Source organism: Rhinoderma darwinii, chromosome 4 (genome assembly GCF_050947455.1).
Source record: "Rhinoderma darwinii isolate aRhiDar2 chromosome 4, aRhiDar2.hap1, whole genome shotgun sequence".
Taxonomy (NCBI): Eukaryota; Metazoa; Chordata; class Amphibia; order Anura; family Rhinodermatidae; genus Rhinoderma; species Rhinoderma darwinii.
The window spans coordinates 24,382,547-24,526,725 of record NC_134690.1 but is presented as its reverse complement, the minus strand read 5'-3'; the positions used below and the strand labels follow the sequence as shown (position 1 = coordinate 24,526,725).

Genomic DNA, 144,179 nt, shown 5'->3' with positions numbered 1-144,179 from the left:
CCATTGTTTGGTGTCCGGTTGCCATAGTCACCATCGTCGGCCGCTATCGCGTAGCAGGCCGGTGATGGCAGCTTAACCCCTAAAAAGCCGCGATGTCTATCGAACGCGGCTTTTAAGGGGTTAATCAGCGGGGACACAGCGATCGGTCCCCGCTGTAGGTGCTGTGACAGCTGCTGAACAGGACAGCAGCGTCACAGCTCCTGTATGTGTCGGGGGGACGGCCGAAACGGCCGTTACTCCCGAGACGTACTGTTACGTCATGGAGCGCGAACGATACAGCTGCCATGACGTAATAGTACGTCAAGGAGCGGGAAGGGGTTAAGAGCCTTGCTGTGTGTCCAAATAGCAGTTTGACCACATGTGGGGTATTTCCGTACTCCGGAGAAGTTGCTTTACAAATGTTGGGGTGCGTTTTCTCTTTTATTTGTTGAGAAAATGAAACATTTTGAATTAATGCTACGTGTTATTGGAAAATAATGTAATTTTTCGTTTTCACTGCCCATTTTTAATAAAATCTATGAGACACCTGTGGGGTCAGAATGCTCACTACACCCCTAGATGAATTCCTCAAGGGGTGTAGTTTGCCAAATGGAGTCACTTTTGGGTAGTTTCCACTGTACTGGTACCCAAGGGGCTAGTACCCAATGTTGCTAGTTTGGAGGTACCTGAATAAGGTGTTTTGACTTCGGTATATGCAGGCGATTCCATTACTGTTCTGGATTCATGACACATATTAAGGGATGGAGCCCCTCATTCATCTATTTAAATACTAATGTACCAATTGAAGAGTATAAGGTGACACTAAGGCACATGGATATACGACAGATCTATGGTGCCAGTGTCCTCCTTTCTGGTTGGTGGTACTGGATATTTATATAATATGTATTGACCACTCTTTCCCCTCCATTCTCTCTTTTTATATATAAGAAATCTAAGAGGATACCGTTGATTTTCCCTTCTCCTTCGGGACGTCACATACGTGTTGATATACAGACAGTGTAAATAAGGTACACCGATACTCGTTCTTACTGTCCTCAGGTACTTCAAAAACATCCCCCTTTTTCACTTAATACTAGGGACTACTTTATATATTAAATTAATCTAATTCTTGTTTTTGGATAACTAATAGATATATTATAATTCACTTAACTTACCTGTTCCCATACTAAAGATGGCTGCATCCGCGTCTTCGCTGCACTGCGCAAATGCGCGGCTGCACGTCGGATATCCTTGCTACCCTGAACTTGTCAAAATTACTCACGCATGCGCAGTAGCGCTTCCTGCTCGCTGCTATGATGGCGCCGTGATTGTGTGGTTCCAGGCGGTGATTTTCTTTTAATTATTTTTAATACACACACATGTATTGCACATATGGTTACACTTTATTTAATTGGATATTTTACACCTGATGTTATTTTTATGATATATGCTTTAGATTATCCAACTTACTATGACACAATGTGTTTGTATTTTATGCACTGTTTTATATGGTACGCTTTGTACATTGTTTATATAATGCTTTGATGCATATTTTGCTTGATTGTAATGTTTTTGCGGTGTTGATTGACACCATGTTATATACGCTGTAGTAATCACATGTTAGTTGCTTGAGAAAGGCTCTAGAGGACAGAGCTGCAACGTTGCACATGGGGCAATAAAGTACCCACTTTTTTTTACAATACTACGGAGTGCTGCCTATTCTTTGAATATTTTATAGCTGGGATCCTGGTCTGTTCCCTAGCGCTTGCACCCACACTTTACCGGTGCTGCTAGATTTGTTTTTTTCTTGACTGCATAGCTGACCCACCAGCCTGCACGGTCTTTATAATTATGTCTACTGCTAATATTGAAGCCACCAGTACTTTGTCTCCAGAAATTTTTGCATATACCGATGATGATGTCAAACGTATACTGATGGGCCTCGGCGGTGAGTTGGGTTTTCTGACCACTCCTTCATCCACGGACTTAAAAAGAAAACTTGAAAACAAAACAAAGAGAGTGACTACTTTGCAATTGCATTTAGCAACCTTGGGAGAATTTTGCTGGCATCAGCGGATACCGCGAGGTATGCGATCGAATCTATTCTCACTGAATGAGTTTTTTTGTAACAGACAAACAGATGTCCAACAAATTTGCGTTAGATGTGATCCTGTTACATTTGGAGTTATTACAGCAGGAGATCCAGATGATACATAACAACACGCATGAGATTGATATTGCACTGAAATCTACAATTGAAGACCAGGAATATACAAAGTTTTCTGACAACCTAAATATACAGGTGCAGAGATTAAAGATGGAACAGGAGAATATCAAGAGAAGAAAATGGAGCAGAGATTCGGATGACTATATCAAAGGCAGGGTCTATAATTGGCAAAACGTGGACAACAGAGATGGGTCTCACTATAGAGACACCAGGAGACGAAAAAGATCCACCATACAGGGTGGAATGACAACTGCAGATTCTTCATCTTTTTTGGGGGAGACCCCGGTGACTTCCACACCAGCAGGAAACACACCAGAAGAGGGGGAACAAGGCATCGCTGGCAGCCCAGGCTACAGGGGCAACAGGCCGAGACAAATGGTGAAGAGAGGAGCGATGGCGTTGAGGAAATGCTAGTGATCAATATTTCCTCTAAGGTACTGTCTGAACCTCAGAAATTGCTCCTGAACAAGGGGGCTTTCGTTTTGCCCTTCTTCTCTGACTGATTGGTTTCAGATTGAGACTGTTTTTTAGAGCTATTAAGTTGAAGTGTTTGTTTTCTGGGAAATCTGTACCTGAACACAATGATGGTTCTGAATTAAATCTTAGACAGTTAGGTTTTACTAAAGAGAGTAAATTTATGCCTCCTGTGAACATGTCTGTTATAGATGCTTTTATTACAGCTGTGAAGGGTGATATTGAAACAATCAAAACAGAGTGTGCCAATGGCGTTAAATTCATGCATCCTAATTTGACGTTGGAAGAATCTAAAGCATTAGAGGAATTAGCTAGAGATACTAGCATTATAATCAACCCTGCAGATAAAGGTGGAGCCGTGGTTGTGATGATACCTCGTCATACCTTAGAGAATTTAGGAGACAGCTAGACGATACTATGGTATATAAACGCATCAATCATGATCCCAAATTTGAGATTGGTAGGGAGATTAGAAACATTCTTGATGAGGCTATGACTGGTGGAATTATAGATGAGAATCTGGCTGAATATTTGGTTATAGATCAACCCAGAACCCCGGTATTATACACACTCCCAAAAATACATAAGTCCCTTGCTGACCCTCCTGGTCGACCTATTGTTTCAGGGACTGACTCTATTTTTTGTCATATTGCCATATTTCCAGACAAAATTCTAAGATCTTATGCCACTGAGGCCACTTCATATATCAGGGACACATCAGATTTTCTTAACAAACTCGAGGGAGTTACTTTACCGCCAGACAAAAAGATCAGATTGGTATCCTTTGATGTCATCAATCTTTACACAGTTATAGTTATATATAATATTCATTCACCACTCTTTACCCTCCATTCTCTCTTTTTATATATAAGAGAGAATGGGGCTTACAAGCTGTGAAAAAGTGTCTTGACACATCTGATTTTACACAAGAATGCTGCACATTTCTCTTACAATTACTCAACATAATTTTGAGAAGGAATTTTATTTCTGTTTGGGGATAATTTTTATCTCCAGTTACAAGTTACTGCAATGGGGTCCAACATTGCCCCCACCTATGCCAACATATTTATTTGCTCTCTGGAAGAATCATTCATCTATATGTCCCACCACTTTGAACATGTTGTCAGGTGGTGGCGATATATTGATGATATTTTTGTGATCTGGTCAGGTGACTGTCAGACACTTCAAGAGTTTTTCGCATGCATAAATTATTTTGATGACCAGGTCAAATTCACGTTGGTACATTCTGATACAGACATCCAATTTTTAGATGTCTTGGTTAAAATCAAGGATAATGGTTTCATTAACGAATTATACACAAAACCCACAGACTGTAACAATCTACTCTTATACAGCAGTAATCATCCACGTAAGATGATAGAGAGCTTTCCCACGAGTCAACTAATGAGGGTCAAAAGAATTGTTAGTGACACTGATACTATGATCAATCGATTTCGTACCCGTGGTTACCCAATGAAATTGTTAAATAAACATAGATCTAAACTTGGACAGATGCACAGGAATAATCTCCTTAGACCTAGGGACACTAGACCTAATATAGATCGTATTCCCTTTGTTTCCACATACATAGAGCAGAGTAATGCTATATCAAAAGTCATCAGGCGACACTGGCCTATGTTAGGAAATTGCCAGACACATGTTCCTGAACTCAATAATTATCCTTTACTCTCTTACCGTAGATCTAAAAGTTTGAGGGATAGACTGGTGAAGGCCGATATGGGTCCTCTCAAATCAGACGGTCAGACATACCTGACAAAAACGAAATTAGGCTGTTTTCCATGTTTGGGCTGCATTAATTGTAGTCTTATGTTGAAAGGTTCTACTCTTATACATCCCAATATATATATATATATATTTATATATACTTTTTCTCACACTGATCCAATGGAGCCTTGTAGTCCCTTTGGTCAGGAAGCAGCAGCAACTTCATCAATTATATGCCTTCAAACAGTGTTGTGCCTGGATACTGCACAACCTTCCCAGTCCAATGTTTAGTGCAGGGCCTGAGGAGGAGGAGCATGACACAGGGATCAAATAACAACAATGATAGTAGTCATGCTCCACCCCCTCAGGACCTACTCTAAGCATAACAGTGGAGTGTTTCTTTAACCCATTAGTGACTGCCCCATAGTGTTTTTATGGCGGCCACTAACGGGCTTTATTCCGATGCAATAGCCTTTCTACGGCGCTGCATCGGAATAAGTAAATAGAGCAGGGAGCTGTCAAATCTCCCTGCTCTCAGCTGCCAGAGGTAGCTGAGGGCAGGGGGCATCCATGCTCGACCGGGTGAGATTGATATTAGTATATCACCCGTTTAACTCCTCAGATGCGGCGCTCAATAGTGAGCGCCGTATCTGAGTGGTTTTGGAGAGAGGGGGGGAGCTCCCTCTCATCCCACCGGCACCCGGCGATAAAATCGCCGAGTGTCTGTGTCTCCGATGGCAGCCGGGGGCCCAATAAAGGCCCCCCAGGTCTGCCTGTAGTAAATGCCTGCTAGGTCATGCCAGAGGCATTGCCTAGCAGATGCCTGCCCGTTTTACACGGACAGACATAATACACAGCAATACAGAAGTATTGCAGTGTATTATAAATGCGATCGGATAATCGCATAGTGAAGTCCCCTAGTGGGACTAGTAAAAAAGTAAAAAAAAAGTTTCATAAAAAGTGAAAAAAAAAATGAAAAATCCACTTCTCCCCCTTTCAAACTGCTTTATTATTAAAAGACAAAATAAAGTAAAAAAAGTTACACACATTTGGTATCGCCACGTCCGTAATGACCCCAACTATAAACTTATTACATCATTTAACCTGCACGGTGAACGTAGTAAGAAATAAAATAAAAAAACATGCAAAAATTGCTGTTTTCTTTGAATCCAGCCTTAAAAAAAATTTGATAAAAAGTGATCAAAAAGTCGCATCTACTCCAAAATGGTACCGATAAAAACTACAAGTCGTCCCGCAAAACAAAAGCCCTCATACAACCGCATCGGCGAAAAAATAAAAAAAAGTTATGGCTCTTCAAATATGGAGACACAAAAACAAATAATTTTGAAAAAAAGTGTTTTTACTGTGTAAAAGTAGTAAAACATACTAAAACTATACAAATTTGGTATCGTTGCAATCGTAACAACCCGCTGAATAAAGTTATTGTGTTATTTATACCACACGGTAAATGGCGTAAATTTAGGATGCAAAAAAGTGTGGCGAAATTGCACGTTTTTTTTCTATTTCCCCCCCCAAAAAAAGTTAATAAAAGTTCATCAGTAAATTCTATGTACCCCAAAATGGTGCTATTAAAAATTACAACTTGTCTCGCAAAAAACAAGACCTTATACAGCTATGTCGACGCAAAAATAAAAAAGTTATAGCTCTTGGAATGCGACGATGGAAAAACTTAAAAAAATAGATTGGTCATTAAGGTCTAAAATAGGCTGGTCATTAAGGGGTTACGTTATACTTTATGGTCATTGCTAGGACAAGTGGAAACAGATATTTGCTTTCCATGTAAACAAAGAATGAATGCTTCACCTTTCCTCTACCCATAGTTATTATTACCTAATACATTTATCATGTCACCTTTCCTCTAGAGGATAAACCTGGCTCACCTTTTACCTGTCTAGATGTATTACTCAATCTGCTCTGCCCTCATCACATGGGTCTCCACTCTCCACCCTAATCTTTGCTGCCGGCACTACGATATTACTGATGAGCTGTCACTTTTTATGCTGTAAACAGAAATTCAAGAGAAATACATTGGGAGAGATTTATTAACCCTTTCCCGACCTATGACGAAAATGAACTCATGATCGGGTATTAGTTCCGGCATCAGGTCTTTCATTTTCGTCAGTACTTCAAACTGTCACTCTGTGTAAACACAGAGTGACAAGCACGCGCTGACAGTTGTTCCAGACAGCTGTCACATCAGTCTTGCCGGCCAGCGGACCGTCGCCATTGCTTCCGGCAATTAACCCATTAAATGCGGTGACCGATTGCGATCGCCACATTTAAGTGGTTTGAAGCACATCGGCAGCCCCCACAAAGTGATTGTGGGAGCTGCCAATGCTTGTTGTGGCAATCGGAGGCCAGATAATGACCTCCGGGTTGCCATGTACGGGAGCCTCAGAGGAGCAGCCTCCGGCCAGTCCTCCGAGTCTTCCTGTCAGTGTGACAGTCACGTCACAATGACAGTTGGAGTGCATTGCACTACGTGTGTAGTGTAATGTACTCCAGCAGCGATCAGAGCTGCAAGTCTAAATGTCCCCTAGTGGGACAAGTAAAAAAAGGTAATAAAAATGTTTTAAAAAAAGGTGTAAAAATAAAAGTTAGAAGTTATGTAAACAAAAAATGCTTTTTTTCCTATAATAAGTCTTTTATTATGGGAAAAAAAATGAACACGTTAAAAAAAAGTACACATATCTGGTATCACCGCGTTCATAGCGACCCCAACTATAAAACTGTAATGTTATTTTTCCCGCACGATGAACACCCACAAAAAAAATCAATAAAAAACTGCGACAGAATCGCAATTTTTTTGGTCACCACCGCTCCCTAATTAAAGAATAAAAAGTGATCAAAAAGTCGCATGTACCCAAAAATAGTACCAATAAAAACTTCAATCCGTCCCGCAAAAAACAAGCCCTTACACCGCTTTTTTGACAGAAAAATAAAAAAATTATGGCTCTCTGAATATGGTGACACAGAAAATATTTTTTTTTTTTATAAATAAGTGATTTTATTGCGCAAACGATGCAAAACATAAAAAAAACCTATATACATATGGTATCGCCGTAATCGTACCGAATCGCAGAAGTAAAAATATAATTTATAGCGCACGGTGAACGCCGCAAAAAAATAACCTAAAAAACATTGTCAGAATTCCTGGTTTTTGGTCAGGATTGCAAAAAAATTGAATAAAAAGTGATCAAAAAATTGCATGTACCCCAAAATGGTACCAGTGAAAAGTACAGATTGTCCCGCAACAAATAAGCCCTCACACAGCTCTGGTGGTGAAAAAGTAAAAAAGTTCTGGCTTTCAGAATATGGCGATGCAAAATGTGCAGAGTGTCCAAAATCAGATAAGATTGGGCGCCATTTATCAGTGCGACACCGGCCACACATCTATGAAATATTATTTACCCCATTATTATACCCTCTTATTATGCCCTGGTGTACTCTGCACAGATTACATATACCCCCACATCAAAAACTGAAATGCCAGCAATGCCCTAAACAGAACTATTACCAAGCAAAATCTGTGAATCCAAAAGCAAAATGGCGCTCCCTCCCTTCTGAGCCCTGCAGCGTGCCCAAACAGCAGTTTGCGCCCACATATATGGCATCGACATACCCGGGAGAACCCGCTTAAAGTTTTATGAGGTATTTGTCTTCAGTGGCACAAACTGGGCACATCATATTATGCACTAAAATGGCATATCAGTGGAAAATTGCAATATTCACACCATCCGCTGTGCATTAACCCCTTTGCGCACTATGACTTAATAGCACGTCATGGTGCGGGGGTGATGTATGGCGCGGGCTCATGTGCGGATCCCGCTCCATACACTGCGGGTGTCAGCGGTGTATTACAGCTGACACCCGGGACTAACGGACAGGAACAGCGATCGCTCTGTTACAGAAGCCTGTAAGAATAACAATATACTGCAAAACATTAGTATTGCAGTATATTGTACCAGCAATCCAATGATCGCTGGATCAAGTCCCCTAAGGGGACTAATAAAATGTGTTACTAGTAGTGAGAATTTTTTTTTTTAAAGTAAAAAAGACAAAACTTTTCCCATTTTTCTTCCAAAGTAATGTAAAAAAATGAACAAAATTGGTATCGCTACGTCCGTAAAAGGCCGAACTATTACAATATACCATTATTTAACTCGCACGGTGAACACTGTAAAAAAAATGTAATAATTGAAATCGCCAAAATCGCTGTTTTTTTTTGTCACCTTAGCTCTAAAAAGAAAAATGTAATGCAACTTTTTAATCACTTTTAATGTACCAATAAAAACTACAGCTCGTCCTGCAAAAAATAAGACCTCCCACAGCTCAATTAACCGAAAAATAAAAAAGTTACGGCTCTCAGAATGTGGTTAAACAAATCAATTTTTATTTTAACAAATAGATATTTCTTTGTAAAAGCAGTATAATATAAAAAAAACTATTTAAATTTTGTATCACCGTAATTGTATTGAGCCGCAGGATAAAGTAATATTTACGTTTTTACCGCATGGCGAAAGCTGTAAAAATGAAAACCCCAAAAAATGGAATCAGATATTTTGCCAATTTCAGCCCGCAAATAATTGTTTTTTCAGTTTCCCAGTACATTTTATGGCACTTTAAATGGTGTCAATAGAAACTACAATTCCTCTCGCAAGAAATAATCCCTCACACCGCTCTACTGACGGAAAAAGAAAAAACGTATGGCTCTTGGAAGGCGGGGAGTGAAAAACTAAAATTAGAAAGCAAAAAATGGATCAGTCCTGAAAGGGTTAATTTATTTCTAATGATAACACGTATGACCCCATGTGGGGTATTTCCGTACTCGGGAGAAATTGCTTTATAAAAAATGTTTGTTTTTTTTTCTCCTTTATCCCTTGTGAAAATGAGAACGTTCAACATTTTAGTGGAAAAAATTTTGATATTCATTTTCGCGGCATAAGGGTATGTTCACACGTATTGTTTTCAGGCGTAATTTGGGCGTTGTACGCCTCGAATGACGCCTGAAAAAATGGCTCCATTATGCCTACAAACATCTGCCCATTGCTTGCAATGGGATTTACGATGTTCTGTTCCCACAAGCCTTTATTTTACGCGTCGCTGTCAAAATACGGCGCGTAAAATGACGGCTCGTCAAAAGAAGTGCAGGACAATTCTTGGGACGTTTTTGGAGGCGTTTTTCATTGACTCCATTGAAAAACAGCTCTAAAAACGGCCGTATAAAATGCAGCGAAAAACGCGAGTTGTTAAAAAAAAGTCTGAAAATCAGGAGCGGTTTTCATCCTGAAAACAGCTCCGTATTTTCAGACGTTTTGCTCACTGCGTGTGAACATACGCGAATTCTAATAAATTTTGCAAAACACTCGTGGGGTCTAAACGCTCACTATACCCCTAGAAAAATTCCTTGAGGGTTTTTCCAAAATGGGGTCACTTTTGGGGGGTTTCCCCCTGTATTGGGCCCTCCAGGGCGTTGCGAACGCGACATGGCACCGAAAACCAATCCAGCAAAATCCGTGCTCCAAAATCCAAATGGCGCTCCTTCCCTTCTGAGCGCTGCCATGGGTCCAGTCAGCAGTTTATTACCACATATGGGGTATTGCCGTAATCAGGAGAAATTGCTTTCCAAATGTTCTGGTTCATTTTTCCTTTATTCCTTGTAAAAATTAAAAATTTCTATGTTTTTTCCGAAAAAAATAAGATTTTCATTTCTACAGACTAATTCCAATATATTCTTCGAAAAACCTGTGTGGTCAAAATGCTAACTATACCCCTAGATAAATTCCTTGAGAGGTGTAGTTTCCGAAATGGGGTAACTTTTGTGGTGCTTTTACTGTTTCGGCACCACAAGACCTCTTCAAACCTGACATGGTGCCTAAAATATATTCTAAAAAAAAGGGGGTCCAAAATCCACTGGGTGCTCCATTGCTTCTGAGGCCTGTGCTTCAGTCCATTACCACACTAGGGCCACATGTGGGATATTTCTAAAAACGTAAGAATCTGGGCAATAAAATATTGAGTTGTATTTCTCGGGTAAAACCTTCCTTCTGTGGTACAATTTTTTTTTTATTAGAAATTCATTTTGAAAAAATAAATAAAATGTGTCAATTTCACCTCTACATTGCTTTAAATCTTGTCAAACGCCTAAAAGGTTAAAAAACTTTGTGAAAGCTGATTCGAATACCTTGAGGGGTGCAGTTTTCAAAATGGCGTGATTTATTGGGATTTTCTAATATGTAAGGCCCTCAAAGCCACTTCAGTACTGAACTGCCCCCTGTAAAAATAGCGTTTTGAAGTTTTCTTTAAAATATGAGAAATTGCTGCCAAAGTTCTAAGTCTTGTAACGTCCTAGAAAAATACAAGAACTGTCAAAAAACGATGCAAACAGATATGTTTACATTTAGAAAAATGCTAATTTTTGCAAATTTTCTCTAAATTTAGTTTTTTTTTTTAGAAATAAATACCTAATTTATCGACCAAATTTTTCCACTAACATAAAGTACAACATGTCACGAGAAAACAATCTCAGAATCGCTTGGATAGGTAAAAGCATTCCGAAGTTATTACCACATAAAGTGACACGTCAGATTTGAAAAAAAATCGTCTGGGTCCTTAAGGGGTTAATATTGTCTTAAAGATAAACACTATAAAACCAGACAAGACAGGAAGAAACTGAGCAAAAATTCATCACAGTGGCAGTTTTGTCACCTGCCGGGCTCTACATCAATACCTTGTGCCAAAAAAAGGGTACATGAACTTCAAGAGGCTCTGTCACCACATTATAAGTGGCCTATCTTGTACATGATGTGATCGGCGCTGTAATGTAGATTACAGCAGTGTTTTTTATTTAGAAAAACTATCATTTTTGACTGAGTTATGACCTATATTAGCTTTATGCTAATGAGTTTCTTAATGGACAACTGGGCGTTTTACTTTTTGGCCAAGTGGGCGTTTGTACAGAGGAGTGTATGACGCTGACCAATCAGCGTCATACACTTCTCCCCATTCATTTACACAGCACATAGAGATATAGCTATATCACTATGTGCAGCCTCATACACAAACACTAACGTTACTGCAGTGAATATACATTACCTCCAGCCGGGACGTGATGTCTATTAAGAATTCTGACACTTCGCTAACACAATCCCGACACTTCAGCACAGAAATTGTAATCTCGTGAGATTACGCTGTAAACTGTCATTTAAAATGAGATTACGCTTGCTGTGCTGTAGTGTCGGGATTGTGTTAGCAAAGTGTCAGGATTCTGAATAGACATGACGTCCTGGCTGGAGGTAATGTATATTCATTGTCAGGACACTGCAGTAACGTTATAGTGTGTTTATGTGGCAGCACATAGTGATATAGCTATATCGCTATGTACTGTGTAAATGAATGGAGAGAAGTGTATGACGCTGATTGGTCAGCGTCATACACTCCTCTGAACAACGCCCACTCGGCCAAAAAGTAAAACACGCCCAGTTGTCCATTAAGAAATTCATTAGCATAAAGCTAATATAGGTCATAGCTCCGTCAAAAATGATCGTTTATTCTAAATAAAAAGCACTGCTGTCACCTACATTACAGCGCCGATCACATCATGTACAAGATAGGTCACTTATAATGTGGTGACAGAACCTCTTTAACAAATCTGGAGCATTTTACAAGTTTTCTAGAAACTTTTTAAAAAAAGTCTAGAAATTAAATTGTAATTCTGGCACATTTTGTTTAGTAAATCTTCCCCCAATGTAAATGAATAAACAACAAGATCAAGAAATAGATTTAAAAAAAAAAGAAGAATGAAAGTATTTTAAAAATGATATATTACTCAGGTATTAATGATCTTAAAATATATGTCATGTGTTGGAGCCTGCCACCATTCCATACAAAATCGGAGGCACATGGAGGAACTTTATGGCCCCATAGCAGTCTTTGGGGGGCTTAATTCGGACACATACAACATGGATGAGACCTACAGTCACCACTAAAGGGAGCTTAGGAGCTTACTGCATACTGTTACTCCATTCAGCCATTACATTACAATACTGTGTGGGCCCCCCTCGTGCCACCAAAACAACGCTTAACCCATCGAGACTTGGACTCCACAAGACCTATGAAGGTTCCTGTGGTATCTGGTACCAAGATGTTAGCAGCAGATCCTTTAAAGAGGTAACTGCACTTTAAAATCAGTTGCACACTCAGATTACATATTGCAAAAGATATTCTGCACAAATCTGCCAAAATCAGACTCATTAAGATGCTTAGAAGCTGACATCAGTTTCTTCTCCAGGATGGAAGCCGTGTTTTCGGGGGGGGGGGGGGGGGCACACCCTTTTTTATTAGGGATGCACACCTGCTTTGCTAACTGCCGCATCACAGCCCAAGCCCTAGGCGGCCATGATGGTGGAGGGACAGTGGAGGGAACCACCCTTCTTCTCCAGGTTGCTTTGCAGGTTTTTCCTTGTGGACACTTTCTGGTTGCTGTAACATTTTAAGTGTGTAGATATACACAGCTATCAGCAATATAAAAACATAACGTTTTTACGCCCCCCCCCCCCTCCACACCAGAAAGTGTAGCTATAGGGGGTGAAGACGCAGCAAATGCACCTAGGCACTGCTGCCCGAGGTGCTCAAAAGGTCCCTCTGCCACATAAGAAAACATCAGTATTATAAATGGTGTATAATAGGTTGGACGGCTCTATATGTCCCGGACTCAATGGGATAGTCCTGAATTGTGGGGATTGTCCCCCATGCCCCCTCTGTTGTCCCAAATGCCCTGAGATCCAAGGGGACTCACAATGTTCCTTATTTTATTACTTCTAGTAACATCTCCCCCTGTGGTGGTTGAATACCAAATGCAGGGTCTCCCTATATGAATGTATCAATGGGAAGGAGCACAAAGGAGAAGAAGAACAGAGGAGGTAAGGGCCATATGCATATCACATGCTGGAGGTCCACTCTCCTGTACGCCAAAAATTTAATAGGCTCTTCGGGGAAATATTCCTTCAGGAAATGTTTGGCAAAGATCCATTCCTCCTTTTTAGCTAAAAAGATGTACAGGCATGGGGTCTGTCGCTCACATGGTAGCAGTCCCACCCACATTCAGCTGCTAAAACTGTAAACTGTGGGAACAAAGAGACATAGGCAAGAGTAGGTGTTCATGCATCTCCAATATTTATCTCATATTTTAATATGTCATATGACAGGTTAGAGGCCTGGAGAACCCTTCAGAAAGGTTTAACATCGCACAAATAATGCAGCCCCAAAGAGTTAACTAACGAATTAAGCTCTGCTTCATCTGTTCTTTTGTGTAGAGTCCTAGCTAATATCTGTCATTATAAGATTGTGTACAATTTATTCTTTAACTAATACCATGACAAATGCTTGTTGTGTAAGACAACAATGGACAAGGATAATACTTAGCCTTCATTTCTCTATTGTTGTCTCTGCATTACTACCTATTTTAATGCCAATCATGATGAGTGAAAGAATTGCGTAGATACTTCTAGTACAAGAGAAAATCCTATAATTCCCCAGTTGAGCAGACAATGAACTGATATGAGCAGTTCTCGTTATTACAGTCTTTCAGCAGAGGATAATGTACCATGTAAATAAAGAGCATTTTATAAATCTTTTTTTAGGCCTCGTTTACACGAGCGTGATATACGTGCGTGCGACGCGCGTGCTTTTCATGCGTGTCGTACGCACCTATATTAGTCTATGGGGCCGTGCAGACAGTCCGTGAGTTTTGCTCAGCGTGAGTCCGCTGAAAAAAACTCACGACAGGTCCTATCTTTGTGCGCTGTTTGCGCATCACGCACCCATTGAAGTCAATGGGTGCGTGAAAACCACGCATGCCGCACGGAAGCACTTCTGTCCGAACTGTGTGATTCGCGCAACAGCTGTCAAACTCTAAATGTAAACAGAAAAGCACCACATGCTTTTCTGTTTACCAACATCCGAACGGAGTGTCATAATGATGGCGGCTGCGCGAAAATCACGCAGCCGCGCATCATACACTGATGACACACGCAGCTGTTCAGTGCCTTTTGCGCACGCAAAACGCCCCGTTTTTTGCGTGCGCAAAACGCACACGCTCGTGTAAACCAGGCCTTATTGTTAAGGGCGTGCTTTATACTTAATTGCAGAACCCCCTCAGTAACAGTGTAACTAATTATACTATTTCTTAGTGCAGTCAGATCCCCTCCTCATTTGTGAGTAGTGGTCTGTTCCACCTCACACTGCATCTTCACATGACTGCCTTGCTGTAGAACAGACCACTACACAGGTAACAGAGGGGTTCTGACTACACTGAGAAATAGTAATGAACTCTTTTAAAGGCTATGTAAAACTTTGATAGGCATAAGAAACAGGTCAGTCAGTGTGTTTGGTGTAATTGTATTAGTTTTTATTAAAAATTAGTTTTACTTTTTTACATACAGCTGCTCTGTATTCTATACAGAGCAGGTGTATGTAGCACTAAATCCTGTACCGGTCAGGTCCGCGGGACTGACGGGTTCAGGGAAAGCGGGTCCTGCTGGTCTCTGACACGCAGGATCCAACCTGTAATCTATCACACCTAAGATCATAACGCAGATCATTATTTTTACTTTGAGATACAGCTGCTCTGTATTCTCTATACACAGCAGCTGTATCATTCACTAAGACCTGAATCTGTCAGTCCCGCGGATCTCATGAGATCACGCTGTGCTGAGAGTACATCTGAACATAAACGGAGAGAAGTGTATGACGCGGTTTGGTCACTGATTGGTCAGCGTTATACACTTCTCTTTACTACACCCACTTGGTCAAGAGTAAAAAAACGCCCAGTTGGTCATTAAGAACCAATTTGCATAACACTTAAAATGCTCATAACTTTGTCAAAAATAAACGTTTTAAAAAATAAATTAAAAAAATATGACTTTTCTACATTAAAGCGCCTATTAGATTAGGTAGAAGATCGGGCAGTTATAAACTGGTGACAGCCTCTTTAACTCATGGTGTGCGGATTTTGGTAGATTTCTTATTCATCTGATCTCAATTCTGCGCATACTACGGTTTTACTGCTGGTGGATTTTTCAGGGGCTCTTCCAGTTATCGTACACTGGAGGTCTCCACATACCGTTTAGATTTTTCTCGTTAGTCCTGTGAGTTTATACACCTGATTTTAGGGGTAATTATTAAAGGTTAGATTTTATAGTAGCTACCTTTGCTTTTTTTCAACTTTCTGTAATATTGAGGTAACTTTCCATGCGCATTTTACTCTGTTGCATGGTATGTTGGATGGGCTTGTCTATATGGGATCCTGTATTTTTTGGGGGGCGTGATGAAGGAGCACATATACATTATTTGTGATTCAAATGTCATAGGCTGGGGGCATGTCCAATATAAATGGGTAGGGTATACAGTAAAAAAAAGGGCGGCAGGTTGCAGACAAGCAAAAATTCTGCAACAACGTGCAAAATACCGATGAACTTCCACTCACACACCTACCGCTCAGGCGTCTATAAGGCACCAGTCACATAGTTACGTGTAGTGCACCATGCTGGATAGCCATTTAGTAGTCTCCCCCAACATTACAAGGCCAGGCTGCATCCTGCTAAAGATATAACCATGAGGTATTTTTTTCATATTTTGTACAAAATACGCAAGTTCGAAGCCTGCATCAAGGGTTCTTATCACCTCACCAGTCCCTACTCTAAAATAACGCAAGATGAGGAGGACAATTGATGATGGCAAATTAGAAGAAATGGTTTGCGTATCTAACTAATGGAGTTCAATCATATAAATGGGAGGCGGACCAGTGATATAAATCAGAATGTGGTCAATAAACCCAAAAGAAGGTCTGGTGTTTACTTAGAAAACAAATGGTCATCTTACCAACATATTAACGTGCTATAAACACATAAAGGCAAACTGGTTTTACACTCCCTAATACAGGGGTGTAGCTATAGGGAGTGCTGAGGCAGCAGTTGTACCTGAAACGGGTCCATGAAGCCCTCTGCCATGTAAGAAGAGACCAGTATTATAAATGGCCATTGTAGGTGGAGGCCCTGTCACAGATTGTCCAGGAGCTTCAACTTACGTCTCTGAACTAATAAATATATTTGAAGCCTCAGCAGCTGTAAAATGGGAGGAGCAACAGCCTGAGCCTCTGATGAGACAGGAAGTGGGCTCAGACTACCATAGGCTCCTATTGGACATGCAGCTGAGTTGGAGTCACTGATCATAACTGACCTAAAGGAGAAATGCTAAAAAATAGCAGGTAAGCTACAACTCCAGGGTCTTACTTTGATTTGTAGAATTAGAAACAACCAAAGACCTTGACTGTAAAGTTTTATACTATCCAAAACAATAGGAGATGGGGTATACAAGCATTTAATAATTTCTACAGCAGTGGTTTCCAGCCTGTGGCACTCGGGCTATGATGAAACTATAACCCCCAGCATGCTCTGCAAGCCTGTGTCTGTCATGGCATGCTGGTGGTTGAAGGTTTACCACAGCTGGAGAACCACCGGTTGGAGACAATTGGTCTACAGTATAGATTCATTACAAAAATTGGCTAGAGTAGAACATCTCTTTATGTAGGTCCTTGGCTCATTTACTGCTTTCTTGCTGCCTTGTTCTCAGTCACGAGGCGTGGCACAAATTAAATGGGGCATAGGAGGCGTTGTGAACCCAAGTGCTGGGGTTAGGTCCAACTCCGTGCCAGAAGGAGACTGGAATGAGAAGTTCTGTAACAATCTTGTAAAGAAAATGAACAATTCAATTTTAGCCAAGTTCTCCCCGGCACAGCTTCTCTTACCTGGAGAAAAGAACAGGTGACAACAACAAAAATGTGTAAATTATTCTTTAATGTGTAGAGACTACTACACTAATATCCATCTATACCATCAGAAAGTATTTGTTACAGGCCGCTCCTCAGTGACGTCTAATATTCTAAGAATTTACAGCAGGTGGTGCATTATTTCATAGTTTATATTTTTTGAGGGTATGTCCAAAGTCATTTAGGAAAAAGTAAAATATGCGTTGTTACCGAAATATCTATTGTATCTAGTCACACAACCAGATGTATCTGTGCTATAATATATATATATATATATATATATAGTGTATGGTACGGTGTGACAGAATTTAGTGAGCACTGTATTGCGGTATTATTTTATCATTGTACAGCAGAATTAGTGGATCATGAAAGGCGGTATTATTTGAGGTCTGTATACTAGTATTGATCAAATGGAGTCAGTCACCAGATTTTTCACTCCCAAGCTGCATACACCGCTGGCATGGATTTGTGAAAAGCATTGCCCACATACCTTTATAACATGTCCTACACTTTTCTACCTAACAGGTCCACATTTCGTTTCCTTTCTGAGGTCTCTGGCAAGATACGGCATCAAAAGCCGCTCGATCCAATCCCCACGTCTGCTCAGTGCAGACAGAATCCGTCAGGGAGGTTGAGAGGGGAGAAAACGGGTCAGCGTTAGGAGGAAAAGTGCAAAACTCTCTCTACTACGGAGGACTCTTTATGGCTTATTATCATACATGTCGTAGGGGCATTAAAGTTCATTTTTAGCGTTTTGCTAGAACCAAGACATCTTCTGAAGGTATGTGGGCAATGTTTTTCACAATACCAGACCAGTGGTGTAAGCAGCTTGGGAGAACAAAAACAAAAAACTGGTGACCGACTCCATTTAAGCACCACATGGCGTTATAAATTGAGCACTTTATGGCAGTATTAAGTCGGGTTTACACAGGGTTTTATTTTGTTGTGTTGTGTTTGTAAGCATTTTTATGCAAATTGTGACTTTTTGTACAGGTGTTTCGGGTGCTTTTGAGGTTATACAGAAAAAAAAAACCTTATGGAGGAAAATGTCTTACAATCAGCATGCTGCAGTTTGAATAATAAAAAAAAATGTCTGAAAAACAAAACACTGAATGCTGCGTGTGAATCCGCCTTAACTGAGCACTGTATGGCAGGATTTATTGAAAACGGTGAAGCCGTATGAACCAGACACAGTATTGTGTTTTTTTTTTGTGAATTCTTGTGCTAGGAAAGGAGTAGCCAAGTAGAAGTTTTGTTCTAGGAACGTACAGTATTATTGGGCATGTACAAGAGCTTCTCAACTAAATGTTTTGCCATTTAATAGGACATTAAAATTAATTACCTGCTGAAAATGGCAAAAACGCTTCATTCTTCACAAAATTCCCTTTGGAGTCAAGAAAATGCTCTGGGTAAAACTCATCCGGTTTTTCAAAGTGGGCCTGATCTCGGAGGACGGATATGAGTAGCGGCATGACATATGTGCCCTGAAATAACATATATGGTCAAGATTGTAGCCACCATACATGGCCAAAAACTGTAATAGTATATAAACCTAAAATGGTAAAATATTTTTTAAATAAATATGAAATTTTTCTTCAAATCATTTAAAGGGGTTTTCCTGTCATACACATTTATCGTATACCCAAAGGATATGCCATAAATGTCAGATTATTGTGTCCTACCTCTGGTGCCTTCACCTATTGGGAGAATGGGGTTCCATGACCGCCATTCGCGGATTCAGGCTGGCCACTCAATAGAGAAGTGACCGCTCTTGCACCCAATTTTTTTAAGTTTGTGGGAGTTAGGAAAAGAGCCGAACGATGCTTGCTCACCCATTTCCATAACTTCCATACACTTACCGTAAATTGAGGGGTCTGTATGCAAGCCTGTATTCTCCCAATAGGTGAGACCCCCAAATGTGGAACCTGCACCTATCAAACGCATACATTTTTCAGATGGAAATACCCTTTTAGTTGACTATGACATCAAGTAATAGCCTCAAAAATATAACGAAATGTAATTTTTTTCCAAGTTATTAGTAATTAAATATATTTTACTTACTTTTGGTAAAAAATAACCTTTGAATGTGACATCCTGGGCAGTGGCATGGGGGAGATTAGTTGGAATTATGTTGGCAAATCTTTGAACCTCATGGATGACGGCATCTGTATACGGCATTTCCTTTCGATGCTCTGATTGAGGTTCAGATGACCCAATAACTTTTTCGATTTCATTTTGAACATTTTCTGGCATCAGGGTGAAAAGAAAAAAAATCAGTTCATTTTGTATTTTTTTTCTCATTAGGATTTTATTATTTTGTATCTCTTCATATACTTCATAGACAACAACAGTTGGGATGTGAAGTTGGTATTTTGATAGGAAATGCATCATCTGATTTATTTTCTAATTACAAACTTTTACTGAATTACATTCACTTTTCTTTCAACTGTTTTGTATTGTTTTTTTATTGTTTTACATGATTATGGTGCAGCCATCTTTTCCTCAGCTGAACAGCAGTAACAGGGATTTGCTTTATACACCGCATTCCAAATTATTATGCAAATGTTATTTTTCGCTGATTTTCCTAAATAGTCGATGCAAATGGCAGTCAGTATAATCTTCAAGCCATCAACCGTTGGAGTATAATGTGAATTTTATTAAAAGAATCTCCTAATGATAACAGATTTTTTTTTAGAAGTAAAAAACTCTAAATACACTGTTACAAATTATTATTTAATGGTTGTAAAGAGAACTAAAATGGTAATTTGTTGAATTTGCAGCATCAGGAGGTCATATTTACAGAAATCAAAAGCTCTTTCAATCAAAAAAAACTGAACAGGCCAAGTTACATGTTAACATAGGACCCCTTCTCTGATATCACCTTCACAATTCTTGCATCCATTGAATTTGTGAGTATTTGGACAGTTTCTGCTTGAATATCTTTGCAGGATGTCAGAATAGCCTCCCAGAGCTTCTGTTTTGATGTGAACTGCCTCCCACCCTCATAGATATTTTGCTTGAGGATGCTCCAAAAGGTTCTCAATAGGGTTGCGGTCAGGGGAACATGGGGGCCACACCATGAGTTTCTCTCCTTTTATGCCCATAGCAGCCAATGACACAGAGGTATTCTTTGCAGCATGAGATGGTGCATTGTCATGCATGAAGATAATTTTTCTACGGAAGGCACGGTTCTTCTTTTTGTACCATGGAAGAAAGTGGTCAGTCACACACTCTACGTACTTTGCAAAGGTAATTTTCACACAGTCAGAGACCCTAAAGGGGCCTACCAGCTCTCTCCCCATGATTCCAGCACAAAACATGACCCTGTCACCTCCTTGCGGACGTCGCAGCCTTGTTGGGACATGGTGGCCATTCACCAACCATCCACTACTCCATCCATCTGGACCATCCAGGGTTGCACGGCACTCATCAGTAAACAACACGGTTTGAAAATTAGTCTTCATGTATTTCTGAGGCCACTGCTACCGTTTCTGCTTGTGAGCATTGTTTAGGGGTGGCCGAATAATAGCTTTATGCACACTTGCAAACCCCTGGACGATCCTACACCTTGAGGTTCGCGGGACTCCAGAGGCACCAGCGGCTTCAAATAGCTGTTTGCTGCTTTGCAATGGCATTTTAGCAGCTGCTCTCCTAATCCTATTAATTTGTCTGGCAGAAACCTTCCTCGTTATGCCTTTATCTGAACGAACCCGTCTGTGCTCTGAATCAGCCACAAATCTTTTCACAGTACGATGATCACGCTTAAGTTTTCTTGAAATATCCAATGTTTTTATACCTTGTCCAAGGTATTGCACTATTTCACGCTTTTCGGTAGCAGTGGAGGTCCTTTTTCTTTTCCATATTGCTTGAAACCTGTGGCCTGCTTAATAATGTGGAACGTCCTTCTTAAGTAGTTTTCCTTTGATTGGGCACACCTGGCAAACTAATTATCACAGGTGTCGGAGATTGATTACAAAGATCGAAAGAGCCCTAAGACACAAGACCATCCATAAGTTTCATTGAAAAACTAATAATTAAATGTTTATGACACTTAAATCCAATGTGCATAATAATTTGGAACGCAGTGTAGCTGGAACATGGATATAACAAAACAAATTTGTAGGCAGAAAATACCTGAAGGCACACTTTTCTTTTAATACTGGTTTTAATGAATGCACCTATTTGGATGCTCTTTTAGATTAATTTTTTTCTGCATTTTTTTACACTGGATTTTTAAAATTTTGTACCGAATTACCTCTACCTTTTGGAGTATGTTTAAAAATGTACTGTCGTTAAAATATGTGGCACGTATTTTGGCAGAGTTTTAAAGCCTCCCATTGACTTTAATGGGAAAATTCTGTACTTTTTTTTGGTGCAGAAAATTGACCTAATGCTTTATTTTCACGCAACGCATAATTTAATGAAGTCTGCGTAAAAAAACAACAAAAAAACACGAAATGCGCATAAAAAAAATGCTGTGTGAACATGGCTCAAGTCAGAAAAGGAATCAATGACTTCTAGCAGAGAGTGTAGTGAGCATGCTCTGTGACCCATAGAGAGCTCCCTGTGCAAGGGGGAGGAGCTGATCTGTCTCCATCCCTTATTGTCAATGGTGTCTGCCTCCAGCTTTATAATCCAGGTGTTATTTCCTGCGATTGCACAACTGATCAGAAGGCGGGATTGCAATGAAAGTAACACGTAACCATCGGGCCTGATAGCAAAATTGGAATGTGGCACTATTCTATCAGAATATATAAGGCCTATGATCATTTTGGTCTACACTCTACTTCCTATTTGTTTTCCTCCGTTCCTTGATCTCCCATTCATCTGCATTTATTTTCCTTCCCTTGCGTTCCATCATCCACAGTCATTACTTCGTGGAGTTGTTGGGTCACATAGAAGCTGCTCTGCCGGCTACTCTACCCTGGTAGTTACGTCCATGCCGCTGAAAAGACGATTGTGTACACAGCACAAGCTGAAAAGTGATCCCTATAAAACAAGAAGTACCAGCCCATTGGGAGTGTTCAGTGTGAAAACATCAAAATATAAAAATAAAAAAAAACTACAATTCTAAGAAAATCTGAATTTTTTTGGAGGGTATCTAACCAATGTTTTTAGTTATAAGTGATGTCTTACTTTGAATCTCAGGGTATTTTATCATTAGAAGAAGAGCCCATCGTAGAGTGGTTGAAGTCGTGTCCATTCCAGCAGCGAAAAGGTTGCTGACGATCATTGTCAAATTTTTATCGTGGAAATAAGATGCAAATTCAGATTTTTCCTGGAAAAACAAATTGTAAGATTTCTCTCAAAGAAATGAAAAATGATATAGAGAACTTGAATAATTACCAATAGGCAATACCTATAGGCAATACCTATAAATGAACAGATAGTATGAACTGAGAATATCAGTCCTCAAATGAATCCTCAGATGGTCATGGTCTAGTATAGAGGGAAGGATATTCTCAGGGTTCTGGTTCTGAATCCATACAAAGCCCTTGCCTAATACCAAGATGCTTCCCTAAGAAAGCTTAAGAAATGGGGTGAACTTCAAGTCAGGAGTAAAGCAGAATTTCTGTATATGTACTTTGTATGACTTCAAGCAGTACGTCCATTTGTGTGGATTTGTCTATTAATATTGTAATTCAAAGGGTACTCCAACCTTACACATTTATGGCATATCCACTGGATATATGTCAGATAGATGTTAGTCCCAGTTCTGGGACAACACCTATCTTTTATCTCCCGACGCTCATTCTGCCTGGTGAGTTGGCTGCATCCAGAAAGAGAATGGATGGAGAGGTAGAAACAAGGGGCTCAGCTGCTTCCGTAACTTCCATAGGAATCAATACGGAGACCCTCGCACATGATGATCCATTAAACATTTATTATATCTCGTGGATACGCCAAAAATGTCTAAGGTGGAAATCGACGCCACTTGATGGATGGCACAGCATGGATAGCGTTATATTGTCATGTTATTGTCTGGACTTTCCTACCTTGCCGATTGCTGGCTGTTTAGGTCATACCAGTCCATGATGTCCATTAAAGGTGTTGTTCAGGATTAGAAAATTAGGGCTGATTTTATGCCAGAAACAGCGCCACACAAATCCATGGATTGTATCTGGTATTGCAGCTCAGCTCCATTGAAGTAAAATAGGACTGAGCTGCAATATCACACACAACCTGTGTACAGGTGTGGCACTATAGCCATGTTTTTTCTAAATCTGGACAACCATTTAAACTCTATGACAACCTAATGGCAGACATCATTGACAAGCACCTCACTACCTTATATTTCCTCAATTTTTTTCATGGACTAACCCAAAAAGTTTATAGTTTAAAGCACACATTTGTTCAATGTCAACATCAGAAGTGTGGTGGTGGTGGTGGTGGTGGTTGTTGCACCATCTTACTGTGGAGATGGTTAACAGTAGACTCTACAAGACTTGTGAAGGCTAAAGTTAATATAAAAAGGTAAAATACAGGGAAGTTCTGGAAGGAAACCTGCTGGGGTCTGCAAGAGAACTGCCACTTTTTTATTTTTCATTAAAACCAAACCACAAACTCAAAAATATAACCCTTTGTATTTGTAAATGTATGTTCGTGTCCACTGGCTCGTATACAATACCTGTTGTTGCTTGACAAGAAAAGTGTCTATGAGCGTCCTCTGATCGTTTGGATCTAGCTGCTCCTTGTGCTTTGTGAAGGTCTCTGTAATAAATTTTTGTGTCTCTATAGCGTTTTCATTCACTTTTTTGTGGCCTCCCGGTAACCAGCGGATCACAGATTCAAAAGTATTGTACAACTGCAGGAAACAAAAATAAATAATCCGTTATTTTCCAAGATAAATCATATTCCTAATAAAGTGTTTTTAATCTTTGTTTCTGCTAGACTGTGGCCAAATAGGGTCGTTGTCAGGAAACAGGTGCAGCAAGAGGCGGGTGACAAATCTAGAAATATCCAAGCTGAAATCTTCATAAACACACGATCAGCCGAACATATATGATCAATAGAGAGGGGATAAGCCACTGCTAGCGACTTACCTCACAGGCGAATGAAGGATCAGGCATCATGAAATTTAACATGCCTAATTTTGAGGTGGCAGACGTGTGTAGACAGTCGGGATTGCCCCAGACCAGGGTGAAGCTATAAGGGCTGAGAACGTCTACGCGTTTCAAACTTTATTTCTTAATGATTGCTATGATTAAGAACTGAAATGTTCGAAATGCGTAGACGTTCTTTCCCTGGATTTTTTAATTTCTTGTTTTAATTTTGACTTAAACAAACAGTTTTGTATTTTTTTCAAATCATATCATGTGCTGGACCTCTAAAAAAAGTTTTCCTTGGATTTCTACCTACTCCCGACGTAGCTCTCTTGCCCGTGCACCGAATAATCATGGAATGTGGCATCTTTACTTCGAATGAGTGGTGAGCGGACCAATTTTTCTTGTACATTATTTATTTTATGATAAGGGCTGGTGGAGCATGTGCCCCAGGTTGCAAAGGGGGCATCAACAAGCCACACAGCCCTGGTCAGGGTATTTAGATACAGGGCAAGGGCAGCAAACTGAGTCTTTGTTCTAACTATCCCTCTACCTCCATACAATGAAATAGGTGGGTTTGTCCAATATTCATGGCAAGCTTTTCTCCTGTGTGACCAGAGTTGTCACTTACCAGTATGGATCCTGCACCCCCACTCAAGGTATGGCCGATTCACAGGTGCGGGGTGAAAGTATTTTTTTTCTTTAATTTGGAAGACCGAACTGTTCATCGGGTAAGCAAATAGTGCGGAGCAGCAAGGGCGTACAAACCATAGAGGCAGACCATGTCATTGCTATGGGGTCCTTGGAGAAAGGGGACCCAGCTCTGGTTGATCCCATCCACATTGCTACTGGGTGGCAAAAACCTGTGCAGGACTCTCCTCTGCAGAAAAACTGCATTGCTGCAAACAATGGGGTTAAGATCTGTCCTAAGGGTGATAGAACGGTCGTGCAATACCAGACACGGCTATTGGACAAGACTGCTACTATTTTTGGGAGAAAAAAATAAAATAAATAGGACCTCTTTCTAACCTCATACAACCCCATTTATATATTGCTCAAAACATTTGGTATGAAAAATATCGTCCGTATTTTGTAAAAAATGTTGATATCCAAGACCAGTATTATCAACCTGTTTACTATTTATACCACAAAATAATTACATGGCTAGAGATAATGTAGAAAAAAAACTTACCATGACCATTGGGGATCCCATCAGCCTTATGTTCTCATTTATTAAACCCATTAGCCTTAAAAATACTGGATCGTCATAGTCAAAACGATGGCCAAGTAGAATGAAAACAATGATATTGGCTACGGCTGCATTCATTACAATGGTGTTTTCAAATGGTTTTCCTGGGAATGGGAGACAGAAGTATAAATCACGCTCACAAACAAGAACTCCAATTCGCTTTCCAAAAACATCTTTACAATTTTTTACCCAAAGTAAAAAAAATTGGGGAACCCATATAGTTAAAAGGGATTGTGAAAAGTAGATATAACCCTATAACCTCTTCCCGCAAATAGATGTACAATAATTGCAGTCTTTTCACCGCAATAGGACAGTACGGTACAGTCAAGTGGATGGCTGTGCCGGTGTCATGCGCAACGGTTACCGGCAGTAATATACATTTTTAAATCCCCTAATGAAAAAAAAAAAAAAAGTATTGTTCCCATAAAAAGTGATTTTATTTAGCAAAAGTGAAGCCCCCCCCTAAATATACAGTATCACCGCAATATTAATGACCCATAAAATAAATCACTTTATTTGAGCTGCATGGTGAACGAAGTAAAAAAATAAATACACAGTAGAATTGAAATTTTTTTCCTTGCCCACGAAAATAATTAATACAAGATAATCAATAATTTATATGTACCCTAAAATGAAAGATGCAACTTGTCCTGTATAAAAAAAAAAAACCTGTAGAGCTCCTTCAACGGGAAAACTATTTTTTTTATATTATTATTATGGATCTCAGAATATAGTGATGCAAAAATAAGAGATTTTAACCCCTTAAGGATGCAGCCTTGTTTTGGCCTTAAGGCTCAGAGCCCATTTTTCAAATCTGACATATTTCACTTTATGTGGTAATTACGTCGGGATGCTTAAACCTATCCAAGCGATTCTGAGATTGTTTTCTCGTGACACATTGGGCTTCATGTTCGTGGTAAAATTTGGTCGATATATTCAGTGTTTATTGGTGAAAAATTGCAAAATTGAGAGAAAATTTTGAAAAAAATAGCATTTTTCAGAATTTAAATGCATCTGCTTGTAAAACAGACGGTTATACCACCCAAAATAGTTACTAGTTCACATTTCCCATAGGTCTACTTTAGATTGGCATCGTTTTTTGAACATTCTTTTATTTTTCTTGGACGTTACAAGGCTTAGAACATAAACAGCAATTTCTCATTTTTAAGAAAATTTCATAAGCCTTTATTTTAAGATACCTGTTCAGTTCTGAAGTGGCTTTGAGGGGCCTATGTATTAGAAACCCTGATAAAACACCCCATTTTAAAAACTAGACTCCTCAAAGTATTCAAAACAGCATTTAGAAAGTTTTTTAACCCTTCAGGCATTTCACAGGAATTAAAGCAAAGTGGAGGTGAAATTTGCAAATTTCATTTTTCTTGCTGAATTTCAATTTTATTAAAAAAAATGTGTGTAACACAGAAGGTTTTACCAGAGAAACGCCACACCAGCAGTGACTAGCAAGGAGGGAGGTTGTGTGAGTGAGAGCTGCTGTGTGTGTGCTGTGTCTGAGTTGAGTGGACCACACCTGGAATCCAGGGAGTTTCCTTTCTTTCACCAGCCCAGGTTTCTATCACCTGCCTGGGCTAAGGAAGCTTCACTGAAGGAGGCTCCATTCATACATGGAGCCTCAGACCTTTACCCCCTGGAGCATGCAGGCGGGGGGTAGAGGGTCTTCCCAACCTGCTGGGAACGTGCAGCCAGCATCAGGGGTGAGAAGGTCCTCCCGTGGAAAGATCTGTGCGGCCCCCCCTGATGCTGGGGCTCTGGAAGGAGCCAGGAGGAGAGACATGGAGGATCATCCAGGTGGAGGACCAGAAGGCCCAGCAAGGCAAGTCACCCGACCCAGGGACCAGAGTACGGTCGAAGAGTGGGGGCTACTGCGGTCGGGAGAGTCTGTGGAGACCTTCAGCTCCCGCCTAGCTGCCCGGCTGGAAGAATACCAGGACCTCGGTAAGTCCCTGCGGCGGCTGCGTGAAGATCTGGCAGTCGCCAGGGGACGAGCCGCAAAAACATCAGGCGCCAAGAGGTCCCGGTATAGTCTCCAGGTAAAACAAATCCTGGAGTAAGTCAAGGCGGTGGAGGAAAGGCGATCGGAGATCGTGGCTGGTGGGGGAGCCTTCGGGGAGAAGCTGGAAAACGATGAGAGGTTTTCCCTGATGGCGTCCCCCACACAAGGTAACGAAACCCCCTGGAAAGGGGAAGTAGCAAAAAAGAAAGACAGCAAAGTCAGTAAAAATGAGGATGCTAATACTGCAATAAACATGGAGGCCGTGGAAGTGGAGGCCGTGGAAGTGGAGGCCAGGGAAGTGGAGGCTGGAGAAATTGTGGAGATGGAGGAGAGTGTGGAAGCGGAGGAGGAGAGGATGCCGACCCGGGGGGAGACGGAGACGGGCTCAGAGGCCCCCTGGGAAAGCAGCAATGGAGAGGCAAATGTGGAACTTTCCTGTAACCGATCTGTGGAGAACTTTGAGTCTAACAGTGAGCACCCCCCGGGGTTGCTCACACAAATACGGCAGCAGGAGTCCCCAGTGTCTATGCAGTATTTTTCTTTTGGAGCAGATTTGCCGCCAGAGGAGGAAAAAAGGAAGAAGAAAAAGTTATGGAAGATGAGGAAGAAGGCAAAGGCGAAGACAGGTGGAGTAACCTATAAGTATTCCTACCTGTCTTCCTTGCGTTCCGGACCGGGTGAGAGCTCGGTTCGGGACGCAAACCCCGCAAATCCCCCAGCTCCGGCCTCTGCAGTGGGGTCGTGGCAGGTATGTGGGCAGAAAAATATGGTGCTGGTTTTGAGCAATGTGGCCAAGATGGCGCCAAACGCCGTCTCCTGTAAAGGAGGTGGTGTCGATGGCCACGTGGCACTAGGGGGCGTGTCCCCGTGTCCGGCGGATGGGGAACCTCAGAAGCCGGTCTCTGGCGCAAGCCGGAGGGAACCGGAAACTGGATGTGGCGCCGGAAAACCGGAAGTCCGCTGGTCATGTGACTCGGCCGGCGGACGCACCAGAAAGTCTTGCGGCAGCGAGTGGTGGCGGTAGGAGAGGCTCCGGCACTGCTGGCCATCCCCCGACGAGAGGGGGGGTTGGTTTGGTGCCGGGAGCGGCTCTAGCGGTGCCTGCGGCCCCTCCATCTGCATCGCCACAAGGCGGTGGGAGGGGTTTAGCTGGCACGGGGGGTGACGGCACCCCTCCTCCCGAACATTGTATTGGTGGCGCAGCAGATATGGAGGTCGGTGAAGCGGAGGGTGCTGAGGGATTGCCGCCTGAGATATCCGGCGGCACCCCAGAAGTAGCGGCACCTGATGATGTGGAGACCCCAAAAACAACATATAAAAAGCCTATGGACAAAAGGAAGAACTCCGTAACCAGCCTGGCCGGTATGAAAGTTGTGGAGAGGAATGTAAGTGGAAATGTAAATATTGATGGTAATGTTAGTAGTGTTGGTAATATTGTTGGTGGTGGTAATGTTGTGGATGTTAATGTGGGTTGTAATATTGTGGGGGGAGTGTCAACCAGTGGCAGGCCGGTTGCTCCTTCTGCCAGGGCACCCGGCAGGTCGTATGCGGGCGTTGTGGTGGGGGGACCGCCGGCCCACCCATCCTCATCTTCTGGGCCCGGGGACGGCAGTTTGCAACAGCGCCTCCTAGAAGCCTTAAGGGAGGGGAAGCAGACAATAACAGTAGGGGGAGTGCAGAAGGACCTATCCTTTTGGATAAATGGGTATGGTCTGGATGCCTTCCGAGAGAGACGGGGAGATCAGTGGTCGCTCCCAACAACCGGGCCGGCCATGGCCAGGAGGAATGTGGTCCGTCTCCAGTGGCGTGGCAATGATGCGTGCCCTCCTCGTAAGAGGGTGGTGGAGCTGCTGCTGGAGATGGGCTTCAAGGCGAGTGACATCTACGCCTTGATACATCCTCATGGTACGGCTGAGTTTGACATCAGCTTTGTTCAGCCGGGGGGCCTTGAGGTCTTCTGGGGGAACTATGAGCTGGTGAAAAGCGAGCCCGGCTGGCGAGGGTTTGCTGCGCAAGCAATCTCTCGCCAGAATGGTCTCAGGAAAGTGACCGTTCTTACCCGTAACGAGTCGCTTTCCTGTGTGGACATCATGACCTGGTTGGGAAGATACGGTGAGGTAGCAGAGATGCCACGGAAGAACTGCGATGAGTTTGGCATCTGGTCGGGAGCCTGGACGTTTATGGTTAAACTTAAGCGTCTGGGGCAGACGGTGTCCCACATACCATCATCTGCTTTCTTGGGAAGAGATCGAATCCTGGTCTTCTACCAGGGGCAGCCGAAGCTGTGTCACCGGTGTGGCGACCCCTCACACTTGAGCGCAAGCTGCACTGTGCAGAAGTGCGCTCATTGTGGGGGGGGTAGGCCATCTGGCCGCATCGTGTGAGCAGATTAGGTGTAACCTGTGTGGTGACCTAGGTCACCCTTTCAGTCGGTGTCCGCGCTCAGTCGTCAATGTCTGTTCCAACCCTACGGAGAATGTAAGGAGGGAGGTCTCCGTGGGCGAGGGGGTGGACAGAGACGATAGAGCCCAAGAGCAAAGGACGAACGCCAGGAGGGGACCCCCTTCTCGTCAGAGAAGGGCGGAAAAACGCAGAAGGGAACGAGAACTGGGGACTCCTCTGGCTCGGACCTGGATGCCCCCCAGGATACTGATGCTCTTGGGGAGGCCGTACTGGACGAGCAGATAAGGAGGATAGAGAGAGAGCAGAGGGCTGAGGACTCCCAGTCCTCCCACTATGAAAGTGTGTAAGAGGAAGGGAGGTCACAGCCTAAAACAAAACAGGGGACACCGGGTAACATCAAAACAGGGCTAAAAACATCTGGCCCTGCCCCGGCCAAGGAAGGCAAAACCTGCACCCCCCTGGTGTGCTCCCCCAACCGATACCGTGTTCTCATGGATATTCCAGACCCCCAGGCAGGGGGGGAGAGCACGGTAGGGAGTCTAGGAGTCGTTGAGCCTCCTCTTCTGCGGGGGCCACTGTCCCCGGGGGAGGGGGTCGGCCCGGACCCAGGAGATGAGAATGGGAGGGGGGTGGTGGAGGTTATGGACTCCTCAACAACAAAAAAAAGAGGTAAAGAGGGTGAGGGGTCCTCCTCAGAGGAGAAAGCAAGGGGTGGGAAGAAGAAAACCATCTAACTCAATCATTTATGATGGCGGCACCCACTCCGTTGACGCTGGCATCGATTAACGTTGCCAGCATTAAGTCGAATATGGCTAGATTTGCAGCCTTTGATTTTCTCGGCCGGGTTGAAGCTGACATTTTGTTTTTGCAGGAGACCAGACTGTCACTTTTGGCAGAGGTCGTGAAAGCTAGGAGGGAGTGGCGACGTGGGCCCTCCTACTGGTCTCTTGCGGCTGAGCCATATAGCGGGGTGGCGGTACTTTTTACCGCACCGGTCACATGCCGGCGGATGATCGAGTTAGAAATGGGGCGGTGCTTGATCTTAGATGTTCTCATGAGGGGACAAGAACTAAGACTCATTAACATCTACGGTCCCCAGACAAAGTGGGACCGGAAAAGTCTCTTCATGAGGATTAAGCCCTTCCTTTTTACAGGCCGACAAGTCATTTTTGGAGGGGACTTTAACACTGTCGTTAGGCCCCAAGACAGAGGAGGTTCCAGAAAGGTACTGGCCTATGATAGTGTCGAGTTGAATAGAATAGCTAGTGATGCTCTCCTGGAGGACATCCACATTCGGTATACCCCAGGCCACTCGGGGTTCACCTATCATAGTGGTAGTCGTAGGTCCAGGATAGACAGATTTTTTTTAAAGGACGACGCCATCTCTTCGGCAGTGTCCGTCGTTGAGGTGGAGTTCTCCGATCACTGTATGATTATGTTTTCTTTGAATGTTGCAGAGTCCCTCCAGATGGGAAGAGGTATATGGAGGCTGAATTCTACTCTCCTGGAAGAAGCAGAGATAAGATAGGCCTTCGAGGATTTTCTTCAGAGCCAGGTACCTTTATTGGATCTAGGTGGTACTAAGTCTGAGTGGTGGGAGGTGTTCAAAGAACGGGTGGCTGAGTTTTTCCGTCAGATCTCGTGCCTCAGGTCTATGAGCAGGTATCGCCTGTATCATGACATGAGGAGGAAACTCGAACATCTAGTCTCAACCGGAGGTAGCCGTGAGGAAATCTCTGTGGTGAAAGCTCTGCTCAAAAGATGCCAATATGATAGGCACACGTCTTTGGTTCTTGAACGGGATTTCGGGAGGTACCGCTCGCCCGACCCTTACAAGAACTGCAAGATGTCAGTGAGTCGTAAGGTGGTGACAGGACTGGTAGATAGTACAGGCTCCCTAATGAGATCCAAATCAGGGATCCTGGAGGTCATCAGATCCTTTTATTCGCAGCTTTTGGGTGAGCAGGATCTAAACCGAGACGAAATGTCAGCTTTCCTGGCTGAAACCATCCCTGAGCCAGGAGCAGACCCCTCGCTTGGTGTTTTGACAGAGTCGATCAAGGAAGAGGAAGTGATGCTGGCGATTGATGGGTTGGCCATCAAAAAGTCGCCAGGCCCAGATGGCTTAACATCTGAGTTTTATAAGGCTTTTAAGGGAACCTTAGTTCCCCTCTTGACTGCGGTTTTTAATGAGTGCCTCTCCTCGGGCGCTCTGCCAAAGTCAATGGGCAAGTCGGCCTTGATCATTCTGTCAAAGGGTAAGGATTCGACCCGTATTGAGAACTGGCGTCCCATAGCGCTCCTCAATACGGACAGAAAGGTTCTCGCAAAAGTACTGTTTATCGGCTGGTGAAGTTTGCACCCCGGCTCCTTTCGTCGGCCCAGCATTGCTCTGTTCCAGGCCGCAGCACCTTTAGTGCTGTCCTCAGTGTCAGAGAGGCAGTGGAGAAGGGACATTCTGGCCAATGGGAGGGGTACCTATGGTCAGTCCTTCTGAGGTATGGCCTACCGGGTGAGTTCGTTAATTGGCTCCAGACCCTATACGCTGGGGCTGAGTCTTTTGCACTGGTGAACGGTTGGACTGGAACCCCCTTTGAGGTTGGGTCTGGTGTCCGCCAGGGTTGTCCCTTAAGCCCCTTGCTGTATGTTTTCGCGATCGACCCCTTTCTTAGGCGGCTCGATCGTGGGCCATTGGCGGGGGTGGGGATGGACTTGGAGGAGCCGGAAGCCACTCAGAGGGTGGTTGCGTACGCGGATGACGTCACTATCTTTGTCTCCTCGAGAGGGGAGGCAGAGTGGGTGATGTCAGAAGTTGAGCGCTACTCACGGGCATCTGGGTCCAGGATCAACCGGGACAAGTGTGAAAGTCTCTGGCTGGGGGGAGGGGATCCTAGTTTTGATCTCCCGGACACCCTCCCAGAGCCCAAAGGGTCTGCTAAAATCTTAGGCGTTGAATTTGGCCCGGGTGATTACCCCATGAAAAACTGGGAAGGTAGGCTATCAATAGCTGCCCAGAAGGTTGGCCAATGGAAGGGATGGTCTTTGTCCCTTAGGGAAAGGGTTCACCTGGCCAAGGCTTACCTGATGCCCATGTTGCTCTACCTTGGCAGCGTGTGCATGTTGCCAGAACCTCTCTGGACTCGGGTATATAGCCTGTTCTTCCAACTGTTATGGGGAAACAGGCTTAACCTAATCAAGAGGGAGGTTACTTACCTACCGAGGAAACTAGGTGGGTTAGGTATGGTTAACCCAGTGGTGTTTCTAGTAAACACCTTCATTAAAATTAATTTGGCAAACCTCTTTGAAAGAGAAAGGGCTCCTCTGTGGATATCCTCCTGCAGGGGATGGTTTCGGCCTTTCTTCCAGGAATGGGAGACAGGAGGCCAAGCGAAAGACCTGCGTGCACCCCATGGGCACCTCCCGGCTTATGCCGCCCCGGTTCTGAAGGTTGTTCGTCGGTGGGGTCTGGAGGCGAGGGAGATCAAGACCATGTCGAGAAAATTTCTTGACAGAAAGGTCTTGTTGACCTGCTTCCAGAAGCCCCTGGCGCTCAGGGACTGCCCAAGTAGCGACCTCGGGGTGGGATTAAAACTTTTAAACTCTGTGAGGATTCCCCAGAAGTTTTGGGATCTGGCTTGGCGCTGCTTCCATGGGAGGCTGTATGTAAGGGGCAATCTGAAGTTCAGAAACTCCGATGAAAGAGGTTGTCCTCGGGAGGAGTGCGATGACACGCTGGAAAGCATGGACCATTTCTTGCTTCAGTGTCCCTTCAATGCAGAGGTTTACAAACGGGTGGGTGCCTCCATCGGTTGGCCCGGTCTGACCAACCTCTCCTACGCTGGTTGGGCCTATGGGGCATTCGGAGACCTGGGTGGAAGGGATCATTGCACTTCTTTTTTAGTTAGTTTAGTGATCAGGTATTTCACGTGGAACGCACGGTGCTTAGTATCGACTCAGTGTAAAATCCTCCTGGAGGACGAGGTGTGTAGGAATATCATGGGTGACCTGGTGAAGGTCCGGTCTCTGGTGGTTGAGAAACTGGGTGCATCCAAGGCCTCTCGACTTTGGAGGGGCTTTAATTTTAGGGTGCCCTAGGTGGAACCAACCTTCAGGGGGAGGGGAGGGGGTGCCCCTGGGTATTAGACTGGAGGTAGGGGTCTACGCCTGGCCATGACACCGGGAAATAGCGATAGGGACATAAGAGGGACAGAAGGAGGGACAGATTGGTTTATAAAGTAATAAGGGATAGAGATAGGGCAAGCAAAATAGGTTTAGCGATAGGGACCGGGGTGGTGGTTGGGGGTGGCTTTGGCCTCTGGGCTGGTGCTCAAGGGGGGCTTTCCTCTCTCTCTCCTCTGGTGATGGGCTGAGTAAGTAGAAGTAGGTTTTTGTTTTGAGCTTTTTTGGAGACAGAAAAAGGGCTTACAAGCAGCCAAACTTAGGTTTTCGGGTTTATGTATATAGTATGGTATTTTGTTATAGTTATGTGTCGATATGGTGTATAGGTCTATGCATGGGTTTGTGTGAATGTTTAGGTAAGATGGGCAGTAGATAGGTGGGGTGGGGGGCCTGGGGGTGTGCCCAGCCTGATTCTGGACTACGTGGACGTGAGGAGGACATGAGACGTGGGATCAGGCTGGTTGGGTGATGTGTTGGGTGGTGGGGGCCAGCATCTGAACCATGCGAACATGGAAGGACATGAGGCGTGATGCTGGTTGGGGGAGGTGATGGATAAGGTAGTATGTACAGGGTTAGGTATGAATGTGGATAAGTTAATAAGAAAGGAAAAAAAAAAAAATATAAAATTATATATATATATATATATATATATATATATATATATATATATATATATATAAAAAAATTATTTTATTTATTTTTTTGGGGGTTTGTTTTGTTGTTTTTTATGTTTTGTTCTTTTCTTTTCATTTACATGGTGCACTGAAGTAAGTGCACCATGGGATGGTAACTTATTTCTAGAGTTTATTATTATTTTGTTTATATTTTTATTGTGATTATTATTTATTTTGTTTTATATATGTGGTGTTTTTTTTAGGGGGCCATTGGTTGGCACATGGTTTTTAAGAGTATGTTGTATTAAGTGTTATAGTTATGTTTTCTTGGGGTTGGGGGGGTTTAGGTGTGTGTATGAATGAGTATGGGATTATAGTTATGTATGCATGGGGATTTATGTAAGAAGGGCCAGGCTGGGTAAATTGTACAGAAATATACATAAGTTTTGTTTTGTTGTGTTTGTTTTGTAAATACCGTTTATTTTGTAATGTTTTATATTTTTCTATTAAAAGAGTACCAGAGAAATACTACTAAATATGTATTGTCCAGATTCTGCAGTTTTTAGAAATGTCCCAGATGTGGCCCTACTGCGCTCGTGGACTAAAACACAAGCCCTAGAAGCAAAGAAGCACCTAGTGCATTTTGAGGCCTCTTTTTTATTAGAATATATTTTAGGCAGCATGCCAGGTTTGAAAAGGTGTTGAGGTGCCAAAACAGTAGGAATCCCCCAATAGTGACCCCATTTTGTAAACTACACCCCTCAAGGAATTCATTTATGGTTGTTGTTACCATTTTGACCACACATTTTTTTCACAGCACGTATTTGAATTGGGCTGTGAAATGAAAAAAATTTCATTTTTTCCAATAAAATGCCATTTGTGATCAAAATTTCTTATTTTCACAGGGAACAAAATACCCCATTTTGTTGCCCAATTTGTCCTTAGTGTGGCAATACCCCATTTGTGGTGATAAACTGCCGTTTGGGCCCATGGGAGGGCTCAGAAGGAAAGGAGTGCTATGTGTTTGTTGGAGTCCAGATTTTGCTGGATTGGTTTTCGGGTGCCATGTCGCATTTGCAGAGCCTCAGAGGTATCAAAGCAATGGAAACCCACCAAAAGTGACCCCATTTTGGAAACTACACCCCTCAAAGAATACATTTATGGTTGTTGTTAGCATTTTGACCGCACAGTTTTTTCACAGCACCTATTTCAATTGGGCTGTGACATTAAAAAAATGAAATTTTTTCCAATAAGATGTAATTTTTTATCAAAATTTCTTATTTTCACAGGGAACAAAATACCCCATTTTGTTGCCCAATTTCTCCTGAGTGCAGCAATACCCCATTTGTGGCAATAAACTGCAGTTTGGGCCCATGGGAGGGCTCAGAAAGAAAGGAGTGCTATGTGTTTGTTGGAGTCCAGATTTTGCTGGATTGGTTTTCGGGTGCCATGTCGCATTTGCAGAGCCCCAGAGGTATCAAAGCAATAGAAACCAACCACAAATGACCCCATTTTGGAAACTACACCCCTCAAGGAATTCATTTATGGGTGTTGTGACCATTTTGACCCCATAGTTTTTTCACAGAACTTATTTGAATTGGGCTGGGAATTAAAACAAAAATATTTTTTTCAAATAATATGTAGTTTTGGCTGAAAATTTCTTATTTTCACAAGAAACAAAATACCCCATTCTGTTGCGCAATTTGTTCTGAGTGCCGCAATACCCCATTTGTGGTGAAAAACTGCCGTTTGGGCCCATGGGAGGGCTCAGAAGGAAAGGACCACCATTTGGCCTAGTGGGGATTTTCTATTGCGAAGTCATGTATGCAGAAGCACCTGAGGTACCAGTACAGTTGAAACCCGCAAGAAGTGACCCCGTTTTAAAAACTACACCCTTAAGGCATTCATCTAGAGGTGTAGTGAGCATTTTGACCGGAGACATACACCCCATAAACTGTAATGTGGTTTCTCCCGGGTATGGCAATACCCTACATGTGGCTGTTATCAGCTGCCTGGACACACAGCAGGGCTCAGAGGGGAAAGACGAGGGGGGATAAGCTGTGCGGAGTGCATCAGGGTAAGTAAAATTGGGGTAAATTATAAACCAAGGGATGGATGATAAATTTGAAAACACTCTCTTTCATACAGAGCTCTGGTTATTCGGGACACGTGTCACATTGATATATTGTGTCATCCATTATCGCCCTCTTATAGCAGACTTTGCACCTCTTGACTTTGCACCTCTTGACTTTTTCCCTTCTTGCCAGTTTGGGGAACTTCTCCTGGAAAGTGTTGCTGCCCTGGTAGGATGCGTGTGGCCCCGCTTCCAGAAGTACTGGGTGCCCACCCTTCTTGGTCCCTAAAGATTAGGTTCTTGATAATCACCTCTTGAAATTCCAGGAAAGTTCCTGTCTAGCCTGCACATCGATGTATCACGTACACATTGTACAATGTCATCTGTATGATGTGCCCGGCCAGCTTCTTATACCACACCGCATGGCGCTGTAGGGCTTCAGGACTTGATCTGACAAGTCCATCCCTCCCATGTACCTATTGTAGTCCAGGATGCAGTCTGGTTTGGGGGTGGCCTTTCCTTCATATATCCTAAACCTGTAGGTATACCCTGATGCACTCTCACATAGCTTATACATCTTCACGCCATACCTTGCCCTCTTACCCGGCAGGTACTCACGGAATTGAACCCTCCCTTTAAAATGTACCAGGGACTCATCAATAGAAATACACTTCTTGGGGGTGTATGCTTGGGAAAACCGGACACTGAAACGGTCTAATAGGGGTCTCCGTTTATACAAACGGTCAAAACTGGGGCCATCTCGGGGTGGGCACGGCTCCTTATCAGTATAATGTAAGAAGCCAAGTATTGCCTCATTTATTTATTTTTTTAGGTTCCAGTTCAGTTCTGAAGTTGCTTTGAGGGGCCCATATATTAGAAACCCCTATCAAACACCCCATTTTAGAAACTAGACCCCTCAAAGTATTCACAACAGCATTTAGAAAGTTTATGAACCCTTTAGGTGTTTCACAGAAATTTAGAGCAAAGTAGAGGTGAAGTTTACATTTTTTTTTTGTCAGAAAATCCTCTTTATACAATTTTTTTTATAACACAAAAGGTTTTACCAGAGAAACGCAACTTAATACTTATTGCCCAGATTCTACAGTTTACAGAAATATCCCACATGTGGCCCTAGTGCGGTAATGGACTGAAGCGCCGGCCTCCGAAGCAAAGGAGCACCTAGTGGATTTTGAGGCCTCTTTTGTATTAGGCACCATGTCCGATTTGAAGAGGTCTTGTGATGCCAAAACAGTGGAAACCCCCCAAAAGTGATCCCAATTTGGAAACTAGACCCCTTGAGGAATCCATTGTAGTTTTCTTGGGGTGCATGCGGCTTTTTGATCAGTTTTTATTCTATTTTTAGGTGGCGTGGTGACTAAAAAACAGCAATTCTACTATTGTTTTTTTATTCTATTTTTTTTACAGCGTTCACCGTGCGCTATAAATGACACATTCACTTTATTCTGCGGGCCGATACGATTACGGCGATACCAGATGTTTATAGTTTTTTTTATGTCTTATGGCGTTTGCACAATAAAAAACGTTTTGTAAAAAATCATTCACTTTTTGTGTTACCTTATTCTAAGCGCCAGAACTTTATTATTTTTCAATCAATAAAGCCGTGCGAGGACTTATTTTTTGCGTAACGAACTGTAGTTTCGATCAGGACCATTTTTCGGTACATGCGACCTTTTGATCTCTTTTTATTCAATTTTTTGGGAGCTGAAGTGACCAAACAATTGTGGTTGTAGTGCGGTTTATTATTATTTTCTTTTACGGCGTTCACCGTGCGGGATAAATAATGAAATAATTTTGTAGTTCAGGCCGTTACGGACGCGGCGATACCAATTATGTATAGTTTATTTGTTTGTTTATATATTTTTATTAATAATAAATGACTGATAAGGGAAAAGTGGGGACTTTCACTTTTATTTTCTTATTTTTACACATCTTTTTTTAACTTTTTTACTTTGTCCCACTAGGGGACTTGAGGGCAGGAGGCTCTGATCGCTATTCTAATACACTGCACTACATGCGTAGTGCAGTGTATTAGAACTGTCAGCTACTCACTGACAGCAAGCATAGTGGGTCCTGACGTTGTCAGGACCCACTAGGCTTCCGTCTATGGCATAGCCGGACGCCATTGTTTGGTGTCCGGTTGCCATAGTCACCATCGCCGGCCGCTAACGTGTAGCAGGCCGGCGATGGCAGCTTAACCCCTAAAAATCCGCGATCTCTATAGAACGCGGCTTTTAAGGGGTTAATCAGCGGTGACACAGCGATCGGTCCCCGCTGTAGGAGCTGTGACAGCTGCTGTACGAAACAGCAGCGTCAAAGCTCCTGTATGTGTCGGGAGGACGGCCGAAACAGCCGTTACTCCCGAGACGTACTATTAGGTCATGGAGCGCGAACGATACAGCTGCCATGACGTAATAGTACGTCCAGGAGCGGGAAGGGGTTAAAAAGGATTGTGCTAAAGTAGCAAAATACAAAAAGTCCTTATACGTTACGTCGACTGAAAAATTAAAACGTTATTGGCCTCGGAACGCAGCGACGTTAAAACTTAAGAAAAATCACTGTGTCCTGGAGGCCCAAAATAACTGCGTCCTAAACGGGTTAACGACCTGATACAATTTACCTTATGCTTTTTATTCTGGGTGTTTATTTTGAGTATTTGGTCAGTTTAGAACTACGGAGGGCATGGTTCATTTTTTTTTTTTTTTTAAAGGGAAGGTTCACCTTTGAAGAGGTTATCGGTGACTGTGACATTTCTAGAATGCAGCGGCCTCGGCACCGCTTTGTCTTTTGACTTGGAGACCTTTGGAAATCTTTAATTTGCTACATTGGGACTGTAGTGGCTATGCCCCCAGACCAAACCAGAATAGAAATATCAGCTATTTCCTAGTCTAAGTCCATCAAAGATAGAAATCTAGATCATCTTCTGATAATTTATTGTATATTTAATATTCCACTTTCTGCTAAACACACTTCATAAGTTTAGCACTGGTTCACTTTAGCAATTACCATTGGAATATTCAGATTTTTGTCTCCATTCCAATTGGATGCTATTAGTGATCTCGCTCCCAATTAGAAATCCATCTGCACTGTAGCGGAATATTTAAAAAGCAATAAAAAAAATATTCAAAATTGCCAACTCAGGTATCGGAGATATATCTCGCCTGCCAATTTGAGACCCTCATTTTCTGACATACACTATATGGGGAAAAGTATTGGGACACCTACACATTACACCTACAGGAGATTTTCTGACATCACAATCTAAATCTATAGGTATTAATATGGAGTTGCCCCCCCCACCCCCCCTTTGCAGATAAAACAGTTTCCACTCTTCTGGGGACTTTCTACAAGATTCTGTGGTGTCTGTGGGAATTTTTGCCTGTTCATCCAAAAGAACATTTGTGAGGTCAGACACTGATGTTGGGGGAGGGGGTCTGGCTCGCATTCTTCACTCTAGTATATCCCAAAGGTGTTGGATGGGGTTGAGATCAGGACTCTGTGCGGCCGGTCAAGTTCTTCCTCACCAAACTCCCCCAACCAACCAACCAAGTCTTTATGGAGCTTGTTCACTGGGGCACAGTCATGCTGGAACAGAAACCCCAAACTGTTCCCACAAAGTTGGAAGTCACAATTGTCTAAAATATCTTGCGTGCTGAAGCATTAAGATTTTCCTTCATTGGAACTAAGGAGCCGACCCCTGGAAAACACCCCCATAACATTACCCCTCCCCCACCAAACCGTACAGCTGGCACAATGCAGTCAGGCGGGTAACGTTCTCCTGGCATTCACCAAACCCAGACTCGTCCATCAGACCGCCAGATAGAGAAGCGTCACTCCACAGAACACGTGTCCACTGCTCCAGAGTCCAGTGGTGGCGGCTTTACACCCCTCCACCTGACGCTGGGCATTGTGCTTGGTGATGTAAGGCTGGCATGCAGCTGCTCGGCCCTCATGCCATGAAGCTCCCAGGCACAGTTTTTGTACTGATGTTAATACCAGAGGAGGTCTGTACTCTGCAGTTATTGAGTCAGCAGAGCGTTGTTTACTTTTCTGCACTTACTCCTCAGAACCTGGCGCCCCCGCTCTGTAACTTTACGTGGTCTGCACTTCGTGGCTGAGTTGCTGCGGTTTCTTCCACTTTACAATAATATCAGTCACAGATGATGGTGGAATATCTAGGAGGGGAGAAATTTCCGGAACTGACTCGTTACATCGGTGGTGTCCTATTACAGGACCGCGCTGGAGGTCAGTGATCTCTTTACAACGACCCGTTCGATCACTAATGTCTGTAAAGACGACTGCAGGGCGAGGAGCTGGATCTTATACACCTGGGGTAATAAGATGGAACCTGAATTCAATGATTAAGGGGGAGGGGGATAATACTTTTCTCCATATGGTAGATCCAGGGAACTGTTAGGAAACGTGAGCCTACCCTTTACACACGACACTTCCCCAAAAGCTTAGAAAACATTATTAGATATATTATTTAAGAACACATTACTAACCTCCATAGGATTTAATCTTCTTTATTAAGAAATCGGATTCTTCATTAATCTTGTTCTCGATCGTTTTCTTCCCCATCCCAAAATCTCTTAGTGTTGAAATGGTAAATCTTCTCATCACTTTCCAGTTCTCCCCATGTGCAAAAAGAATACCTGGAAATGAACTTGCCAACAAAGTAAATATATAAAATTACTTATTCAAGATTGTTTACCATGCAAAAAAAATGAAATGCAAAAAGCTGTTAGGTCTTGGGTGGCATCATTTACTGCCCATTCGCTTGTCTACGGAGACATTTCATAATCTTATAGTCAATGACTATCCTTGAATACGATAATGTATTGAGTAACCTCCCAAGCTCCCCCTAGTGGTGGTTTCAGACAGCCAGAATTTTATCATTTAACACTATGGAGTTAATTTTATGAATTGTATTAGCTATAAAGATATATTATGACATTAATCAGCGACATGTTAATAAAATATGGACATTTCCTATAAGATTACTGCAGTCCCATATGAAGATTCATGTTTTCTGTTCACACCTTGTTTTTTCTCCATATTTGGTATATACGTTGGGAAATGCTCCCGAAGTGCATACTATGGCCCTGATGTTTGACATACAGTTGCATGCATCGCTCAGTGATTCCCATTGTAAAATATGTATACCGTGTGAAAAAAGGTATACTTGCCAGACGTATGCCAATATGGTATTATTTAAGTCTATGTCATATGCCCTATGGATACATTAACTATATACATCAGAAGCATTTCCTAAATATATGGCAATTCAAAGGGGAAAAAAAGTGCGAAACACAGAATTATTGTGTCTCATGAAAATAATTTATGTAATACCATGTCTGACCTCATGGTGTGCTGTTAAGGGGAAATTAACCCTAAAACCATAGAGTGCAAATAATTTTCTTTTGGTTTAATACTTGACATAGAGGTTGATATGAAGGTCCTGATCGAGATTTATTATACTGTATACAAGGTTCTTCATACGTCACACCTTGACATGTAATACTGTAGGATAAGCCATGATGGTGAAATCATTATATGAAGTTATGAGGTTGTCTAATGTTTTTCTTCAGTTATTTCAGCAGAACTTATTCAATATGATTCACAAATAAGCATGTCCATACCTTGCATCAGTGACGTGACGCTTCATCAAATGTTCTGCTGTACATGGCCATAAATTCTCATGTTGCAGAATAAACAATAGAAAAAAACCTGTTATTTTGTGCTTGATTATTTTTTGTAATATATTTCCAGCGTATATATAAAAAAATCCTCATTAACGAACACCACAAAGAAGCACGTTAGGGAGTTCTGCACATTAGACAATGCTATTGAGTTAGACACTTGGTATTGACACGGACTTGAATGGCACTTAAATATTCAGCCTCGGTGATGAAATCTTGGATATCTGCAGGTAGGACCAGCCTTACCTTGGATGATGACCTGTGTAGTCTATTCTATGAGCTCCCGTCCCCTCCATAAGACGTACAAATAACCATACCATATAGCACCTAATTATAAGCACCATAGGTTGACCAAATAATATTTCCATAGAGTTCCCTAAATCAGTTTCTCAATGTTTCTAAGCCAAGTGCCCCTACACAAATAAATTACACCAGATTACCCCCAAAAAAACTGTGCTACACATTAATAGCACTGTGCAGAACACAAAAATAGATAAAAACATAAATCAATTTTATTTCCAAAATAAATTTGGTAAAAAAAGATGCTATCAACAAATAAACAACGTGGAAGAAAGTTTTGTAAGGAGAGTCCGGATGCAGATTATGAAGTTACATCTACAAATATTTTTCACAGTAAGAAAATAAAATTACATGATAATATAATCTCTCAGTCTCAATTTTTCACATCTTTTGATGCTCATTTGTTGACAGCATCTTTTTAAACAAATTTATTTTTGTACTTTTAATTAATGGAAATAAAATTGATTATGTTTTAATCTATTTTTGTGTTATGCATGGTTTATATGCTCAAATAAGTTTCAATTTCGGTTGAATATGTGTTTCTTTGGGAGTTGCTAAACGTTCTCCTTCAGAAGGACCATATATAAGTATAGACATTAATAGCACTGCATGAGCACAGAGCAAGTACACCCTAGAGGCATGGTATGTTACCCCTTGGGGTATAAATATCATAGGTTGAAAAGCTATTGCCTAAATAACAATGCTTTATAGTGCCGCCCCCACCAGTGTTCAAATAAAACCATCATACAGTGCTGACATAATACCACCATACAGTGCTCACATAATACCAACATACAGTGCTCACATAATACCACCATACAGTGCTCAAATAAAACCATCATACAGTGCTGACATAATACCACCATACAGTGTTCAAATAAAACCATCATACAGTGCTCAAATAAAACCCACATACAGTCCTCGAATCATATCGCCATACAGTGCTCAAACAATACCACCATACAGTTATCACATAATACCACCATACAGTGCTCAAATAATATCATCATGCAGTGCTCAAACCATACCGCCATACAGTTCTCAAACCATACCGCCATACAGTTCTCAAACCATACCGCCATACAGTTCTCAAACCATACCGCCATACAGTTCTCAAACCATACCGCCACAGTGCTCAAATACCGCCATACAGTGCTCAAATAATACTGCCATACAGTGCTCAAATAATACCGCCATACAGTGCTCAAACCATACTGCCATACAGTGCTCAAATAATACCGCCATACAGTGCTCAAATAATACCGCCATACAGTGCTCAAATAATACCGCCATACAGTGCTCAAATAATACCGCCATACAGTGCTCAAATAATACCGCCATACAGTGCGCAAATCATATCGTACATTGCTCAAATAGTACCTCTATACAGTGACCGAAGAACAGCTCTTATTGCTATATAAGGTCTAAGTAACACCACTATACAATTAATATTAAGATTCATGCTACAGCACGACTAGCTGATGCACACACTCCAGCCCTGGTTGCAAGACAGTTCTCTGTGTATTGATATGTATGGAATTCACACCAAAAATTTAAGTTACCATATCCTTTCGATAGGTCGTGGAATATAGGGACATGAGGTCGTTCGGAAAACTCTTCTGCATGGTTGACAAGAGCGTCCTTCACAGTCTCATATCCACACAGTAGGACGATTTTCTGGCTGCCGATCTGTACGCTGAACACCGGGCCATACTTTTTAGAGAGCTGTAAATAGGAAAGGGATATATAAAAACATTATTGAGAGAGTTTTGGTGAACTAAAAAGAAATAAAAGAGATGGACCAATAGAATTTTAAAATTCTTCTCTATTGGCCCCCCATTGGCCCTGCAGGCCCGTTAGAAGACATAGGGAGTTGCTATATTATACACATACTGTATTCATATCAGTGTTATAATACCTCTATAAAAGTCTTGTATGGCCTCTTGAAGTTTAAAATGTGCAGGTTTCCAATGATCGGTAAGGGTTTAGGTCCAGGTGGAAAGTTTTTGAAGAGATTATCTTTTGGTTTATTAAAAAATTTTACGAAAAATATGCAAAATACAATCAGTAGAAGAACCGTGACCGGGTCAATAGCAATCATGATTCTGTCAGTCCTAAAATAGAACATAGAAACTTTTAGTTGATGTCAATGATACAATAATTTGTGATTCAAATACAGAGTCCAAAAAATGTAAATGCCACCAGATAAATGCTCAAGAAACTCAAATCAAGTTTTAATGTTAAAAGGGTTTTCCAACTTCTGACAACTGATGACCTATCCACCGGATAGGTCAGAAGTACATGTGGGGATCCGACACCAGAACGCCGCAGAGATCAGCTGGTCCGGTGCACCAGACCTAAAGACGGAAGCAGTTAGATCCGGCCACGGAATAGCGGCCGAACAGCAGTTCTGCAGCTCTGCTACTATTCAAGTGAATAGGAGCAGACCTGCAGTTCGGCAGCACGGCCGCTATGCTATGTATGGCGCCAACTGCTTTATGTGCCACAACATCCGGTGCCCGCAGGCCACCGGAGCGACTTATCGGTGCGTGGTCCGGGTGTCGGACCTGCACCGATGACATACTGATGATCTATATGGTGGATAGGTTGTCAGTTGTGAGAAGGTAGACAACCCCTTTAAGCATAATAAAGAAATGTTGATGACCCTTCCTGCTCTGTAGAGATCTCTTCTCAGCAGTCATCTCATTATCATCACAAGCAGGATTACACTGACAGGTAACACATATATATATAGATAACACAGGATCCACCATTCATAATAGACTGATCTTCCAGTTCTGTAGAGATCACTTCTCAGCAGTCATCTCATTATCCTCAGCAGTCATCTTATGATCAACACTACCTGCAGTCTCTCTCTCAAAATAAAACAAAATCTACAAATCTCAAAATAAAAACAAACATCATATAAAAAAAGATTACTTTTTACTATTTAGTTTTTATTAAGAAAAAATATAAAAAGGTGATACATTCCCATTAGGGCAGATACAGACGGACGTTGCGTTTTTGCGCGCGCAAACAACGCAGCGTTTTGCGCGCCCAAAAACCAATTGACAACTGCGTGTTCACATCAGTGTATGATGCGCGGCTGCGTGATTTTCGCGCAGCCGCCATCATAGAGATGAGGCTAGTCGACGCCCGTCACTGTCCAAGGTGCTGAAAGAGCTAACTGATCGGCAGTAACTCTTTCAGCACCCTCGACAGTGAATGCCGAACACAATATACAGCAACCTGTTAAAAAAAAAAGGAAAAGTTCGTACTTACCGAGAACTTCCCGGCTGTTGCCTTGGTGACGCGTCCTTGGTGACGCGCCTCTCTTGACATCCGTGCCCACCTCCCTGGATGACGCGGCAGTCCATGTGACCGCGGCAGCCTGTGCTTGGCCTGTGATTGGCTGGAGCTGTCACTTGGACTGAATTGTCATCCCGGGAGGTCAGACTGGAGGAAGAAGCCGGGAGTTATCGGTAAGTCAGAACTTCGTTTTTTTTACAGGTTCATGTTTATTGGGATCGGTAGTCACTGTCCATAGTGCTGAAACAGTTTAACTCTTTCAGCACCCTGACAGTGACTATCTCCGGACGTCGCGTACCGGAAATTTTTTTGCCGGGTTCGGCCAAAACGAGTTCGGCCGAACCTGGTGAAGTTCGGTTCGATTGTCCGGGTTCGCTCATCTCAAAGACACTCCATTTGGATGTTTGGAAACAGAAAAGCACGTGTTGCTTTTCTGTTTACATTCATCCTTTTGACAGCTCGTGCGCTGTTTCAGTCGGTTCGCACGGAAGTGCTTCCGTGCGACCTGCGTGGTTTTCACGCACCCATTGACTTCAATGGGTGCGTGATGCGCGAAATACGCGGAGATATTGAACCTGTCGCGCTTTTTGCGCAGCGGACAAACGCTGCGCAAAAAGCACGGACTGTCTGTACTGCCCCATAGACTTGTATTGGTCTGTGCGTGGCGCGTGAAAACCACGCGGCCCGCACGGACCGAATACACGCTCGTGTGAATCCCCCCTTAAGGGAATAGAAAATAAACCTATTGATATTTGGAACAAAAAATAATAATTTAACAAACTAGATGTTCAAAATGATTGAGCTCAGGAGTTTCAGCCACTTACTGCATAAAATCAAGCACACAGCTATGCAATCTCTATAAACAAACATTCGTAGTAGTATGGGTCCTACTGAAGACCTCAGTGACTTTACACGTGGCACTGACAATGGATGGGACCTTTGCCACAAGCCGGTCATGACATTTCTGATCTGCTATATCTGACCCTGTCACATGTAATTGCTATTATTATCTGCACGATCTGCTATGGTCACCTGTAAGTGTTATTATTATCTGCTAGATCTACTCCAGTCACCTGTAAGTGTTATTATTATCTGCTAGATCTACTCCAGTCACCTGTAAGTGTTATTATTATCTGCTAGATCTACTCCAGTCACCTGTGTTATTATTATCTGCTAGATCTACTCCAGTCACCTGTAAGTGCTATTATTGTGAAGTGGAACCATGCAGGTGGAATAACTGCTCAGTAACGAAGTGATAGACCAAGCAAACTCAGAGCGTGTACCCCAAGTCCTGAAGCACGTGGGCTAATAAAATCGCCTATACTTCTGTTATATAACTCACTACAGAGATCCACATCGCCTCTGGAAGTGACATCAGCACCAGAACTGTGAATCTGGACCATCAATAAATGGGTTTCCATGGTCACTGCACACAGGCCTGAGATCACCATGCACAATGCCAAGCGGCTGCCTGAGTGGTGTAAAGCCACCGCCACTAGACTCTAGAGCAGCGTGTTCTCTGTGGTGATGATTCATGTCTCACTATCTGGCAGTCTGATGGAGGAATATACGTTGGGTGGATTCCAGGAGAACATTACCCACCACAATACAGAGTGACTACTGTAACATTTGGTGGAGTAAGGGTAATGGTCTGGGGCTGTTCTCAAGTTGAACTCCTTATTTCCAGTGAATGGTAATTTTAACATTGCAGCATACAAAGACATTTTACACAATTGTAGCTTCCAACTTTGTGGTTACAGTTTGTGGTTCGGCCCTTTCCTGTTCCAGCATTACTCTGCCCCAGTGTACACAGCGAGCTTCATAAAGGCATGTGTGAGGAGTGCGGCGTGGAGCAACGCGAGTGGCTGCATGGAGTCCTGACCTCAACCCCATCCAACACCTACGTTCACACGCAGAGTTTTCAGGTGTATTTTGGGGCATAAACGCCTCCAAATACGCCAGAAAAAATGGTAGCTAAACGCCTACAAACATCTGCCCATTGAAATCAATGAGAAAAACAGCGTTATCTTCAGGGAGGGGCGTTTTTTTACGCCGCTGTTTTAAAAAAACGGCGCGTGTCAATGGAAAAACAGCTCCAAAAACGTCTAGAATGAAATCCTCAAAAACGGTTTCAGCTTCAACAGTTGAACAGCAGCACACGTCTCCCAAATTTCAATCAATGGTCAAACGCCCAATAAAAAATGGCGACGTTTCAACCCGTGACGAGTGGAGGGTCTTTCTTGTGGACAAGTGGAAAGATCCTCCACTTGTCCCGGGTCGAAACGTTGCCATTTTTTACTGGATATTTGACCAATAAAAGAACATATTGATTTAAAATTTGGGAGACATGTGCTACTGTTCAACCATTCTTATTCTGAGGATATCCTGCGGATGTCAAATGTCCTTCATGGGAAAACCCCTTTAAGTTTCTATTTCCACCACGTTTCTGCTCTACGGCAGTGACTACCAGTACAATGTAACAAATACTCTTAGGGTATGTTCACACGAGGGCGTCCGTAACGGCTGAAATTACGGAGATGTTTCCGCCTGAAAACATCCCCGTAATTTCAGCCGTAACGGCATGTGCAGGCGCTTGAACGCCGCGTCCATTACGGACGTAATTGGCTCTGCTATTCATTGGAGTCCATGAATAACGGCTCCAATTACGGCCCAAGAAGTGACAGGTCACTTCTTTGACGCGGGCGTCTATTTACGCGCCGTCATTTGACAGCGGCGTGTAAATTACGCCTCGTATGAACAGACAAACGTCTGCCCATTGCTTTCAATGGGCAGATGTTTGTCAACGCTATTGAGGCGCTATTTTCGGACGTAATTCAGGGCAAAAAAGCCAGAATTACGTCCGTAATTAGTGCGTGTGAACATACCCGTACATAAGATTTTTGAGGTTTAAAAAAAAAAAAAAAAAGGAGTAGTCACCTAGACAAGTATCAAATAGCCTTGCGTATGAAAAGTGGAAAAGCTACTCAGAGTTGGTCAGATGAAGCAGAGCTGACGTTGTTGCAATGGAGTTGCGAAGACGCAGCACGTAGAGGTGACTAAGATGCACCAGTGTCAAGTCACTAAGATGTAGCAGTGTCAAGTTAATAAGATTTGATTGGTTTTCAGTTGCTCAGATGTAGCAGTGCCGAGTTGATAAGATGAGGACCTTCAAGCTGCTAAGATGTAGTAGTGTTAGGGTAGTACGATTTGGTTGGTTTTGAATGATCAGGTGAATTAGAGCTGTGTAAGTAGTGGTAGAGCTGCATTTATAAGATGTAGTAGAGCTGAGATGATCTCATGTACTAGAGCACAATAGGTCAGTAGTGGCAGAGCTGAATTCATCACGTGTAGTAGAGCTGAGTTGGTCTAAGGTTGTAGTCATTACGTACAAATGTGTTTTTACATACACTGAGGGTAATGCTACTGAGATATGATAGATTAGTGCACACAATGCAAACATTAGCCTAAGTACAGACGGATATAGTGTCCCATCCCCATAGAATCGCTGACGTACCTGTACTGCTCTATGGAGAGGACTGGCGGCTGAATTCCTGCTCCTCGCAGAATGAGCAGCTGCAGTTTGTTTTGCTCCGCTTGTGTTTGCTGGAGGTATGCAGCTCCACCCTGGTTCTTGTATTACTTTCTCAGGTTATGGAGGTTTATAATATAGGCTGCTCGGTATATAACTGACTATACAAACAAACCCGTGTCATTCTCCAACACAAAGGTGATTCCAAAGTCTTTTGTCTGTAGATTTGTAATTGGACATGGCTGGGAAATGCACCAAAAAAACAACCAAGGGTTATAGGGTTAAAACCTCCCCCGTGTGCCCTCACTCCTCCTGGCTCATCCCCCTCTCCTCAGACTGTTGTACATAAGACAGTCTGTCGGTAATGATATCTGCCATCTGCTGGTGAAAGGTGAACATTACATGGGAGATGTTCACCATTCACCAGCAGATGGCAGACAGAATTACTGTACATACAGACAGCCACATTATAAGTGGCCTATCTTGTACATGATGTGATCGGCGCTGTAATGTAGAGAACAGCAGTGTTTTTTTATTTAGAAAAACGATCATTTTTGAGGGAGTTATGACCTATATTAGATTTATGCTAATGTGCTGTGTAAATAAATGGAGAGAAGTGTATGACGCTGATTGGTCACTGATTGGTCAGCGTCATACACTCCTCTGTACAACGCCCACTTGGTCATATAGTAAAACACGCCCAGTTGTCTATTAAGAAACTAATTATTATAAAGCTAATATAGGTCATAACTCCGTCAAAAATGATCGTTTTTCTAAACAAAAACACTGGTGTAATCTACATTACAGCGCCGATCAGATCATGTACAAGATAGGCCACTTATAATGTGGTGACAGAGCCTCTTTAAGTTCTCCACATCACTGCTTACTGGAGCCGTCCTGTCCTGCTGTGCCCAGCCGCTCCGTGAGAGGGATCCAGCAGAAAGTGAGCTGGGTGACATTTGTACAGACTCTTTCAGCTCCCAAACAGCTCTTTATTTAGGATCTGGATCCCATCGTTATAAACCGCCACGGCTTATAAAACCAGCTCATTTTAAGACCGACACATCACTAAAATGTACGTGTATGTGTCAGTCTGTATAGGTACATGTGTGTATATGTATGTGCTTCAGGGTGTGTGTGTGTGTGTGTGTTACAGTGTGTATCATTTAAAGAGGCTCTGTCACCAGATTATCAAACCCCTATCTCCTATTGAATGTGATCGGCGCTGCAACGTAGATAACAGTAACGTTTTTTGTTTTTTTTTTAAAAACGATCATTTTTGGCCAAGTTATGAGCAATTTTATATTTATGCAAATGCACTTTGAAATGGACAACTGGGCGTGTTTTTTTTGTATTTCCAACTGGGTGTGTATTTTACCAACGGGGCGTTGTGAATAGAAGTGTATGACGCTGACAAATCAGCATCATACACTTCTCATCATTCCCACCCAGCTTCTTTCATAGCAGACAGCGTGACGTCACCCACAGGTCCTTCAACCTTGTCGTCGGGAGTTGTAGTATTACAACTGATGGAGTAGCGAAGGTTGCTTTCCCCTGATCTAGGATATATTGTAAATGCTTTATAGAGTATATGTCCGACTAACAGGGAGTCTATGGTTTTGAATGACTTCTTGAAGCATACGGGGGGGGGGGGGGTTGAAATGAAGTGAGCTACACTACATATGGTAATGAGCACGAGGCGGCACTCTACCCCGATTCTATTAAAAAAAAGATCATGCGAGTCGATTGAGGGCTACACACAGCGCCGCTCCTGTCCATGTCAGGTGATCATCTCAGTGTGACTAATCTGCAATACCAGACACCACCCATGAACAGGAGAGGCGCTGTTTCTGAATGAAAGCAGTCATGTTTTTGGAAACCTCAAAACCCCCTTAACATATGCTGCCACCTTCCCGTCAGCCCCGTTCTGAAATTAAGGATTTCACTTACAGGGGGCATTGACGTCCTGATTTAAAGCGCTCTCTACTACTCTGATCTGAGTGGCTTCAATAAGAGAATACAGGTACAACAAATATGGCTGCCATCTCAGCTCCCACGGGGCTCTCCACAACTCTGAATGGCCACTCGACATTTAAAAACTGCCATGTATAGCATCACTATATAACTAAGTAGATTTGCTCTTCAGGACCCTAGAAAAGCTGGGTGACCGCTGTAATGTGGGTCATGTTGGGTATTTTTCATTTTCCCCTTATATGACTTGGCCTCACAGACTCAGACAATCCACGGGGCTGAGATCTGATGATGGATTTGAAAAATATGAAACCACATCAATGCGCATTTACTGTTACTTTATACGGAAAATCCATTGACCTCAGATGATCACCTGACATGGACAGGAGCGGCGCTGTGTTTAGTCCTCAATCGACTCGCATGATCTTTTTTTAATAGAATCGGGGTAGAGTGCCGCCTCATGCTCATTACCATTACCCCCCGTATGCTTCAAGATGTCATTCAAAACCATAGACTCCCTGTTAGTCGGACATATACTCTACAAAGCATTTATAATATATACTAGATCAGGGGAAATCAACCTTCGCTACTCCATCAGTTGTAATACTACAACTCCCAACGCCGAGGTTGAAGGACCTGTGGGTGACGTCACGCTGTCTGCTGTGAAAGAAGCTGGGTGGGAATGATGAGAAGTGTATGATGCTGATTTGTCACTGTCATACACTTCTATTCACAACGCCCAGTTGGTAAAAACACAATACACGCCCAGTTGGAAATACGAAAAAAACACGCCCAGTTGTCCATTTCAAAGCGCATTTGCATAAATATAAAATTGCTCATAACTCAGCCCATTTTAGGCCCTAATGACCAAGCTATTTTATTCGTTTTTCTATAGTCGCATTCAAAGAGCTATAACTTTTTTATTTTTTCGTCTACATAGCTGTATGAGGACTTGTTTTTTGCGGGATTAGTTGTACTTTTTATTAGCACCCTTTTAGGGTACATATAATTTTTTTATTAACTTTTTTTGGGGGGATTATAAAAAAAAACCTGAAATTCCACGATTGTTCAAAGCGTTTTAAATTGACGCCGTTCACTGTGCGGTGTAAATAACATGTTACCTTTATTCTATGGGTCGGTACGATTACGGCGATACCACATATGTGGAGGTTTTTTATGTTTTACGACTTTTGCACAATAAAAACACTTTTGAACTAAAATTATTTGTTTTTGCATCGTCGCTTTCCAAGAGCCGTAACTTTTTTATTTTTCCATCAATGTAGTGATTTTTTGGGCTTGTTTTCTGCAGGACGAGACGTAGTTTTGATTGGTACTGTTTTGGGGTGCGTTTTTTTTTACGGTGTTCACCTTGCGGTTTAAATTACATATTAACTTTATTAATGGAGTCATTACGGTCGCGGCGATACCACATATGTGTACTTTTATTTATTTTTTACACTTTTACTAAATAAAACCACTTTTTATGGAAAAAAATGGTTTTATTTTTTTTTTTACTGTACTTTTTATTAATAATCTTTATTTCACATTAATGACTTATTTCATTAGTCCCACTAGGGGACTTTACCATGTGATCTTCAGATCGCGGCTATAATGCTCTGGTATACTTCGTATACCAGAGCATTATTGCCTGTCAGTGTAAATCTGACAGGCAATCTATTAGGACGTGCCTCCGGCGCGTCCTAACAGGCATATGTCCAGGGCAGACCTGGGGGCTTTTATCAAGCCCCCGGCCGCCATGACACCCCATCAGAGACCCGCGATTGCATTTGGGGGCCGCCGATGGGTGACAGAGGGAGCTTTTGGCGGCATCTAACAAGTTAAACGGCCGCGATCGAAGTAAACTTCGATCGTGGGTGTTGGAGCAGGAGCCCAGCTGTCATCAGACAGCAGAGCCCCGGCTCCAGCCTGCATGAGAGACCCGTGCAGGACTTAGACTAGGCCAACGTGAAAAGGCGACGACCTAGCCTAATGCCCCTAATTGACCAACGTGAAAAGGCTTATTGGTGGTCACTAAGAGGTTAAATACAATTGCAGGCCTCCGATGGGGTGTTATCGCAGCCGGGGGCCTAATAGAGGCCCCCCAGGTCTGCCCTGGCTATATACCTATTAGGATCTGCCAGAGGCATGGCCTAATAGATGCCTGTCAGTATTAGGCTCTGTTCACATCTGCGTTGGGGTCCCCTTCTGACATTCCGTTGGAGCTTTCCATCAGGACCGGACTCTGAACAGACACAAACTGACACTGACGGAAACCAGAGGTTTCCGTTTCCATCACCATTGATTTCAATGGTAACGGATCCAGTGCCCGTGGTTTCCGTTTGTCTCTGTTGTGCACCGGATCCGTCGTTTTTCTGGAAGCAATAGCGTAGTCCATCACCAATGGTGATGGAAACAGAAACATCTGGTTTCCGTCAGTGTCAGTTTGTGTCTGTTCAGGGTCCCGTTCTGACGGAAAGCTCCGGCGGAACGTCAGAACGGGACCCCAACGCAGATGTGAACAGAGTCTTATACTGACAGGCAGTAATGCTCTACGTAGTATACCAAAGCATTATATCTGGGGTCTAAAGATCGCATAGTGAAGTCTCCTAGTGGGACTGAAAAATAATTAATGTGAAATAAAAATGAATAAAAAGGTACACATAAAAAAATGGTTTTATTTAGTAAAAGTGTGAAAATAAAATAAAAACTACTCATATATGGTATCCATGCAATCGTAATGACTCAAAAAATAAAGTTAGCATATCATTTAAACAGCAAGGTGAACACCGTAAAAAAAAAACAACGCAAAAAACAACTGCAAAATTGCTATTTTTTTCCATTCCCCCCCCCCCAAAAAACAATAAAAGGTTAATCAAGTCCCGCAAAAAACAAGCCCTCATATGGCGAAATTGACGGAAAAATAAAAAAGTTATGGCTCTTGGAAAGCAGCGAAGCAAAATAAAATAATTTTAGTTCAAAAGAGTTTTTATTCTGCACAAGTCGTAAAACATAAAAAAAACTCTGCATATTTGGTATTGTCGTAATCGTACCGACCCATAGAATAGAGGTAGCATGTTATTTATGCCGCACGGTAAACAGCGTAAATGTAAAATGCATAGAACGATGGCTAAATTTCTGGTTTGTTTTTTTTATATCCCCTCCAAAAAAAAGTTAATAAAAGCTAATTAAAAAATTCTATATACCCCAAAACAGTGCCATTGAAAAATACAACTCATCCCGCAAAAAACAAGTCCTCATACAGCCATGTCCACGTGAAAATAAAAAAGTTATAGCTCTTTGAATTTGACAATGGAAAAACTAAAAAAATTGCTTGGTTATTAGGGCCCAGATTGCAGGGGGAAGGGGTTAAAGAAGGTTTGATGATAATAAAATTTGCTGCTGTGACCTTTTAAAGGGAATGTGTCGCTAGAAATTATTTTTATTTTTTTTTCCCAGTTAAACAATTAGTATATAAGTGATTACACATTGTTTTAATTTTAGTGCTGGTCACTAGAGGGAGCAGTTCCTAAAATTGCAGCATGGTCACTGTGGTAAAGCAACCTCATTGATTTATGCTGCAAATTTGGGGTGGACACACTCTCTCTAGTGTCCTCACACAATCCCCCCTCCCTTATTCTGGCAAGTGCCAGGAGAAGGAGGGTTTTGAATGTCTTCAAACCTCCTACACTGTGTGCCGCCATTTTCTGAGCGACTGCACAGTGTAGGAGGATTAGATACAGTGCTCAGCAGACAGTATCACACGAACATACACAAATATAATACACACATCACATGCACGAACATAAATTACCTGCTCCTGCCGCCGCTTCTGCTGGTCTACGCTCCTATTCCTTGCGCCTTTGCTTCCTTGAACATATGGCCTGAAGCCACGTCCAGAAGTCGTCCTCTTACTGTCCGGCAGCGGCTTCGGTCCACATGAAATTGGAGCCGGATTTCACTCTACGAACGAGCTTAGTTTTGGTCTGTGTGGGAGCGGCGCATGCGCCATTCCCACACAGACGGCGTACGCTTCTGAGAATGGAACGGCTACAGTTCGCATTGTCTATGGGGTTGTATGTGCCATCTTCCATCTCTGTATGTGTCGTTAAACGACACATACAGAGATGAAAAAAAAATGGCAGCCCCCATAGAGGAGTAAAAGTAAAAATACATTAAAAAGTAAAAAATGAGAACACAATTAAATAAAATGTTTGTTAATATTATATTAAAAGCAATATAATTAAAAAAAAATCAAAAAAATCATGACACCTTCCCTTTAAAGAGGCTGTCACCCATTATAAGTGGCCTATCTTGTACATAATGTGATCGGCGCTGTAATGTAGATTACAGCAGTGTTTTTTTATTTAGAAAAACTATCAATTTTTGACGGAGTTATGACCTATTTTAGCTTTATGCTAATGACTTTCTTAATGGACAACTAGGCGTGTTTTACTTTTAGACCAAATGGGTGTTGTGGAGAGGAGTGTATGACGCTGACCAATCAGTGACCAATCAGCATCATACACTTCTCTCCATTCATTTACTCTGCACATAGTGATCCTGCGAGATCACTATGTGCAGTCACTTACTCACACATTAACGTTACCGAAGTGTCGGGATTGTGAATAGACATCGCGTCCTGGCTGGAGGTGATGCCTATTAACTCTCAAGACACTTCAGTAACGTTAGTGTGTGTGTGTGTGTGTGTGTGTGTATGTGGCTGCACATAGTGATCTAGCTAGATCACTATGTGCTGTGTAAATGAATGGGGAGAAGTGTATGACACTGATTGGCCACTAATTGGTCAGTGTCAAACACTTCTCTCCACAACGCCCACTTGGTCATATAGTAAAACACGCCCAGTTGTCCATTAAGAAACTCATTAGCATAAAGCTAAAATAGGTCATAACTTGGTCAAAATGAATAGTTTTTCTAAATAAAAAAACACTGCTGTAATCTACACTGCTGATCACATTATGTAGAAGATAGGCCACTTCTAATCTGGTGACAGAGCCTCTTTAAACAGGATCAGAGCTGCAATAGCTGATACGAAAGCGTACAGGCTTAGTCTGGTAAACTAGCAGCTTTAGTACTGGGGGAAAACATCGGGTCGGATCACAGCTGTGATCCCCGCCGATTAACCCCTTAAATGCGGCGATCAATAACGACCGCCGCATTTAAATTGTTATAGCAACAAGTCCCTAGTGGGACTAAAAAAAAAAGTTAAAAAAAGTTACGATAAAATGTACAAAAGTAAAATGGCAAAATAATAAAATGTAAAAATCACCCTTTTTCCCTTATAAAGTCCTTTATTATTAGAAAAAAAAATGTAATTTATCCCGCACAGTGACCGCCATAAAAAAAACAATAAAAAAACGATACCGGAATTGATTTTTTTTAGTCACTTCAGCTCCCAAAAATTTGCATAAATAGGGATCAAAAAGTAGCATCTACCCAAAAATGGTACCAATAAAAATTACAGTTTGTTCCGCAAAAAAACAAGCCCTCACACCGCTTTCTTGATGGAAAAATAAAAAAGTTGTGGCTCTTAGAATATGGCGACACAAAAACAAAATAATTTTTTTAAAACCGTGAGTTTCCAAAATGGGGTCACTTCTGGGGGGTGTCCACTGTTTTAGTCCCTCAGGGGCTTTGCAAATGCGACACGATACCCGAAAATCAATCCAGCAAACTTGAGCTCCAAAAGCCAAATAGCGCTCCTTCCCTTCTGAACCCTGCCGTGTGTCCAAACAGCCGTTTATTACTACATATGGGGTAATGCCGTAATCAGGAGAAATTGCTTTACAAATCTTGGGGTGCTTTTTCTTCTTTATTCCTTGTAAAAATTGATCATTTCTAAGTTTTATTGGGAAAAATATAGATTTTTATTTTTACGGACAAATTCCAGTAAATTCAGCAGAAAACCTGTGGGGTTAAAATGCTCACTATACCCTTCATGAATTCCTTGAGGGGTGTACTTTACCAAATTGTGTCTTTTTGGGGGTGTTTCCACTGTTTTGGCACTACAAGACCTCTTCAAACCTGGCCCCAAAATCCTCTAGATGCTCCTTTACTTCTGAGACCTGTGTTTCAGTCCATTAGCACATGGATTTTCTGGCAAACATTTTTTTTTTTTGTAAATCTCACCTACTTTGCTTTAATTCCTGTGAAATACCTAAAGGGTTAAGAAACTTTTTCTAAATGCTGTTCTGAAAACTTTGTGGGGTGCCGTTTTTAAAATTGGGTGACTTGTGGGGTTTTCTAATATATAAGGCCAACAAAGCCACTTCAGAACTGAACTGGTACCTATAAAAATAGGTTTTGGAAATTTTCTTGAGAATGTGAGAAATTGCTGCTAAAGTTCTAAGCCTTGTAACGGATCCTTCTACATACCTGTGCACACTCATATGCCAACCTGTTCCTGGGGCAGTGGGAGAGGGATCTATTTCAGGGTGGTCAGGATGTCTCGATGGACCAGGTAATTTTTGGGGCCCGATACATCGATGACGTCCTGCTCATCCGGAAGGGCACATCGCCATCACTCGTGACATTTATACATAACTTGAACAAACTTAAATATTAAGCTAACATATCATTTTGACAAATATCAAGCAGAGTTCCTGGATGTTAAATTATCTAGGGACTCTAACGGTTTCTTGAAACCGATGTATTTCGGAAAATCACTGCAGTAAATTAATTTCTCCATGCCTCTTCCTCTCACCCTAAATAGACTATACGAGCAGTACCGACAGGCCAATTTTTGTGGATTAGAAGGATTTGTTTCTCCATTGAGGTTTTTGAAAAACAAGCCTATGATCTCACAAACGGTTTCCTGGCCCGTGGATACAGTAAAAGATCTATTAAAAAAGCGTATTGGGCAAACTTACAAAATCAGCAAGGGATCAAATACCAAGAATACCCCGAGAGAAAATCTCCTATACCCTAAACTGAAAAACAAATCTGAAGTGCAGGTAAGGTTTACAACTAATTATCATTCAGACTGGTTTCAAATGAAAGAAATAATGAAACAATTCTGGCCGATTCTACTCACAGACCCCACAATCGAAAAATATATTACTAAGTACCCAAGCATCTCTGCTCGACGGTCGCAAAATCTTAAAGACTATCTTGTTAGGAGCTACTACCAACGTAAAAACTTGAAGTTTCCATTTGGTACTAAAGGCCCGAAGTGGAGCTGTAAGGCATGTGGACGTTGTATCGTATGCACTAATATTGAGAGGGCAACTTCCTTCACTCCTTCAGCAGGTAAGAGAACATTCACTATTACCCATTCTATCTCTTGCTCAACAAAAGCAGTAGTGTACTACTCTACATGACCTTGTTCCAAAATATACATTGGTCTCACATCAAGAGAGTTCAAGGTTTGAGTCAGAGAACATGTAAGAGACATCTTGGGAGCAGTCGAGATAGAAACTCTAAAACCTGTAGCCAGATATTTTAAGACCTATCATTCATGTGACCCGACGAAATTGAGAGTAAGGGGCATCGACTGTATCGAACCTAATATCCAAAAGGGTGAAATGTCTAAAAAAAACTGGCACAATGCGAATCCAAGTGGATCTGGACTCTGGGGACCTTACGTCCCTTTGGGCTAAATGAAAATTTAAATTTTGCTCCATTTCTTTGACCATTGACTTCCAGTGGGTCATTTTTTTATTTATAAATATATATTTGTATATATTGTTTTAAAATTGTAATGTTATTAACGGGTACTCCATTTTTCAGTTCCAATCATAGATTGTAGTGATGTCACTATACGTGGAGATAACGGAAGTATGAATGGCTAAACGAAGACAATTGATGTATATAATGAAGAATATTTAGTATAGCAGCATATTCATATATCGTTCTTATGTGTTCATATATATATTTTTTCCATTATGTATTTCAATGTTATATTGATTAACAACTTTGATGCATTTGTCCGACATTTATTGTTTTGCACATTTAGCCCTGTACACATAATTTTTCCATGTGTGCATGTGTTATGTACGCATGCATATATGCATTAAATCACAGATGTCTATTCAATTATCCCCTGCACAAGTATGTGTATTTTGTCACGTTTGATTTAATTATATGAACTTTTTTTTATTTATTTTGTTCACATTTTTTACATTACATACACAATTGCACATTACGCATGTTCTTCTGCATATGGTCGACACAATACAATATATCACATTGGGTTTAATCATGCATTCCCCCCCCCCCCTCATTTAAGTATCACTGATTTATCTTATCACTACACTATTATTATATATATATATATATTCATTATTTTTTGTATTATTATTTGTTTTGCCTGATTGGTTGAATCAAATTCAAATGGAGGTCTCCACTGGAGAGACGCCACCCCCGTACGAAGGCATCTCGCCGAAACGCGCGTCGGGTCTGACGTCTCTCTCCGTGCAGAGGGAGCCACATGGGTATGTTGTTTCTCTACATGCATTTTGTTCATGTAGGTCCACGTATATGTTCCTCCACACAACATTGATTATTCCACCAAGTGATCAGTCGCACACTTGTATTTGTGCTAATTGTGCTGTCCTTACATTCAAGGATCTATATGGATTACAGGATACATGCACCTTGTATTTTGTTTCTACCTCCTCCTTGCATATCTTATACCCATGCTTTATAACATTGTTCATACATGCTCCCTGCATTGAGGGACATGCTTTGCATGACTCATCTTTTAATCATTGTGTATTTTGAATAAAGTTTGTATTTTTCTAAAGAAATTACTGTGTGTTAATTGTACCCCACACTCTGTAGGTTTTCATGCTCAATGTTAGGGTATGTGCACACGGTAGCAGGCTCGTTTCAGGAGGAGAAAACAGCTGCCTCGTTTCAGACGTAATTGCTCCTCCTCGCATTTTGCGAGGCTTCTCTGACAGCCGTAAATTTTGAGCTGCTCTTCATTGAGTTCAATGAAGAACGGCTCAAATTACGTCTGAAAGAAGTGTCCTGCATATAATGTATAGAAGTGTCCTGCATATAATGTATAGAAGTGTCCTGCATATAATGTATAGAAGTGTCCTGCACTTCTTTTGACGAGGCTGTATTTTTACGCATCGTCGTTTGACAGCTGTCAAACGACGACGAGTAAATGACAGGTTGTCTGCACAATACGTCGGCAAACCCATTCAAATGAATGGGCAGATGTTTGCCGACGTATTGTAGCCCTATTTTCAGACGTAAAACGAGGCATAATACGCCCCATTTACGTCTGAAAATAGGTCGTGTGAACCCAGCCTTAGGGTCAATGCACCAAGATATACTTGGTTTAAATATGTTCTTGTCTTTACACGGTTTATGACAGAAACTCTACATGTGTGTTGACAAGACTTTCCTGAATGTACCAATAGGTTATTGTTAAGCCTTGTAACATCCTAGAAAAATAAAAGGATGTTCAAAATTAGTTAATTAGTAACTATTTTGTGTGGTATAACTGCCTGTGTTACAAGCAGATACATTTAAATTTAGAAAAATGCTGATTTTTGCAAATTTTCTCTAAAGTACGGTGATTTTAAAAACAAATACTGAATTTATTGATCACATTTTTCCTCTAACATAAAGTACAACATGTCACGAGAAAACAATCTCAGAATTGCTTCGATAGGTAAATGCATTCCCAAGTTATTACCACAGACAATTTTTTCAAATCTGACAAGTCACTTTGTGTCCACAAGGCCAAAACCGGCTCAGTCCTGAAGGGCTTAAGGCACTTACTAATTATTACTATTTTATGATGAGCAGATGGGAAGTACCTTATGTTAAAGATGACCTGGGTGCTCTCCTGACATGTATGTTTTAGTAAATATTTGTACCCATGAAATACGGGGGTACGTATGAACTGCTTTTTATTTTATTTTTATCAGCAGCCTCTTCTCTCTATCAGTGCTGGATAGAGAGAAGTGGCTGCCAATTAGTGTAATATCTTTAATGTACTTCTGCCCGCCTGGCCGTTGCTAGGCAACGGCTCCGTCACACACGGACGACACACGGATGCCTTCCGTGTGCCTTCAGTTTTTTTTGATGGCCCCATTGACTTGCATGGGCCTCATGGTCACGGAATCTTGGACCAAAGTAGGACATGCTCTACTTTTGTCGGAACGGAGCAACGGGACCGTCAAAAAAACTTTAGTGTGCATGGCCCCATTGAAATGAATGGGTCAGGGTGCTAGCCGTCAGAAAAACAGCTAGCACCCTGAAGGAAAAGACTGAAGTGGGCATTAAGCCTAACCGTAGTTCACCCATTTCATGTGTTACTTTGGTTTCCCGCCTTTTGAACCCGCTCAAGCTCTACTATGTATTTCTTGTACATTGGTGCCAAAAACTGTACATAATATTCCATGTGCGGTCTGACTAGTGATTTATAAAGTGGTAGAATTGAATATATGCCCCATTTGATGCATCCCATAATCTTATTTGCCTTGGCAGCAGCTGCCTGACAGTGGTTGCTACAGTTAAAGTTACTGTCAGCTGAAACTCTTATGTTTCTTTCCCATGTTAGTTTTACCCAGTATTTTCTGATTTATTAGATAATGGTGACCTGTATTTTCTCAAGGGCATTACCTTACATTTATCAGTGCTAAACCTCATTTTTCACATCTCTGCCCAATACACCAATTTCTCCAGATCTATTTGTAACATAATACTATCCTACTTTGTGTTTATTACTTTACACAGTTTAGTGTCATCTCAAAATAGAGAAGAGGAATTCTGTGTACTGACAACGACAGTGTAAGCACACTCTGTCCTGTCCGGTCCTGTGGTAATACCCAGTTGTCAATTTATACATAGATTTCTAGGAAGAATAACAGAGGAACAGCATAACATAGAGTTCTAAGAAAAGATTTTCCTGAATTGTTGTTTCATGGTGTTAACGCAATCATGGGCCAAAATATATTCAGACTGAAATTTGTAATGGGTATGTTAACCGATACCCGCCCTCCACTGATTTATCCAGTTTCCAAATCATAGGTAATAGATATATATATCTGAGAGAAAAGATAACACGAGACCATGCTTGTATGCTCAAAATCCTACTCTGCGGTTTATTGATCCAAACAAGTATATAAGTATAATGACAGGAAAGGTGTAGGCTTTAGTTTCAGCCAATCATCTACAATATGATAATGACTCTGATTCAGCCGATGAGAATATTTCAATGCATTATAATAATTCTTCACCCTCCAAGCCCCAGGTGGCCTGAACCTTGTCCCATGGGGAAGACACACATTTCAGATACACAAGTTAATGTGTCTACTTCTTAATGACACTAGAGAATGGAGACTGCAGATAAGTTTAAATCATTCAAACAGAGGGCTGAATCCCCTCCCTCATGGTAAACAATGTCATTGTCCATTCGACCAAGGCTATTTGATCTGCTCCTTACAAGAGTAATAAAACATTAAATTCAAGAACACATAACATAGATTTGCTTCAAGACATCTGCTGACATATTACTTTTTACTTATTAATCTCAAGATGGCTCCTTCAGGCCAAAAGATGGATTCCAACGATCCAAAATGGACGCCTACCATACAAGATGGAGTCCATGCAAAATGTTATCTTTTAAACATTCTAATCACTTTCACACATGGGTACTAGAAGTACTTACTAAAACAGACATGTCAGCAGAGGCGACAGCTCCTCTTCAAGGTGGTTTTTGCTACATCAGTACACAGCATTCCTCTCGTATCTATTTTTCAGAATATCCCCTGACATAAACATTACAGAACAGCGCACTCCTTTTACATATTCTATCAAGTACATTATCGTTCTATATTTTTGCTTATTGGATCCGGGGAATAGCACACATTTTGTGAGGAATTGGAGCCATAGTAAATCCAACACCTGGGATTAGATCTACTTCACTGACCCCAAGAGGGAGGCAGGACATGAATTTCTGTAGTAGGCTGGTAAAAAAGATGAAGAGCTCCATTCTCGCCAACTTTTCTCCAACACATACTCTACGACCTGCAAAACATGATAAAATGAAAAGATACCTATAGAAATAATATAGCCTTTCATAAAAGATGATGATAGATAGATAGATAGATAGATAGATAGATAGATAGATAGATAGATAGATAGATAGATAGATAGATAGATATGGGATAGAGGGATAGATGAAGTGATCAGTCAGTTCTTGAATTTGATGTTTCGAAAGCAGGAAAAATGGGTAAGTGTAAGGATCTGATCGACTTTGACAATGGCCAGATAGAAAGGTTTCAGAACACACAGATCATTGTAGCTAGCATTGCGGGAGCTGTAGCCGAAAATTGGTCAGAGTGTCCATGCTGACCCTTGTCTGCCGCCAAAATTGGCTACATCAGAACTGGACCATGGAGCAATGGAAGAAGGTGCCTGGTATAATGAATCATGTTTTCTTTGAAATCATGTGGATTACCGCATGCGTATACTTCACTTACATGAGATGGCACCAGGATGCACTATGGGAATAAGACAAGCCGGTGGAGGCAGTGTGTTGATCTGGGCAAAGTTCTTCTGGAAAACCTTGGGTTCTGGCATTCATGTGGATTTTACTATGACATGTACCACCTACATAAATATTTTTACAGACAAAGTACACCCCTTCATGGCAACGTCCTCTTTCATCAGGATAATGCCCCCAGGGGCGCAGCTAGGGGGGGCAGGCGGGGCATGTGACCCGGGTGCAACTTAGAGGGGGGCGCCAGCGCCATCCCCTCCTGCACTATAATTGTATCTGCTTCTATAGGACACAGGTACAATTAGAAGCATTGAATGGCCGGGTATGTTTCGTGCCCGGCCATTCAGCTCTTTTCCAGAGGGGAAGTGGTATCGCGCTTCCTTCGATGAAAGTCGCTGACTGACAGGGAAAGTCATCCTGCCCAGCCAATCAGCGCCTTTCATAGATGCTTCGTTCAACCCCCAGGAGACCTGTGCAGAAGAGAGCAGGTCTCCATTGCTGCCCGCCGGCGTGGGAGCGGGATTAAGGTGAGTTTGAATAGTTTGTTATTTTATTGTAATAAAAAAAGTGTGTGGCTTTATCTACAGGGGGGGGGGGCTTTATCTATGAGTGGCTTTATCTACAAGGGGGGCTTTATCTACAAGGGGGGCTTTATTTACAAGAGGGGCTTTATCTATGGGGGGCTTTATCTATTGGGGGGCTTTATTTACGGGGGGCTCTATCTACAGGGGGGCTATATACAGATGTGGGCTATCTATGGAGCACTATATACAGGGGTGGGCTTAATCTACAGGGGAGGCTATATACAGGGGTGGGCTATCTATGGAGCACTATATACAGGGGTGGGCTATATCTACAGGGGGGCTATATACAAGGATGGGCTATCTATGGAGCACTATATGCAGGGGTGGGCTATATCTGCAGGGGGCTATATACAGGGGTGGGCTATCAGTGGAGCACTATATACAGGGGGCACGGTTTGTGTGTGTGGGACACAGTGTATGATGCTATTATAATTAGAGGTGCAGTGTATGGCGCTATTGTATTTAGGGGTGTAGTGTGTGGTATAATGAGAACTTTATCTTTGTTTATAGGTGTAGAAATGTTGGAAAAGTGAGAAGCTGAAGACATCTGAGCGGCAAACTGCAGAAATGGGCTGTGACCGGGAGAAGTCATCATATAGGTCTGGACCAGATGGAGAAAAATAACTAGAATATGAGACATCACCGGTGAGTCACCTAATGTAAATGTTTATTCTGCCTCTAATCAGCACTGTAGTCACTGTATGATCTGCAGCGAGATGATGGGTGGTATGATTTGTAACGTCCGTGGTTGCGGGCTGTCAGCTCCAGCCTCCCGCTGACAGCCGCAGCCACGAGTCGGCAAGCGCTGGCCCCAGCCTCCTCCTCAGGAGACGCCAGCGCTTGCATCCACTCACCTTCGCCGGAGCCCGCAGGGTGCGCGCGCACGCTCGTCCCCGCTCTTAAAGGGGCAGCGCGCGCACTGGACATCTTGAACGACCTTTGACCCGTGAGTACCCTGGGCTATAAGAGGGGTCCAGCCCCCTAGTTCGATGCCTGAGCGTTGTTAGTTTTCCCAGTCTGTCTTGCAAATGGTCCCTTAGTGTTTCCCGTTCCTGTTGTTACCCGTACCTTGTTCCCCGTTCCTGTTTCTGTGCTTTGCCCTAGTATCTAGTCGTGCCACGTCCAGAGGAATCTGCCACGTCCGGAGGAATCCGCCACGTCCAGAGAAATCTGCCACGTCTGGAGGAATCCGCCACGTCCTGTGTCATCTGCCACGTCTAGAGGAATCTGCCACGTCTGGAGGAATCCGCCATGTCTAGAGGAATCCGCCACGTCCTGTGTCATCTGCCACGTCCAGAGGAATCCGCCACGTCCTGTGTTATCTGCCACGTCCGGAGGAATCTGCCACGTCTGGCGCAACTTGCGGCTCCTGTGTCATCCGCCACGTTTGGCGCCATCTGCTGCACCCATCTCATCTGTGCCAGAGCTGCGGCCACCATCTGGACTATTCAGGTACCCTTGTGTGGGACATTGTATTTCTGGGATGTCCTGTTGTTTGGCCAGCTGCCTCCCCGCTGCGGCGGTACGGCCTAGTGGGTCCACTAACCCGCTACGTGACAGTACGCTCAGGCCAACCTGCAACGTTGTCTACACAAGCCATGCTGGCTGAGATGGAGGATCTCCAGTCACGACAAGACCAGCTCCTCCTGTCGGTGAACGCCATAGCCCATCGGCTGCTTGCTCCGTCCACAGTCATCACCGCACCCGTTCCTGCGGTTCCGCCTGCTACACTTCCTGTCGGTACCGGTACCAACCCCCTGTGTTTCTTGCCGCTACCACCACGCTATGACGGAGATCCGAGGTCCTGCAGGGGATTTTTGAATCAGTGCCTGATCCATTTCAGACTACATGCCAGGTCCTTCTGTTCGGATGACATCAGGATCGCCGTTATCATCTCTCTCCTTACCGGCAAAGCCCTGGAATGGGCCAATCCTCTGTGGGAACATCAGGGACCAGAGACCCGGGACTTGCAGTGCTTCTTACAGACCTTCCGCTCGATCTTTGAGGAACCTGGGAGAGTTTCTTTGGCTGCTGCATCCTTGTCGACCCTACACCAGGGAGACCTCTCCGTGGGCGAGTATGCCATTCAGTTCCGTATCCTGGCTGCTGAATTGACCTGGAACAACGAGGCTTTGGTGGCTAAATTCTGGCAGGGACTGTCTTCAGGGATCAAGGACGAGCTGGCTGCTCGCGATCTGCCATCTACCCTGGACGATCTTATCCTACTCGCCTCCCGTGTCGACATGAGGATCCGGGAACGTTCCCAAGAGGTTCTCCGGGGAAGAGAACTTCCCAGGCTGGATTCTGCTGTCCCGCAATCCTCCTCAGCCGTCCCACCAGAGGACCTGATGCAGAGTAATTATGTTAAATTGTCTACCCAGGAGAGACAACGCAGACGCACTTCTGGACTTTGTTTGTATTGCGGCCATGGAGGCCATGTTGTGCGTCTGTGCCCCCAGAGGCCGGAGAGACCCCATTGCCTGGGATTGGTTGGAGAGACAACACTAGGTGGAACAGAATCTAACAGAGGATTCGCTTCCAAACTGACTATTCCTGTGACCCTGGTATCCGGCGACAGGACGCATCAAGTCTCTGCCTATCTTGACTCTGGCTCTGCTGCAAATTTCATCCAGAAAGAGCTTGTGGATCATCTTCAGCTGCCCACAGTTCCCCTGGAGACATCTTTGGCTGTTGCCTCAGTTAATGGACTGCCTCTGCCTGATCCCATTACCTCTAGAACCAAGCCGTTGAAGCTCCAGGTTGGAGTACTTCATTCTGAATTTATTTCGTTCCTTGTTTTGCCCAAAGCCATCAATCCTGTTCTGCTGGGCCTGCCTTGGCTTCGACTACATGCCCCAGTCCTGGACTGGAATTCTGGAGAGGTTCTCCAATGGGGTTCCAAGTGCCATGGTCGTTGTCTGCTGCAGATCCATCCTGTCAAGCCTTCTCTGCCTCAGTCGCTGTCGGGACTGCCTCCCCATTTTGCTCAGTATGCAGATGTTTTCAGCAAAAAGGAGGCTGAGACGCTGCCTCCACATCGCACCTATGACTGCCCCAATGAACTGGTTCCTAATGCCTCTCTTCCCCGTGGACGGGTATATCCTCTCTCCCTGCCTGAGTCTCTATCCATGTCGGCCTATATAAAGGAGAATCTGGAGAGGGGTTTTATACGAAAATCTTCCTCCCCGGCCGGGGCTGGATTCTTCTTGGTTAAAAAGAAGGATGGATCCCTTCGTCCCTGCATTGACTACAGGGGCCTCAACCTGATCACAGTCAAGAACAAATACCCGTTGCCACTCATCTCTGAGCTATTTGATCGCATACGAGGGGCAAATTTTTTTTCTAAGCTAGACCTGCGTGGGGCTTACAATCTAGTCCGGATTCGCCGGGGTGACGAATGGAAGACGGCATTTAACACCCGGGACGGGCACTAAGAATACCTGGTGATGCCTTCGGACTGTGTAACGCTCCCGCAGTGTTTCAGGAGTTCGTTAACGACATCTTCCAAGATCTACTCTATGTCTGTGTTGTTGTTTATCTCGATGATATTTTAATTTTCTCCCCAGATCAGACGACTCATCGGAGGCATGTTCGTCAGGTTCTACTACGATTGAGGGAGAATCATTTATACGCCAAGCTGGAGAAGTGCGTCTTTGAGAAGAGTTCTCTGCCCTTCTCTGCGCTACATCATCTCGGATCAAGGCCTCAAGATTGATCCTGAGAAAGTGAAGGTTGTCCTGGAGTGGCCACGTCCCCAAGGCTTAAGGGCCATACAGCGGTTCCTGGGATTCGCCAAGTTCTACCGGCAGTTTATTCCTAACTTCTTTTCTCTGACGTCTCCCATCTCGACCCTTACCAAGAAGGGTGTGAACGCCAAAGTGTGGACTCCAGAGGCAGAGTCTGCATTTAATAGCCTGAAGAGTGCCTTCACTTCAGCCTCGATCCTCCATCATCCTGACGTATCTCGGCAGTTCTCACTGGAAGTGGACGCTTCCTCTGTTTGTGCAGGTGCACTTCTGTTCCAGAGGAGCTCCAAAGGAAAGGCAGTAGTATGTGGCTACTACTCTAGACTGTTTTCTTCTGCTGAGCGCAATTACTCCATTGGAGATCGGGAGCTGCTGGCCAACAAATTGGCTCTGGAGGATTGGAGACATCTTCTGGAGGGCGCTGCTCACCCCATCCTGATCTTCACCGACCACAAGAACCTCACTCACCTTCAGTCCGCTCAAAGACTTAATCCTCGTCAAGCCAGGTGGTCGCTGTTCTTCACCCGTTTTCTGTTTGCGCTCCACTACCGTCCCGCAGACAAGAATGTGAGGGCCGATGCCCTGTCCAGATCGTTTGAGACGGAAGACACGGTGGAGTCCCTCCAGACCATCATAGACCCGTCCTGCATCGTCACTGCTAATCCTCGGCAGGTTAGAGACATCCCTCCTGGGAGGACTTTTGTTCGGTTGGCGGACAGGAGTAGAATTCTCCACTGGGGACATAGTTCTAAACTTGCTGGGCACGCCCGTGTCCGTAAAACCCGAGACCTAATTGCTCGTCACTTTTGGTGGTCCACGCTACCTAAGGATGTTCTGGACTTTGTCTCTGCTTGCACGGTGTGTGCCTCTAACAAAGTGACTCACTCCAAGCCTGCCGGCCTGCTTCAACCTCTGCCTGTACCCAATGCCCCCTGGCAGCACATTGCGATGGACTTCGTCACAGACCTTCCCCCCTCATCAGGATGTAACACTGTCTGGGTGGTTCTCTAAGATGGCTCATTTTATCCCGCTGACCGGCCTACCTTCTGCTCCTCGTCTGGCAAGTCTCTTCATTCAGCACATCTTCCGCTTGCATGGCTTGCCTCTTCACATTGTGTCCGACCGGGGGGTTCAGTTTACCTCTAAGTTCTGGAGAGCCCTCTGTAAACTCCTGGATGTGAGATTGGACTTTTCCTCTGCCTATCACCCCCAATCCAATGGGCAATTTGAGAGGATCAACCAGATCATGGAAAATTATCTCCGCCATTTCATCTCTTCACAGCACGATAACTGGGTACAGCTTTTACCATGGGCCGAATTTTCTTACAACAACCACACAAGTGAGTCCACCACTTCCACTCCGTTTCACATCGTGTACAGTCAACATCACAGAGTTCCTCTCCCTGTGTCGACTTCATCTCAGGTTCCCGCTGCTGACTCTGCATATGGGGACTTCCTGCAAATCTGGCAACAGACCCGGTCCTCTATTTTGCTGGCAGTAGATCGCATGAATCGAAAGGCAGATATTAAGAGAAAAGAGCCGCCTCAGTATCTTCCGGGGACTAAAGTCTGGCTGTCCTCTCGGAACATTCGCTTGAAGGTGCCTTCATACAAGTTCGCTCCCAGGTTCCTTGGACCATTCGAGGTCCTGCAGCAGATCAACCCTGTCGCCTACAAGCTTCGGCTGCCTCCTACCCTCAGGATTCCCAACTCCTTCCACTTCTCCCTCCTGAAGCCTGTGATCCTAAACCGCTATTGCAAGACTCCCAGCGGCTCCTCGGACATCTTTGAGGTAAAGGAGATCTTGGACACCAAGAGAGTGAGAGGAAAGACCTTGTATTTGGTGGATTGGAGGGGGTTTGGTCCCGAAGAGAGGTCCTGGGAGCCAGAGGAGAACCTCAATGCCCCTACTCTTCTAAAGAAGTTTCTCTCTCGCTCCGGTCCCAAGAAGAGGGGGCGTAAGAGGGGGGATACTGTAACGTCCGTGGCTGCGGGCTGTCAGCTCCAGCCTCCCGCTGACAGCCGCAGCCACGAGTCGGCAAGCGCTGGCCCCAGCCTCCTCCTCAGGAGACGCCAGCGCTTGCATCCACTCACCTTCGCCGGAGCCCGCAGGGTGCGCACGCACGCTCGTCCCCGCTCTTAAAGGGGCAGCGTGCACACTGGACATCTTGAACGACCTTTGACCCGTGAGTACCCTGGGCTATAAGAGGGGTCCAGCCCCCTAGTTCGATGCCTGAGCGTTGTTAGTTTTCCCAGTCTGTCTTGCAAATGGTCCCTTAGTGTTTCCCGTTCCTGTTGTTACCCGTACCTTGTTCCCCGTTCCTGTTTCCGTGCTTTGCCCTAGTATCTAGTTGTGCCACGTCCAGAGGAATCTGCCACGTCCGGAGGAATCCGCCACGTCCAGAGGAGTCTGCCACGTCTGGAGGAATCTGCCACGTCCTGTGTCATCTGCCACGTCTAGAGGAATCTGCCACGTCTAGAGGAATCCACCACGTCTAGAGGAATCCGCCACATCCTGTGTCATCTGCCATGTCCGGAGGAATCCGCCACGTCCTGTGTTATCTGCCACGTCCGTAAGAATCCGCCATGTCTGGCGCAACTTGCGGCTCCTGTGTCATCCGCCACGTTTGGCGCCATCTGCTGCACCCATCTCATCTGTGCCAGAGCTGCGGCCACCATCTGGACTATTCAGGTACCCTTGTGCGGGACATTGTATTTCTGGGGTGTCCTGTTGTTTGGCCAGCTGCCTCCCCGCTGCGGCGGTACGGCCTAGTGGGTCCACTAACCCGCTACGTGACATGATTATGATATGATTTTTTTTTTTTGTGAAACAGCAACTCCTAGCATATCCTTACCATTGTTCGGGCCATGCTGGTAGCTGTAGTTTTACGCTGTACATACCTATACAGCAGGGGTTGCACTAAATTGAGCTGTATTTTTGCTGGTGTTGTATTTATGTATTTGTATTTACCTTGGCTATTGGGAATCGGTGGCTGTCTATCCTTGTGAGCTCTTTAAGAGATATGTGCATTGTTGGTATAGATACATCAATGACGTTTTCATGATCTGGAATGGCACACATGACCAGTTGAGAGACTTTGTTGGATTTCTCAACTGCAATGATTGCAATATCAAACTGACATATACTGCCAGTACTCAGGAGATCAGCTTTCTTGACCCCATGATCAAGAGGAATAATAATAGACTAGAGACATGCACCTTTAGAAAATCTACTGCTGGTAATAGTCTTTTATTGGCTCAAAGCCATCACCCAAAATCCTTAATCCAGGGGATTCCTGTAGGTCAATTCCTGCGTCTTCGCAGGAATTGTTCTGACCTATATACTTTTAAAAAAGAAGCGCAGGATTTGGCACTTCGATTTAAACAAAGGGGATAGTCTGGAAAATGCATAAAACGTGGATATAATAGGGCATTACACACTGATAGAAAATCCCTTTTATATAACCATAGTCAGGAGATAAGAATGACTAGCCAACCGGATAATATGACTCTAAATCTCACTATACCCAGTAGAGTCAGATTTATATCAGGTTTTGGACAACACTGTCAAAAGATAAGGGAGATCTTACGAAATAATTGGTTACATCTGACACTGTAAAGAGATACAAGATATGATAGGTAATTATCCAAGTATGACCTCTAGAAGAGCACCTAACCTGCGTGATCTTCTTGTGAGATCCGAGTTTAAAAGATCAGACATTACAGCATGGCCACAGTATCATTTGAAAGGGATGTTTAAATGTGGTACATGCCCACAATGTAAATTTGTAAAAAAATCCAATACTTTCTATGACTCCATCGGTAACAAAAAATTCAATGTACTGTACAAGTTTTTCTTAATTAATTTTTCTTATGGTCGTTTATTTGATTTTCTGTCCCTGCGGAAAAATATACGTAGGGAAAACCATAAGAGAGGTACTGTCACGAAGCGGGTTAGTGGACCCACTAGGCCATACCGCCGTAGCGGGAAGGCAGCTGGCCAAACCACAGGAAACCCCAGAAATACAATGTCCCGCACAAGGGTACCTGGATAGTCCAGACGGTGACCGAAGCTCTGGCACAGATGAGATGGGTGCAGCAGATGGCGCCAAAAGTGGCGGATGACACAGGAGCCGCAAGTTGCGCCAGACATGGCGGATTCCTCAGGACGTGGCAGATGACACAGGACGTGGCGGATTCCTCCGCACGTGGCAGATGACACAGGACGTGGCAGATTCCACAGGACATGGCAGATTCCTCTGGACGTGGCAGATGACACAGGACATGGCAGATTCCTCTGGACGTGGCAGATGACACAGGACGTGGCACGACTTGATACTAAGGCAAAGCACGGGAAACAGGAACGGGGAACAAGGCACGGGTAACAACAGGAACGGGAAACACTAAGGGACCATTTGCAAGACAGACTGGATAAACTAACAACGCTCAGGCAAGGACTAGAAGGCCAGGGGCCTTCTTATAGACCAGGAAATCGTGGCAGATGATGATGATGATGACGATTTCCTATTTGCGCGCGCTGGCCCATTAAGGCCGGGCGTGAGCGTGCGCGCGCACCCTACGGGACACAGCCGAACGGAGCGGAAGTGAGCGCTGGCGTCTCATAGGAGGGAGACGAAGACCAGCGCTCACAGATCCATGGCTGCGGGCGTCGGGAGGTGAGTAAACCCGACGGCCCGCGGCCATGGACGCTACAGTTTCCCCCCCTCTTAGGCCCCCTCTTCTTGGGGCCAGAGTGAGAGAGGAACATTTTAATAAGAGCAGGAGCGCTGAGATTCTCTTCTGGCTCCCAGGACCTCTCCTCAGGACCAAACCCTCTCCAGTCCACCAAATAGAAAGTCCTTCCTCCTACCCTTTTGCAGTCCAGGATCTCCTTTACCTCGAATACATCAGAAGGACCGCTGGAAGCAACTGTGGAACTAGAAGTCTTGCTGTAGCGGTTCAGGACCACTGGTTTCAGGAGGGACACATGGAAGGAGTTAGGGATTCTGAGGGTAGGAGGCAGCCGCAGCTTATAGGAGACAGGGTTGATTTGTTGCAGGATCTCGAAAGGACCAAGGAACCTGGGAGCAAACTTGTATGAAGGCACCCTCAAGCGAATGTTCCGAGAGGAGAGCCAGACTTTAGTCCCAGGAAGATACTGAGGCGGCTCTCTTCTCTTAGTATCTGCCTTTCGCTTCATGCGATCTACCGCCAGCAAAATAGAGGACCGGGTCTGTTGCCAGATTTGCAGGAAGTCCCCATATGCAGAGTCAGCAGCGGGTACCTGAGATGGAGTTGATACAGGAAGAGGGACTCTGGGATGTTGACTGTACATGATGTGAAACGGAGTGGAAGTGGTGGTCTCACTTGTGTGGTTGTTGTAAGAAAACTCGGCCCATGGAAGAAGCTGTACCCAGTTATCGTGCTGTGAAGAGATGAAGTGGCGGAGATAATTTTCCATGATCTGGTTGATCCTCTCAACTTGCCCATTGGACTGGTGGTGATAGGCAGAGGAAAAGTCCAAACTCACATCCAGGAGTTTACAGAGAGCACTCCAGAACTTTGAGGTAAACTGAACACCCCGATCTGACACGATGTGAAGAGGCAAGCCATGCAAGCGGAAGATGTGCAGAATGAAGAGACTCGCCAGATGAGGAGCAGAAGGTAGGCCTGTCAGCAGGATAAAATGAGCCATCTTAGAGAACCGGTCCACCACCACCCAGACAGTGTTACATCCTGCTGAGGGGGGAAGGTCTGTGACGAAGTCCATCGCAATGTGCTGCCAGGGGGCATTGGATACAGGCAGAGGCTGAAGCAGGCCAGCAGGCTTGCTGTGAGTCACTTTGTTAGGGGCACACACTGTGCAAGAAGAGACAAAGTCCAGGACATCTTTAGGTAGCGTGGGCCACCAAAAGTGACGAGCAATCAGGTCTCGGGTTTTACGGAAACCAGCGTGCCCAGCAAGTTTAGAACTATGTCCCCAGCTGAGAATTCTTCTCCTGTCTGCCAACCGAACAAAAGTCCCCCCAGGAGGGATGTCTCTAACCTGCAGAGGATTAGCAGTGACAATGCAGGACGGGTCTATGATGGTCTGAGGGAACTCCACCGTGTCTTCCGTCTCAAATGATCTGGACAGGGCATCGGCCCTCACATTCTTGTCCGCGGGACGGTAGTGGAGCACAAACTGGAAACGGGTGAAGAACAGCGACCACTTGGCTTGACGGGGATTCAGTCGTTATGCAGACTGAAGGTAGGTAAGGTTCTTGTGGTCGGTGAAGATCAGGATGGGGTGAGCAGCGCCCTCCAGAAGATGTCTCCACTCCTCCAGAGCCAATTTGATGGCCAGTAGCTCCCGATCTCCAATGGAGTAATTGTGCTGAGCAGAAGAAAACAGTATAGAGTAGTAGCCACATACTACTGCCTTTCCTTTGGAGCTCCTCTGGAACAGAAGTGCACCTGCACAAACAGAGGAAGCGTCCACTTCCAGTGAGAACTGCCGAGATACGTCAGGATGATGGAGGATCGAGGCTGAAGTGAAGGCCCTCTTGAGGCTAATAAATGCGGACTCTGCCTCTGGAGTCCACACTTTGGCGTTCACACCCTTCTTGGTAAGGGTCGAGATGGGAGACGTCAGAGAAGAGAAGTTAGGAATAAACTGCCGGTAGAAATTGGCGAATCCCAGGAACCGCTGTATGGCCCTTAAGCCTTGGGGACGTGGCCACTCCAGGACAGCCTTCACTTTCTCAGGATCCATCTTGAGGCCTTGATCCAAGATGATGTAGCCCAGGAAGGACAGAGAACTCTTCTCAAAGACGCACTTCTCCAACTTGGCGTATAAATGATTCTCCCTCAATCGTAGTAGAACCTGACGGACATGCCTCCGATGAGTCGTCGGATCTGGGGAGAAAATCAAAATATCATCGAGATAAACAACAACACAGACATAGAGTAGATCCCGGAAGATATCGTTAACGAACTCCTGAGACACTGTGGGAGCGTTATACAGTCCGAAGGGCATCACTAGGTATTCGTAGTGCCCGTTCCAGGGGTGTTAAATGCCGTCTTCCATTCATCACCCCAGCGAATCCGGACTAGATTGTAAGCCCCACGCAGGTCTAGCTTAGAAAAAATTTGGGCCTCTCGTATGCGATCAAACAGCTCAGAGATGAGTGGCAACGGGTATTTGTTCTTGACTGTGATCAGGTTGAGGCCCCGGTAGTCAATGCAGGGACGAAGGGATCCATCCTTCTTTTTAATGAAGAAGAATCCAGCCCCAGCCGGGGAGGAAGATTTTTGTATAAAACCCCTCTCCAGATTCTCCTTGATATAGGCAGACATGGATAGAGACACAGGCAAGGAGAGAGGATATACCCGTCCATGAGGGAGAGAGGCATTAGGAACCAGTTCAATGGGGCAGTCATAGGTCCGATGTGGAGGCAGCGTCTCAGCCTCCTTTTTGCTGAAAACATCTGCATACTGAGCAAAATGGGGGGCAGTCCCGCCACCGACTGAGGCAGAGGAGGCTTGACAGGATGGATCTGCAGCAGACAACGAACATGGCACTTGGAGCCCCATTGTAGAACCTCTCCAGAATTCCAGTCCAGGACTGGGGCATGTAGTCGAAGTCAAGGCAGGCCCAGCAGAACAGGATTGATGGCCTTGGGCAAAACAAGGAAATAAATAAATTCAGAATGAAGTACTCCAACCTGGAGCTTCAACTGCTTGGTTTTAGAGATGATGGGATCAGGCAGAGGCAGTCCATTAACTGAGGCAACAGCCAAAGATGAACTGTAGGCAACTGAAGGTGATCCACCAGCTCTTTCTGGATGAAGTTTGCAGCACAGTCAGAGTCAAGATAGGCAGAGACTTGATGCGTCCTGTCGCCGGATACCAGGGTCACAGGAATAGTCAATTTGGAAGCGAATGCTCTGTTAGATTCCGTTCCACCTAGGGTTGTCTCTCCAATCAGTCCTAGGCAATGGGGTCTCTCCGGCCTCTGGGGACACAGACGCACAATATGGCCTCCATGGCCGCAATACAGACAAAGTCCAGAAGTGCATTTGCGTTGTTTCTCCTGGGTAGACAATTTGACATAATTACCCTGCATCGGATCCTCTGGTGGGACGACTGAGGAGGATTGCGGAACAGCAGAATCCAGCCTGCCTGGGAAGTTCTCTCCCCCGGAGAACCTCTTGGGAACGCTCCCGGATCCTCATGTCAACCCGGGAGGAGAGTAGGATAAGATCGTCCAGGGTAGATGGCAGATCGCGAGCAGCCAGCTCGTCCTTGATCCCTGAAGACAGTCCCTGCCAGAATGTAGCCACCAAAGCCTCATTGTTCCAGGTCAATTCAGCAGCCAGGATACGGAACTGGATGGCATACTCGCCCTCGGAGAGATCTCCCTGGTGTAGGGTTAGCAAGGATGCAGCAGCCGAAGAACCTCTCCCAGGTTCCTCAAAGATCGAGCGGAAGTTCCGTAAGAAGCACTGCAAGTCCCGGGTCTCTGGTCCCTGATGTTCCCTCAGAGGATTGGCCCATGCTAGGGCTTTGCCAGTAAGGAGAGAGATGATGAAGGCGATCCTGACGTCATCCGAACAGAAGGACCTGGCATGTAGTCTGAAATGGATCAGGCACTGATGTAAAAATCCCCTGCAGGACCTCGGATCTCTGTCATAGCGTGGAGGTAGCGGCAAGAAACACAGGGGGTTGGTACCGGTACAGACAGGAAGTGTAGAAGGCGGAACCGCAGGGACGGGTGTGGTGACGACTGTGGTTGGAGTGAGCAACCGATGGTCTATGGCGTTCACCAACAGGAGGAGCTGGTCTTGTCGTGACTGGAGATCCTCCATCTCGGCCAGCATGGCTTGTGTCGTCAAAGTCTCAGGTTGACCAGCGGGGTCCATGGCCTGAGCGTACTGTCACGAAGCGGGTTAGTGGACCCACTAGGCCGTACCGCCGCAGCGGGGAGGCAGCTGGCCAAACCACAGGAAACCACAGAAATACAATGTCCCACACAAGGGTACCTGGATAGTCCAGACGGTGACCAAAGCTCTGGCACAGATGAGATGGGTGCAGCAGATGGCGCCAAACGTGGCGGATGACACAGGAGCCACAAGTTGCGCCAGACGTGGCGGATTCCTCCGGACGTGGCAGATGACACAGGACGTGGCGGATTTCTCTGGACGTGGCAGATGACACAGGACGTGGCAGATTCCTCTGGACGTGGCAGATGACACAGGATGTGGCAGATTCCTCTGGACGTGGCAGATGACACAGGACGTGGCAGATTCCTCTGGACATGGCAGATGACACTGGACGTGGCATATTCCTCTGGACATGGCAGATGACACATGACGTGGCAGATTCCTCTGGACGTGGCAGATGACACAGGACGTGGCAGATGACACAGGACGTGGCAGATGACACAGGACGTGGCACGACTTGATACTAAGGCAAAGCACGGGAAACAGGAAGGGGGAACAAGGCACGGGTAACAACAGGAACGGGAAACACTAAGGGACCATTTGCAAGACAGACTGGGAAAACTAACAACGCTCAGGCAAGGACTAGAAGGCCAGGGGCCTTCTTATAGACCAGGAAATCGTGGCAGTTGATGATGATGACGATTTCCTATTTGCGCGCGCTGGCCCTTTAAGGCCGGGCGCGAGCGTGCGCGCACACCCTACGGGACACAGCCGAACGGAGCGGAAGTGAGCACTGGCGTCTCCTAGGAGGGAGACGGAGACCAGCACTCACAGATCCATGGTTGCGGGCGTCGGGAGATGAGTAAACCCGATGGCCAGCGGCCATGGACGCTACAGTTACAAGTGAGAATCTCGGAACATATGATAGATATACGAAATGGAGATGAAAGGAGCCCTCTAGCTATGCATTTCAAAGAATGTCATGGACAATCGCCAGAGGGACTAACTTTCAAGGCTATATATCAACTTCCCAGGAATAATAGGGGTGGCAATCGTGATTGGCTGCTACTCCAAAAAGAGAGTATGTGGATTTATAATCTTAAATCCCTTACTCCCCTGGGATTGAATAGTGAATTGAAGCTTCATATGTTTCTCTGATGAGACATTGGCTCCAGGACCCGATTCGCACGACTGTACCCAGAGTGTGATTAAGCTCCTGGAGCCCAGGCCCCATCCCCCTTTCTCTCCCCCTCCCCCCTCTTCTCTCCTCTTTTTCTTCCTTTTCTCCCCCCCTTTTCTCCACCCTTTTTTTTATTTTATTTTTCCATAATATATTTTTCTATATATTATTATTTATTTATTTTTTATTATTATTTTTTATTTTATTTATTAAAAAATATATTATTATTTAAATTTACTTTATATTGTTTGCATATCCAATCAGATATATGTATATATGTGTATATATTTTCAACATGAAAGACAAATGCACACACTTAACCGAGCCATTCAGTGCATTTGCTGTTATCTTGGACCGAGCAATATCGACACGAATCTTTGATTAGTTACTGACCTGCTTAAATAGATGACCATTTCTATTGTCTGTATGCACGCTCTAAGGAAGTCGCGAGGTGACGAAACGCGTCAGCGTAGTGTCTGTGTCCTGACGTCACATGCTGGGAGTACGTGGATTGATCCAACACACTGTTTGAATACAAGCGCGGTCTGAGCGAGGCTGCACATGATGTGCTCTGCTGGGCTCCGTATGATCTAAACCTGCTGATCAGCTGGCTGTCACTGGGATTCCTATTACATTCCCTCCACAAGTTGGAGAAGGAGACATCTGACTAGGACGAACGACCCTCATCCCATCTACACAGCTAAACTTGCTGGTAAAAAACTTCACACTTGACAGAGATAAGTATATACTACAGTTAAACCCTCTTCACATATTAATGAAGTGATGAATATATGCTGCAGTTTAATCTTTTCCACATGCTATTGAGGCTACTTTACAACAGCCAGTGCCCTTCTGTGGTTAACGCTTAATGTTGTAGCGTCCATGGCCGCAGGCCGTCGGGTTTACTCACCACCCGACGCCCGCAGCCATGGATCCGTGAGCGCTGGTCCCCATCTCCTTCCTAGGAGACGCCAGTGCTCACTTCCGCTCTGTTCGGCTGTGTCCCGTCCCGTAGGAAGCGCGCGCACGCTCGTGCCCGGCCTTAAAGGGTCAGCGCGCGCAAATAGGAGGAAGTCATCATCATCAACTGCCACGATTTCCTGGTCTATTAGAAGGCCCCTGGCATTCTAATCCTTGCCTGAGCGTTGTTAGTTTTCCCAGTCTGTCTTGCAAATGGTCCCTTAGTGTTTTCCATTCCAGTTGTGACCCGTGCCTTGTTCCCCGTTCCTGTTTCCCGTGCTGTGCCTTAGAATCAAGTCGTGCCACGTCCTGTGTCATCTGCCGCGTCCGGAGGAATCCGCCACGTTCTGTGTCATCTGCCACGTCCGGAGGAATTCACCACGTCTGGCGCAACTTGCGACTCCTGTGTCTTCCGCCACGTTTGGCGCTATCTGCTGCACCCATCTCCATCTGCGCCAGAGCTGCGGTCACCGTCTGGACTATCCAGGTACCCTTGTGCGGGACATTGTATTTCTGGGGTGTCCTGTTTTATGGCCAGCTGCCTCCCCGCTACGGCGGTACGGCCTAGTGGGTCCACTAACCCGCTTCGTGACAAATGTCTGTCAGTGTCGATTTGTTTGATTGATCACCGTCTGAGTCGTATGAACTTTCACTATACAGCCACAGCTAATCAGGCATTTGTGCTTACGTGATACACACCAGCTGGATCATTACCCTCGGCTTAATCCCTTCACTGTATGGGATTTCATTTACTCCCACACTTGCATGAGTCATATGTGCTTAAACTTCAACTAAGTATTTTTGTATGACTACACTCTGTGCTTGAAACTTGATTGCAATTAAATGCATTGTGCTTTGAGCATAATCTACATGCTCTTATATATGGGCTAATTTACTTATGACCCGGCCGGGTATGTGACGTCTTTTATGTTTGTAAATTTATGTATGTGTTTGTTTTTTGTGTTTCATTTTGTTGTTTATATAAGGGACTGCAATTCGTGCTACCTTGTTTCTTTTAAAGGGAACCTGCCACCAGCATTTCACCTATTAAACCATCAATACCTGGTGGTAATGGGTGAAAAATAATTTCTATATAACCTATAATTGTCTTCTACCTGGCTATACACGTTGTGCCTCATGACGTACACACTATCCCTCCATGTTTCACTCACTTGCACCCCATTATCCATTTATTTCTATTGAGGCACTTCATTTATTACTGCCCCTATATTTCACTTATAGTATTACACTTGCACACACACTATTCATTTATTATTTCTTACTACACATCCCATGTACCACACACCACTCCCCTCAAGACTAGTGGGAGTGGCTATTATTATTTAAAGCACCTGCTCACTCCTTCATCAGCATTTCTGACCTGGCTGTGTCCATTTGTAAGTATGGCCTTTTTCGGTGTTTTTGTATATGTCCCTGTGTTTTTATCGGTTCTATAATTGTCTTCTTAGTCGGCTCTGTAGCTTTAGTTTTCAGTTTTTTAGTGATCCCACACCGTATGCTAATGAGCATAAAAGAGTCATATCTTTGTTTGAAAAGAGTCAAATCTTCGTTTGAAAAGAGTCATATCTAGATTCCTCAGGTCTGTCCGGGTTTGCCCCGCCTCCTTACTTTTGATTGACAGCTCCTCGCCTTCCCCCAGCACACAAAATCCTGCGCTTATGTATTGATGTCTTTTTCTTGTGTGCGCGCACAAAGGGACACCAGATTATTACGATAAAAAGCGTGAAATGTTTGCAGACCGTTATTTACATTCTGAGGAGGAGTTTAGGAGAGGGGATAACGGCAATGAACTTTTGATAGCAGTGGCCAGTGAGGGTTAAGTAAAGTTCAATAGGTGAAATGCTGGTGACAGGTTCCCTTTAACTAATTTTGCTAATAAATATGATATTTTTTTCTATAATTGTGCTGAGCCGAGTGCCTGTTTTTCCAGAGGTTATTCTCACCTTTCCCGTTTTCTTTCTGTTTTATTTTTCTTTTCTTTCTTATTTATCCTTTTTCCCTTTTCTTTGTCTTTTCATGCCTTTAATATACTAGTTTTCTCACCCTGGTTGGCACCTTACTGACTGTACTGAGCTCATGCCTGTGTTATTTGGATCTGGAACTCTTTTTAATTCCATATCCTTACCATTGTTCGGGCCATGCTGGGTGCTGTAGTTTTACACCGTACATACCTATATGGCAGGGGTTGCACTAAATTGAGCTGTATTTTTGCTGGTGTTGTATTTATGTACTGAGCTTGGTTCTGGTGTTGTGTATAGAAATATATTGCTTGTAAAATGTACAAATGGTTTTATGCTCGAGTTACATAAAAAGAAATGTGGAAAAGAAATGACACGTCATTGAGTGGTAGAGAAAACAAACATGGCGAGGGGGAAGGAGTTGTCGTGAAAGAGGTTGGAGGGGGGGGCGCCAAACTGAATCTTTGCCCCGGGTGCTGGAGAACTTAGCTACGCCTCTGAAAGCCCCTGTCACACTGCAAGAATTGTTCAAGAATGGTTTGAGGAACATGACAAAGTTCAAGGTGTAGACTTGGCCTCCAAATTCCCCAGATCTCAATCTGATTGAACATCTGTGGGATGTGCTGGAAAATCTATTTAGATCCATGGAGGTCCCACCTCGCATCTTAAAGGATCTGCTGCTGACGTCTTATGGCATGATAACAGAGGACACCTTCAGAGGTCTTGTGGAGTCTATGCCTCAATGAGTCAGGTGAAACAATAGCAGGCAGGTGGTCTCAACTTTATGGCTGATCGATTGTATATATTCTACATCTACTGGAGATTATCATTGGGGCAATGGAGGATCTGCTATGTGTTCCGAAAACTCCAGAGATCCCCAAACAAGACCAAAAAGACCAATTGTGGCTCAAGACAAGAACTGCTGAGATCCAGTGCAGGTAATGTTATCCATGTTATCAATCAGTCTGGCAATGTATTAGAATGAGGCAATTGCCTTTTCATTTCCTGCCACAAAGGGGCAAACTGACTATTTGGGGAATAGGGCTGTCAGGACCCATGGCCAAAGGGGAGCATACAACCTAATGGTCAGTTATGGCAAGTGCTCCTCAAACTCAAATTCTGAAACCAAATTAGGTGTTTCATGGCTAGAGTGGTTTGTAAGGGGCCCATGACTTTTGCAGATGGGGGGGGGGGGTTGGATCACTCTGTCCACCCCTACTGCCATACTCCTTGGTGTGCATGTCTCTGGTAATGAGGTAAGATAATTAGAGGAGATAAATGGGGGGGGGGGATTTGTTGAAATGTTGTGGTGGATATGAAGTTAATGGTTAGGTTCCCCATGAAACAAATGGTCTGTACCATAAGAATAATTTGGCTGGATCTAATGCTCTCCACCAAATTTCAACACTGCTAACGACAATTTGCCTTATTGTTACTGAAACTTATGAGATATATGAAGTAAATACCTGCTGAGAATGCCATAAAAGCTTCATTCGTCATAAACTGTCCCTCTGAGTCAAGGAAATTATTTGGGTCAAATACTTCTGGGGTCTTAAATTGTTTCTTGTCATGTAGGACGGATGTCAGCAGCGGAATTATGTGTGTACCCTATAAAAGAGGCATATTAGATATATACTGAACATATTATCTTTATAGTTAGTAGTGTTCGCCTCTCACTTTTTTTTGTCAATGATATTTGTTGAGTTAATGGATCTATGATTGGTTCCAAATGGTGGAAATGTTCACTCATAGTTTATGCTCTACAAATTTTAGATTTTTTTTTTATTGTTAGAGGTCAGCCCAACTACTTTAACCCCTTCCCGACATCCACCACATATATACGGCGCTGCCGGGAATGTGTCCCCGCAAAGCGCAGTACAGTTGCGCAGCATCTGTCTAGGTTTTAACCCGACCGGCAACCCAGTGACGTAATCGCTGGGTTGCTGTGGCAATCGGACGCCAGATAATGGCGTCTGAGTCTGCCTTGTACGGGAGCCGATGAGGACCCGCCTGCGGCATGTCCTCATAGGCTTGCTGTCAGTGAATAACTGACAGCGCTAATACACTGCACTACATATGTAGTGCAGTGTATTAAAGTAGCGATAGGGGCATCATGCCCTCAAGTCCTCTAGTGGGACAAGTCAAAAAAGTAAAAAAAAGTTAATAAAAATGTGGTAAAACAATAAAAACACACACATTTCAAATAAAAATAAAGCTAAACAGACTTTTTTCCCATAGTAAGTCTTTTATTATGGGAAAAACCGTAAAAATTACAAATCTATACATAATTGGTATCGCCGCGTCCATAACGACCCAAACTAAAAAACTATTATGTAATTTATGTATTTAGCACGGTGAACGCCGTAAAAAAAAAACATGAAAAACAATGCCAGAATCTTTGTTTTTAGGTCACATCTCCTTCCAAAAAATGCTATAAAAAGTGATCAAAAAGTCACATTTACTCCAAAATAGTAATAATAAAAACGGCAATCCGTCCTGCAAAAAATAATCCCTGACACCGTTTTGAGCACGCAAAAATAAAAAAGTTATGGGTCTTAGAATATGGCGACACAGAAAACAAATGATTTTATAGAAAAAGTGATTTTATTGTGCAAAAGCTGCAATACATAAAAAAAACTATATAAATTTGGTATCGCCGTAATCGTATCGACCCGCAGAATAAAGCTAACATGTAATTTAGGGCGCACTGTGGATGCCGAAAAAAAACCCAATAAAAAACTATTCCTGAATTGCTTGTTTTTGGTAATTTCCTTTACCAAAAAATTAAATAAAAAGTGATCAAAAAGTCCTACGTGTTCTAAAATGGTACCAATAAAATCTACAGCCCGTCTCGCAAAAAACAAGCCCGCACACCGCTCAATCAACTGAAAAACAAAAAAGATATGGCACTAGTAATGCGGTGATGAAAAAACATCTCAATGCGCAGGCCGGAGGGGAACATTCCTTAACCCCTTCCGGCTCCTAGACGTACTATTAGGTCATGGTAGCTGTATCGTTCGCACTCCATGACCTAATAGTACGTCTCGGGAATAACGGCCATTTCGGCCATCCTCCCGACACATACAGGAGCTGCCGCAGCTCCTACAGCGGGGACCGATTGCTGCGTCCCCGCTGATTAACCCCTTAAAAGCCGCTTTCAATAGAGATCGCAGCTTTTTATGGGTTAAGCTGCCATTGCCGGCCTGCTACACAATATCGGCCGGCGATGGTGACTATGGCAACCGGACACCAAACAATGGCGTCCGGCTATGCAGTAGTGCAGTGTATTAGAATATCGATCAGGGCCTCCTGCCCTCAAGTCCCCTAGTGGGACAAAGTAATAAAGTAAAAAAAAAAGTTTAAAAAAAATGTGTAAAAATAAGAAAATAAAAGTTTTAAAAGTATTAGAAGTAAAAATCCCCCTTTTCCCTTATCAGTCATTTATTATTAATAAAAATAGATGAATAAACAAAAAACTATACATAATTGGTATCGCCACGTCCGTAACGGCCTGAACTACAAAATTATTTCGTTATTTATCCCGCACGGTGAACGCCGTAAAATAAAATAATAATAAACCGTACCAGAATCACAATTGTTTGGTCACTTCACCTCCCAAAAAATGGAATAAAAAGAGATCAAAAAGTCGCATGTACCGAAAAATGGTCCTGATCAAAACTACAGTTCGTTACGCAAAAAATAAGTCCTCGCACGGCTTTATTGATGGAAAAATAAAAAAGTTCTGACTCTTAGAATAAGGTAACAGAAAAAGTGAATGATTTTTTACAAAACGTATTTTATTGTGCAAATGCCATAAGACATAAAAAAACTATAAACATCTGGTATCGCCGTAATCGTATCGCCCCGCAGAATAAAGTGAATATGTCATTTATAGCGCACGGTGAACGCTGTAAAAAAAATAGAATAAAAAAACAATAGTAGGATTGCTGTTTTTTAGTCACCACGCCACCTAAAAATAGAATAAAAACTGATCAAAAAGCCGCATGCACCCCAAGAAAACTACAATGGATTCCTCAAGGTGTCTAGTTTCCAAAATGGGGTCACTTTTGGGGGTTTTCCACTGTTTTGGCACCACAAGACCTCTTCAAACCGGACATGGTGCCTAATAAAAAGGAGGGCTCATAATCCACTAGGTGCTCCTTTGCTTCGGAGGCCGGTGCTTCAGTCCATTACCGCACTAGGGCCACATGTGGGATATTTCTCAAAACTGCAGAATCTGGGCAATAAGTATTAAGTTGTGTTTCTCTGGTAAAACCTTTTGTGTTCTAGAAAAAAATGCTATAAAAAGGATTTTCTGACAAAAATAAATATGTAAATTTCACCTCTACTTTGCTCTAAATTTCCGTGAAACACCTAAATGGTTTATAAACTTTCTAAATGCTGTTGTGAATACTTTGAGGGGTCTAGTTTCTAAAATGGGGTGTTTCATAGGGGTTTCTAATACAGTGAAGGAAATAAGTATTTGATCCCTTGCTGATTTTGTAAGTTTGCCCACTGTCAAAGACATGAACAGTCTAGAATTTTTAGGCTAGGTTAATTTTACCAGTGAGAGATAGATTAAATTTTAAAAAAAACCAGAAAATCACATAGTCAAAATTATATATATTTATTTACATTATGCACAGAGAAATAAGTATTTGATCCCCTACCAACCATTAAGAGTTCAGCCTCCTCCAGACCAGTTACACGCTCCAAATCAACTTGGTGCCTGCATTAAAGACAGCTGTCTTACATGGTCACCTGTATAAAAGATTCCTGTCCACAGACTCAATTAATCAGTCTGACTCTAACCTCTACAACATGGGCAAGACCAAAGAGCTTTCTAAGGATGTCAGGGACAAGATCATAGACCTGCACAAGGCTCGAATGGGCTACAAAACCATAAGTAAGACGCTGGGTGAGAAGGAGACAACTGTTGGTGCAATAGTAAGAAAATGGAAGACATATAAAATGACTGTCAAATCTCACCTCGTGGGGTATCCTTGATCCTGAGGAAGGTGAGAGCTCAGCCGAAAACTACACGGGGGGAACTTGTTAATGATCTCAAGGCAGCTGGGACCACAGTCACCAAGAAAACCATTGGTAACACATTACGCCGTAATGGATTAAAATCCTGCAGTGCCCGCAAGGTCCCCCTGCTCAAGAAGGCACATGTACATGCCCGTCTGAAGTTTGCAAATAAACATCTGGATGATTCTGAGAGTGATTGGGAGAAGGTACTGTGGTCAGATGAAACTAAAATTGAGCTCTTTGGCATTAACTCAGCTCGTCGTGTTTGGAGGAAGAGAAATGCTGCCTATGACCCAAAGAACACCGTCCCCACTGTCAAGCATGGAGGTGGAAACATTATTTTTTGGGGGTGTTTCTCTGCTAAGGGCACAGGACTACTTCACCGCATCAATGGGAGAATGTATGGAGCCATGTACCGTCAAATCCTGAGTGACAACCTCCTTCCCTCCACCAGGACATTAAAAATGGCTCGTAGCTGGCTCTTCCAGCACGACAATGACCCGAAACATACAGCCAAGGCAACAAAGGAGTGGCTCAAAAAGAAGCACATTAAGGTCATGGAGTGGCCTAGCCAGTCTCCAGACCTTAATCCCATCGAAAACTTATGGAGGGAGCTGAAGATCCGAGTTGCCAAGCGACAGCCTCGAAATCTTAATTATTTACAGATGACCTGCAAAGAGGAGTGGGCCAAAATTCCATCTAACATGTGTGCAAACCTCATCATCAACTACAAAAAACGTCTGACTGCTGTGCTTGCCAACAAGGGTTTTGCCACCAAGTATTAAGTCTTGTTTGCCAAAGGGATCAAATACTTATTTCTCTGTGCACAATGCAAATAAATATATATAATTTTGACAATGTGATTTTCTGTTTTTTTTATTTAATATAATCTATCTCTCACTGGTAAAATTAACCTAGCCTAAAAATTCTAGACTGTTCATGTCTTTGACAGTGGGCAAACTTACAAAATCAGCAAGGGATCAAATACTTATTTCCTTCACTGTAGCACATCCGCTGGAAGCGAGGGCGCCCGTATTATACCAGCACAAAACTTTCCCAGCAATATTTCCCAAACTACGAAGGAGAAAAAGTCCCCAAACAGTGCAGTGTTACAAAAGGGGGATAAGAAAGAAAACCGCTTATCAGTGTGACACCGGCCTGCGCATAACGGATCGCTTCACAGCGTAACACACATCTATGGATAATTGTATTATTTACTTATTATACCCTCTTATTATGCCCTGATGTACTCCGCACAGATTACATATTCCCTGATGTACTCCTCACAGATTACATATACACTGATGTACTCCGCACAGATTACTTATGCCACCACATTATAAACTGAAATGCCAGCAAACAGCAAGTGTGCCCAAACAGCAATTTATGGCCACAAGTAAGGCATTGCCATACCCGGGAGAACCCACTTAACAATTTATGGGGTAAGATTCTCTAGGGGCACAACATATTGTGCGGTGAATGGGCATATCAGTGAAAAAATTGCAATTTTCACTTTGCACCATCCACTGCATATTCATTTCTGAAAAACACCTGTGGATTCTAAATTCTCACTACACCCCTTGATAAATGCCTTTAGGGGTGTAGTTTCTAAAACGGGGTCACTTTTGTTTGGTACATCAGTGGTTTTGCAAATGCAACATGGCGTCCGCAAACCATTCCAGAAAAATCTACGCTCCAAAAGATAAATACCGCTCCTCTTCTTCTGAATGCTCCCATATACGTAAACAGCCGATTATAACCACATATGGGGTGTTACCGTACTCGGGAGAAATGTCTTTACAAATGTTGGCATGCTTTTTTCTTCTCTATTTCTTGTAAAAATGAATGTTGATCTAAAACTACAACTACATCTTGTCGGAAAAAAAAATATTTTTCATTTTCATGGCTTAATTCTAATTAATTTAGCAAAAAACCTTTGGGATCAAAATTTTCACTATACCCCTAGATGATTCCTCAGGGGGTGCAGTTTCTCAAATGGAGTCACTTTTGGGGTGTTTCCACTGTACTAGTACTACAGGGGCTCAGCAAATGTGACATGGCGCCCAGAAACCATTCCAAAATCCAAATGGTGCTCCTTTCATTCTGAGCCCTACCGTGTGTCCAAACAGACGTTTATAACCACATGTGGGGTATTGTTTTACTCGGGAGAAATTGCTTTACACATGTTGCGGTTTCTTTTTCTCCTTCAGTCCTTGTGGAAATGAAAAAAAAATACCTAAACCTACATTTTCATTTTCACAGCCTACTTCCAAAAATTTCTGCAAAAAACCTGTGGGGTCAAAATGCTCACTATACCCCTAGATAATTTCCTCAAGGGGTATAGTTTCCAAAATGGGGTCACTTGTTGGGAGTTTCCACTGGTTTGTCCCCTCAGGGGCTTTGTAAATGTGACACGGCCTCCGCAAACCATTCCTGCTAAATTTGAGCTCCAAGAGCCAAATAGCGCTCTTTCCCTTCTAAGCCCTGCCGTGTGTCCAAAAAACCGTTTATTACCACATGTGGGGTATTGTTTTACTCGGGAGAAATTGCTCTACAAATGTTGTGGTGCTTTTTCTACTTTAGTTCTTTTGGAAATGAAAACAAATTAGCTAAACCTACATTTTATTTGAAAAAAGTTTGATTTTCATTTTCATTGCATAGTTCCAAAAATTTTTGCAAAAAAACTGGTGGGTCAAAATGCTTACTACACCCCTAAATAAATTCCTCGAGGGGTGTAGTTTCCCAAATGGGGTCACTTTTGTGGGGTTTCCACTGTTTTAGTTCCACAAGACCTGTTCAAAGCTGACATGCTGCCTAAAATATATTCTAATAAAAAGGAGGCCCAAAATCCACCAGGTGCTACTTTCGCTTCTGAGGCCGGTGCTTCAGTCCATTAGCACACTAGGGCCACATGTGGGATATTTCCTAAAACTGCAGAACCTGGGCAATAAATATTGAATTGCATTTCTTTGCTAAAATCTTCTGTGGTACAAAAAAAATTGATTCAAAATGAATTTCTGGAAAAAAATAATGAACTTTGTAAATTTCACCTCTACTTTGCCTTAATTCCTGCACAATGTCTAAAGGGTTAAGAAACTTTCTAAATGCTGTTTTGAATACTTTGAGGGGTGCAGTTTTTAAAATGGGGTGACTTATTGGTAGTTTCTAATATCTAAGGACCTCAAAGCCACTTCACAACTGAACTGGCCCCTGTAAAAATAGCATTTTGAAATTTTCTTGAAAATGTGAGAAATTGCTGCTAAAGTTCTAAGCCTTGTAACGTCCTAGAAAAATAAAATGATGTTCAAAAAACGATGCCAAACTAAAGTAGACATATGGGTGATGTTAATTAGCAACAATTTTGTTTGGTATAACTGCCTGTCTTACAAGCAGATACATTTAAATTGAGAAAAATGCTAATATTTGCAATTTTTCGCTAAATTTTGGTGTTTTTCACAATTAAATACTGAATGTATCGGGCAAGTTTTGCCAGTAACATAAAGTCCAATGTGTCACGAGAAAACAATCTCAGAATGGCTTGAATAGGTAAAAGCATTCCGGAGTTATTACCACATAAAGTGAAACATGTCAGATTTGAAAAATGAGGCCATGTCAGGAAGGTCAAAAGTGGCCAAAGAGGGAAGGGGTTAAAGGGAATGTGTCGCTAGAAATGTTTTTGTTTTTTTTTCAGTTAAACAGTTAGTATATAAGTGATTACACATTGTTTTCATTTTTTCACAAGTCAGGAAATATTATAAATTAGATTCTAATTTATAACATTTCCATGTGCTGGTCACTAGAGGGAGCAATTCCCAAAATTGCAGCCTTGGCAATGTGGTAAAGCAACCTCATTGCTTTATGCTGCAAATTTGGGGTAGACACACTCGCTCTAGTGTCCTCACACAATCCCCCCTCCCTTATCCTGGCTAGTGCCAGGAGAAGGAGGGGGTTGAATCTTCAAACTTCCTACACTGTGTGCCGCCATTTTCTGAGTGACTGCACAGTGTAGGAGGATTAGATACAGTGCTCAGCAGACAGTATAACACGAACATACACGAACATAATACACACATCACATACACAAACATAACTTAACTGCTCCTGCCGCCGCTGCCGCCTCCGCTCCTATTCCTTGCGCCTTCGCATATGGCCGGAAGCCGCGACCGGAAGTCGTCATCTTACTGTCCGGCCGCGGCTTCCGGTCCACATGAAAATGGCGCCAGTTTTCGCTCTGCCAAAGACCTTTCTTTTGATCTGTGTGGGAGCAGCGCATGCGCCGTTCCCACACAGACGGCGTACGCTATAGTGAATTGAATGGCGTATGTGCGTAGATGCGTATTCCATCTCTGTATGTGTCGTTAATGGACAGATACAGAGATGAAAAAAAAAATGGCAGCCCCCATAGAGAAGTAAAAATAAAAAAAAAGTAAAAAGCACAACACAAATAAATAAAATTTATTTTAATAACATACTAAAAGCAATATTATATATAAAAAAAATATTTTTTTCGTGACACCTTCCCTTTAACGTTCACTATCACATGACAGTGGCAGAGCATGGGTCATACCCTCATACAAGTAGTCTTTAATTGGATGTCTAGTTTAGAAAACCCATTTCTGAGTTAAAAGAGGGGGGTCCTCTGTTTAGGATCTTCATCTCTTGATCAGAGTGGAGAATGGTTACGAAGAAAGGTTTCTCTCTCTGGAGGACCTGTCCTGTCCTGCATTACACAGACAACACATTGATATGAATGGACACTGTGTAATACTTAATTTCCCCTGTGGTGGTGCTGCAGGGAGATTGAACACTTATTGGCAGGTTTCCCCACAGATTACTACTGATCGTGGGAATCCCAGCAGGGGGACATTTTGTGATGAGTTTATTGTCAAGGGATCCTTCTAACAAGTAGGATTTGTCCAAGGAAGATATGCTGTAAAGGATCTGCCAGGCACAGCTTCGGGGTTAACGGCCATAGATAATCAGTCTGCACCTGCTTCTATGTCTGTGAGACTGACTCCATCTTCCACCACTCAGGGTGGCAGGCTTAGGAGTGGGAGAACCTATCACAGCCTGGCCAGATGGAGCTAGCTCCCGCCCTCTGTCTATTTATACCTGCCTTTCTTGTTCCTCCTTTGCTTGTGATTCTTCTCGTGTGGTTTCCTGGCCCTGCTGCAGCTTCTTGTACCATTGTCCTTGCTTCATATTGACCCCGGCTTGCTGACTACTCTCCTGCTCTGCGTTTGGTACCTCGTACACTCCTGGTTTGACTCGGCTTGTTTACTACTCTTCTGCTCTGCGTTTGGCACCTCGTACTCTCCTGGTTTGACTCGGCTTGTTCACTTCTCTTGTTGCTCACGGTGTTGCCGTGGGCAACTGCCCCTTCTCCCCCTAGCTCTGTGTACCCTTGTCTGTTTGTCTGTCGTGCACTTATTGAGCATAGGGACCGTCGCCCAGTTGTACCCCGTTGCCTAGGGCGGGTCGTTGCAAGTAGGCAGGGACTGAGTGGTGGGTAGATTACGGCTCACTTGTCTGTCTCCCCACCCCCGTCATTACATAATCACAAGCCCATACCTAGTCTACCCTGGTCCCTGACACCACTATGGACCCCCTTGAGACCCTGGCTCAGCAAATGCAGGGTCTCTCCCTACAGGTCCAGGCCCTGGCTCAGAGGGTCAACCAGCCTGATGCTACCATGGTAGTCCCCCTCACCTCACCTCTTGAACCCAAACCTCAAGTTGCCCGACCGGTTCTCAGGGGACCGGAAGACTTTTCTCTCCTTTCGGGAGAGTTGTAGGCTCTATTTTCGTTTAAAGCCCCACTCCTCAGGTTCTGAGAGCCAGCGGGTGGGTATAATTATGTCCCGGCTCCAGGAAGGGCCCCAAGAATGGGCCTTCTCCTTGGCTCCTGACGCCCCTGAACTTTCCTCCGTTGATCTTTTCTGCTCTCGGACTCATCTATGACGAGACTGACAAGACTGCTTTTGCCGAGAGTCAGCTGGTGACCTTACGTCAGGGTAAGAGATCTGTTGAGGAGTATTGCTCTGACTTTAGGAAGTGGTGCGTAGCTTCTCGGTGGAATGACCCTGCGTTAAGGTGCCAGTTTAGGTTGGGTCTGTCGAACGCCCTGAAAGATCTGCTAGTTAGTTATCCCTCTTCAGACTCCCTAGACCAGGTTATGGCTTTAGCGGTACGACTTGACCGACGTCTCAGGGAACGACGACTTGAACGTCTTGATGTTTTCTCCTCTGACTCCCCCATGATGCCTCCCGAGGTTCCGTTGCTTCGTTCCTCCCCGGAAGACTCGGAGGTACCTATGCAACTCGGGGCCTCCGTGTCCCCCCAACAACGTAGAGATTTCCGCAGGAAGAATGGTCTCTGCTTTTACTGTGGGGATGACAAACATCAAGTGAACAACTGTCCTAAGCGTAAGAATGCAGCCGGAGAACTTCCGCGCCTAAGTGATCATCGGGGAGGTCACTTGGGCCCACAGGTATTTCCAATAAATATGAAACGTAATAAAATCTTGCTTCCCTTTCAGGTCTCTTTTGGTGGTAGGTCTGCTACCGGCAGTGCCTTCGTGGATTCAGGGTCTTCTGCTAATATCATGTCTGTGGAATTTGCTATGTCTCTAGCTATGCCTTTGATTGATTTGCCTAAACCTGTCCCGGTAGTGGGTATCGACTCCACTCCTCTTGCTAATGGTTATTTTACACAGCATACCCCTGTTTTTGAACTCCTTGTTGGCTCCATGCATTTGGAGCAGTGCTCTGTACTGTTAATGCAGGGATTATCGTCCGATTTGGTTTTGGGCCTTCCCTGGTTGCAGTTGCATAATCCCACGTTTGACTGGAATTCTGGGGATCTTACCAAGTGGGGTAATGAATGCTTGACGTCATGTTTTTCTGTTAATTCTATTTCTCCCCCTGAGGTGGTGAACACGCTACCTGAGTTTGTTCAGGACTTTGCCGATGTTTTCTCTAAGGAGGCCTCCGAAGTGTTACCTCCTCATAGAGAATATGATTGCGCAATCAATTTGGTACCAGAAGCTAAGCTCCCTAAGGGTAGGATATTTAATCTCTCTTGTCCCGAACGTGAAGCCATGAGAGAGTATATCCAGGAATGCCTGGCCAAGGGTTACATTCGCCCCTCTACTTCTCCGGTAGGTGCTGGCTTCTTCTTCGTAGGGAAGAAGGATGGTGGTCTTAGGCCATGCATTGACTACCGAAGCTTGAATAAGGTCACTGTAAGGAACCAGTATCCCCTTCCTCTGATTCCTGATCTCTTTAATCAGGTTCAGGGGGCCCAATGGTTCTCTAAGTTTGATCTACGGGGGGCGTATAACCTTATCCGCATCAAAGAGGGGGATGAGTGGAAGACTGCGTTTAACACGCCCGAAGGTCATTTCAAATTCCTCGTCATGCCCTTTGGGTTGTGTAATGCTCCCGCGGTCTTCCAGAATTTCATAACTGAGATTTTAAGAGACTACCTGGGGTTATTTCTTGTAGTGTACCTTGATGACATACTTGTGTTTTCCAAGGACTGGTCCTCCCACATTGAGCATGTCAGGAAGGTGCTCCAGGTCCTTCGAGAAAACAAACTGTTTGCAAAGACCGAAAAATGTGTGTTTGGGGTGCAGGAGATACCATTTTTGGGCCAAATCCTCACTCCTCATGAATTCCGCATGGACCCCGCCAAGGTCCAGGCTGTGGCGGAATGGGTCCAACCTGCCTCCCTGAAGGCGTTATAGTGCTTCCTGGGGTTCGCTAATTATTACAGGAGGTTTATTGCTAACTTCTCGGTCATCGCTAAGCCTCTTACGGATCTCACTCGCAAAGGTGCTGATCTCCTCCACTGGCCTCCTGAGGCTGTCCAGGCTTTTGAGGTCCTTAAGAAGTGCTTTATCTCGGCCCCGGTGCTGGTTCAGCCCAACCAAATGGAGCCATTTATCGTGGAGGTTGACGCGTCCGAGGTGGGAGTGAGGGCTGTCTTGTCCCAGGGTACCAGGTCCCTCACCCATCTCCGTCCCTGTGCCTACTTCTCCAGGAAGTTTTCACGCACTGAGAGTAACTATGATATTGGCAACCGCGAACTCTTAGCCATTAGATGGGCATTTGAAGAGTGGCGCCACTTCCTGGAGGGGGCTAGACACCAGGTAACGGTCCTTACCGACCGCAAGAATCTGGTTTTCCTAGAATCTGCCCGGAGGCTAAACCCGAGACAAGCTCGTTGTGCGTTATTTTTTACCAGATTCAACTTTGTGTTTACCTATAGGGCTGGGTCTAAAAATGTTAAGGCTGATGCACTGTCACGTAGCTTCATGGCCAGCCCTCCTTCGGAGGAAGATCCTGCTTGTATTTTGCATCCAGGTATAATCATTTCCGCTATTGATTCTGATTTAGTCTCTGAAATTGCGGCTGATCAAGGTTCAGCTCCCGGGAGCCTTCCTGAGAACAAGCTGTTTGTTCCCCTGCAATTCCGGCTAAGGGTACTTAGGGAAAATCATGACTCTGCACTATCTGGCCATCCAGGCATCCTGGGTACCAAGCACCTCATTGGCAGAAACTATTGGTGGCCTGGGTTGCCTAAAGACGTTAAGGCCTACGTCGCCGCTTGTGAAGTTTGTGCTAGGTCCAAGACTCCCAGGTCCCGACCAGCGGGCTTACTATGTTCTTTGCCCATTCCCCAGAGACCTTGGACCCATATCTCCATGGATTTTATCACCGATTTGCCTCCATCTCAAGGCAAGTCGGTGGTGTGGGTTGTAGTAGACCGCTTCAGTAAGATGTGCCACTTTGTGCCCCTCAAAAAACTACCCAATGCTAAGACGTTAGCTACCTTGTTTGGCAAACACATCCTGCGTCTCCATGGGGTCCCTGTCAATATTGTTTCTGATAGAGGGGTACAATTTGTTTCATTGTTTTGGAGAGCCTTCTGTAAAAAGTTGGAGATTGATCTGTCCTTCTCCTCTGCCTTCCATCCTGAAACTAATGGCCAAACTGAGAGGACTAATCAGTCTCTAGAACAATATTTAAGGTGTTTTATCTCTGACTGTCAATATGATTGGGTCTCATTCATTCCCCTCGCCGAATTTTCCCTTAATAACCGGGTCAGTAACTTGTCAGGGGTCTCCCCCTTTTTCTGTAATTTTGGGTTTAATCCACGGTTCTCTTCCATTTCACCTGGTAGTTCCAACAATCCCGAGGTAGAGGTCGTTCATCGAGAACTGTGCACAGTCTGGGCTCAGGTTCAGAAGAACCTAGAGGCGTCCCAGAGCATACAAAAAACTCAGGCAGATAGAAAACTTCTGCTAACCCCTTGTTTATGGTCAGGGATCTGGTGTGGCTATCGTCTAAAAATTTGCGCCTGAAGGTCCCGTCCAAGAAGTTTGCTCCCCGGTTTATAGGGCCGTACAAGGTCATTGAAGTCCTCAATCCTGTCTCCTTCCGACTGGAGTTGCCGCCATCTTTTCGAGTACACGACGTGTTCCATGCCTCCCTCCTTAAATGCTGCTCCCCGTCCTTGGCTCCCTCGAGGAAACCTCTGGTCCCTGTTCTCACCCCTGAGGGGGCAGAATTCGAGGTGGCCAAGATTGTGGACAGCAGGATGGTCCAAGGCTCCCTCCAGTACCTGGTCCATTGGAGAGGATACGGGCCTGAGGAGAGGACTTGGGTACCCGCTCGGGATGTCCACGCTGGGATATTGGTCAGGAGGTTTCACCTTTGTTTCCCTAGTAAACCAGGTCCACTTAGAAAGGGTCCGGTGGCCCCTCATAAAAGGGGGGGGGGGTACTGTAAAGGATCTGCCAGGCACAGCTTCGGGGTTAACGCCCATAGATAATCAGTCTGCACCTGCTTCTATGTCTGTGAGACTGACTCCATCTTCCACCACTCAGGGTGGCAGGCTTAGGAGTGGGAGAATCTATCACAGCCTGGCCAGACGGAGCTAGCTCCCGCCCTCTGTCTATTTATACCTGCCTTTCCTGTTCCTCCTTTGCTTGTGATTCTTCTCGTGTGGTTTCCTGGCCCTGCTGCAGCTTCTTGTACCATTGTCCTTGCTTCATATTGACTCCGGCTTGCTGACTACTCTCCTGCTCTGCGTTTGGTACCTCGTACACTCCTGGTTTGACTCGGCTTGTTTACTTCTCTTCTGCTCTGCGTTTGGCACCTCGTACTCTCCTGGTTTGACTCGGCTTGTTCACTTCTCTTGTTGCTCACGGTGTTGCCGTGGGCAACTGCCCCTTCTCCCCCTAGCTCTGTGTACCCTTGTCTGTTTGTCTGTCGTGCACTTATTGAGCGTAGGGACCGTCGCCCAGTTGTACCCCGTCGCCTAGGGCGGGTCGTTGCAAGTAGGCAGGGACTGAGTGGTGGGTAGATTAGGTCTCACTTGTCTGTCTCCCCACCCCCGTCATTACATATGCTCTCGACATATCTTCCTTGCTCACCCATTAGGCTGATGCCATTGGTGAAATTTTGTAAATAACTTTGAACTGGGTTAATCTTTAGTTGTGAAAATTATATTCATGTCAATGCATCAATCAGTTCTCCAGAAACTAGTTGCATATTCTATCTTTTAGTGAAACAAATTAGTAATATTGTACATCCTCCAATAATGAAGAGCTTAAAATTGACTTGGCCATTGTATGGAGATCCGGCTTTATAGATGCTTCACTTACTTTTGGAAGATTGTAACCTCTAAAGTTGACATCTCCCGTTGTTTCACTTGGCAAACTCATTGGTACAATGTCTGAGATTCTTTGGGTCTCATGTATAACTGCATTGGTAAAGGGCATTTGTAGACGATGACTATAGGTGGGTTGAGCCAATCCAATTACCTTTGTAATTTCATCTTGAACATTTTCTGAGAAGAGATATTGATATTTCATCAAATGGCTCTTAATTGACTTGAGAAATTGTTGCGTCATATTTTACTATTACTAAGGCTCAGTCAGTCATTGCTACTAGTTAGGAAATTAGCAGATAAGTGAGAGAGGGTGTTTGGGTGGGATGAGTTTCAGGAGGGCGTCGTTGAGGGGGGCTCAATTTATGGATTTAAAAAAGAGATTCTCTGGTAAGTGAGGAATAGAGGTGGGGGAATAGAGCTGATAAGGAGCATGTGCCAGTGGACTCTACTACAAATATTTTGTAGGGTGGCCCACCAGGCCTACATGTGTGTGGAGGAGACAGGGTGGAGGATAATGTAAAGTACGTATTATAAATAAGATCTCTAGGGATTGGTGGGGAAGTGGTATGACAGGAGGTAATTAAGCATTTGGTTGTCCATTTAGCTATCATAGTTTAGGGATTGAGTGTGGGGGGCATATCCTGAATTTCCTGCCTCTGGCACCAAAATAGCTTTTTCTTCAGTAAATGAGAAAATCTGAAGTGTGAAAGATATACAAAGATAGAAGAAATTTGGAAGGGGTCCAATACATTTTCAAAGCGCTGCTTCTTGAGCTTCGAAACTTTGGTTTGATTATTTTTGTTTGTATGACATCGGGTAATTCACCTACTTTTATTAACTGTTTTCTAATTCTCTTGAGGGTAAATATCTACTCAACCAATATATCACGCATCCATGACTTTCATTTCCTCTACTGCCTCTGGCTGCCACTACGTCTCACTCCCGCCACATATGTATTAGCCCCCGGCGGCTTCTGGCTGCCCTGACATCTGACTTTGTTAACCGTAAGTGAACGTATGCCGCCTTCCCTAACCTATGCTATTCCGGACCCTGCATCTTGCAAGCTGTTTTTGTACCTCGTCTGTCCATGTGTAATGTCGGGGTGGGGAGACAGACAGGTGAGCCCTAATCTACCCGCCACTCAGTCCCTGCCTACTTGCACGGCCCATCCTAGGCGACGGCGTACAACTGGGCGACGGTCCCTACGTTCAATAAGTGCACGACAGACAAACAGACGAGGGTACACATAAGCTAAGGGAAATGGGGCAGTTGCCCACGGCAATACCGTGAGCAACAAGAGTAGTCAACGAGCCGAGTCAAACCAGGAGTGTGCGAGGTACCAAACATAGAGCAGGAGCGTAGTCAGAATCACAGGTAAAGGAAGAGCAGGAAATGAAGGTATAAATAGACCGAGGGCGGGAGCTAGCTCCGTCTGGCCAGGCTGTGATAGGTTCTCCCACTCCTCAGCCTACCAGCCTGAGTGGTAGCAGATCGAGTCACTCTATCAGACCTAGGAGCAGATGCAGACTGAAAAACCACGGGCGTTGACACAGAAGCTGTGTCTGGCAGATCCTTTACACCATGTCAACTGTTACCAACAAAGACTACTCAGAGTAGCGACTTTGGGACACTAGCTGTCATCACCATATCTCCATACAGAGGTCAAATGGTGACTTGGTATCCCTTAGACTTCGCTCCCCAGTTTAGCCCCACGTCAAATTTTGTTGGCAACATAGTGGGTCCAAACCTTTCTCTGTAGGCACGGTGACAGTCACTACTTCTAAGGGCCCCGTGCCAGAAGTTATGGACTAAACCAGTTGCTAGAAGGAACAAAGCCACACTTACGGAGGAATCCTTGTACTAAGAAATCCCCCTGTGAGCAGCTCTTGAGAAGCCAAAGTAAAGGATACAATTATACTGCCTACCACTATGGGGAGCTCACTGTATATGGATTTATTATAGAGTTCAATCAGAGCTGTATCAAGCCCTATCCAGTGAGCTCCCCCTAGTGGTGGCTGCAAACAGCAGAATTTTATCCTGTAACTCTATTGCTGTGTGAAAGAAAACGGGATTTGGAGCTTTGTATCAGAAAACCAGAGCTTTGACCCCTAGAAAGAATTTTGGCCCTAGTTAAATTAAACTACAGGTATAATTTCTTATCCTAAACCGTCCTTATTAACCCTTGTGGCATTCAAAACCACCAAGAATATTAGATTTTGTCCAAGGTTGTCAAAGATTACCATTTGCTTGTCGATTCTTGTAATGGGGGCGGGGAAATTTTTCCATCTCCACTATAGGCACCAATGAAAACCCCCTTGTAAAAATCCCAGGTTAATCCGGATGAAGATTCTGTTTTGGAAACAGAACAGACCACATTTTTCCATGACGGATTTTAAATTCCCTTAGATCCATGTACATTGCTTTTTTTTTTTTTTGGAGGACCACCCCTCTAGAAGACCGTTTTCTCTACAATTTAGGGTGGTCATCAGTAATATGTTCCACTGTATGTTTCTTAGTGCACAAATATTAACACTTACAAGAGCATCAGTATTTAATTACCTTGATAATGAGGATATTTAATCATCATAAGAAGACACCAGCGGAGGCTGGCGGATGTGGTGTCTGTCCCGACATTTATCAGAGATCATATCGAGCCAGTCAAGTTGTCATTGTGAAAATAGGACTGCGGGTATGACTTCTCCTAAAATATCCAATAGTAAAAATGTCACCATTTTTATCTGATGTTTTTGTGTTACTACATATTAACATTAAGACAAACTATCATTGTAAAAAGGGGTTGTCCAGGTTCTAGTAAGCAAAGTTTCAAAAATAAAAATGGAAGGACAAACTTTGTGTATAGAACATAAACATTTGTGAATATCATGTTCCACATTCAGGATGGCAATACAGTGATCTCCCAACTCAGGGCTCTGAAATAACATGGCCTGTAGTTTTAAGGCAGTGATGTCCATCCCAATGCAGTCCCACCCACATTAAGCTGCTCGGCAGTGTAGACAATGGGAAAAACACAGTTGTGACCAGTATAGAATAGGTCTTGAGCAAAGATTTATTTCTTTTGAGCATGGTGATAACTTGGACTTGGACAACCCACTTTCATCTTTTAGGTCCCACAAATAATTCTAAGTTGGTTGAGGTCCCTGTTCCTAGAACACTGCTGCTCGTTTATTGTAGTACCCGGGGGGCCCATGGCAGTTCGAACCACACATGCTCGAACGGCCCCCCTCATGCCCGGTGTGGCGTCGCTAGCACCGGAGGGGGCCCCGGTGCTAGCGGCAGCCACATTCACACATCAATGAAAAGTTACTATAGTAACTGGGGCCTATGTAATAAACTACAAGGGCCCCTGTTACTATAGTAACTGACAGTACCTACACCTCCTCTTCCTGGAGCGCATCGGAGGTTGTGACATCACAGCGCTGTGCGCAGCGCATAACGTCACGATGCTATGCGCCGCGCACAGCGTCCCGAGATTTTATGGAGTGAGGACCTGCGGCCGAAGAGGAGGTAAGTTTAGTTTTATGGTTTTGCTGATGGGTTGGGGTCAGTCACCCGGGACCCCCGCTAATCAGCTGTTTTGAAGGGGTTGCAGCCGCTCGTACGAGCGCTACTTCCCTTTCATTCTGGTCACTTTCTCACACTGAATCGCCGACACGGACATGTCAGCGATTCACAGTGTGAGCAAGTGAGGGAAATGAAGGGGAAGCAGCACTTGTACGAGCAGCTGCAACCCCTTCAAAACAGCTGATTAGAGGGTGTACCGGGTGTCTGACCCCAACCCATCAGCTATTGATGGCCTATACTGAAGATAGGCCATCAATGCTTAGGGACCAGACAACCTTTAAAGCCTACCGTATGTCAGGCTTAGATACAGTGTCCCAGCTTATACTGCATAAGAATACTGTCTACTGGATCCTGTATCTAAGCCTACATTAGGCTTAGATACAGGGTCCAACAAACAGTATCACACATGCACATGGGCCCTGTATCTAGGGCAATGTATCTAGGGCCCTGTTCACATCACCGCTGCCCTTCCGTTGAGGGGTTCCATCTGGTTAACCGCTAAACGGAAAGGCAAATGGAAACCTTAGCTTCCGTTTGCATCACCATTGATCTCAATGGTGATGGAAACTTTGCTAAAGATTTTCGTTTGGGGGGGGGGGATATTCATTTGTATCTATAGGGGGCTGTGTGTAATGCTCTCTATGGGGGGGGGGGGGAATGTGTGATATCTACAGGGGCTGTGTGTGGCGCTATGTATGGGGGGTGTAATATCTACAGGGGCTGTGTGTGGCACTATGTACAGGGGGCTGTGTGTGGCACTATGTACAGGGGGCTGTGTGTGGCGCTATCTATGGGGGGGTAATATCTACAGGGGCTGTATGTGTCACTATGTACAGGGGGCTGTGTGTATGTGGTGTTTTACAGTGTGTGGTATTATTATATTCAGGCGTGCAGTGTTTGGCGCTATTATATTTAGGGGTACAGTATGTGGCACCATGATAACTTTATTTTTATTTATAGGTGTGGAAATGTTGGAAAAGTGAGGAGTCGAAGACATCTGAGTGGCAAATTCTGCAGAAATCAGTCATGGCCGGGAGAAGTCGTCATGAGCTCTGGACCGGATGGAGAAGAAAAGAGGAAAAAACTACTAGAATCTGAGACGTCGTCACATGTGAGTCACTAGATTTATAGAGAATCTGTCACCTCTCCTGACATGTTTATTATAGGAAATCCTTGTATTTCACAAAAAGTCTTTCTGCAGTCCAGGACTGATAGACAATTCCCCTTGTCAGTAGGATGTGTCCCTGCACAGTGTGATACTGTCAGGATGTAGGGACACAGCCCTGTGACAAGGGGAATCGTAACACCCATTTGTTAATGCTTGCCCAAAAAGGTAGTGTTAAAAATAGTTACGGCGCGGCAAGGGGGGCCCAAGTTTGGGTAACAGCCCAGGGCCCATCGTCTACTTAATCCGCCACTGCATGTCTAGTACTACAATTTAGCCATTTCAAGTGAACGAGCTGCAGTACCAGGAGAGATACACCCTTATGGACATCAATGTGGGCTGTTGTGTTCCAGCGAGCAATGCTGCCACGTTTTACTGTTGATTGGTAGTAGTCCCAGAGGTCAGACCCAAAAAAATCTTACATTAAAGGCTTAGCCTAATGTAAAACCCCAAAAACCCTTTTTGTGTCTTTGATTTAATCTGATTTGTCACAAAAAAAAGTTATACGAGAAACTTCTCCAAAAGGAAAAGAGACCAATCTGTAGATGCCGAAAATTAGCTCATATGAGTTAATTTGCATACTTTTTTCCCATGTATCATTACCTGTAAATAAGCTTTCTTGTGCCCGCTGGGACTATTTTTAATAAGAGCCAGCATTCCTCGCCTTGAACAGCATATTCAGCCCCGCCGTATCCTGCTCTGTACTGTTGCGGTGAAAGAATCCTGAAATAGTGCTGTGTATAGATAGAGCTCTCTTTCTTTTGGAGGAGTTAATTTATGAGCTAATTTGCATACTTTTGACCCATGGACCATGGCTTCTAATTAAAACTCCATACACCTGCTGGGTCTCCTCAAGGAGAGCCAGTACCTCTCTAGCTGTTTTTTTGTTTTGTTTTTTTGTGATGGTAAGGGCTTTATTTTTTTTAACACTTTTATGCATATAGCAATTGCTTTTGTAAAAATATTGGGCATTTAGTGTGTTAATAAGTATTAATATTACAATATAATTTAGTAAAATTTATATGACATTTAAAATTATATATATATATATATATATATATATATATATATATATTAGTTTTTAATCCTATAAATAAATCTTAAAACATTTTCAACCTTTAAAAAATGACTAGGAGATCATAAGTGTTTATTTTTCATAATTTTTTTTGCATTCTTTTTTATTTTATTTCTTTTTTTACAACTTGTCTCCCAAAAGGTTAGAAAATACCTTCAAGGGACATTATTATTATTTTATGCTAGCATGAGCTGCCATTTATCACAATTAGCAGACCGATCACGTGACTAGGTCCGGATTAAGAATAGGGGAGGCCCCTGGGCAAAAAAAAATTGGTGGAAGCTCCATTCATAGTTAGTTTTTAACATGTCTGATCCTTGTTCAATTGAGAGAATGGCTGAGCTAAAAGGTGTCTGACAGCGGCTAATAACTTTCTCCAATTATTAGTATTTAACTATAAAATGATGCATATTTATTAAAACTTTTATATTGTTTTATTATTGTACTTTTAAAATTCTGACTCTGCTGGGAAAGTTTGGGAGGTGGAGGCCCCTGGGCAGTTGCTGCTTTGGCTCCTCCTATAATTTGGCCCTGAACATGACAGCTGCCTGGGTACTGGGTATGGGCACTGCTGTTTCCTCTACTTCATCCACAGCGCCCATTGAGCATTGTATAGCAATACAAAAGACAAAAATAGTAAAAAACTGTTTCTGCCTTCTTCACTGGTTGCTTGGCAGTCTCTAACGGAGAATCATGCATCCGTTCTTCCAAAGGGCTACTTTTTAGTGGCTAGTGTAAAAACACAAAAACCCACGTATATTACCAATTGGCCCGCCGTTCTATCCTTTACAGTCTCCAATGGGTAATGGATCTTGTGTTGACCTCCTTATAGATTGAAAACCCAAATTGGTAGAAGCCTTATTTGATACTATTTCTATACCTCTATCATATACTGCATTATATATTGTCTCTCTATCAATGAACATAATTGTTACACAGTAGGTTTATCTGCAGTCCGGTGGAAAACAATGGACCACACATTGTGATATTACGATGGGATCTCCGGAATGACGCACCACGTTCTGCCTGACAAGAAATGCATCAATAACGTCTCACTGATCATTTATGTCCAACTCTCTGAGATGCTTCAGAAATATACATTCAATGAATGAACGAAGTTCCTCAATGTTCTTCTGAAACCTTCTATGACTTCCTGGTAAGAGTCCCAGAATTGGATACACATTATATAACTGGAATGATATAATATACAAGAAAATATATGAAGGAAACCATACATGGTAGGATTAAAGGGAACCTGTCATGTCAAAAGTGAGGTCCGATGTGCAGGTAGCATGTCCTAGAGCGGGAGGAGCTGAGCAGATTGGTTTGTAGTTTTGTATAAAGACATTCAGGATTATCTGTATTTATGATTTTGAATCCTTAAATCAGTGTAAGCTTAAGAGTCAAGTGGGCGGTCCTACTCAGTGATTGGCAGCTATATCTGTATTCACACTCATACACTGATGGCTGTAAATCAATATCTATCTAATTTCATATTTATCTAACTCATACCTATCTTTTTATCTCATTAACAAAAAATATGTTGTTACCTGCTATATCTACCCAGAGGCTTGGAGAACCATTGCGTGTTATACAGAGAAAGACCTTAAAGAGGCTCTGTTACCACATTATAAGTGGCCTATCTTGTACATGATGTGATCGGCGCTGTAATGTAGATTACAGCAGTGTTTTTTAGTTAGAAAAACGATCATTTTTGACGGTTATCAACTATATTAGCTTTATGCTAATGAGTTTCTCAATGGACAACTGGGCGTGTTTTACTATATGGCCAAGTGGGCGTTGTACAGAGGAGTGTATGACGCTGACCATTCAGCGTCATACACTTCTCTCCATTCATTTACACTGCAGATAGCGATATATCTATATCGCTATGTGCAACTACATACACACAATATAACATTACTGCAGTGTCCGGTCAATGAATATACATTACCTCCAGCCAGGACGTGATGTGTATTCATTCTCCTGACCACTTCTGTAGCGTCTCTGTGAGTTACAGCATAGCAGGCGTAGTCTTGCGAGATTACGCTATAAGCGGTCATTCACAGCGAGATCTCGCTGTGCTATGCTGTAAATCACAAAGACGCTACAGAAGTGGTCAGGATTCTGAATACACATCACGTCCTGGCTGGAGGTAATGTATATTCATTGTCATGACACATAAGTAGCGTCATAGTGTGTGTATGTGGCTGCACATAGCGAAATAGCTACAGTGAAGGAAATAAGTATTTGATCCCTTGCTGATTTTGTAAGTTTGCCCACTGTCAAAGACATGAACAGTCTAGAATTTTTAGGCTAGGTTAAGTTTACCAGTGAGAGATAGATTATATTAAAAAAAAAACTGAAAATCACATTGTCAAAATTATATATATTTATTTTGCATTTTGCACAGAGAAATAAGTATTTGATCCCTTTGGCAAACAAGACTTAATACTTGGTGGCAAAACCCTTGTTGGCAAGCACAGCAGTCAGACGTTTTTGTAGTTGATGATGAGGTTTGCACACATGTTAGATGGAATTTTGGCCCACTCCTCTTTGCAGATCATCTGTAAATCATTAAGATTTCGAGGCTGTCGCTTGGCAACTCGGATCTTCAGCTCCCTCCATAAGTTTTCGATGGGATTAAGGTCTGGAGACTGGCTAGGCCACTCCATGACCTTAATGTGCTTCTTTTTGAGCACTCCTTTTTTGCCTTGGCTGTATGTTTCGGGTCATTGTCGTTCTGGAAGACCCAGCCACGAGCCATTTTTAATGTCCTGGTGGAGGGAAGGAGGTTGTCACTCAGGATTTGACAGTACATGGCTCCATCCATTCTCCCATTGATGCGGTGAAGTAGTCCTGTGCCCTTAGCAGAGAAACACCCCCAAAACATAATGTTTCCACCTCCATGCTTGACAGTGGGGACGGTGTTATTTGGGTCATAGGCAGCATTTCTCTTCCTCCAAACACGGCGAGTTGAGTTAATGCCAAAGAGCTCAATTTTAGTCTCATCTGACCACAGCACCTTCTCCCAATCACTCTCAGAATCATCCAGATGTTCATTTGCAAACTTCAGACGGGCCTGTACATGTGCCTTCTTGAGCAGGGGGACCTTGCGGCACTGCAGGATTTTAATCCATTACGGCGTAATGTGTTACCAATGGTTTTCTTGGTGACTGTGGTCCCAGCTGCCTTGAGATCATTAACAAGTTCCCCCCGTGTAGTTTTCGGCTGAGCTCTCACCTTCCTCAGGATCAAGGATACCCCCTGAGGTGAGATTTTGCATGGAGCCCCAGATCGATGTCGATTGACAGTCATTTTGTATGTCTTCCATTTTCTTACTATTGCACCAACAGTTGTCTCCTCACCCAGCGTCTTACTTATGGTTTTGTAGCCCATTCCAGCCTTGTACAGGTCTATGATCTTGTCCCTGACATCCTTAGAAAGCTCTTTGGTCTTGCCCATTTTGTAGAGGTTAGAGTCAGACTGATTAATTGAGTCTGTGGACAGGAGTCTTTTATACAGGTGACCATGTAAGAGCTGTCTTTAATGCAGGCACCAAGTTGATTTGGAGCGTGTAACTGGTCTGGAGGAGGCTGAACTCTTAATGGTTGGTAGGGGATCAAATACTTATTTCTCTGTGCACAATGCAAATAAATATATATAATTTTGACTATGTGATTTTCTGTTTTTTTTATATATAATCTATCTCTCACTGGTAAAATTAACCTAGCCTAAAAATTCTAGACTCTTCATGTCTTTGACAGTGGTCAAACTTACAAAATCAGCAAGGGATCAAATACTTATTTCCTCCACTGTATATCGCTATCTGCAGTGTAAATAAATGGAGAGAAGTGGATGACGCTGATTAGTCAGCGTCATACACTCCTCTGTACAATGCCCACTTGGTCATATAGTAAAACAAGCCCAGTTGTCCATTGAGAAACTCATTAGCATAAAGCTAAAATCGGTCATAAATCCATCAAAAATGAACGTTTTTCTAAATAAAAAACAAAACTGCTGTAATCTACATTACAGCGCCGATCACATCATGTACAAGATAGGCCAATTATAAAGTGGTGACAGAGCCTCTTTAAGATGAAAAAAGCATAGGTAGCTACTATAAAATATAGCCTTTAATAAATTACCGCTAAAATCAGGTATATAAACTCACAGGACAAACAAGAAAAAATAAATGGTATGTGGAGACCTCCAATGTAAGATAAGTGGAAGAGCCCCTAAAAAAATCCACCAGCAGTAAAACAGTAGTATGCACAGAAATGAGATCAGATGCATAAGAAATCGACCAAAATCAGCACATCAGGAGTTAATGTTTACTGAAAAATGGGTGAATCTTACCAGAATCAATATTGGCGGTCTGTGCTTAAAGTGTATAGAGGAAACTCAGACGCTTGGCCAGCGTTGGTCTGTGGAAAGAGGAGACCATCGTAGCCATCCCTATCTCACCCTAAGGACGGATTCACACGAGCTTGTTCGGTCCGTGATATACGGTCCGTACGTCGGCCGTATTTCCCTGACTGAACACAGTGCAGGGAGCCGGGCTCCTAAAATCATAGTTATGTACCATACTAGGAGTCCCTGCCTCGCTGTGGGAAACTGTCCCGCACTGTAATCATGTTTTCAGTACGGGACAGTAGTTCCGCGGGGAGGCAGTGACACCTAGCGTCATAGATAACTATGATGCTAGGAGTCCGGCTCCCTGCAGTGTGTTCGGTCCAGGAAATTCGGCCGACATACGGACCGTATATAACGGACCGAACAAGCTTGTGTGAATCCAGCCTAAGACGGAGAGAACAACAGGGCAGATATTCAGAAATGTTTATCTGATCCTAAACGGGAAAGTGGCCCCTGGGGGCCCTCACTCTATGTGACACAAACCCCACATATATCTATGCATTATCCCTCACGGGACTAATCAGGGGTTTTGGAAAAACTTGGTAGAAGAATTTAGTGAAGACTTTAAATATATAACAATTTAAAAAAGGAAAGTTTGAGGAATTCATGGAAAAAATAAAAAAATAAAGTATTTTCATTCTCCCGACACTCCGGTAAAGTTACTGTGGGAGTAAGTGACAGCACAGCGTGATCTCGCGAGATCACGCTGTGCCGAGAGTACATATGAACATAAATGGAGAGACGTGTATGACGCTGTTTGGTCACTGATTGGTTACGTCTCTGTACAACGCCCACTTGGTCAAGAGTAAAAAAACGCCCAGTTGGTCATTAAGAACCAATTTGCATAACACTTAAAATGTTAATAACTTTGTCAAAAATGTTTTTAAAAAAAACCCAAAAAACATTACTTTGCTACATTAAAGCGCCTATTAGATTAGGTAGAAGATCGGGCAGTTATAAACTGGTGACCGAGCCTCTTTAACTCATGGTGTGCTGATTTTGGTAGATTTCTTATGCATCTGATCTCATTTCTGCGCATACTACGGTTTTACTGCTGGTGGATTTTTCAGGGGCTCTTCCAGTTATCGTACACTGGAGGTCTCCACATACCGTTTAGATTTTTCTCGTTTGTCCTGTGAGTTTATACACCTGATTTTAGGGGTAATTATTAAAGGTTAGATTTTATAGTAGCTACCTTTGCTTTTTTCAACTTTCTGTGCTATTGAGGTAACTTTCCATGCGCATTTTAATCTGTTGCATGGTATGTTGGACGGGCTTGTCTATATGGGATCCTGTATTTTTTGGGGGGCGTGATGAAGGAGCACATATACATTATTTGTGATTCAAATGTCATAGGCTGGGGACATGTCCAATATAAATGGGTAGGGTATACAGTAAAAAAAAGGGCAGCAGGTTGCAGACAAGCAAAAATTCTGCAACAACGTGCAAAATACCGATGAACTTCCACTCACACACCTACCATTCAGGAGTCTATAAGGCACCAGTCACATAGTTACGTGTAGTGCACCATGCTGGATAGCCATTTATTAGTCTCCCCCAACATTACAAGGCCAGGCTGCGTCCTGCTAAAGATATAACCATGAAGTATTTTTCTCATATATTGTACAAAATACGCAAGCTCGAAGCCTGCATCAAGGGTTCTTATCACCTCACGAGTCCCTACACTAAAATAATGCAAGATGATGAGGACAATTGATGGCAAATTAGAAGAAATGGTTTGCGAATCTAACTAATGGAGTTCAATCACATAGTTGGGCTGTAGATTACATAAATGGGAAGCGGACCATTGATAGAAATCAGAATGTGGTCAATAAACCCAAAAGAAGGTCTGGTGTTTACTTAGAAAACAAATGGTCATCTTAGGGTATGTGCACACACGCTAATTACGTCCGTAATTGACGGACGTATTTCGGCCGCAAGTACCGGACCGAACACAGTGCAGGGAGCCGGGCTCCTAGCATCATACTTATGTACGATGCTAGGAGTCTCTGCCTCGCTGCAGGACAACTGTCCCGTACTGTAATCAGTACGGGACAGTTGTCCTGCAGCGAGGCAGAGACTCCTAGCATCGTACATAAGTATGATGCTAGGAGCCCGGCTCCCTGCACTGTGTTCGGTCCGGTACTTGCGGCCGAAATACGTCCGTCAATTACGGACGTAATTAGTGTGTGTGCACATACCCTTACCAAAATAATAACGTTCTATAAACACATAAAGGCAAACTGGTTTTACACTCCCTAATACAGGGGTGTAGCTACGTATTCCCAAATTTATTCTGGTCAAAAAAATATTAAAAGTATGGCAGGCAGTATGGCAAGGCAGCAACAAGTAGGTATAATGAGCCTACGCGTTTCAAGCACATCGAGTGCTCTTACTCATGGCTATTTTTAAAAACACACTCTTGCAGCGCTGGATCAATCTCTCTACTTTTTCCTGCTATCTACCGTGGACCGTTACGGAGACCCGTGCGAGGTCGGAGTGTCAGGCGTTGGATGGGTGAGCTGGAGATATCCTCCCTTTGTTTTCACAGGGGTGTAGCTATAGGGGGTGCTGAGGCAGCAGTTGTACCTGAAACGGGTCCATCAAGCCCTCTGCCATGTAAGAAGAGACCAGTATTATAATTGGCCATTGTAGGTGGAGGCCCAGTCACAGATTGTCCAGGAGCTTCAACTTATGTCTCTGACCTAATAAATATATTTGAAGCCTCAGCAGCTGTAAAATGGGAGGAGCAACAGCCTGAGCCTCTGATGAGACAGGAAGTGGGCTCAGACTACCATAGGCTCCTATTGGACATGCAGCTGAGCTGGAGTCACTGATCATAACGGTGACCTAAAGGAGAAATGCTAAAAAATAGCAGGTAAGCTACAACTCCAGGGTCTTACTTTGATTTGTAAAATTAGAAACAACCAAGACCTTGACTGTAAAGTTTTATACTATCCAAAACAATAGGAGATGGGGTATACAAGCGTTTAATATTTCTACAGCAGTGGTTTCCAGCCTGTGGCACTCGGGCTATGATGAAACTATAACCCCCAGCATGCTCTGCAAGCCTGTGTCTGTCATGGCATGCTGGGGGTTGAAGGTTTACCACAGCTCGAGAACCACCGGTTGGAGACAATTGGTCTACAGTATAGATTCATTACAAAAATTGGCTACAGTAGAACATCTCTTTATCTAGGTCCTTGGCTCATTTACTGCTTTCTTGCTGCCTTGTTCTCAGGCACGAGGCGTGGCACAAATTAAATGGGGCATAGGAGGTGTTGTGAACCCAAGTGCTGGGGTTAGGTCCAACTCCGTGCCAGAAGGAGACTGGAATGAGAAGTTCTGCAACAATCTTGTAAAGAAAATGAACAATTCAATTTTAGCCAAGTTCTCCCCGGCACAGCTTCTCTTACCTGGAGAAAAGAACAGGAGACAACAACAAAAATGTGTAAATTATTCTTTAATGTGTAGAGACTACTACACTAATATCCATCTATACCATCAGAAAGCATTTGTTACAGGCCGCTCCTCAGTGACGTCTAATATTCTAAGAATTTACAGCAGGTGGTGCATTATTTCATAGTTTATATTTTTTGAGGGTATGTCCAAAGTCACCAAAATATCATACATAGTGTATGGTACGGTGTGACAGAATTTAGTGAGCACTGTATTGCGGTATTATTTTATCATTGTACAGCAGAATTAGTGGATCATGAAAGGCGGTATTATTTGAGGTCTGTATACTAGTATTGATTAAATGGAGTCAGTCACCAGATTTTTCACTCCCAAGCTGCATACACCGCTGGCATGGATTTGTGAAAAGCATTGCCCACATACCTTTATAACATGTCCTACACTTTTCTACCTAACAGGTCCACATTTCCTTTCTGAGGTCTCTGGCAAGCTACGGCATCAAAAGCCGCTCGATCCAATCCCCACGTCTGCTCAGTGCAGACAGAATCCGTCAGGGAGGTTGAGAGGGGAGAAAACGGGTCAGCGTTAGGAGGAAAAGTGCAAAACTCTCTCTACTACGGAGGACTCTTTATGGCTTATTATCATACATGTCGTAGGGGCATTAAAGTTCATTTTTAGTGTTTTGCTAGAACCAAGACATCTTCTGAAGGTATGTTGGCAATGCTTTTCACAATACCAGACCAGTGGTGTAAGCAGCTTGGGAGCAAAAAAATCTGGTGACCGACTCCATTTAAGCACCGCATGGCGTTATAAATTGAGCACTTTATGGCAGTATTAAGTCGGGTTTACACAGGGTTTTATTTTGTTGCGTTGTGTTTGTAAGCATTTTTAAGCAAATTGTGACTTTTTGTACAGGTGTTTCGGGTGCTTTTGAGGTTATACAGAAAAAAAAACCTTATGGAGGAAAATGTCTTACAATCAGCATGCTGCAGTTTGAATAATAAAAAAAAATGGCTGAAAAAAACCAAAACACTGAATGCTGCGTGTGAATCCGCCTTAACTGAGCACTGTATGGCAGGATTCATTAAAACTGTGAAGCCGTATGAACCAGACACAGTATTGTGGTATTTTTTGTGAATTCTTGTGCTAGGAAAGGAGTACCCAAGTAGAAGTTTTGTTCTAGGAACGTACAGTATTATTGGGCATGTACAAGAGCTTCTCAACTAAATGTTTTGCCATTTAATAGGACATTAAAATTAATTACCTGCTGAAAATGGCAAAAACGCTTCATTCTTCACAAAATTTCCTTTGGAGTCAAGAAAATGCTCTGGGTAAAACTCATCCGGTTTTTCAAAGTGGGCCTGATCTCGAAGGACGGATATGAGTAGCGGCATGACATATGTGCCCTGAAAAAACATATATGGTCAAGATTGTAGCCACCATACATGGCCAAAAACTGTAATAGTATATAAACCTGAAATGGTAAAACATTTTTTAAATAAATATGAAATTTTTCTTCAAATCATTTAAAGGGGTTTTCCTGTCATACACATTTACATTTACCCAAAGGATATGCCATAAATGTCAGATTAGTGTGTGTCCTACCTCTGGTGCCTTCACCTATTGGGAGAATGGGGTTCCATGACCGCCATTCGCGGATTCAGGTTGGCCACTCAATAGAAAAGTGACCGCGCTTGCACCCAATTCTGTTTTTTAAGTTTGTGGGAGTTAGGAAAAGAGCCGAACGATGCTTGCTCGCCCATTTCCATAACTTCCATACACTTACCGTAAATTGAGGGGGCTGTATGCAAGCCTGTATTCTAACCAATAGTTGAAACCCCCAAATGTGGAACCTGCACCTATCAAACGCATACATTTTTCAAATGGGAATACCCTTTTAGTTGACTATGACATCAAGTAATAGCCTCAAAAATATAACGAAATTTCATTTTTTTCCAAGTTATTAGCAATTAAATATATTTTACTTACTTTTGGTAAAAAATAACCTTTGAATGTGACATCCTGGGCAGTGGCATGGGGGAGATTAGTTGGAATTATGTTGGCAAATCTTTGAACCTCATGGATGACGGCATCTGTATACGGCATTTCCTTTCGATGCTCTGATTGAGGTTCAGATGACCCAATAACTTTTTCGATTTCATTTTGAACATTTTCTGGCATCAGGGTGAAAAAAAATCATTTCATTTTGTATTTTTTTTCTCATTAGGATTTTATTATTTTGTATCTTTTCATATACTTTGTGAGGGTTTAGCATCAGGAGAGGTTGGTACAGCGGTTTCTTTGTAGCCAGAGACAGGGACACCGTGCATTAAAAGTCATAACAGGGCTTTGCCTGTGTTTTTATTCTTGTCAAAGAAACAGCCTTTTGTACAACAAGTCAAAATACAAAATAAATCCTGCTCGTCTGAGCACTAACTAAACAAGATATTATCTAACTATACCAAGTGCCTTCCTACCAGGCACTGGACACAAAGTAACACAGGTCTTCACTCACATAGAATACAGGCTACTCCAGCCTTAGTAGTCTCCGGTCTGAGTCAGGGGTGAGACTCACACACACTGTGTCTGCACCTTTTTATACACAGGCTACAGGTGAAGCTAATTGAGCAGCAGCCTTGTCCTACAAACAGAGATGGACTAGGGATTGGGGAACCCGCCCTGCTCTTCTCCAATCCAACTCCAGGCCCTTTTTTCCGGCTTTTCCTTAAAGAGCCTCTGTCACCAGATTTTGCAACCCCTATCTGCTATTGCAGCAGATAGGCGCTGCAATGTAGATTACAGTAACGTTTTTATTTTTAAAAAACGAGCATTTTTGGCCAAGTTATGGCCATTTTTGTATTTATGCAAATGAGGCTTGCAAAAGTACAACTGGGCGTGTTTAAAGTAAAAGTCCAAGTGGGCGTGTATTATGTGCGTACATCGGGGCGTGTTTACTACTTTTACTAGCTGGGCGTTCTGATGAGAAGTATCATCCACTTCTCTTCAGAACGCCCAGCTTCTGGCAGTGCAGACACACAGCGTGTTCTCGAGAGATCACGCTGTGTCGTCACTCACAGGTCCTGCATCGTGTCAGACGAGCCAGGACACATCGGCACCAGAGGCTACAGTTGATTCTGCAGCAGCATCAGCGTTTGCAGGTAAGTAGCTACATCGATTTACCTGCAAACGCCGATGCTGCTGCAGAATCATCTGTAGCCTCTGGTGCCGATGTGTCCTCGCTCGTCTGACACGATGCAGGACCTGGGGAAGTGACGTCACAGCGTGATCTCTCGAGAACACGGCTGTGTCTGCACTGCCTGAAGCTGGGCGTTCTGAAGAGAAGTGGATGATACTTCTATACACAACGCCCAGCTAGTAAAAGTAGTAAACACGCCCCGATGTACGCACATAATACACGCCCAGTTGTACTTTTACTTTTCAACACGCCCAGTTGTACTTTTGCAAGCCTCATTTGCATAAATACAAAAATGGTCATAACTTGGCCAAAAATGCTCGTTTTAAAAAAAATAAAAACGTTACTGTAATCTACATTGTAGCGCCTATCTGCTGCAATAGCAGATAGGGGTTGCAAAATCTGGTGACAGAGCCTCTTTAAGCCGAGATTGGAAAGCTAGAGCTTTCTATTGCAAGAACTACTCATTCCCTGGAGCCTAGGATACATATGACAGGATTCCAGGGGAAATGTACCTTCCCTCAATGACTTTACCTGTCACTGTCTCACAACTTTTAGTGAGGCAACAATAGTTGGGATGTTATGTTGGTATTTTCATGGGAAATGCATCATCTGATTTATTTTCTAATTAAAAACATTTACTGAATTACATTCTTTTTTCTTTCAACTGTTTTGTATGTTGTTTTTTTTATTATTTTACATGATTATGGTGCAGCCATCTTTTCCTCAGTTGAACAGCAGTAACAGGGATTTGCTTTATAGCTGGAACATGGATATAACAAACAAATTTGTAGGCAGAAAATACCGGATACATAATCTGCGTAAAAACGCACACTTTTTTAATACTGGTTTTCATGAATGCACCTATTTGGATGCTCTTTTAGATGAATTTTTTTCTGCATTTTTTTTATACTGATTTTTTAAATTTTGTACCGAATTACCTTTACCTTTTGGAGTATGTTTAAAAATGCACTGTCGTTAAAATATGTGGCACGTAACCATCTGGCCTCATAGCAAAATTGGAATGGGGCACTATTCTATCAGAACATATAAGGCCTATGATCATTTTAGTCTACACTCTACTTCTTGTTTGTTTTCCTCCATTCCTTGATCTCCCATTTATCTGCATTTATTTTCCTTCCCTTTCGTTCCATCATCCACAGTCATTACTTCGTGGAGTTGTTGGGTCACATAGAAGCTGCTCTGCCAGCTACTCTACCCTGGTAGTTACGTCCATGCCGCTGATGATAACAAGACGACTGTATACACAGCACAAACTGAAAAGTGATCTTTATAAAACAAGAAGTATCAGCCCACTGGGAGTGTTCAGTGTGAAAACATCAAAATATTTTTTACATTTTAATTTTTTTGAGGGTATCTAACCAATGTTTTTAGTTATAAGTGATGTCTTACTTTGAATCTCAGGGTATTTTATCATTAGAAGAAGAGCCCATCGTAGAGTGGTTGAAGTCGTGTCCATTCCAGCAGCGAAAAGGTTGCTGACGATCATTGTCAAATTTTTATCGTGGAAATAAGATGCAAATTCAGAATTTTCCTGGAAAAACAATTGTAAGATTTCTCTCAAAGAAATGAAAAATGATTTAGAGAACTTGAATAATTACCAAAGGCAATACCTATAAATGAACAGATATGAACTGAGAATATCAGTCCTCAAATGAATCCTCAGATGGTCATGGTCTAGTATAAAGGGAAGGATATTCTCCAGGTTCAGATTCTGAATCCATACAAAGCCCTTACCTAATACCAAGATGCTTCCCTAAGAAAGCTTAAGAAAGGGGGTGAACTTCAAGTCAGGAGTAAAGCATCATTTCTGTATATGTACTTTGTATGACTTCAAGCACTACGTCCATTTGTGTGGATTTGTCTATTAATATTGTAATTCAAAGGGTACTCCAACCGTACACATTTATGGCATATCCACCGGATATATGTCAGATAGACGTTAGTCCCAGTTCTGGGGCAACACCTATCTCTTATCTCCCGACGCTCGTTCTGCCTGGTGAGTTGGCTGCATCCAGAAAGAGAATGGATGGAGAGGTAGAAACAAGGGGCTCAGCTGCTTCCGTAACTTCTATAGGAATACGGAGACCCTCGCACATGATGATCCATTAAACAATTTATTACATCTCATGGCTATACCAAAAAATCTCTAAGGTGAAAATCGACGCCACTTGATTGTTGGCACAGCATGGATAGCGTTGTATTGCCATGTTATTGTCTGGACTTTCTTACCTTGCATATTACTTGGCTTTTTAGGTCATACCAGTCCATGATGTCCATTAAAGGTGTTGCTCAGAATTAGAAAAATATGGCTGATTTTATTCCAGAAACAGCGCCACACAAATCCATGGGTTGTATCTGGTATTGCAGCTCAGCTCCATTGAAGTAAATGGGACTGAGCTGCAATATCACACACAATCTGTGTACAGGTGTGGCACTATAGCCATGTTTTTTCTAAATCTGGACAACCATTTAAACTCTATGACAATCTAATGGCAGACATCATTGACAAGCACCTCACTACCTTAGATTTCCTAAAAAAAATTCTTGGACTAACCCAAAAAGTTTATAGTTTAAAGCACACATTAGTTCAATGTCAACATCAGAAGTGTGGTGGTGGTGGTGGTGGTTGTGGCACCATCTTACTGTGGAGATGGTTAACAGTAGACTCTACAAGACTTGTGAAGGCTAAAGTTAATATAAAAAGGTAAAATACAGGGAAGTCCTGGAAGGAAACCTGCTGGGGTCTGCAAGAGAACTGCCACTTGTTTATCTTTCATTAAAACCAACCAAGGAATCGAAAATATAACCCTTTGTATTTGTAAATGTATGTTCGTGTCCACTCACTGTTAAGAATGGCTCGTATACAATACCTGTTGTTGCTTGACAAGAAAAGCGTCTATGAGCGTCCTCTGATCGTTTGGATCTAGCTGCTCCTTGTGCTTTGTGAAGGTCTCTGTAATAAATGTTTGCGTCTCTATAGCGTTTTCATTCACTTTTTTGTGGCCTCCCGGTAACCAGCGGATCACAGATTCAAAAGTATTGTACAACTGCAGGAAACAAAAATAATAAAACCGTTATTTTCCAAGATAAATCATATTCCTAATAAATTATTTTTAATCTTTGTTTTTTCTAGACTGTGGCCAAATACAGTCGTTGTCAGGAAACAGGTGCAGCAAGAGGCGGGTGACAAATCTAGAGATACCCAAGCTGAAATCCTCATAAACACACGATCAGCCGAACATATATGATCAATAGAGAGAGGGGATAAGCCACTGCTAGCGACTTACATCACAGGCGAATGAAGGATCAGGCATTATGAAATTTAACTTGCCTAATTTTGAGGTGGCAGACGTGTGTAGACCGTCGGGATTGCCCCAGACCAGGGTGAAGAAATAAGGGCTGAGAACGCCTACGCGTTTCGAACTTTTCAGTTCTTAAAGGGGTTGTCCGAGATACCAACATTTTTTCAAAAACTGTGTCATACATTACCCCTTATACAGACAACCTAAATAAAGCATTATTTTAAAAAAAAATTCTACTTCGCACATTTCTTCTTTGAATTTAGCACAGTTTGTTTACATGCAGTTCAGCTCTGGTTTGTTGATCTTTCCTTGTTATGAAACTTTTTTCCCGTGCACGCTCATTGCAGGCTGCAACGAGCGTGCACGTACCTTCCAAGAGTTCACGTGAGCTGTCCTTGCTCCTCCCGCTGACATCCTTCACTGGACTTGTCTCCTTGCTGACATTCTTGAAGGATGATGAGCAAATGTTCTCCCCCCCATTATGTTTTCACATTTATGTTTTCTTTCTCTTTTCAGGTCTATAAACCTCTTCGTGTCTCCCTCACCCTCGTCCACCCTCTTCTATCTCACGTCTCTCTCCACTAAGGCCATGTTCACACAGAGTTTTTTTGGCGGAGGAATATCTGCCTCAAAATTCCGTCTTGAAGTTTGCGGCAGATTTACCTCTCCCTGCACGTTGATTTTTGCGTCATTTTTCCCGGAGTTTTTTGTGCGCTGTTTGCGGCTTTGTTTGCGGTTTTGTTTGCCGCTTTGTTCGGGCCGTTTTTCGCTTCGTTTATCTTGGAGTTTTTTGCTTGTTTGTTTGCGTCTTTTTTTGCTGTGTTTTCCGTTGCGTTTATCGTAGCCTTTTTCGTATCGTTTCTTTTTTTGCATCGTTGTTTGCGGCTATTTTTGCTGCGTTTTTCGTTGCGTCTTTCGTGGCGTTTTCCCAGTAGTTTTTCGCGGCGTTCTTTGCCTCTTTGTTTGCGCCTTTTTCCGCGATGTTTTTCGCAACGTTTTCCGTGGCGTTTATCGTAGCCTTTTTTGCGTCCTTTTTCGCCTCTTTTTTTTGCGTCGCTGTTTGCGGTTTTTTTTCTGCATTTTTCGTTGCGTCTTTCGTGGCGTTTTTCCTGTCGTTTTTCGTGGCGTTTTTTGCCTCTTTTTTCGCGGCTTTATTTGCGATGTTTTTCGCGGCGTTTAACGTAGACTTTTTGGCGTTGTTTTTGCGGCTTTTTTTGCTGTCATGCTTTTCGCCCACGGCAATTGAGTGCCGCGGGCATAAAACAACGGAAATACGCTTTCTCTGCCTCCCATTGAATTCAATGGGAGGTCAGAGGCGTAAACGCCCGAAGATGGAGCATGTCGCTTCTTTTTCCCACGAGGTAGTTTTACTGCTCGCGGGAAAAAGACGCCGACGCCTCCCATTGAAATCAATGGTACGCATTTTCGGGCCGTTTTTTACAAGTTTTGCTACGCTGTTTCCGCTTAAAAAAAAAACAGGCGGAAACATCCCCGTAATTTCAGCAGTTATGGACGCCCTCGTGTGAACATACCCTAACAATGTAGGCTTAGATACAGGACCCCAGAAGATCTTATCCAGTTCAGGATCGGGCTATTTTGTGCCTTCAGGACCAGACACCGTTTAGCCATTTTTAGCACGTGTTCATTAAATGGCTCTAACTTTTTTATTTGTTGGGCTAACGACGTGATTTTTGCGACGTTTTTTCCGTAGACAATGCAGGTTTAATTTTTTATCGTTTTTATACACACCTTTTTTGCCATTTTAGAATTTTCTTTCATAAAGTTTGAAAATAATAGTAAAAAAAAAAGATTTTTTACGTTTCAGCTATTTTTTTTTTGCGTAATAACATAGTTTTACCCTAAAATAGACCTTTTATTTGTGATCGTCATTGTCTACCGTAAATTTTTATATATTACATGTCTATATTAGGGTAATTGGGTCAGCGCTAGCGTTACAACAATGATTGGCGGGAGGGGGAACGGTATTTTTTTGGGGTGGGTATTTTATGTGTATTTATTATTGTATTTTTTTTTGCACTTTACTTTACTATTTTTTTTTTACTATGGTCTGTCCCCCAAAGGTCAGAAAAGACCTTTGGGGAACTTTATATATTTTTTTTCTTTCTTTTACATGTTTTTCCACTGTAACTGGAGCTGCACAGCAGCCCCAGTTACAGGGGAAATCAGCCCTCTCATAGTGACGATTGTCACTAATAGGGCTGTGCTGGGTCTAGTAAGACCCAGCAGCAGTCTGCCACTAACGGCACCCGGCGATCATGTGACCACATGTGATCACATGATCACCGGGAGGAATAGAGACAGCGGCGCGGGGCCGCTGTCTCTATTCCTATACACAGCGTTCATTGAGCGCTGTGTAAAAAGACATCGGAGAAGACAGAAGCAGCTAAAGCTGCTTCTATCCTCTCCTCAGGGTCCCCGGCAGTCACTGACAGCCGGAGACCCGACATTCAGCTGCCCGATCGCGCGGGCAGCAAGTTAAAACCCGAGCCGTGGAAAGTCTATGGCTCGGGTTTTAAGGACCTGTCCCTGACCGCTGGCCGTAAAAATACAGCCAGCGGTCGGGAACCAGTTGTTAAACAGTGCACGGTGTCCCGCGGGCCGCAGATAACAGCCTCAAGGGCTGCATGCGACCCGTGTGCTGCATCGTGTTGTATAATTCCCTATCAAAGCCTACTATGTGTAGGCTTTGATAGGGGAAGAACTAAAAGTACAGAGGTCACTGTACCTTTCTAGTCCGCGGGTGCCGTCCCTCTTCACTTTTTTCACTGTGAACACGCATAGGCGCGTTCACAGTGAAAAGATGCATAGGCTGGGCGGGCGGGCACACGCAGAAACGTCACGTCTCCAGTGACGTGTCGTGTCCCATCCGAGGTCTCGCTGGGGCGAGACCATGTGATCGGGACACGACACGACAGTGGAGGAGGAAGAAAACGTTACGTCAGAAGACATGTGATCGGCAGAAAAGAGCTGCCAGAACGGAGAACAGAAGCAAGATTGCACAGGTAAGTATATTAGGGAATACTTAATGTGTGCATTGTGTGTTTAACTTTAAAATAAAAATATATCTCGGACAACCCCTTTAATCATAGCTATGATTAAGAACTGAAAAGTTTGAAATGCGTAGGCGTTCTCGCCGGGATTTTTTAATTTCTTTTTAATTTTGACTTAAATAAACAGTTTTGTATTTTTTCAAATCATATTGTGTGCTGGACCTCTAAAAAAAAGTTTTCCTTGTATTTCTATCTACTTCCGACATAGCTTTCTTATCCGCGCACCGAATAATCATGGAATGTGGCGTCTTTACTTCGAATGAGTGGTGAGCGGACCAATTTTTCTTGTAGATTTTTAACTTTATGATAAGGGCTGGTGGAGCATGTGCCCCAGGTGCTAGTTGCAAAGGGGGCATCAACAAGCCACACAGCCCTGGCCAGGGTATTTAGATACAGGGCAAGGGCAGCAAACTGAGTCTTTGTTTTAACTATCCCTCTACCTCCATACAATGAAATAGCTGGGTTTGTCCAATATTCATGGCAAGCTTTTTTTCCTGTGTGACTAGAGTTGTCACTTACCAGTATTGATCCTGCACCTCCGCTCAAGGCAAGATGGCCCATTCCCAGGTGGGGGGGTGAAAGTATTTTTTTCTTTAATTTGTAAGACCAAACTGTTCATCGGGTAAACAAACAGTGCGGAGCAGCAAGGGCGTACAAACCATAGAGGCAGAGCATGTCATTGCTATGGGGTCCTTGGAGAAAGGGGACCCAGCTCTGGATCCCATCCACATTGCTACTGGGTGGCAAAAACTTGTGCAGGACTCTCCTCTGCAGAAAAACTGCATTGCTGCAAACAATGGGGTTAAAATCTGTCCTAAGGGTGATAGAACGGTCGTGCAATACCAGACACGGCTATTGGACAAGACTGCTACTATTTTTGGGAGATAAATAAATAGGACCTCTTTCTAACTTCATACAACCCCATTTATATATTGCTCAAAACATTTGGTATGAAAAATATTGTCCGTATTTTGTAAAAAATGTTGATGTCCAAGACCAGCATTATCAACCTGTTTACTATTTATACCACAAAATAATTACATGGCTAGAGATATTGTAGGAAAAAAACACTTACCGTGACCATTGGGGATCCCGCCAGCCTTATGTTCTCATTTATTAAACCCATTAGCCTTAAAAATACTGGATCGTCATAGTCAAAACGATGGCCAAGTAGAATGAAGACAATGATATTGGCTACGGCTGCATTCATTAGAGTTGTGTTTTCAAATGGTTTTCCTGGGAATGGGAGACAGAAGTATAAATCACGCTGACAAACAAGAACACCAATTCGCTTTCCAAAAACATCTTTACAAATTTTTACCGAAAGTATGTGTTTAAAGGGGTTGACTAGTTCCGAAAACTCTTTTTTTCCACATACATACCTCATTAGGTGTTCTGTCTCTCATTCTCTTTAATTTTTGGGGAACCCATCTAGTTAACAGGGATTGTGAAAAGTAGATATAACCCTAGAACCTCTTCCCGCAAATAGATGTACCATTACGTCTTTTCACTGCAATAGGACAGTACGGTACACTCAAGTGGATGGCTGTGCCGGTGCCATGTGCAGCGGTTACCGGAAGTAATATACATTTTGAAATCCCCTATTGAATAAAAAATATATATATATAAAAAAAAACAAAACAGGGATTGTTCCCATAAAAAAAATTGATTCATTACTGGTAATCGGTTTTTCAAGAACCTATGACAGCACCCCTGGAGAGATGTCCCATCCGCTAGACAGGAAACCTGAGGATATAAAAATGGACACACCTCTCCACAAACCCAGTCTTTAGGAAGAACTCAGGATGAGAAGTAGTTTAGTTTATATGTTTGTTTTGTGAAATTCCCTCACACCTAAATATGTGCGATATTTACAGAAATGCTTAAATTTAAAGTTAGCGATTCAGCTTATGATGATCATTTGCTAGAACCATGGGAGTGTAACAGCGGGGTGCTGTCATAGGTGCTTGAAAAACCGATTACCGGTAAGTAATGAATCTTTTACCCCTTCACCTATGACAGCACCCCTGGAGATGTAAAATAGAAACCAATATTTTTAGGGTGGGACCACAGCTTGTAGCACCTTTCTACCAAAGGCCAAGTCAGAAGCTGTATGCAGTTGTAATCGGTAGTGTTTAAAGAAGGTGTGAGGAGAACTCCATGTGGCAGCCTTACATATTTGGTCTAGGGATGCGTCTGCTCTCTCTGCCCATGAAGTGGACACGGCCCTGGTGGAGAGAGCTCCGAAAAACTCTGGGGGCTTGAGCTTCTGATTTATGTAGGCTAATTGTATGGCCTGCTTGATCCACCTTGCTATGGTGGCTTTACTGGCTGCCGAACCTTTGTTGTGACCCTGAAACTGGACAAACAAGTTTTCTGAGGATCTCAGATCCTGGGTAATCTTTAGGTACTGGACTAGACATCTTCTTACATCTAGGCAGTTAAACTGTTGTTCCTTCTGATTTTTTGGGAAATCACAAAAAGAGGGAAGGACAATATCTTGGTCTAAGTGAAAAGGAGAGACAACTTTAGGAAGGAATTCTGGTAAGGTTTTTAGGATGACTATCATCTAGCAGTAGGGTATGTGGAGGAAAGGCAGAGAGGGCCTGAATCTCACTCACTCTACGGGCTGATGTAATGGCTAACAAAAATGTCATTTTGAGTGTCAGCATTTTCAAGGAGATAAAGTCTATTGGTTCAAAAGGTGGTTTTATCATAGCCTGGAGAACAAGGTTTAAGTCCCAGGGAGGAACTGGGGATCTTATCTGGGGCTTAAGTCTGCAGGCGGCAGTTAGGAATCTCTTGATCCAGGGGTGTTCTGCTAATTTGAAATTGAAGAAGGAACTTAACCCTTTCAAGACTGAGCTCATTTTGACCTTCATGACCAGCCCCATTTTCTCAAATCTGACATGTGTCAATTTATGTGTTAATAACTCTGGAATGCTTTTGCCTATCCAAGCGATTCTGAGATTGTTTTCTCGTGACATATTGTACTTTATGTTAGTGGAAAAATTTGGTCAATAAATTCATTGCTTATTTGTGAAAAATACCAAAATTTAGAGAAAATTTGCAAAAATTATGATTTTTCTCATTTTAAATGTATCTGCTTGTAAAACAGATAGTAATACCACACAAAATAGTTACTATTTTATATATTCCATATGTCTACTTTATATTTGCATAGTTTTTTGAACATTATTTTATTTTTCTAGGACGTTTAGAACTTTAGCAGCAATTTCTCACATTTTCAAGAAAATTTCAAAAGGCTTTTTTTACAGGGACCAGTTCAGTTCTGAAGTGGCTTTGAGGGCCTTATGTACTAGATAGTCAGAAAAGGAATGCCTGCAGGCAAACAAAACCCTATTTCAAGGGCACCAGTGCCTCTATTAGTATGATAGATCCGGCTGAGGCAGGGATTAAAAATTCAATACAGCCCCCCCCCGACATGTTTCGCTACCTAGTAGCGTCCTCAGGGGTACACGGGGCTTCATTAGCTATCATACTAATAGAGGCACTGGTGCTCTTGTACTGACTGTTTGCCGACACTCGGCACACACCGCAACTTTCTGATACTCGGCTGGGTTCTCCAGCTGTTATACTGACTTCGGTCTGTGGCAGTGAAATTTTTAAAATTTATGTGTATAGTTTGTCTTGCTACACGTAGCTTAATAAAAGTTGTAAACTCTTACTTTATCCTTATTATCTATTGGGTGGTCAGGAAATAGGGTTTTGTTTGCCTGCAGGCATTCCTTTTCTGACTATATATTGCACCCGCTGACTACCCAGGGTCAAACCTGTGTTTTTTGTTATGTACTAGATAGACCCCATAAATCACACCATATTAAAAACTGCACCCCTCAAAGTATTAAAAATAGCATTCAGAAAGTTTCTTAACCCATTAGGCGCTTCACAGGAATTAAAGCAATGTAGATGTGAAATTTACAAATTTTATTTTTTTTGCTGAAATTCATTTGTAATAAAAAAAATTCTGTAACACAGAAGGTTTTACCCGAGAAATGCAACTCAATATTTATTGCCCAGATTCTGCAGTTTTTAGAAATATCCCACACGTGGCTCTAGTGTGATAATCGACTGAAACACAGGCCTCAGAAGCAAAGGAGCACCTAGTGGATTTTGGGGCCTCCTTTTTTTAGAATATATTTTAGGCACCATGTCGGGTTTGAAGAGGTCTTGTGGTACCAAAACAGTGGAAATCCCCCAAAAGTGAGACGGTTTTGGAAACTACACACCTCAAGGAATTTATCTAGGGGTATAGTTAGCATCTTGACCCCACAGGTATTCTGCTATATTTATTGGAGTTTGTCTGTGAAAGTGAAAATCTACTTTTTTTCTGAAAAAATATTTAAAAAAAATAATATTTGCAAGGAATAAAGATTAAAAAGCACCCCAAAACTTGTAAAGCTACTTCTCCCGATTACGCCAATACCCCATATGTGGTACTAAACTGCTGTTTGGACCCACAGCAGAGCTCAGAAGGGAAGGAGCGCCATTTGGATTTTGAAGCGCAGATTTTGCTGGATTGGTTTTCAGTGCCATGTCGCGTTTGCAACGCCCTGGAGTAAGCAAAACAGTGGAATCCCCCCAAAACTGACCCCATTTTGAAGACTACACCCCTCAAGGAATTGTTCTAGGGGTATAGTTAGCATTTTGACCCCACAGTTTTTTTGCTGAATTTAGTGGAATTAGGCCGTGAAAATGAAAATCTACTTTTTTCTGAAAAAACATAGAAATGTTTAATTTTTACAATGAATAAAGGAGAAAAATTACCCCAAAATTTGTAAAGCAATTTGTCCTGATTACAGCAATACGCCATATGTGGTAATAAACTGCTGTTTGGACCCACGGCAGGACTCAGAAGGGAAGGAACAATATTTGGCTTTTGGAGCTCAAATTTAGCTGGAATGGTTTTCGGGTGTCATGTCGCATATGCAAAGCCCCTGAGGTACCAAAACAGTGGAAACCTCCCAAAAGTCCCTTTAGGGGACTGGAACGAGCGATCATTAGGTCGCTGGTACAATAATGTATTGCAGTATAATGTCATTTTACAGGCTCCTGTAACAGCGCGATCGCTGTTCCTGTCCATTAGTCCCTGGTGTCAGCTGTAATACACAGCTGCAGAATATGGAGCGGGCGCAGCGCGTGAGCCCGCTCCATATATAACCCCTCGCAGGAGCTGTGTGAGGGCTTATTTGTTGCAGGACAATCTGTAGTTTTCATTGGTACCATTTTAGGGTACATGTGATTTTTTTTTATCACTTTTTATTAGATTTTTTTGGAAGCAAAGTGACAAAGAAACATAAATTCTGACAATGTTTTTTGTATTATTTTTTTTTTACAGTATTCACCGTGCGCTATAAATGACATTTTACTTTATTCTGCGGGTCGGTACGATTACGGCGATACCAGATGTATATAGGTTTTTTATGTTTTGTGGCGATTGCGCAATAAAATCACTTTGATAAAATTATTTATTTTCTGTGTCACCATATTCTGAGAGACATAATTTTATATTTTTCTGTCAAAAAAGCTGTGTAAGGGCTTGTTTTTTGCGGGACGGGTTGTAGTTTTTATTGGTATTATTTTGGGGTACATGCGACTTTTTGATCACTTTTTATTCTATATTTTTGGAGGGTTGATGACCAAAAAAAAGTGATTCTGACATTGTTTTTTAATTATTTTTTTTGCGCTGTTCACCGTGCGGGAAAAATAATATTATAGTTTTATAGTTTGGGTCGTTGTGAACGCGGTCATACCAAATATGTGTACTTTTTTTAACATTTTCATTTTTTTCCTATAATTAAAGACTTATTATAGGAAAAAAAGCATTTTTTGTTTTTGTAACTTTTATAACTTGTTTTTACACTTTTATGAAACATTTTTAGTACTTTATTTTTTACTTTTTACTTGAAGACCTGCAGCACTGATCGCTGCTATAATACATTACACTACCTAGGTAGTGTAACGTATCATAAACTGTCAGTGTGACGCTGAGAGTCACACTGACAGGAAGATCATGAGGACCGGCCTCCGGCTGGTTCTCATAGGCTGCTGTGCATGGCAGACCCGGGGGCTGTTATATGGCCCCCGGTTCTGCCTTAAAACCGACTGCAGCACCTGCAATCGGTCCCCGAGAAAGTTTGTTGTAGCAACAAACTTTCCAGTTCGTTGCTACAACACACTTTCCCTGCGATCACATGACCGGGACCTGAACTAATCAGGTCCCGATCATATCTCCGGGAACAGAGGTAGGTGATAACAGCGCGATCCGGGTGTCAGCGCTACTCTGAGACACCCGGATCGTGCTTTTAACACCCACCGTGAATTCACGTCGGCACTGCACAGAGCCCAGCAAGTGCCGACGTGAATATACAGTGGGCGGTCGGGAAGCGGTTAAAGCAGAAATCTGAACCTTTAAACGTAGTAGGCCTAAGGTTTTTATTTAATCCTACCTGGAGGAAATCCAATATTAAAGAGGCTCTGTCACCAGATTTTGCAACCCCTATCTGCTATTGCAGCAGATAGGCGCTGCAATGTAGATTACAGTAACGTTTTTATTTTTAAAAAACGAGCATTTTTGGCCAAGTTATGACCATTTTTGTAGTTATGCAAATGAGGCTTGCAAAAGTCCAAGTGGGTGTGTTTAAAAGTAAAAGTCCAAGTGGGTGTGTATTATGTGCGTACATCGGGGCGTTTTTAATACTTTCACTAGCTGGGCGCTCTGAAGAGAAGTAACATCCTCTTCTCTTCAGAACGCCCAGCTTCTGGCAGTGCAGATCTGTGACGTCACTCACAGGTCCTGCATCGTGACGGCCACATCGGCACCAGAGGCTACAGTTGATTCTGCAGCAGCATCAGCGTTTGCAGGTAAGTCGATCTTACCTGCAAACGCTGATGCTGCTGCAGAATCAACATTTTTTCTATATGCGGCCCACTTACCCGGCCGAGTTTGAGACCCCTGCTCTAGGTCTATTGAGGCCATCACACAATCCCTGGAGAGGAGATTTATAGTTGATGCAATGCTCTCCATGCAGAATTTTTTGTAGGTCAGTTAAAGGTTTAATTTTTTTAGATTTACAATGACCCTGTGTTTGCCTCCTTCCTCAAAAGGAAGAGAGGGGAATAAAAGCCCTGACCTGTCTCTATGCGTGGAACTTGGATTAGGACTCATTTTATATGAGTGACAGAACTTCTATTTCTAGGATCTTTTGTTGGTCCGGTCTCCTTAGGTCCCTTGTGGGAAAAAAAATCTGTCTGGGGGAAGAGATCTGAACTCTAGTACGTACCCGGTGTTATAATTCCTAGAATCCAAGGATTTGCTGATATCTTTTGCCAATCCTTAAAAAATAGGGAAAGACAACCCCCCCCCCCCACTGTAGGTCCTGTGGCGTCATTGTTGGTCCCCATTTTTAGGGTCCTCCTGGGGCTTGAAGAGAAAGGACTTATTCTACCTAGTAAATCTTGAAGGTCTAAAGTCCTGTCCCCTAGGGTTAGGTCTTTTGTTATTAGGTCTGAAGGGGCCTAAAGGAATCTCTTGTTGGCCTTGTTTGTGCAGGGAACCCTTTCTTACTATCGGATGCTTTTTCCAGCAGGTCATCAAGTGGGGGCCCAAAAAGGTAATCTCCTGAGCAGGGAATAGCACACAGCTTCCCTTTGGATCCGGTGTCCCCTTTCCAGGTTTTTAGCTAGATAGCTCGTCTAGCAGAATTTGACAGGGCCGCTCATCTGGCGGAAAGGTGTACAGCATCTATTGAGGCGTCTGCCAAAAAATCTGCGGCTTTGGAAAGTGTTGGAAGGGAGGCTAGGATCTGATCCCGAGGGGTCTTGTCTTTTAAATGTAAATCCAATTGTGCGAGCCAGATTTTCAGGGATCTAGCCACACAAGTGGCTGCAATGCCTGGTTTAAAAGCCCCCGTAGAGGCTTCCCAGGTCTTTTTAAGGTAGAAGTCGGCCTTCCTATCCATAGGGTCAGACAAGGAGCCTAGATCTTCAAAGGGAAGGGAGTGTTTCCTTGATATCTTGGCTACTGGAGCGTCAAGTCTAGGGATGTTGTCCCAATCCTTGCATGCCTCGTCCTCAAAAGGATACTTCCTTTTGAGAAATTTGGGAATACTTGTTTTCCGATCAGGATTTTTCCATTCTTTTAGGTTAGACATGTTTCTATGGATAGGAAAGGTTCTATTCTTCTTAGGTCCTAGGCCTTGAAACATTATGTCCTGGACGGACCAAGGTTCTCTAGGATCATCTATATTCATAGTCGCCCTAACCGTCTTTAGGAGTAGGTCTATGTCCTCAGTTGGGAACAGATTCCTTTCTCCCTCATCCTCACCTGAGGAATCAAAAGAGCTGCACTCCCCTTCACCTAGTTGAGGATCCTCTTCAGCTGAGGAATCAGAATCCATCCGGCTAGAAGAGGCAAACGGAGGATCTCTTTTCCTCTTAAGGGACTTTAGTGAGTTCCTAACTTCAGCCCTTACAATATCTTTGATACTTGTGGCTAAGTTTGTAGACTCTTCTGAGATGATGTTGTCTAAACATTTCTGACAGAGCCTTTTGTTATAGGATGATGCGATTTTCTTTTTACATATCGCACATTCCTTGTTATGAGCCTTATCCTGTTTTTTCCTAGGACAATCCCTGGCCTAAACATATGTACAAGAGATAGGGAACAGTATTAGGTAAGGAAGAGGTTTTTTCTCTTACCCCATATTCCTGGCATCCGAGCGGTCAGTGCGTCCTGGCGCTTCTCCTGGCGTTTCCATAATGGAGGAAGAAGTCTGGAGACCGAAGCTCCTGCTGTTTCTGGCCTAAATAGGCAATGGATTGGCTGGAAGGCCCTCGGCTCCGGACGCTGGAGCCCCTCCTCCCCATGTGGGTCACCGGAACACCGCCCCCTGGAGTGTTGGACGCATCACCGCCCGGAAGTGACGCGTCGTGGCCACCGGAAGTGCCAGTGAGAGCGCCGGAAAGCCGCCAACGCTGGGCATGGTCCGGCAGAGCTGAACGGGACCCCGGGAATACGCTCCCCGCCAGAGGAAGGCCTCACAGTGTGGGCCTTAAACCACCTCCTTTTGCTGCAGCAGGAGGGAGGCGATGGACCGGGAGAGGAGGGAGTACCTGTACCAGACTCAAGGTTGCTCCCTCCAAAAGGAGGCTTATACCTTCCAGAGCACCCCTAGTGGAATAAGGTGAGACCTTGCTAGGGGGTCTGCAACCCCGGGAGAAGTGCTTTTCCTCAGGACAATCCTTCCATCCGGAGGACAGGAAACCTGACTGGGTGTGTGGAGAGGTGTGTCCATTTTTTATATCCTCAGGTTTCCTGTCCAGTGGATGGGACGTCTCTCCAGAGGTGCTGTCATAGGTGAAAGGGTAAAGTGCTTTTATTTAGCAAAAGTGATACCCCCCCCCGTAAATATAAAGTTTCACTGCAATATTAATGACCCATAAAATAAAGTTATCACTTTATTTGAACTGCATGGTGAACGAAGTGAAAAAAAAATAAAAAATACACAGTAGAATTTCATTTTTTTTCCTTGCCCATGAAAACGATACAAGATAATCAATAATTTATATGTACCCTAAAATGAAAGATGCAACTTGTCCTGTAAAAAAAACAACGCGAGATTACGATGTAACCTGTCATTTCAAACGAGATTACGCTTGCCTTGCTGGAATCTCACAGAAAAGATTCAGAAGTGTCAGGATTCTGAATAAACATCACGTCCAGGCTGGTAGTGATTTATATTCATTATCAGGACACTGCTGTAACATTATAGTGGGTTTATGTGGCTGCACATAGCGATATAGCTATATCGCTAGTGCAGTGTAAATGAATGGAGAGAAGTGTATGACGCTGATTGGTCACTGATTGGTCAGCGTCATACACTCCTCTGTACAACGCCCACTTGGTCTAAAGTAAAACACGCCCAGTTGGGTATTAAGAAACACATTAGCATAAAGCTAAAAATCGCTCATAAAGTGGTTTAAAATAGATCGTTTTTCTAAATAAAAAGCACTGCGGTCACCTACATTACAGCGCCGATCTCCTTATATAGGAGATAGGGCACTTATAATGTGGTGACAGAGCCTCTTTAATATCCATCACAGATGGTGGTGGAATATCTGGGGGGGGGGGGGGAGAGACATTTCCGGAACCGACTCGTTACATCGGTGACGTCCTATTACAGGGCCGCGCTGGAGGTCAGTGATCTCTTTACAACGACCCGTTCTATCACTGTCTGTAAAGACGACTGCAGGGCGAGGAGCTGGATCTTATACACCTCGGGTAATAAGATGGAACCTGAATTCAATGATTAAGGGGGGGGGGGGGAGATAACACTTTTCGCCATATGGTAGATCCAGGGAACTGTTAGGAAACGTGAGCCTACCCTTTACACACGACACTTCCCCAAAAGCTTAGAAAACATTATTAGATATATTATTTAAGAACACATTACTAACCTCCATAGGATTTAATCTTCTTTATTAAGAAATCGGATTCTTCATTAATCTTGTTCTCGATCGTTTTCTTCCCCATCCCAAAATCTCTTAGTGTTGAAATGGTAAATCTTCTCATCACTTTCCAATTCTCACCATTTGCAAAAAGAATACCTGGAAATGAACTTGCCAACAAAGTAAATATATAAAATTACTTATTCAAGATTGTTTACCATGCAAAAAAAATGAAATGCAAAAAGCTGTTCGGTCTTGTGTGGCATCATTTACGGTCCATTCGGTTATCTAAGGAGACATTTCATAATCTTTAAGCCAATGACTAACCTTGAATACCGTAATGTATTGAGTAACCTCCCAAGCTCCCCCTAGTGGTGGCTTCAGACAGCCAGAATTTTATCATTTAACACTATGGAGTTAATTTTATGAATTGTATTAGCTATAAAGATATATTAGGACATTATTCAGACACGTTAATAAAATATGGACATTTCCTATAAGATTACTGCAGTTTCATATGAATTTTCATGTTTTCTGTTCACACCTTATTTTTTCTCCATATTTGGTATATACTTTGGGAAATGCTCCCGAAGTGTACACTATGGCCCTGATGTATGCAACTGTTTGACATACAGTTGCATGCATCGCCCAGTGATTCCCATTGTAAAATATGTATACCGTGTGAAAAAGGTATACTTGCCAGACGTATTATTATTATATTATTATGGTATTATTTAAGTCTATGTCATATACCCTATGGACACATTAACTATATACATCAGAAGCATTTCCTGAATATATGGCAATTCAAAGGGGAAAAAAAGTGCGAAACACAGAATTATTGTGTCTCATGAAAATAATTTATGTAATACCATGTCTGACCTCATGGTGTGCTGTTAAGGGGAAATTAACCCTAAAACAATAGAGTGCAAATAATTTTCTTTTGGTTTAATACTTGACATAGAGGTTGATATGAAGATCCTTATCGAGATTTATTATACTGTATACAAGGTTCTTCATACGTCACACCTTGACATGTAATACTGTAGGGTAAGCCATGATGGTGAAATCATTATATGAAGTTATGAGGTTGTCGAATGTTTTTCTTCAGTTATTTCAGCAGAACTTATTCAATATGATTCACAAATAAGCATGTCCATACCTTGCATCAGTGACGTGACGCTTCATCAAATGTTCTGCTGGACATGGCCATAAATTCTCATGTTGCAGAATAAACAATAGAAAAAAACCTGTTATTTTGTGCTTGATTATTTTTTGTAATATATTTCCAGCGTATATATAAAAAAAATCCTCATTAACGAACACCACAAAGAAGCACGTTAGGGAGTTCTACACATTAGACAATGCTATCGAGTTAGACACTTGGTATTGACACGGACTTGAATGCCACTTAAATATTCAGCCTCGGTGATTAAATCTTGGATATCTGCAGGTAGGACCAGCCTTATCTTGGATGATGACCTGTGTAGTCCATTCTGTGAGCTCCCCTCCCCTCCATAAGACGTACAAATAACCATACCATATAGCACCTAATTATAAGCAGCATAGGTTGACCAAATAATATTTCCATAGAGTTCCCTAAATCAGTTTCTCAATGTTTCTAAGCCAAGTGCCCCTACACAAATAAATTACACCAGATTACCCCCAAAAAACTGTGCTACACATTAATAGCACTGTGCAGAACACAAAAATAGATTAAAACATAATCAATTTTATTTCCATTAATTAAAAGTACAAAAATAAAATTTGTTAAAAAAGATGCTATCAACAAATAAACAACGTGGAAGAAAGTTTTGTATGGAGAGTCCGGATGCAGATTATGAAGTTACATCTCCAAATATTTTTTACAGTAAGAAAATAAAATTACATGATCATATAATCTCAGTCTCAATTTTTGACATCTTTTGATGCTCATTTGTCGACAGCATCTTTTTAAACAAATTTATTTTTGTACTTTTAATTAATGGAAATAAAATTGATTATGTTTTAATCTATTTTTGTGTTATGCATGGTTTATATGCTCACATAAGTTTCAATTTCGGTTGAATATGTGTTTCTTTTGGAGTTGCTAAACGTTCTCCTTCAGAAGGACACCCTAGGGGCATGGTATGCAACCCCTTGGGGTATAAATATCATAGGTTGAGAACCTAGTGCCTAAATAACAATGCTTTATAGTGCCGCAACCACCAGTGCTCAAATAAAACCATTATACATTGCTGACATAATACCACCATACAGTGCTCACATCATACCACCATACTGTGCTCACATAATATCAGCATACAGTGCTCACATAATACCACCATACAGTGCTCACATAATACCACCATACTGTGCTCACATAATATCAGCATACAGTGCTCACATAATATCAGCATACAGTGCTCACATAATACCACCACACAGTGCTCACATAATACCACCATACAGAGCTCACATAATACCACCACAGTGCTCACATAATACCACCATACAGTGCTCACATAATATCAGCATACAGTGCTCACATAATACCACCACACAGTGCTCACATAATACCACCATACAGAGCTCACATAATACCACCACAGTGCTCACATAATACCACCATACAGTGCTCACATAATATCAGCATACAGTGCTCACATAATACCACCATACAGTGCTCACATAATACCACCACACAGTGCTCACATAATACCACCATACAGAGCTCACATAATACCATCATACAGTGCTCACATAATACCACCATACAGTGCTCACATAATACCATCATACAGTGCTCACATAATACCACCACACAGTGCTCACATAATACCACCATACAGAGCTCACATAATACCACCATACAGAGCTCACATAATACCACCATACAGAGCTCACAATACCACCATACAGAGCTCACATAATACCACCATACAGAGCTCACATAATACCACCATACAGTGCTCAAATAATGCTGCCATACAGAGCTCACATAATACCACCATACAGTGCTCACATAATACCACCATACAGTGCTCAAATAATACCACCATACAGTGCTCAAATAGTACCTCTATACAGTGACCGAACAACAGCTCCATATATAAATTAATTTAATATTATAGCTGTTCAAGGTCTGTGGGATGTTAGCTTTGGAGCCAAATTCTGACAACTGTATTATCTATATGGCTCACAGAAGGGGGTTCGAAACAGGTGACTTCCCACTATGATATCCATATGCTCAATAGGACATATGGATAAGGGTTGTCTTTAAGAGGCAACCCCTTTAATTTAATAGATTTATGGTACGGGTGGTTAGCTGGCATCTTTATTGTATGGCATGCAGGTTAGTTTATTCAATAACTTTGAAAGTGAAAGGGTTAGTTAAGAGACCAAAAATTTAAGTTACCATATCCCTTCGATATGTCGTGGAATATAGGGACATGAGGTCGTTCAGAAAACTCTTCTGCATGGTTGACAAGAGCGTCCTTCACAGTCTCATATCCACACAGTAGGACGATTTTCTGGCTTCCGATCTGTACGCTGAACACCGGGCCATACTTTTTAGAGAGCTGTAAATAGGAAAGGGATATATAAAGACATTATTAAGAGAGTTTTGGTGAACTTAAAAGAAATAAAAAAATAAAGAAATAGAAGAGATGGACCAATAGAATTTTAAAATTCTTCTCTATTGGCCCCGCAGTCCTGTAAGAAGACATAGGGAAATGCTATATTATACACATACTGTATTCATATCAGTGTTATAATACCTCTATAAAAGTCTTGTATGGCCTCTTGAAGTTTAAAATGTGCAGGTTTCCAATGATCGGTAAGGGTTTAGGTCCAGGTGGAAAGTTTTCGAAGAGATTATCTTTTGGTTTATTAAAAAATGTTACGAAAAATATGCAAAATACAATCAGTAGAAGAACCGTGATCGGGTCAATAGCAATCATGATTCTGTCAGTCCTAAAATAGAACATAGAAACTTTTAGTTGATGTCAATGATACAATAATTTGTGATTCAAATACAGAGTCCAAAAAATTGAAAATGCCACCAGATAAATGCTCAAGAAACTCAAATCAAGTTTTAATGTTCAAGGGGTTTTCCAACTTCTAACAACTAATGACCTATCCACCGGATAGGTCATCAGTACATCATCTGTGGGGGTCCGACACCCGAACCCCGCACAGATCAGCTGGTCCGGCACCTCCGTGCACCGGATGTACAAGACGGAAGCAATTCGCTCCAGCCACGGAAAAGCAGCAGAGCAGCAGTACTGCCCCAAGTGAATAGGGGCAGACCTGCCGTTCTGCAGCATGGCCGCTATGCTATGTATGGAGCCAACGGCTTCATGGCTCCGTACATAGCATTATGTGGCACAACATCCGATGCCCGCAGGCCACCGGAGCGGCCTATCTGTGCGGGGTCCGGGTGTTGGACCTGCACCGATGACATACTGATCTATACGGTGGATAGGTTGTCAGAAGGTGGACAACCCCTTTAAGCATAATAAAGATGTTTGGGTGACCCTTCCTGTTCTGTAGAGATCGCTTCTCAGCAGTCATCTCATTATCATCACAGGAAGGATTACACTGACAGGTAACACCTCTATATAGATAACACAGGATCCACCATTCATAATAGACTGATCCTTCCTGTTCTGTAAAGATCACTTCTAAGCAGTCATCTCATTATCATCAGCAGTCATCTTCTGATCAACACTACCTGCAGTTTCTCTCTCTCAAAATAAGGCCTTATTAACACGAGCGTAGTTCACGTCCGTGATACGCGCGTGAAAATCACGCAACTCGCACGGACCTATGCTAGTCAATGGGGCCGTTCAGACATTCCTTGTTTTTCACGCAGCGTGTGTTCGCTGCGTGAAACTCACAGCATGTCCTACACTTTAGCGTTTTCGCGCATCACGCACCCATTGAAGTCAATGTGGCACTGTGGCAGCACGCGCGGGGGGGGCACTGTGGCAGCACGCGCGGGGGGGGCACTGTGGCAGCACGCGCGGGGGGGGCACTGTGGCAGCACGCGCGGGGGGGGGCACTGTGGCAGCACGCGCGGGGGGGGCACTGTGGCAGCACGCGCGGGGGGGGCACTGTGGCAGCACGCGCGGGGGGGGGGCACTGTGGCAGCACGCGCGGGGGGGGGGCACTGTGGCAGCACGCGCGGGGGGGGGCACTGTGGCAGCACGCGCGGGGGGGGGGGCACTGTGGCAGCACGCGCGGGGGGCACTGTGGCAGCACGCGCGGGGGGGGGGGCACTGTGGCAGCACGCGCGGGGGGGGCACTGTGGCAGCACGCGCGGGGGGGGGCACTGTGGCAGCACGCGCGGGGGGGCACTGTGGCAGCACGCGCGGGGGGCACTGTGGCAGCACGCGCGGGGGGGCACTGTGGCAGCACGCGCGGGGGGGCACTGTGGCAGCACGCGCGGGGGGGCACTGTGGCAGCACGCGCGGGGGGGCACTGTGGCAGCACGCGCGGGGGGGGGGGCACTGTGGCAGCACGCGCGGGGGGGGGCACTGTGGCAGCACGCGCGGGGGGGCACTGTGGCAGCACGCGCGGGGGGGGCACTGTGGCAGCACGCGCGGGGGGGCACTGTGGCAGCACGCGCGGGGGGGCACTGTGGCAGCACGCGCGGGGGGGCACTGTGGCAGCAGGCGCGGGGGGGGGCACTGTGGCAGCAGGCGCGGGGGGGGGGCACTGTGGCAGCACGCGCGGGGGGGGGGGCACTGTGGCAGCACGCGCGGGGGGGGGGCACTGTGGCAGCACGCGCGGGGGGGGGCACTGTGGCAGCACGCGCGGGGGGGGGCACTGTGGCAGCACGCGCGGGGGGGCACTGTGGCAGCACGCGCGGGGGGGCACTGTGGCAGCACGCGCGGGGGGGCACTGTGGCAGCACGCGCGGGGGGGCACTGTGGCAGCACGCGCGGGGGGGCACTGTGGCAGCACGCGCGGGGGGGCACTGTGGCAGCACGCGCGGGGGGGCACTGTGGCAGCACGCGCGGGGGGGCACTGTGGCAGCACGCGCGGGGGGGCACTGTGGCAGCACGCGCGGGGGGGCACTGTGGCAGCACGCGCGGGGGGGGGGCACTGTGGCAGCACGCGCGGGGGGGGCACTGTGGCAGCACGCGCGGGGGGGGGGGCACTGTGGCAGCACGCGCGGGGGGGGGGGCACTGTGGCAGCACGCGCGGGGGGGGGGCACTGTGGCAGCACGCGCGGGGGGGGGGCACTGTGGCAGCACGCGCGGGGGGGGGCACTGTGGCAGCACGCGCGGGGGGGGGGCACTGTGGCAGCACGCGCGGGGGGGGGCACTGTGGCAGCGCGCGGGGGGGGGGCACTGTGGCAGCACGCGCGGGGGGGGGGGGCACTGTGGCAGCACGCGCGGGGGGGGGGCACTGTGGCAGCACGCGCGGGGGGGGGCACTGTGGCAGCACGCGCGGGGGGGGGGCACTGTGGCAGCACGCGCGGGGGGGGGGGCACTGTGGCAGCACGCGCGGGGGGGGGCACTGTGGCAGCACGCGCGGGGGGGGCACTGTGGCAGCACGCGCGCGGGGGGGGGGGGCACTGTGGCAGCACGCGCGGGGGGGGGGGCACTGTGGCAGCACGCGCGGGGGGAAGGGGCACTGTGGCAGCACGCGCGGGGGGGGGGGCACTGTGGCAGCACGCGCGGGGGGGGGGCACTGTGACAGCACGCGCGGGGGGGGGCACTGTGGCAGCACGCGCGGGGGGGGGCACTGTGGCAGCACGCGCGGGGGGGCACTGTGGCAGCACGCGCGGGGGGGGCACTGTGGCAGCACGCGCGGGGGGGGCACTGTGGCAGCACGCGCGGGGGGGGCACTGTGGCAGCACGCGCGGGGGGGGCACTGTGGCAGCACGCGCGGGGGGGGGCACTGTGGCAGCACGCGCGGGGGGGGCACTGTGGCAGCACGCGCGGGGGGGGCACTGTGGCAGCACGCGCGGGGGGGGCACTGTGGCAGCACGCGGGGGGGGGCACTGTGGCAGCACGCGCGGGGGGGGCACTGTGGCAGCACGCGCGGGGGGGCACTGTGGCAGCACGCGCGGGGGGGGCACTGTGGCAGCACGCGCGGGGGGGCACTGTGGCAGCACGCGCGGGGGGGCACTGTGGCAGCACGCGCGGGGGAGGCACTGTGGCAGCACGCGCGGGGGGGGCACTGTGGCAGCACGCGCGGGGGGGGCACTGTGGCAGCACGCGCGGGGGGGGGGCACTGTGGCAGCACGCGCGGGGGGGGCACTGTGGCAGCACGCGCGGGGGGGGGCACTGTGGCAGCACGCGCGGGGGGGGCACTGTGGCAGCACGCGCGGGGGGGCACTGTGGCAGCACGCGCGGGGGGGCACTGTGGCAGCACGCGCGGGGGGGCACTGTGGCAGCACGCGCGGGGGGGCACTGTGGCAGCACGCGCGGGGGGGGCACTGTGGCAGCACGCGCGGGGGGGGCACTGTGGCAGCACGCGCGGGGGGGGGCACTGTGGCAGCACGCGCGGGGGGGGGCACTGTGGCAGCACGCGCGGGGGGGGGCACTGTGGCAGCACGCGCGGGGGGGGCACTGTGGCAGCACGCGCGGGGGGGGCACTGTGGCAGCACGCGCGGGGGGGGGGGCACTGTGGCAGCACGCGCGGGGGGGGGCACTGTGGCAGCACGCGCGGGGGGGGCACTGTGGCAGCACGCGCGGGGGGGCCACTGTGGCAGCACGCGCGGGGGGGGCACTGTGGCAGCACGCGCGGGGGGGCACTGTGGCAGCACGCGCGGGGGGGGCACTGTGGCAGCACGCGCGGGGGGGGCACTGTGGCAGCACGCGCGGGGGGGGCACTGTGGCAGCACGCGCGGGGGGGGGGCACTGTGGCAGCACGCGCGGGGGGGGGCACTGTGGCAGCACGCCGGGGGGGGGCACTGTGGCAGCACGCGCGGGGGGGGGGGCACTGTGGCAGCACGCGCGGGGGGGGGGGGCACTGTGGCAGCACGCGCGGGGGGGGGGGCACTGTGGCAGCACGCGCGGGGGGGGGCACTGTGGCAGCACGCGCGGGGGGGGCACTGTGGCAGCACGCGCGGGGGGCACTGTGGCAGCACGCGCGGGGGGGCACTGTGGCAGCACGCGCGGGGGGGGGGCACTGTGGCAGCACGCGCGGGGGGGGGCACTGTGGCAGCACGCGCGGGGGGGGGCACTGTGGCAGCACGCGCGGGGGGGGGCACTGTGGCAGCACGCGCGGGGGGGGGGGCACTGTGGCAGCACGCGCGGGGGGGGGGGCACTGTGGCAGAACGCGCGGGGGGGGCACTGTGGCAGCACGCGCGGGGGGGGCACTGTGGCAGCACGCGCGGGGGGGCACTGTGGCAGCACGCGCGGGGGGGCACTGTGGCAGCACGCGCGGGGGGGGGGCACTGTGGCAGCACGCGCGGGGGGGGGCACTGTGGCACACGCGCGGGGGGGGGGGCACTGTGGCAGCACGCGCGGGGGGGGGGCACTGTGGCAGCACGCGCGGGGGGGGGCACTGTGGCAGCACGCGCGGGGGGGCACTGTGGCAGCACGCGCGGGGGGGGCACTGTGGCAGCACGCGCGGGGGGGCGGGCACTGTGGCAGCACGCGCGGGTGGGGGCACTGTGGCAGCACGCGCGGGGGGGGCACTGTGGCAGCACGCGCGGGGGGGGCACTGTGGCAGCACGCGCGGGGGGGGCACTGTGGCAGCACGCGCGGGGGGGGCACTGTGGCAGCACGCGCGGGGGGGCACTGTGGCAGCACGCGCGGGGGGGGGCACTGTGGCAGCACGCGCGGGGGGGCACTGTGGCAGCACGCGCGGGGGGGCACTGTGGCAGCACGCGCGGGGGGGGCACTGTGGCAGCACGCGCGGGGGGGCACTGTGGCAGCACGCGCGGGGGGGGCACTGTGGCAGCACGCGCGGGGGGGGGCACTGTGGCAGCACGCGCGGGGGGGCACTGTGGCAGCACGCGCGGGGGGGGGGCACTGTGGCAGCACGCGCGGGGGGGGCACTGTGGCAGCACGCGCGGGGGGGGGGCACTGTGGCAGCACGCGCGGGGGGGGGGCACTGTGGCAGCACGCGCGGGGGGGGGCACTGTGGCAGCACGCGCGGGGGGGGGGCACTGTGGCAGCACGCGGGCAGCGCGCGGGGGGGGGCACTGTGGCAGCGCGCGGGGGGGGGGCACTGTGGCAGCAGCGCGGGGGGGGGCACTGTGGCAGCACGCGCGGGGGGGGGGGCACTGTGGCAGCAGCGCGGGGGGGGGCACTGTGGCAGCACGCGCGGGGGGGGGCACTGTGGCAGCACGCGCGGGGGGGGGCACTGTGGCAGCACGCGCGGGGGGGGGCACTGTGGCAGCACGCGCGGGGGGGCACTGTGGCAGCACGCGCGGGGGGGGGCCACTGTGGCAGCACGCGCGGGGGGGCACTGTGGCAGCACGCGCGGGGGGGGCACTGTGGCAGCACGCGCGGGGGGGCACTGTGGCAGCACGCGCGGGGGGGGCACTGTGGCAGCACGCGCGGGGGGGGGCACTGTGGCAGCACGCGCGGGGGGGCACTGTGGCAGCACGCGCGGGGGGGGGGCACTGTGGCAGCACGCGCGGGGGGGGGGCACTGTGGCAGCACGCGCGGGGGGGGCACTGTGGCAGCACGCGCGGGGGGGGGCACTGTGGCAGCACGCGCGGGGGGGCACTGTGGCAGCACGCGCGGGGGGGGGGGGGCACTGTGGCAGCACGCGCGGGGGGGCACTGTGGCAGCGCGGGGGGGGGCACTGTGGCAGCACGCGCGGGGGGGCACTGTGGCAGCACGCGCGGGGGGGCACTGTGGCAGCACGCGCGGGGGGGCACTGTGGCAGCACGCGCGGGGGGGGCACTGTGGCAGCACGCGCGGGGGGGGGGGCACTGTGGCAGCACGCGCGGGGGGGGGCACTGTGGCAGCACGCGCGGGGGGGCACTGTGGCAGCACGCGCGGGGGGGGGCACTGTGGCAGCACGCGCGGGGGGGGGGCACTGTGGCAGCACGCGCGGGGGGGCACTGTGGCAGCACGCGCGGGGGGGCACTGTGGCAGCACGCGCGGGGGGGCACTGTGGCAGCACGCGCGGGGGGGGGCACTGTGGCAGCACGCGCGGGGGGGCACTGTGGCAGCACGCGCGGGGGGGCACTGTGGCAGCACGCGCGGGGGGGGCACTGTGGCAGCACGCGCGGGGGGGGCACTGTGGCAGCACGCGCGGGGGGGCACTGTGGCAGCACGCGCGGGGGGGGCACTGTGGCAGCACGCGCGGGGGGGGCACTGTGGCAGCACGCGCGGGGGGGGCACTGTGGCAGCACGCGCGGGGGGGCACTGTGGCAGAACGCGCGGGGGGGGGGCACTGTGGCAGCACGCGCGGGGGGGGCACTGTGGCAGCACGCGCGGGGGGGCGGGCACTGTGGCAGCACGCGCGGGGGGCGGGCACTGTGGCAGCACGCGCGGGGGGGCGGGCACTGTGGCAGCACGCGCGGGGGCGGGCACTGTGGCAGCACGCGCGGGGGGGCGGGCACTGTGGCAGCACGCGCGGGGGGCGGGCACTGTGGCAGCACGCGCGGGGGGCGGGCACTGTGGCAGCACGCGCGGGGGGGCGGGCACTGTGGCAGCACGCGCGGGGGGCGGGCACTGTGGCAGCACGCGCGGGGGGGGGGGCACTGTGGCAGCACGCGCGGGGGGGGGGGCACTGTGGCAGCACGCGCGGGGGGGCACTGTGGCAGCACGCGCGGGGGGGGGCACTGTGGCAGCACGCGCGGGGGGGGGGGCACTGTGGCAGCACGCGCGGGGGGGGGCACTGTGGCAGCACGCGCGGGGGGGGGGGCACTGTGGCAGCACGCGCGGGGGGGGGCACTGTGGCAGCACGCGCGGGGGGGGCACTGTGGCAGCACGCGCGGGGGGGGGCACTGTGGCAGCACGCGCGGGGGGGGGGCACTGTGGCAGCACGCGCGGGGGGGGGCACTGTGGCAGCACGCGCGGGGGGGCACTGTGGCAGCACGCGCGGGGGGGGGCACTGTGGCAGCACGCGCGGGGGGGGGCACTGTGGCAGCACGCGCGGGGGGGGGCACTGTGGCAGCACGCGCGGGGGGGGCACTGTGGCAGCACGCGCGGGGGGGCGGGCACTGTGGCAGCACGCGCGGGGGGCGGGCACTGTGGCAGCACGCGCGGGGGGCGGCACTGTGGCAGCACGCGCGGGGGGGCGGGCACTGTGGCAGCACGCGCGGGGGGGCGGGCACTGTGGCAGCACGCGCGGGGGGGCGGGCACTGTGGCAGCACGCGCGGGGGGCGGGCACTGTGGCAGCACGCGCGGGGGGGCGGGCACTGTGGCAGCACGCGCGGGGGGGCGGGCACTGTGGCAGCACGCGCGGGGGGGGGGGCACTGTGGCAGCACGCGCGGGGGGGGGCACTGTGGCAGCACGCGCGGGGGGGGGCACTGTGGCAGCACGCGCGGGGGGGGGGCACCTGTGGCAGCACGCGCGGGGGGGGGGCACTGTGGCAGCACGCGCGGGGGGGGGCACTGTGGCAGCACGCGCGGGGGGGGGGGGCACTGTGGCAGCACGCGCGGGGGGGGGCACTGTGGCAGCACGCGCGGGGGGGGCACTGTGGCAGCACGCGCGGGGGGGGCACTGTGGCAGCACGCGCGGGGGGGCACTGTGGCAGCACGCGCGGGGGGGCACTGTGGCAGCACGCGCGGGGGGGCACTGTGGCAGCACGCGCGGGGGGGGCACTGTGGCAGCACGCGCGGGGGGGGCACTGTGGCAGCACGCGCGGGGGGGGCACTGTGGCAGCACGCGCGGGGGGGGCACTGTGGCAGCACGCGCGGGGGGGGGGCACTGTGGCAGCACGCGCGGGGGGGGCACTGTGGCAGCACGCGCGGGGGGGCACTGTGGCAGCACGCGCGGGGGGGGCACTGTGGCAGCACGCGCGGGGGGGGCACTGTGGCAGCACGCGCGGGGGGGGCACTGTGGCAGCACGCGCGGGGGGGGGGGGGCACTGTGGCAGCACGCGCGGGGGGGGGGGGCACTGTGGCAGCACGCGCGGGGGGGGGGGGGGCACTGTGGCAGCACGCGCGGGGGGGGGGCACTGTGGCAGCACGCGCGGGGGGGGGGCACTGTGGCAGCACGCGCGGGGGGCACTGTGGCAGCACGCGCGGGGGGGGGGGGCACTGTGGCAGCACGCGCGGGGGGGGGCACTGTGGCAGCACGCGCGGGGGGGGGCACTGTGGCAGCACGCGCGGGGGGGGGCACTGTGGCAGAACGCGCGGGGGGGGGCACTGTGGCAGCACGCGCGGGGGGGGGCACTGTGAAAGGACACGCGGGGGGGGGGCACTGTGGCAGCACACGCGGGGGGGGGGCACTGTGGCAGCACGCGCGGGGGGGGGCACTGTGGCAGCACGCGCGGGGGGGGGGCACTGTGGCAGCACGCGCGGGGGGGGCACTGTGGCAGCACGCGCGGGGGGGGCACTGTGGCAGCACGCGCGGGGGGGGCACTGTGGCAGCACGCGCGGGGGGGGCACTGTGGCAGCACGCGCGGGGGGGGGGCACTGTGGCAGCACGCGCGGGGGGGGGCACTGTGGCAGCACGCGGGGGGGGCACTGTGGCAGCACGCGCGGGGGGGCACTGTGGCAGCACGCGCGGGGGGGGGGCACTGTGGCAGCACGCGCGGGGGGGGGCACTGTGGCAGCACGCGCGGGGGGGGCACTGTGGCAGCACGCGCGGGGGGGGGCACTGTGGCAGCACGCGCGGGGGGGGGCACTGTGGCAGCACGCGCGGGGGGGGGCACTGTGGCAGCACGCGCGGGGGGGCACTGTGGCAGCACGCGCGGGGGGGCACTGTGGCAGCACGCGCGGGGGGGCACTGTGGCAGCACGCGCGGGGGGGCACTGTGGCAGCACGCGCGGGGGGGCACTGTGGCAGCACGCGCGGGGGGGCACTGTGGCAGCACGCGCGGGGGGGCACTGTGGCAGCACGCGCGGGGGGGCACTGTGGCAGCACGCGCGGGGGGCACTGTGGCAGCACGCGCGGGGGGCACTGTGGCAGCACGCGCGGGGGGGCACTGTGGCAGCACGCGCGGGGGGGGCACTGTGGCAGCACGCGCGGGGGGGGGGCACTGTGGCAGCACGCGCGGGGGGGGGGGGCACTGTGGCAGCACGCGCGGGGGGGGGCACTGTGGCAGCACGCGCGGGGGGGGGGGGGGGGGGGGGGCACTGTGGCAGCACGCGCGGGGGGGGGCACTGTGGCA

General features: G+C 45.4%; 2 protein-coding genes and 1 pseudogene across 4 annotated transcripts; all 3 read right to left on the bottom strand.

Moving 5' to 3' along the window:
- Positions 1-16,745: 16,745 nt before the first annotated feature.
- LOC142759067 (cytochrome P450 2K4-like) lies at positions 16,746-49,984 on the bottom strand. 2 transcript variants are annotated; one of them, XM_075860907.1, is made up of 10 exons: positions 49,669-49,984; positions 44,764-44,959; positions 44,408-44,570; positions 41,349-41,498; positions 25,488-25,648; positions 23,881-24,057; positions 22,389-22,530; positions 19,314-19,498; positions 18,595-18,736; positions 16,746-17,145 (listed from the first exon to the last, which is right to left on the bottom strand). In XM_075860907.1, exons 2-10 carry the CDS (start codon positions 44,944-44,946, stop codon positions 17,057-17,059), a joined length of 1,392 nt encoding a protein of 463 aa, XP_075717022.1. In that variant the 5' UTR covers positions 44,947-44,959; positions 49,669-49,984; the 3' UTR covers positions 16,746-17,056. The 2 variants fall into 2 exon arrangements, with proteins under 2 accessions (XP_075717022.1, XP_075717021.1); XM_075860906.1 differs by having other exon boundaries at positions 16,746-17,231; positions 49,669-49,982.
- A 12,754-nt stretch (positions 49,985-62,738) lies between these two features.
- LOC142760370 (cytochrome P450 2K1-like) lies at positions 62,739-104,269 on the bottom strand (annotated as a pseudogene).
- Positions 104,270-110,394: 6,125 nt separating this feature from the next.
- On the bottom strand, positions 110,395-134,901 carry LOC142759069 (cytochrome P450 2K4-like). 2 transcript variants are annotated; one of them, XM_075860913.1, is made up of 9 exons: positions 134,695-134,901; positions 134,334-134,496; positions 130,946-131,095; positions 121,542-121,702; positions 116,964-117,140; positions 115,483-115,624; positions 112,866-113,050; positions 112,141-112,282; positions 110,395-110,875 (listed from the first exon to the last, which is right to left on the bottom strand). In XM_075860913.1, the coding sequence occupies exons 1-9, from the start codon at positions 134,875-134,877 to the stop codon at positions 110,697-110,699; spliced, it is 1,482 nt and encodes a 493-aa protein (XP_075717028.1). In that variant the 5' UTR covers positions 134,878-134,901; the 3' UTR covers positions 110,395-110,696. The 2 variants fall into 2 exon arrangements, with proteins under 2 accessions (XP_075717028.1, XP_075717027.1); XM_075860912.1 differs by lacking the exon at positions 134,695-134,901 and adding an exon at positions 132,099-132,154 and having other exon boundaries at positions 130,946-131,106; positions 134,334-134,490.
- Between the last annotated feature and the right edge of the window lie 9,278 nt (positions 134,902-144,179).

What these genes read in the sequence shown, in the direction of transcription:
- LOC142759067 (XM_075860906.1), bottom strand. Translation starts at nt 44,946, where the DNA reads ATGATTGCTATTGACCCGGTCACGGTTCTTCTACTGATTGTATTTTGC. An exon ending in CATACAAGACTTTTATAGAG is followed by an intron (nt 44,571 to 44,763) that starts GTATTATAACAC and finishes TCCTATTTACAG; the next exon opens with CTCTCTAAAAAGTATGGCCC. An exon ending in CGACCTATCGAAAGGATATG is followed by an intron (nt 41,499 to 44,407) that starts GTAACTTAAATT and finishes GTTCATTTCCAG; the next exon opens with GTATTCTTTTTGCACATGGG.
- LOC142759069 (XM_075860913.1), bottom strand. Translation starts at nt 134,877, where the DNA reads ATGATTGCTATTGACCCGATCACGGTTCTTCTACTGATTGTATTTTGC. An exon ending in CGACATATCGAAGGGATATG is followed by an intron (nt 131,096 to 134,333) that starts GTAACTTAAATT and finishes GTTCATTTCCAG; the next exon opens with GTATTCTTTTTGCAAATGGT. An exon ending in GTTTTTGCCATTTTCAGCAG is followed by an intron (nt 110,876 to 112,140) that starts GTAATTAATTTT and finishes TCTTTTCTCCAG; the next exon opens with GTAAGAGAAGCTGTGCCGGG.